The sequence below is a fragment of the Anoplopoma fimbria genome, chromosome 24 (assembly GCF_027596085.1).
Source record: "Anoplopoma fimbria isolate UVic2021 breed Golden Eagle Sablefish chromosome 24, Afim_UVic_2022, whole genome shotgun sequence".
Taxonomy (NCBI): Eukaryota; Metazoa; Chordata; class Actinopteri; order Perciformes; family Anoplopomatidae; genus Anoplopoma; species Anoplopoma fimbria.
The window spans coordinates 10,861,017-10,997,610 of NC_072472.1; the positions used below are offsets into that span (position 1 = coordinate 10,861,017).

A 136,594-nucleotide genomic window follows, 5' to 3' on the forward strand; every position below is an offset into this window, starting at 1 on the left:
TAGAAAAGAGGTTTTGCTGGATCTGTGGCAAAATATTTTGGACATCCTTCTTTTTGTATCTTGCTGGTCTACCATCGTGCCTTTGTTCAAGCACCTTTTTGACTCAGTAAAACATTTGAACTTGACTTCCCTTGTCTGCCTCTCTGCAATTGAGTCTCTCCTTTGGTCTTTTGGTAAACTGTCAGCCTGCTTAATTGATATCTGATACCTGAATTTATATGCACTAACAAGTTAGGGAAATGGTCTTGCTACCTATTGATTGTGGGTAATGTGTTCATGAGACTTTGACAAGTAATAATAAATGCATGGAATAGAAAATATTTTGCTTTGCCTTTTTTTTTAAAAACTTTCCATCATGAGTCCGACCATGTTTTAGGAATTTAATTCTTAATCGTTGTTCAGTAGGAGTTACGGTTCAGGTTAGGGTACGCCTTCAGGGAATGAATGAAGTCAATTTATTTCCAGATTGTTTTGGTGGTATGAAATCAGTAATCTACTATTTTAATCTACAATTTACACTGTCAATGAAACTACTCCAGTTTTCGTATTAATTTTCACTCCCCCAGTCCAATCAACATCAGCCACTCTGAATATTGCTTCAAGCCACGACGTCATAAACCCTTAAAATCAGAAGCTGAACTACTAACGTTAAATAAGGAGCTCTATCCATTAACTTTGTAGGCCAACAGAATTTCACACTCAAATGATTTTCTATTCTGCACCACTGTTGCCATATCTGCAAGTTATGAAAACAAGTCCTCCCTTCGGCCAACAGCTACTCTTATCAGATACTAAAAAACCTGCTCTGAATAAATAACCATGCAAAATGAGGTCTGTGTTTAAAAGTCTTGTCTAGCATTTGGTCTTGATTTCATTTTCACTGACTTGTAAACACCTGCTGGCTATGAAACTCCCAAACGAGTACATTATATATTTTCATATATTGGTCATGTCTGATCGCAGTACTTTCAGATCCCCTGACTTTTTCCTCAAGCACCACCGCAAGGTTTACATTTGTGGTTTTGAGTGAAATGACAACAATATGCTAGAAAGCCATAAATGTGTCACATTCTTGCCCAGCCTGGATTAATTGAAATCACTTCAGACTAGAATGGACAGGGCTTGACAGAGGGAAATATGATCTGTTTAACTAACTGACACTAGCTCTAAGCAGAATATGATACATAATTACAACTACTAATGCGCCCCATTATTGCTTCTCAATATTCAGAAATAGAATTATTTATTTCCTAATCATGTTAATTGTGTTTTTATGAAAATAACCAAAATATATGACAATAACAAAGTAAAGACATTTCAGAATGTTTGAGGGACTTTTTTCTCCAATTGTCCAAATTTTAACCATATATATATATATTATTTATTATTATATATATATATATATTTTGATAGGCCTACATTTACAATTTTGGACAAGTAAGTTTGGCTTTCTGAAAAGTAAAATATCAATGGCTGAAAAAGCCTGATGGAGAGCCTGTTTTTTTAAGAAGAAAGTTGCTCCTGAGATCCAAATGCACAGAGTCAGAATCCTGCTGATGGTCTGAAGTTGACCTAAAGCAGGAGAAAGCAAAGAAAGCAAGAACTAAGGGAGATAAAAAAAAAAAGAATACAAATCAAAACCAAATATAAGAAAGGCAGAATAAATTTAAAATGGATAGATAAATACATACATTTGGGACCGACCCAGCTGTACTGACCCATCCAGGCCCCATTCCAACTCCTCCACTTCCTCAGGGCCCGAATCTGTCTCTCTCTCTCTCTCTCTCTCTCTCTCTCTCTCTCACTGTCTGTCCTTATGTACACAAATCCCGCAGACACATATGCAGAAACTTGATATTAAGATTGTTATGATGTTATAAATCCCACCCAGAGTTTGGACTGACATGACAGCTCTTTGTTCTTCCAAATATATTGACACATACACCTAGAGACTCACAATATTTTACCGTAAATAACCAAAACCAAGACACTTAGCAACACATCCAGAAAAAAATCTTATCAGGGAGATACGTTTTGTAACTTGAATACATTTTTATGTGTAGTTAGTTGTAAAAGTCATATCAGGGCAGATTCTTAACTGCCATTTTAGCTCTTTTTAGTCCACCAGGACCAGTGGTCAGACCTAAAAAGCCTACAGTCTGGTAGGTTGAGGTTTACACAAAAGCTCTTCCTCTCCATTGAAACACGCACAATGGAAGAGGCTTTTTTCTTTGCGGGTAAATTATGCAACTTAATGGATTCATCTCTGGTCCTCTCTGCTCAGAAAGATAGGCTGGAGAGAACACAGTGAAATGTCTGGGAATGTGCAGAATTACGGAGGATGAAGGGATATAGGAACGGGAGTGAAGGAGAAGGGGAGATGAGATATCTCAGAGGTAAAGATACCGCCAAGGGCTTTAAAGCTGTAAATCCTCCTTTCTTGAAGAGAATGTTTTTTCCCCTGCTCTCCTCCCTCTCCCCCTAATAGACAATAACATAAATGCACAAACACACTCTAAAAGACGTTCTGCTGCACTATCCATAACATCCAGCCATATATAAGGAATAGCCTGAAGTATAAAAAGATAAGTAAATATGCCTCATATTGACAAGGGTATACAGGGAATTAAGCTTTAATACCAGGACATTATCATTTTATATACCTGTGCATTAATGCCTTTCAGCTTCATTAATTTCCACTTTGAGCTCCAGCAAGAGAAAAATCATTTATTTTCTCACACTTTTATACTCTACACATACTACAATTTCTCCTCTTACACAGAACCGGTATTTCTCAGATATTCTGTTTAATCTCACTTGAAAAATAAAGTGTTCACAGTTTGACTGTTGAAACAACCCCATGCAGTGTCAAGACGTGTGAGGCATTTGGATTTTCTAATGTTAATACAACATACTTATATTCATTTTTATTATAGTAATTTGCTCTAATTTAGGAGTCATAGTTTGTAGACTTTTCAGTTGCCTGTGTCTCAGTTTCTACACACAGAAAAGTGTGTTCTTATTCATAAATATCTTTGTCTTTAGCCTGAACAAAACAAATACCAGCAAGGGAGTTTTGACAGTGTGCTATATGTAAAATGAATGTGACTGAGTTTAGGTTAGTAGTTCAAGTAGAATTTCGGGTGTTCTACATAAAGAAGAAAGGAAGATGGAATTTGGCATCAAGTTCAGTGATTTCCTCTCTCTTACTTTGTATGTACATAAATGTGATAATGTGCGGCTGGCAGCCAATAGCTTATTGATGATGAAAGCTGACAACTCTGACGAATAGCCGTCTTGACAGTGGAGACGGAAATACAAATCTTAGCAGAGGTGATAACTTATATGGTAATAAACAGTTAATTAAGACGAGACAGAGAATCAAATTTAATGGCGGTGTTTGACTAATTGATGTGCACATACTGTAAATAAAGGGACATAGTGACTGTACAGTTTGGTTTATGTGTCTGTAATTTACTACGAGCACTTGTAGTGTGAAAAGAATGTGTTGCAGTGTGTAGGGCTACGGATATTATATTTGCTTTAGTTGTAGCACAGGAAAACCGTTTTTTAAGGTAAAAATAGCAAGAAAGTCACAGCAAAAGTGAGTCTGATGTAAAGATGTAGTGGTGTACTGGCGTCCTGAGCAGAGAATTAAGTCATCTCTCCCTTCTTTGTTTACGTAGCCGGTCCGGCAACATGTTCATATTAGTGCATGTTAGCGTGCCCCCCTCGCTACATAATTGCAGCCGCTATGCACGGCGTTCCTACGGGAGTTAACGCTGATAACGCCATCCTGACTCAGGGCGCCGTTGCAGAGGCGTAGCGGGTTAACACTCACTGTCAGCACTGTTGTGGTTGTTTGTTAGCGCTGTTAGTAGACAGCAACACAGCAGTGATGCGTCATGAAAACAAAACTGCTACAGAACAGAGGTGAAGAAGAATCGAAGAAAGTCGATGTGATGGAAGAGTGAGTGGTCAACCTATCTTCTGTTGATTAAATGAAACTGGCATTGAATCAAGACACGAAAGATAATGTGTGAGAGCAGATAGAGGCAGTTGGGGAGAAGTGTGTGCAGATTAAAGCTTGATTCATACTTGACGCATACATGAGGGTCGCAAGTGTCCACGTGGCTACAGTGACATCACACCATCGGACGTGGTCTTTCGTAGGGTTTTACGCCTGTTCATGCACCAACATCCAACATTTTCTAACTACATGGAAGCGTTTGCGACTGTCCTTGCAGAAAGTATAACCGAGGCTTAAGGGTGGTATTAATTCTGACCCGTAATCTCTCTGCCTCTGTAATTGAGGTCGCACACCAGGGGAGGCTGAGTTTGGAGAGAGACTGGCTTTCTGCTCTATAAGCTCTGAGGAGCATGCAAACAGACACAGAAATGAACTAAAGGGGATTCAATCCTCTCTGGACCTTCTGACTGTAGAGTTTCTGTTTAGAGACAAAGTGAAGGGAGACAGACGGAGACTCACAGAGAACGACCTCAGTAAAGTTCTACAGACGTAATGTCTAGTTAAATTAAACACAAGTGACGAGTGAAGTCTTACTGGATTCAAACTATTCTGAAAATGTGATGGTCATGAAACATTTTTAATATAAACTACGGAAAGATCAATAGACAAAGAGCTCTTTTGTGTTATGTGAGATGAACACAACACTGTGTGCGAGTTGCCAGTGACTCAACAGGTTTCAATATTAATGAATTAAAAGTAGGCTACGTCTAGTGGGAATCAGTTCTAACGTTAGCTAACTAAGTTGACTAGCTTCCACTCACTTTCTGAGTTGAGGACAAACTTAATAGCTTTGAATGTTGTTACTGGACTAATGTCTTATGCTTCATAACCAATGCTTTATGTGCGTGCTTGTTGAAAGTTTGTAGACACTCAGATCAGTGACTGCTTGTAGTGCACCACAGTTGATGACTCAAATGTCAGTCAACAGCTTTCATTAAAAAGATGCCAACCCAGAGGGCAGAAGCTTGGATGCTGTTTCCTCAAATATATGTGGAAAAAATGTTTTGTCATATTTTGAAAATGGAAAAATGTGCTAAATAGCAGCAGTACCTATAGTTTATCTGTCCTAAAACAAAAAATTGAGTATAATCTAATTTTCAGTTCGACTTTAACACAGACCAAAACTTCAAAACATAAAAGTAGAAATCTAAGACAGCACCAAAAACTTCAAGACTTCAAAACTTGCTGGTCTTGTGAAATAATCTGAGATCCAGAGGCTGCAAACTTAAACACACACACTTCTCTTGAGACTTTGCAATAACCCCTCCTGGCGTGTCACCTCCAATAATAAAGATTTCAACCCCCCCCCCCCACACACACACTCTCAGGATACTTAAACACACACACATCTCAGGATACTTAAACTGTCTACCTCTCTTACAGCAATACAAAACTCAGCTTAGTGTGCTCATATCGGGTCCCAATCCGTCGATTCTCCTCACTTCCTCTGCTCTAAGTTTCTCAGCCGCTAAAACTTCACTCCTCTGTCCGCTCTGTTCTTCTGCGTCTGTCTGAGATCAATATTGTAATAACTGGAGAGGAGAAAGCCTCATCATAATCAATAAGAGCAACGTAAGCTAGGCAGAGGTAGACAGAGAGAAATCATTCTGCCCAACAGCGGAGCTGAATGTTTCTGACGCCTCATTCATTACACTATTGAATAATCCATCGGCTCTGTCACAGCCACAGAAGAACAGAATAAGCTCTGGTGCGAGCTCATCTGCGGGCGCTCGCAGCGGGAGAAAGACCTAGAGAGCTTCATATTTCCTTTGATTACACAGAAGATTCACACGAATTTAAGAACATATTCACATATCCACAGGAGTCAAGTGAAGTCTCAAGGCTGTCAGAGCAAAGTCTCAAGTCAAGGAGTCACAAGTCTAAACTGTTTGTCAGGTTGCATTGCTCAGCTAACGTTAATTGGCCTTCCACAGCAGTTAATAATGAGACCAATTTAATTACTGTGCTGTCTTATATGTTTTTTATTGTTTGCGATTTTAATACCAAACAATAATACAAACAAATGACAAAACATGTCTAGAATACTAGAATGTAAGTGTGTGTGTGTGTGTGTGTGTGTGTGTGTGTGTGTGTGTGTGTGTGTGTGTGTGTGTGTGTGTGTGTGTGTGTGTGTGTGTGTGTGTGTGTATATATGTATTTACATATAATTATATATATATGGTTCGTGGTGGATTGTGACAGAAGACAAAGTCAGTCCAAAACAGAGGCGGCACTGATATCAACACTATGTATCAATGATATCCTTTAATATTTTGTTAGTATATTTTAGTTTGACTTCCCTCAGTGCAGAACTCCAGCTAACACATCTTCCAGGTATCTGTCAGTAGCTGATTCTAACAAGGACCTGCTTTAAAACAAGATGGTGCATCTCAGTGGGTTTATCTGCAAATTTTAAATACAAAAATAAGCAGCAAACTTTTACAAAATCTCACATAAACAGCTCTGCCGCTAACTGCTGTTGTTCATAATTTCAGTCACCTCTCACAGCTTGAGATGGCAACAACATGCAGGGGTTTTACATTTTGGGGGTTTATAAAAGAGATATTTTTCCTCAGTTTACTACACCTTGAGGTATGAAAAAAAAATCCATGCTCTATAGTGGCTTGTCATTTCCCTCCAAAAACTAAAATCTTGTTCAAGTTTCTGGGGACATGTACTGATAAGGAAAATGTTATCAAAGTGACATTTTGTTCTTGATCTTAAGTTTGGCCTTGTGTGGGTCAAAATGATTGCAGCTGACTCCCACCTGCGCTGATATCATGACATCCTGAACGCAGGCGCCGAGGTGGGAGGAGAAAGATTCAGACATAGGATGCAAAGTCAGCTTAGATCCTTGTGTGTCTGACAGACAGAATGAAACTCTTCTTTAGAATTGCTCTTGCAGGGTCTGGAGGGCCTGTCAGTTGACTTTGGTGCGCTTTAGACTCAGGGCTAATAAGGATGTGCTGTTGGGAATTTGTGTGCATGACAGCAAAGCAGAAAGAGAGGCTTTGATTAGCTACGGGGCCCCGTGCAAAAGGGAAGCAAAGCACAGACACCAGTTGTAAACTTGAACCAAAAAAGGTTCCAATACTGCATGAGGTTCAAGGAAATTAAAGCATATAAGCACCGTCTTCTCTGACTAGATGCATTAAAAGATGAGATGGGTAAACAATCTCAAGGTCAAAGACGTCTTGCCACTGACAAGAACAACAGAAATGTTTAGGTTGACCATCAATCATTCTGAGATAATACAGACATTACTTATGCATGGCTAACATGTCTGAGCGATCATGTCAATACATGGATTAGCCCTTTGCTGCATTTCAGCAAATCACACCATGTGAAATTGAGGATCATCATTCAGAGCAAAGAGCAATGGTAACAAAGTACCAATCCCAATGTCCACACTTACAGAGTCACAGACCTTAAGTCGTTTAGGGTTTAGGCCTGTCCCACTGTCTGACCATCCAGTGATGAGTCCTTTATGCACACTCTCCATCACTTTGCATCTTTGCCTTAAGGGAATTACCCACAATTAATTATGTTAAAAACCAGGGGAAGCTGTGAGGCGTAAACAAAAAATAAAGGTAAGCGAAGAGGCCTGGCATAATAAATTACACAGAACCATTAACATTAAGGATTTAAGATGGTTACATTAAATCACATGGAATCAGGGTAATGCAAGCATAGCCTTTATTACACACCTGGTTTATTCATCAACCATTTTGTTTCATTTTGCTTATTGAAGCTGTTTTTTTAAATGGTTAGTATATAGATTATTTTATAATTTCCTCTCAACTCACAATGCAATGCCTGGAGAACGCTCAAAGCAGGGAGTAGAAAATATAAAAATAAATATCCAAGATCGTACATAACATGTAATGAAGTTGTCACAGTATGTGATATGTCGCCGCTAAGTGCTGCACAGTTTCGTATGTATACAATTTCCCACCATTGCAGCCTCTCGCGCTAAGTTAATTCTCCGAGGGTTCATGGTTTAAGGCCTTTAGGGGGACATAGAGATCAGGCCAAAGATTCAGCTTGTACTACAGCTGTAACCGAGCTGTGACTGTTCAGAGACCGTCCTCTCATAAAAAACAAACGTAACACATGGAGTGTGACAGAGAATGATTAGAAAACATCAGGAGTCTCCATATCTGCCCCGGTCTAGTCGGGGGGATGTTGTTTTCAGTCTATTTCACACTGTGAGGGACTCATTAAGTGCTTCAGATTCATTTTGATTGAGGGTTTGGAAAAATTATACTGTGACCACTTTGGGAAATAAAAAGAAAATGTCAAAACAGCAGCAATAACAGCATCTACGAGCAATCCATTCAGACCTGCACATCATCTCTTTGAGACAGAACATTGATACATTAACAATATTCATCTCGATGAACATTACTGTCATGTTCACACTTTGTCACCTCTAAGCTTATTATTGATCAGTTGACGTCGTCGTTGCAGATTTATGTACAAATAATCTTTAATCTATTTTGATGCTAATGGGACAACAGTGAATAACTTCTGTAGGAACTCATATTTCAGAGTGACACACACAGGAGAAACTAATGTAAAGTTTCAATTATTTTTTTGTGTTTTCCTAAGCATCATTATACGTTCAGTGTCTCATTTATATTGTTATATTTTTTCCAATCCATTCAGGGGCTAATTTTGTTATTGTTTCTTGCAAAAGATTTGAGATTGACTTAAAGGATTATCAAAGTGGGTCTGAAGTGAGTTGGTACAGTACAGGTTTAGTTTAGAAACCTGCTTGCACTAATGTATTGTGAGCAGAACGATATATACTTTATTGAAAATGAGATTACTACACTAACAATGACTTAATGTATAAATAAATGGTTCTATAATGTAAGAGAAACATGATTAAACCTCAGCCAGAGGATACTCTGACCCTCTGTTGTCATCCAGCTGAACTTCTTCAGCAGGTTTAACATGATTGACCTCAAGGGAGATCGGCCGTCCAATCACAGCAGAGGAGCAGAGATGGTCTTCATCGGGTCACACTCACTGGCTGGGATCTCAGGGAATGTGTAGCCCAATGGGGGGAAGTGTTGACACAGCCACTCCAGCTGTTTTTAGACCATACTTCATGGTGACATAGGGATTGTAAAGATCCTGAAAAGCCTTTTTTCTTCAAACAGCTTCTTACTATGAGCGATGGCGTCCGACTTGAACATGGAAACATCTTTTGCCAACTTTTACAAACTTTAAGTTTAATAGTTGCCTATTTATTCATTAATGATAACCTCCTCAAAACAAAAGAATAGGATATTGAAGAGAGCCCGCCTAATTTGCCTAACGTCATAACATTTAGCTATAGAACCCAATGCCAAATCCTCAACAGGAACTTCACATCTTGTTTTATGGATTCTGAATTTCCAGAAACCAAAACATATATTAATGAATGGCTTCAATTGTTAGAATGTTATGTTAGTATTTATATAGCCTCCTGAGAGTCTATATTTCAAAAATAAGGAAGTTTTACATAAAGTTTTTCTCCCACAATGACTTGCATTGAATCCTACAGCAGTATAAGTTGTAGCTCCAACATGAGGATGCAGCTTGAATGCCTTGTTAGAGCGTGGGGAGGAAAGAGTGAAGAAATGTGGGAGAGAATTGGGTACGATGTGCTAAAATGGTCATGTTTTGGATTTTAATCAATAGTTTGCACCTGGTTGATTTCTTCTTCCTCTGCTTCTTCTTCTTCCACACATCTGTGTCAATTAATCTTACTTAAGAAAAGGTAGTTTTTTCTTCTTCTCATGCTTCCATGGTAGCGTGACGTAAAAGCTGCTGACAGAGCAAGTGACAAAATGACAAAAAGTGTGTGGAAGGAGTGGAAATGCAGTGAGGGACTCTGGTGGACAGCTTCATAATACTTGTTATTCTTTTTAATGCATAATTATTCTGAAGCTGTTTACTCCCTGAAGTTTAATTGGCACAGCTCATGTAGATGTGCAATGATTTACAATAAGAATGCAAATAAAGTAAAATGGGGGCATGTTTGCCAAAGCCAATGTGTTCCCCTGACTCCTCGTCATAGCACAACACTGAAATTTCATTACTACTAAAAGCCTAGCATGCAATTTTCAGTTGTATAACACTGCTTTTCTCACATAGCTGTAATGCATAACGGTCTCTATTGACATTGAAAATATAATTTTTTCAAGCAGCAGTCAATCAAAACTTCTTTCAGGTATCAAGAGATGCCCTGCTGACGCGGGTCTGTTACCTTGAGAACAGCTGAAAAACCTCAATGTCCTACAGAGAACAAATAAGTCTGAGGAAAGAGAAAAGTACAGAGAGCAGCTGTGATTTGGCCCAACAACATGGGAAGAAGACGTGAAAGAAGATGTACAAATAATACAAGAGCAGTCAGGCTAGCAAGTGCAGACAGATGGCAACATCTCAAGGCAAAGCAAAATGAGAGGAGGAAATATGGAGTGCAAGTACACCAAAAATAGATGATGCAATAACGCTCTGACACTACAGAGAAAGATGGAAGCCCAAGAAGGAGACGGCTGGACGGAGGGTGAAATAAACTAGAAATCGTTGGGAGAAAAAAGGTTTTGAAAAAATGTTGGCTGGCGAGCAGCCGTTCACATTTACAGAAGATAGAGACACGGAGCAATAGAAGAAGAGAGGTTGAAGCAGAGAAGTGGGCGGGTGGCCGTCAGTGCACAAGCCTGAAGGGATGAAACATTACGCCCGGATAATGAAGATGGTTCTGCTTGGTCACACTCCACATTAGCCCAGAGTCAGGCCGACCCCAAAGTGTCAACAAGTTAATAGACTTGGTATCAGTGACTCTTTCACACCGCTGCTCTCCACCAAAAACAGCAATTATTTACAGGAATTTTCTAGATAGATAAACACAGATACCTCCACATGGAAATTAATAACAGGGCCACAGCCGGAGGTACAGCCGAGAGTGAAGGCATTTAATGTGTGTGTAGAATTGTTGATTGTGTGGCCACTGGCATGACGACCATGTTAGTGTTTAATGGTATTTCTGTGTAGGTGACAGACAAAGGTAGGGAGGTGTCAGCTGTGGATCTTGGTGCTCCTTTGTCAGAGGTCCTTTGTTTTCCTTGGACAGGAAATTCAACTTTGGACAATACTTATCTATTAAAAGTCACAGTATGATGCATAAAATAAGAATAGCATTTTACTTCAAACCACAACTGCGATCCTCTTTAGCATGCATCATGTATTCCCCAAAGTATATAAAGTATAATTTTTCCTCCGCAAAGCATGAATGTCACAGAAAACCATCTACTGGTTGCTGAGATACTACTACATCAAGTATGCATTCTTTGCTCTTACACACTGAAAGCGATTTAGTGCGATGCATTTCGATATCATTATGAGGACTAGCAGCTCCGTTCTTTAAGGCACATTCAACCCAAAGCTCTGAGCCATGAATTTGAATTCAAAACACTGATGAAATAACCCATTTCATCACTCTTTTGGCTTGAATACTTTAGACGGCACACAACAAACACATGAACAGTTTGTGATCTTAACAGCCACATGGCACGTGAATCCTGAATTAATCATTTTGTTGGCTCAGAAAGTGTTTCTACAATATTTAAGTGACATATGTCAGTTGGGAAATACAGTATGTAAGCTTATGATATCAAAATCAAATCCTTCTTAAACTACAAGTGCAAGATGTACAAGAGACTCTAAATCTCTCAGTTTATTAGGATTCTTCTGCAGTAAACATTTTAAGGAGGCAGCCATAAACAAACCAAGCATCTCCAAGTTTTATTTGAGCAAAATTGAATAGAGGGGGAGCTCTTTCAGACAATTTGCAAACCTCCATCTCAAGCAATTAGGTGAAGATGAGATTGACAGCAGCAGTGATCAGATGCAGAGATGTGACTGGCAGCCAGACGCTCTCCAGTGTGCTACACCCAGTGCTCTTAATGCTCGGGCTTGTAGATAACTTTACAGATCAGCTATGATTATGTTGCTTTTTAATTCAATCAGTCAGCTCCGGCTGACTGATCTTTTATTAGGGCAGTCTTTTACTAATTCACTCAACAAAGGCCGATGTGAGTGATGCAAGCAATGGGAGAGCAAAAAAGAGGAGAGAAGACCTTTTGGCAAAGTCCGCATTAATTGCCTTGAGTCTTTTAAAAAAGATTTTGAGGATGAAAAATTGATCCATTGATTTATTTAATCAAAAGCGGACTCAAGAGTTGTCCTTTAGAGTACCTTTGGCTGCAGACAAGAATTAAATGAAAATGGGTGACTACGTCTTAAATCTAATTTTTTTGACATTCATACTGGTGTAACATTAATTACCCACAGACGCCTTGACTGCTTTCTAAGGATTCAGCATCACTGTGACATGACCGGACCACACATGTCCTCTGAAAGTCATCAGAGGCTATCAGAGTATTCTTCTTCAATGGGTAGAAGAGAATGTAGTAAGAATCTACCTCAATTATTCACAATATATATGACATTCAGAGCATATCTAGTGCCTTCATGCGGCTCCCAACATGGTGTTGGCTGAGTAGATGGTTTTGAGCTAACTAGTTGGGCACACTCACATGCACTAACATGCACTAACGTGCACTAAAAGCATGTGCGTCCAGCCCGGCTATGACTACAAAGCTCTGATAACAACACACACAGAGGGAGAGTAACTTTATATTCTGCTCAGCTAGATAATCCGTCAACATATCTTTACCAATAAATAGTTGTTTGATGCTATCAATGTTCAGAATGTCGAATAGAGAATGTTGAGGGTTGTATATTTATTTTGCTTCTGACACATCAGAAAGATGTTGTAAACACAGTTGCATCATGCATTAGTTTCAACTGTACGGCCCCTGTTGTGGTGAGTGTTTGGATGCATGTGTGTGTTTGTGTGTGTGAATAGGCACTGCTGTGCATATTCATTTGTGTTTTCTTTTTCAATTGTAAAACCAAATCATGAATTGTTAGAACAATATAAAATGTGCAGTCACTTCCCAGTGTTGACAAATGACAAATTAATTTCTTGTCTCTCTCCCTCTCTCTCTCTCTCTCTCTCTCTTTCTCTCTTTCTGTGTGTGTGTGCACATGTAAAGCCCTAGATCTTATTCAAGAATACATCATATCAACTAAAGCATAATGGCTTAAGATGTTCTGATGTAAGAGTCAAGACATAAAATGCACTCACACTTAAATAATGTATGAGGCTGAATGACTTATCCTTGGATTTGGACAGTTTCTCACACGCTGAAAGTTTTATATCAATTTATTGGGTGACTTCCATTAAATATTGGGCAGAAGCTCTTTGTTTTTGTTCTAGTGAGTCAATTTTTAATCATTTCTGGACATTGTGATGCCATGACTGGAGGAAATTCAGATATGCCGCTCCATCCTCGTGGAATAATTCACAACAGATGCTGAAGCTCAGAACTCTGGTGTCCCCAAATAGTTTCAGAGACCTCATTAAGCAAGGCTCAACACTAACAAAACCTCACAGTAAAACATTATTTTCTTCGCCATTGTCTCTATTATTTTTAGATTTATTTATTTAACCTTTACTTTTCCCGGATAGTCCAATTGAGATTTAAAATCTCTTATCGGAAGGAGTCTTGGTCAAGACGCAAGCATGAAAGTTTCAAAAATAAAAGCACCAATAACAGACTAAAAACAACATAAAACATTTCACATTAATTAGACAAGTTAAAAAAACAGCAATTTGCATCAACCAATGAATTAGCAGTAACAGGTAACAGGTAACAGATCGTGTATATTCACTGTTCAATGTATATAACTGCTTCACAGTTAATAGTTAATACTGTTTTTAAAACAGATGCCTGTGCGCACGCAGGTATACACATCTACACTCCTGCAGTGTTGTCATGTTCTGGTTCTGACTGTAACAGCAATATTTAAATATCACTAATATATAAAAAAAAATGTAAAAACATATTTTGTTTAGGGTGCATGTTTTGCTGTTTGTCTCATTTTCTTTTGGCCGCTCATTTGAATGACAGCTGCTCTATAAATAATGTTGCTATTACATTTGGCACTATTTGCACACAGAGCCGGTAAGTCATTCACGTAAAATAATTAAATCAAAACAAAAGCTCAGTCACATGATGTCAATTGTGCTTCATTAACAAAAACACATCACAACCACACAAAAATAGAAAATATGAGACACCCCATTATTATGAGAAAAGTAGCTGCTGTTAGATTTCCCTAATTTATATAAATATATAAAAATGTCACTCAAAATTAAAAAATTATCTTGAAATGCAGGAGATCAAACTCTTTTTGAAAATCAAAAAACACAGAGTAGAGTTTTTATAAAATCAACTGTCAAGTCATTTGAACGATTCTTTTGTCCTTACTCACATCAGTTGTTAATTATTATCCTCAGTTTTTAATTAATTTAGTTTCAAGACCACTGTATGTATTTAAGAGTGAGAAACAAGGAGTGAGACAGAAAGAGAGGAAGGAATGTTTTTTTTCTTTCCAGATTGACTGAGTTTCCTCAGCTTTTAAAATCTCAAAGTGTTTCGCCATGTACGAGCATGAATAACACAAAAAGCGGTCTGAATCGGAGGGATAAAATAGTGGCATAATGGGAACTCAATGAAGTTCCGGCTTTCTTCGAGCCTTGATGAGGTCTATCTGACGCGCTGCTTCTTCTGGGCCTTGATCTCAAAAAAGAGCAGTTCCCTGTCAGCGTTTAGAAATGGTGCACAGATCTTCACTCACAACGATGCACTCTGTGATGTCCCCATGTCAGCACGTTCATCAAAAGTGTCCCAAGCTGCAGTGAACATAACCCAGTTTGTACACTTGCAATGCTCCCTGAGAGGAGCAGCATGACAGTCCCCGCCAGCAGGGCTTGTGGGAGCAGAAGGTTAGCATCAGAGTTTGACGTGAAACTCAAGTGTTGTGTTTTGGCCACAGGGGCACGTTTTCTGTTGCTTGTCGTCGGGCGGCTCAAAAGCCAGATCGGTGTGGTTAATGTTACCAAGCATGATAACAGCTCTTAGCGTGGGAACTTTCCATTGAGGAGAGGAGCTGAGCCGGCTCACAAAAGAAGGCAGTGGCTTCCAGCGGGATGTAAACATCGGTTTCAACAATGGAAATGAACAGTTCACCGAGGGAGAATAGGCTTTGTGATCTTTTTCCAGTGAGGTGAACAAAACTGTTAACGGCTGCTACAGTATGTGGAGATGTGGAACCAGCAGTGCATGACAGTGGAGCAAATAACCTCACCTTTAAATTTAAAGGGTATTTCTGTCATCATGAAAAATAGTGTTGCCCGGAAGGATAATTTCAAGCTCCGGTACAGATTAGTATTTTTGGTTTAAATAGGTTATTTTATACCTGAATAGTTGGACTACTTTTCTGTTTTGGTTCACTCTCGCAGAAATCTAAAAGTCAACTGTTTGGTTCTTGCTGTCAGCACCAACAGCAGACAGACACAGTTAGTGACAAGCTGGTAAACTTAGAGGAGCACTTAGAAGCCAAAGAGCCAGATATTTCCCTCAGGAGTTGGTAGAAACCAAAAAACCCAGCTAAAAGAAATTCAATATTGCTCTATTGGAAATTTATGATAATGTTGGTTCATAATTGCTGGAAGTGTGAAGGTTATTATTATTTCATGCTGTATATGTGAAATAGAGTTTTATGAGTTTTAACAAAGTTTTGCTCCACAGCGTGAGTTTGTAATGACGGGTCCACTGGGAGGTCAGCCAGGTTTAAGAGGTCAGAGTTGCAGAGAAGGTCAAATGTTTAACCTCAGTGTTGATTTCTAGAGTTCTGGGCATCTCAGAGGAGGACGATCTAAAAAATGTGTATTCACTTTGTCACTGATGTTTAGGAGATCTAAAAAACCTGTTATGACAAGTTTGTTGTTTCATTACATTAACATTGATCTTGGATGCTACGATCATTGTCAGTCTCTGCTCCAGCAGTGGCCAAGAAACACTTTGTCTTCTAATCCTGATCAAACGTTTTAATTTTTTGGGACCATCCCATGAAAAATGAGCTCACTTACAACAGAAGACATGCTGGAAAAGGTATGATCACAATAGACATTTTATTAATTACCTGAGAGCATTGCACCATTTGATGAAGAGAACATGCAGTCCTGCTATAAATAGGTCTCTTCTGGATTTCGTGGAGGAAAGAGAATTTATATCAGAATTCCTGTATAAAGTCGGGAATCATAAAATATTTAATAATGTCTTTACGTAGTCTTGTGTGCAGCAACACATCATGCCCATCCCCGCTCTGTGCTGCCATTTCTGACCTGGATTACGCCTGTTGATAATTAGGTTTGACTGGCTTATCACCATGACATCGTATGGCTTCGGTAGTTTTCACTTTGTGAGTCCTTGTGTTTGTCGTCATGACAAAATGTGGTCCTCTAGACACCTACTGTATCTAGAACTACCACATAAGCAGTTTTGAGTACCTATCTAGGTGTTTGTATATATGTCTGTGGACAGATTCTGTCATGAGATGAAGTCAGGAAACTTTACAGCTGTGTAGTCAAGATCAAAATTAAGGCTGAGTTTGAAGGTGGGTGTCCAAACAAAGGTGCTGGAAATGGGGAGGTAGGAAGTGGGGAAGGGCCATTGCCCCCACCCCAACAGCCACCCTGGCCTGAATTTGCATTTGTAGCCGGTGTGATCTTTAGTTACTTGATTCATCTGTGCACCATAACTCCTGCAGTTGACCAGGGACCATGTGATATATATATATATTTTTTAAACCTGCACTCATGTTTGTTTTTCCTCTTTCAGTTAAAATATGATGCATGACGTCTGGTTTAAATCAAGGGTCACACACTGACTTGGTATCATTTGTTGTCACCAGCTGTCTAAATGCAACCAGCCGAAATCTATATTGCGCAAAGAAGACCAAGAATAAGAGGAGTATCCCATTACAGGAAATAATAACGCTGGTGTAAAAGCATATCGCTGACAGAGATTTTCCATACGAATTAGTCGGTTACATGTTCCCAGTGTCCTGTGAAGTTGGATGGGGAGGGGCCTGTAACATTAGATTTATTGTGTCTGCACCCGCTCAACTCAGCACCTGTCCCTAAAGGCAAATTAATCCCAAACCCAAAACATATCCCTCTCTCCCCCACTGTGCACAGACACGACACATCTGTCTCAGCCATTATCCACGGCTTGACATGTTTCTGGGACTTGTCTCAAGCCACCTTGATGTGAAGGTTACTGCAACGCTCTGCCTGACTGACAGAGACAACAACTTATATTTAAGGTTTTTTTCTTCTTTTTGAAGAATCTGTCTCACTCTCTTCTCTCCTCATATGAACTCAATCTAAACAATTTATTCATGGTAAAGAATCGAAAACAGACATGAGCTCCAAAGGAAAGAGACTTAAGATCTTAAAATTGCCTCACTATCATGTATTGAACAGCCTCTTTTCCCGCCTCTTGAGGAAATGTATGTATTTTTCAGTACAAAACAAGTTTACTCAAGTACTGTACTTACCAACAATATTGAGGTATAGTACGTATTCGAATAAAACACTTTGGATTATTTTTACATTGTTGAAATGGTACTTTTATTTCTGTAAAGGATCTGAATATTTTTACTTCATCTCACTAAGGCCATGAATACAATCTGCTGCAGACCAGTGCGTGACTGTGTCTCTGTGAAGGCAGTGTGGTGCAATGCCCAGTGCTCAGGTGGTCACCGCCCTGATGAGACATGGCCGTAGGCTGTTCTCAGGCCAACTAGACAACATCATCAACAGCCAATCACAGGGTCCTGCACCGGGCCCCGAAGATCAAAACCACAGGGACGGGGCATGTGTGTGTAAAGCCGTCCTTTTCACGCTTACTTACACAAATGTAACAGATGTACAGAACTGTTTTGCATTAAGGGGGAAATATTGCTGTTTTTGTTTTTGCTTAGAAATATATTTTCTTTTGCCTTGACACTTTAGCTGATATTATTTTCAAGTATCTTGTTCCACTACCTCCTCTAGTCAAACCTGTGGAGGCAGTACTCCACCATCTATAGCTTTGACTTACAGCTGCAAAGAGAAATAAAAGAAAAAAACAACAAAAGAGGAACAGTATCCAGGCTTCTTTTAATGAGGTTGAGAACATTTTTTTTGGTTTGGAGTCGATAACAACTCCATCCATATGAACTCATCTGAACATTTGATCTCTGCCTTTGAAGAGCAGTATTTGTTTTTACGTTGAGAATCAAAAAAGTGGTGTAAAAAGTAACTTTTGTAAAAAAGAAAAACACCCCCACCCCCCCCTACCAGCAAATCAAAACAACATAGGTTAAATAATTATGCATCGTATGGATTTTTCAAACAACTTTGAGTCCCAAGGTGAAAGTGAACCCACACAAACACACACACACACACACACACAAAACAATCAACCCACATTGTTGGCATATTTTCCCTTTCAATTACAGAGCTGTCTCAAAATTCTGTCTCAGCAGCTCCGTCATGCACTCCACTGCCCCATACCTGAAGGATACATGTGTGTGGGGGATGTTTAAGTTAAGCACTTTATATAAAAAAATAAAAAGACATCAGAAATGTCTGTGTGCGTGAGAGAGAGAGAGAGAGATGAAAACAAGGAAGTGAGGAAGGGCTGACTTGAGGGGATGGACTATATATGGCCCGTCTCTGCCCCTCTTTCAACCTGCTCAGTGAGCCATGTGCTCGGCCTTGTAAACTGCAGCACTACTTGATTACTTTGTCAGTCTTCTAAAGTGGCTTTTTGCTCTGTGGAGAAATAGGGAGACAGGTCCGACAGACGATGTCCAATGGAGAGAAGGGAGTGCGGGGAGGCGAGAGGAGACGCCGCATCCAAATGAAGGGAAATTATATTTTGCTGTCTTGTGAGAGAATAATGGATCATCATCAGTCACGTCAAGTTTTTTAGACCAAACAACCAGAACCTCGGTGTCATGCAGCTTTTATGTGTAGTAACAACTCAGAAAATATTTACATATTAAAAAAAATATTCTGTCATCCTCATGTCCCCTTAAGGAGAACTGAGGGAGGAGACACAATTACAAATTCGTATTCAATTCCCATTTTTAAGTTCTTTGGATAATTATTTATTTCATTATTAATTTAAATATTAAATTTTTTACTTTTATTTATTAAATTAACTAACGATAATTAGGAAAGACATTTTCAACTCACTTCTCCCTAAGGTACTTTTTTAAAGAGAGCTGAGAAGGATGTGGTTGGTCGTCTTCCTTGTTATAGGGATACCGGCACAGTATTTTAGCCCAGCACTTTGAAGGATTACATATTATCAAAATGACTTTATTTGCTTGGATGATTTGATCAACAAGTTTAAAAGTAAACAAACGTATATATATTTATAGTTATACACAATGGCTGTTTTAATCCTCCAGTGCGACAGTGCCACCCGTTGGCAAAATTAGGTACTCACTCCTTCATACAACCATCCCATGTGCCAAATGTCTGCTCACTGCATATGCCTTCTTCTCACTAAAACTTTAACACGCATAATTAATGCCTAATGGCACAACACAAATGCAAAGTATGTGTTAAATAGATAACTTCTAGGACACATGCTGTGGAAAAATAAATAACTATTAAGTTATAGTTTAACTATTGACAATTGTGAATTGTGAATTATACTTAGATAGAGTTGTTGCACCACTGATACAGGTAATAGGTGGACTTAAAGGATTTATAGGACAGTTGCTTTACCCATTTGTTTAATCCTATTACTGTATCCAAATAATTTTCCTCTCAAGTGCATTGCATGCTTTTTCTCCTCAAATGGTAGGAGGCTCATGTGTCAAGGTTTTATGCTACATTACTTTCACTGATTAGCCAAACTCAAGTAATGTGCCTATTCTCGCTTTATAGATGTTGCAGAGAAGAGCATGAGAGTTTAAGGATCCTGTGTCGCCCACTTGTATTTATTTTGCTGTTTGCTATTGATGGATAAAGCAACCGTGAAGATCAACCAGTATGAGGTCTGTGATCAAATACACTTGCTCGCTGTGAGCATGAAAGAGTCCAAAGAGAAACGCCTTGGACCAACAATACTTGAAGAACAAGCCTTCTCTATGATCAAAGTGGAGTTAGCAGTTGTCATGTGGGTTTTAGTGGCAGCTCTCTGAACACCTGTTGGTCTACTGTTTCAAGGGCGCATGCTGCTCCCTTGAGCCTTTTGGAAAGGGGTTGGATTTAGAATTTCTCTCACTTACAACTTATGAAATTTTGCATCAGCTGAAGAAACGTACCTCACTCCATTTTCAGTTAATGAGAGTCAATGTTACTTTACCTAATATTTTATATAAATCATTATATTAAACCAAGGGAAAAAGTGAGATTTTAGATATCATACATAAAGAAGCTGTGCTAGTACTTGTGAAAATCCTGAAAATGGCGATTCTGCTGATCTTGACAGACAATAACATGATGAGTCATGTCAGCTCTGCAGCAGTGAAGCATGGCCGGGTTCAGTGGCCAGTGACAAGGGCTGGGCAGGCAATCAAATAAGACACATTATTGGCACAAGAAAGAGTCATAATATTGCTGTTCTTTTCAAAATTCACTACTGAATTAGATATTGATTAAATTAGTAACTGTTTCTATGAGAGCAAATGCAGATTATACTGACAGAATAGAAGTGGAGTTCAGCAGAGCATAAAAGAGTATTTCTATAAAGATTTAACCCTTTGACAGAAGTTAATCTAATGCCGACTCACATTATCAGCAAGTTTTTATCAAACATTCAGAATGTTGTATAGTTATGGAATACTTGAACGGGCATGGTGTTTTGGTTGCGGTGGCTGCAGATAAATAGGAAGGGCAGCTCAACCTTTAATCACAAGGTTGGCAGTTCAATCCCCAGCTCCCTACTGTCTGCATGTTCAAGTGTCCTTGAACGAGACACTGAACCCCAAGTTCCTACCCAAGCCCCATTGGTAAAATGCAGAGGTCAAATTTCATGTATGTATCTGTATGTGACAACTGCCTAAGAAATGATTACAGTAACTGATTAAATGTTATGGCAATGCTTTTTAAATGTACGTCTATTTGAATGTCAGTGGATGTCTGAATTACGTGTCGTAATTTAAATTTAAAGTTCTTCTATGTGATATTTTATACCTCATGACGATATGAAAGGTCAAGATCAAAGTCAGATAAGCCCCATCCTGTTCTTTAAAGAGCCATGCAGGCAGGTTTGTGGTCTAACTATTCAGCAGCACAAGATCACTAGAGAGAGTTGTGAAAATAGACTGCAGGTAAGGATTTTTGTTACTGTAAATAGAAACAGGGACATAATAGGGGTCACCAGCAGGCTGTTGGAAACTGGAAGCCATGCATGATGAATATACCTACTGAAATGAACTGTACTAGGGAGGGAAACAAAATCCAGAGTCCATATCTTCATAATGCATAAAGCTCTCAACTTGTCTAATGGTTAACTGTTGTGTGTCCGCCTGGGTTCCTTTTTATTGTGTTGATGTTTTTGTGTGTACAACTGTATTCTTATATGTATGTTGATTATGCTGATATGTTCTTATTCTTGTATCTATATTCTCATATTATGTCCTTTTAATGTAAAGCACTTTGAGTTTTCATGTTTGAAATGAGCTACATAAATAAAACTACCACGGCCAAATTGCCATTGGTTGCCCTGTAGTCAAATCATAGTAATTTGATTGGACAAAGAAAATCCTGATGCTTTGATCTAACTTCCGTTCACATCAGTTATTTTAACTCTAATCTTTTGGGTCCCTCAGAAAGTCAGGGATAACCCTACTCTGAAGCGGGGTTAAGCCCTGGGCTCAGGGTGAGGATATCCCACAATTGAAGTTTTGAGTGTGAAATAACTATAAGCTCGGGGCTAACAAAGCTGTAAGCCCTGAACTAACAGAGGTCGCAGCCAAAGGCTAAATATAGAGTGAAAAGTCCTTATGATGTTGTGATGTCTTTATCCGGTTTGTGATTGCAGGCTTATAAAAACAAAGCAGAACTGTTCTAAGTCTAAATTGATACAATGTATTAGATTTGTCCCAGTGACACAAAACTGTCATTGATGTTTAACAACCACAGCTTTTGCAAAAAAGAAATTAAAGCACAAATCAATATGTCTGCAACATAGCTGAAAAGCTTTGTATTAAAGGTGGTAGATGTTACCGGAGGCTATACTGACAGTGATGAAATAGCAGGGAATGATGAAAAACAAGTTTCTACTCCTAAAAAAAACCTAAATTCGTTATTCTAACTTGTAGAATGATGCCGGTGTTGTCAACGACTTGGATTTTAATGTCCTGTTCACCTTGTGTGTGACATACCCTTTAGTCAAACCTCTCTAGTATTGTGGAGAAACCACTATAATTGGATTCACATGTTGGTAAGATGACGTTTGAGAACCTTCACATTAATTTTATGTTATAAAATGTTATTTATGAAGCTGATGAAAGACTTGAACATGCACAACATAATACAGATTCTAATCAAGTAGGTGATTTTTGTTGTTTTTAGGTGTCATTGTTTACTGAAATATCTACATAACTATGCTGCCCTCGATCTTGTACTTCATTCTAGCCTTTGCTTGCTATTGTTTAATGGTTAGGCCTATATGAAATAGGCCTGTTATGAAAAATACACAACTTGATTTGAGTATTATCAGGCTTACAAACGCAGTGCAGTATTTGAAGGCAAGCAGAAAAATATGTGATTTTTTTAAAAAAAAGCACAGTTTAAAAGTTATGGTCAGAATTACAAAAGCTGTTTTTTCTCACACCCTAAAATGATTGACAGTGGTGCTTTTATTTTGGAAGCAATGGGAGAGCGGAAGTGACGTCGGCCCCAGTGGGCGGGACTACCTCTCCTAACCTCCACCAATAGCATGCTTGCTTGGTGAAATATGAAAATGGCGGCTCTCTGTAGTGAGTTTGGGGACCTGGTACAAATCAAGAAACAGCTAATATCGGTGATATCGCTTTGCAAAGAAAGAGGACTTTTACACAGCTCGAAGTGGTGGGTCGGACTTTTGCTAATTTATCATTTAATGCCTGTCATTATTCTCTGTTACCATGGTAACGTAGCGTTAACGCGTGGTACCAACCAGCCTACGTTAGCTAGCGTTGTGTTAGCGGTTCTGTTGACAAGCCTCTTTATGACAGTTTAGCTAAAGCTGACTAATACATTAGCTAATCTTAAGGCCACATTGTAGTTCAGAGCGTGGTTAAATGTTTACTTGAGTTTAACATTCAGTAGAGAGTCACCTGGTGTTGTCTTTGCTTGCTTTGCTCACATGCTTTCTGTGTTTACTTTTTAGGGCATCTGAGTTGGCATTTGCTTTGGACCCTCTTCCCAAGAATGAGTTACCCCCGTCCCCTCCTTTCACTGAGGTTTGTGCACCACCAGGGCCGAGAATTTTTTTTTTTGTTAGCTTTCATTATATAGTTTAACTAGCTACTGTCCATTCTACCTCAATGTCCCCTAGGAGCAGCTTTAAGGTTTAAATATCATTATATGTCATGCTGTGTGTCAGTATCACAAATGTACAATCTATTCATTTTCCACTTCTCCAGCTCTTAATTCAAGCTGTATGATATTGACATTGAGTCAGAATATTGAAAGCAAAGTACATATATTGAGTGACTACAATATCATTTTCATCCAAAGATTGTGCACCATATTATACACATTTCACCCAACACCCACCAATGGCCCCCCCATACCCCATTGGTTCCTACTGATTTAAGTGTTTAACAAACAGGTAACAACTATGGCCGCACACAGCCATTCTGGGTTCAAGCCCATTTTCACTCAACAGATGGAAGCCGCTCAATTGCCAAAAGCAATCGATGAAACCATTTGTTTTACGTTTCAAGTATATTCAATTTCATGGTGTGAGGGGCGTGGCCTTCCCAAAATTGCATTTTTGGGTAGCAGGAGTCTTGAGTCATATTTCTAGGAAAGCACTTGTACATACTTTCCCGTTATTTAGCCAAGTTTTATGTTTCCATCAGGCATTGAACCTTAAATATGTAGTTTCATTTTTCTAAAGGCTAGTCTCATTATTCCCCAAAACCGCTGTTAGCTGTAGTTTTTAGCAGAGGTCACTCGAACAGGAATACATAGTGAATATTTTGGAGACTTAAACTCTTTTCAGTCACAAGTAGAGTGTATGTGGGATCTCATCAAAACAAACTGCTGTGCACATGTTTATCGTAATAAAGGAACATGTTGAATGGTGTGATACGATTGATATTGCTGTTTTTTGTTTTTGTTTTTGGACAATGGTGATGGTATGTGGTGCAAAGGAATAAGCTAAATCAGGTTCTGTTCTTTTAATGGGATTTGTATACAACAACAACAACAACAAAAGAATCAAACAAGCAAAGACAACCTTATGAGCATTAAGAAGTAAAAGTCCACTGTTTCACACAAGAAGAAATAAATGATATGTGGTGCAAAGCCTCAACACTTCATTCCAGTTTGGTTTGCCATTTAATGTTAATTGCTTGTCTCCATCTCTCTTCAAGGGAAATGTTATACCGCCCCCTGGTGACATTTTCTTTATTTATTCAAATGTAGGAGGTTAAATTGTTAATCATGTGTTCATATGTTGCCCTTACAATTACTACCATATGAAAGTCATTTTGTTTTTAAATGAGATTAATAGTTTTATTTCATTAATGAAGTTGACTTTATAAAGATGATTAGGATAACTTTTCTCTTTTTCATTGTCTGTCCCAAATACAGGATGACGCACAGGACCTTGATGCACTTACACTGGCCAAATCCTACTTTGACCTGAAAGAGTATGACCGTGCAGCTTACTTTCTAAAAGGCTGCTGCAGTCAGAAGGCTTATTTTCTCTATATGTATTCTCGCTATCTGGTAAGATTCTGTAGATATTTTGCTTGCCCAAATCCTTTGAGTCTTGATTTAATTTCTTGACAAGACTGCTTTCACTTTGCATGTAATGGTCGTGCACCATTTTGAAAGTGTCCCTCTATGTCTTCAGTCAGGCGAGAAAAAGAAGGACGATGAGACTGTGGACAGTCTGGGTGAGGACTTGCTTGTTTGGACATTTAAAACAGAATGGAACTACTTTTATTACCCCAACACTAAACTTTTTTCGTTCTTTTTTTTCGTGGTACTAGGTCCTCTTGAGAAGGGTCAGGTGCGCAATGAGGCCTTGCGAGAACTGAGGGTTGAGCTCAGTAAGAAGCACAATGCAGGAGAGTTGGACGGGTTCACCTTGTACTTGTAAGAACTTTTCCTCCAATGTGAACATACTTTTCTAAGATTATGCAGAGGAATACATAGAACTGCTCATAAACTGTGTGTGTTTGTGTGAATACAGGTATGGAGTGGTGCTACGAAAGCTTGATCTGCTGAAGGAGGCGGTGGAGGTGTTTGTTGAGGCAATACACGCACTTCCTCTTCACTGGGGAGCCTGGCTGGAGCTTAGTAACCTTGTCACCAACATTGAAATGGTAACTACCTTTGTGTTTACATGTACACAAATTGTACATTAACTTACTGTGCCTTACTTAAGTCCACAGTTACCATTTTCACCTAGAAGCAATCCTCACAACACCCTCAGCCTCATGAACTTTAATATATACTTAATGTTTCCGAACAAATTAAAAAACCAAAAACATTCTCATATTCATCAATGCAAAGAAACTTTAAAAATTCCATCTCAGGTTATTAAATGAATGAAATTAATCCATCTACCTTGATGTCTTGGTGTTTCTCCCCAGCTGAAGTCACTGTCTCTCCCAGACTGCTGGATTAAAGACTTCTTCATGGCCCACATGTACACAGAGCTGCAGATGATCAAAGAAGCGTTGCAGAAATACCAGAACCTCATAGAGGCCGGTTTCTCTAAGAGCACTTACATCATCTCACAGATTGCCGTCGCCTACCACAACATCAGAGGTTTGTTTTTCTTCCTTTCTAATAAGACTTTTGCCTCTCAGAAGAATGTGATGGGGACAGGTTAAGTCTAACAGTCTGCATTCATTTCAGATATTGACCAGGCTTTGGCTCTCTTCAACGAGTTGAGGGAGCAGGATCCGTATCGCATCGACAACATGGACACATTCTCCAACCTTCTCTACGTCAAAGTGCGTTCACCTCATTATAATATCATGATGTTTAGATTTGACCCCTGTAAGTCAAGTTTTCAGCGTAGGATCTAAGTGGGAAAAAAATAAGTGGGTCTGGAACAGATTTATGTTTTTGTAAAGACCCATTTATGAATCCAAAATATAGTTGTTTTTTGTTGTTGACTGTAATAAATGCTTCCACAGAGCATGAAGCCAGAGTTGAGTTACTTGGCCCACAACCTGGTGGAGATCGACAAGTACAGAGTGGAGACGTGCTGTGTTATTGGTAAGAAGAGCCAATCTGATCTACACTAAAGCAGCTTTTTAAACTTTTCCAGTGATGGGACAATTGGTTGATGAATGCATTTAATATGTATTGTAACTTGTCCTATTGGCTGCCATTTTTCACTTAATATTCTAGATTTGTCCACAACATTTTAAAGACATCATTCTGAATTACAGTATTTCGTGTAATAACTTGCGTGTCTCATCCACAGGTAACTATTATAGTTTACGCTCTCAGCATGAGAAGGCAGCTCTGTACTTCCAGCGGGCCCTCAAACTGAACCCCCGATGCCTCGGGGCCTGGACCCTCATGGGCCATGAATACATGGAAATGAAGAACACCTCGGCTGCTATCCAGGCCTACAGGTCAGACTGAAGATGTAGTGGATTAGATATTTATTTTCATTGTGCTTAGTTCAGGATCAGAGTTGAGGAGGTGTGACCTCCAGTCATTCATGGGTCTCTTGCTCAGAAAATCTAAAATTCATGAGCACGATGAAATGTCCTCGCCCAGGTCACTTTCTTTTTTTGGAACAGTTTGAGGGGGATTACAGCATGAAATGCCGAGTTTAAGTCAACAAACGGCATCCTTACATGTGTTCTGCTGTTCTAGATGTGTGAAGGATACATGGAGAGCTGTTAGGCTGCACCGACTGTTGATACATTTGTCCTGATATTTATCAAGATCAGCATTGTTGGCAGTCTTGATGCTGGAGAGAATTCATTTCTTAAAACACTTGGTGATGATGGGGGTTTAGAGCAACCAGGTGGTAGTCATTCAGACATTTCACTGCTGCCTTTTTGGGCACCGAGATAATTGTAGCTGACTTGAGGCAGGTGGGCCCTACAGCCTGCTCTAGCTAGAGGTTAAAGATGTTGGTGACTACCTCAGCTAGTTCAGTACCCGTCTGGTGACTCCTATCGATCCAGTCTGTTTGCTGATATCAATTTTGCGCAGGTTGGATTTGACCTGTTGTTGGAGTAGTTTTATGGTCTGGTCCCCCTGGTGGTGCAGTACAGGTTTTCAACCTCTCCATTTGGTGGTCAAAGCGAGCAAAAAAGTGGTTCTGTGTGGCTGGAAGGGCTTTGCCGCTGGAACTTGTGACTGTGTATCTATCCTTATGCCATTGATCGTTCTTATCTCTTTACACATGCACCAGGAGGCGTTGTTATTCAAGTGCTCCTCTATGCACAGTTCATACCACAGCTTGGTATCTCTGATGCCCCTCTTCAGCCTCCCTCGTACTTCTTTATAAGCTTGAAAGTGTCTAGATTTAAATGCTATATCCCATGCCCTAAACAGAGTCCTTACTCCACTGTACAGCAATGATTCATAACAGCAGCATTGTTCCTGTGGGATGTTAACCCTAACCCTTGTTTTTAATGTGTATTCTGTCTATCAGGCATGCCATTGAAGTGAACAAGCGGGACTATCGTGCCTGGTATGGCTTAGGTCAGACATATGAGATCCTCAAGATGCCCTTTTACTGTTTGTACTATTATCGAAAGGCTCACCAGCTCAGGTATGGATTTTGACATCAAAAAAAGAAGTTTAATGAAGGTGTTACTATGAATTTAAATATTTGAGAGAAGTTTTCAAATATGCATGCTCATAAACCAAATGCTCAATATTCATTTTGACATACAGTGATGTGTTTTTTTTAGGCCCAATGACTCGCGTATGTTGGTCGCACTGGGGGAAAGCTACGAAAAACTGTCACAACAAGTGGAAGCCAAGAAGGTATGCATGTAATACCTGATTGTGATTCCTGGTATGTGTTATAATAGCTTTATGGCTTGTTTTTCACATATTGTATTTTTTGTCTAGTGTTACTGGAGAGCATACTCTGTTGGAGATGTAGAGAAAATGGCTTTACTGAAGTTGGCAAAGTAAGTGTCTATTACTGTATCCTGAGGAAACACAAGTGAAGAAAATCAATAACAGATCTTGGGGTCTAAAAAGTAGTTTACGTCACATTTTCTTTAACAATAAAGCACAAGTTCAAGATCCGATCAGCAGTTTTTTCCCTATTGTCATATGTCAGCAAGTTAATTGCATCACCAAGCAATAGGGGCTAAATGTGGATCTGCTTATTGCTTTTGCAGGCTCCATGAACAGCTGACTGAATCTGATGATGCTGCCCAGTGTTACATGCTTTACATCCAAGACATTTTCTCCTGTGGGGTAAGCATTATGAAGTATCAGAATACATATGCAGATTTTATACACTTCTGTCCACACACTTATTTGTAGTTTTGATGTGAGGCTGTAATCTTGGCCTCATAGTAACAATTAATTACATTTTTAATGGCGTTTTGGACTATGACACTCTTTCTTTGAAGTATTCATATACCTTGACATTTTCATTACCCTTTATTACACACAACTATATTATGACATTATTTATGACTTTTTGATATCATACTATATATACTTTGACATTAAATATGACCTTTTTATTTTATTTACTTATTACTTTTTAATTATATAACAGCACTTTCCTATATCAACATGACAATTCCATCCTGCACAAAGCAACGTTTTTGCTTTGTATAAAGGATATATCCTTGTATAAAGGATCTAATGTTGATGTGTCCACATGCTTGTACCGTATTTGTCTGGAAGAAATCCATGTCTGATCAAATCTTGTTCTCACAGGAACAACTGGAGCATGCTGAGGTGAGCACAGCGCTGCGGTACCTGGGTCAGTACTATTTCAAGAACAAGCTCTACGACGAGGCGTCCCTCTGTGCTCAGCGCTGTTGCGACTACAATGATGTAAGTGCGCCTGCATGATGTGAGCACTGTGTTCCAGTTCCTGCAGTAGAGTGTAAGAAGGATTAACACACTGGTGTCTATGGTCACTCTGTTCGTAGGCTCGCGAGGAGGGAAAGGCTCTGTTGAGGCAGATTTCACAGGTCAGAGATCAGACCGAGACGCCATCAGCAGATCTGTTCGCGCCGCTCTCAAACAACAACACTCCCGTCAGGAGGGTGTCGCCACTGAACCTCATCTCCTTTACACCCTGACACCCAGCCTCCTGTTCACCGGCTTTAAAATGGACAATTTTGTATATCCAACTGCTTGGGGGTAAACAGTGTTCAAAGTATTTACTTGTCGATGCATAAATTTGTAAATGATATTAAAATTAACATTTGTTTGTAAAATGTACAATCCTGATCATTTTTGTCCAGGAGCAGACAAGTTCTAAGCTCCTTCAATTGATGCTTGGGACGGTTAGCCTGAGCTACACACCTCAGTGAACGTGAAGAGGTTTTTGAGTAGCTTTGTATAATCCAAAGCTCTTTTTACAAGTGTAAAAGCAGAAATAAAAGAAAATCCTTCAGAGCAAATACGAATACAGACAAAACGCATCATATTTTGACTTGCAGTCCTGCGTTATCATTGCTGAATATGTAAATAGTTTAAATAAAGCATACCTGCTAGGACAGTCTGTATTTCTCTGTAATTAATGTCCTGAAAATAAAATATGTAAAATATTTCTGCTTTAATGGCTAGACTACCCAATACAATGTTTTTTATAGACTTTATTGTAAATAACAAACGTACTTACAGCAAAGGCAGAGTAGGTTAATTACACACATTTTCCACTACACATTATGCACTATTCGTAACACACAGTCTTTATCTATTAGCCACTGAGCAGCTTTACTGCTCAAGAGCACTTCAATCCCTTTAGTAGTGGATTGCGACTCTATTTAAAGCATGTTTAAACTGTTCTGGCATGAACATCGTAACGGTATTTGGCATGACAGCAGTGAGTTAACTGCACTATAGTAGGTATATAAAAGTATACAAAACAATAGAAAAAGATACTAAAAAACATTTTGCATGTTATTCAAGAAGATGAAAGAGCTCAGTGCTTCCTCCTGAGACTAAGAGGTGGGAGGGGGAGATTGCTGGCGAGAGCACAAGATCCGGTAGTAAGGTGTAACGTTTGCTTCTTCAACAGCAGGAATGTTTGTCATACGTGTTGGGGTACATGTTGGGAAAATAAGTTGCCATAAAGAGTCCTAGTATGTCATCAAAGTCATAGTGTAGTATCCCTTAATCATCACAGTATAGTAAGTAATAAGAATGTCGTAAAAAATCTGACTTTATAGCAAGTTCTATACAATTACATTTTTATGACCTTTTTACACATACAATACTATGACCTGAAAAACATGCTGAACTACTTTCACAACTTTTCCTACAAGGTATACTATGACTTAAAAAAACAACTATACTATGACTTTTATAGGACTTTGTTCGACAGACTTTTTTCCACATGCCATTATATGTGATTTTTCAACAAACTATACAATGACTTTTTTTCAACAACCATACAATTAGTTTTGAGTTTTTCATGAATTTTATTTGACATGCTATACTATGACTTTGTATGATTTTTTAACATTGACATATACTATGACTTTTTGACATGACTTTTTACTATCTTTTTTTAACATTTTTCTTTTTCACAACTTCTTTCCAATATTATACTATGACTTTCTTAATTACTTTTTTCGACATGCTATAGTATGACTTTTTTTTTTACATGCTATACTATGACTTTTTCTGACGTATTATATTACTTTTTTTAACATGTTATACTATGACTTCTTTGACATATTACATTTAGATTTTTCATGACTTCTTTCCAATATCATACTATGACTTTCTTAATTACTTTTTTCGACATACTATATACTTGGACTTTTTTTCACATGCTATACTGTGACTTTTTCGACCTACTATAGTAAGACTTTTTTCAACAAAATATACTAGTTTTCCCCCCCCCCCGATATATACATATTATATTGTGAATGTTTTGACACATTATCCTATGACTTTTTTCACTTACTACACTATGAGTTTTTTCAACAAACTATACTGTGACTTGTTAATAACGAAGTCATACTATAGCATGTTGTAAAATGTCAGGGTATAGTCAACGAAAAATACATAAAAAAGTAATAGTATACTCTCTTGGTAAAAGTCATTAAATAGTCAAAGTATAATACCCCGATAAAAGTCAAAGTATAGTATGTCACAAAAAAAAATCAGAAACCAGTCATAGTATACTTTGTTGAAAAAAAAGTAATGCAAACCCTGTTGAAATACGTAATAATAAATAATGTAATGTAAACCCTGTTGAAATACATAAAAAAACAAGTCATGTTTGACATATTTGTCAATTTAAAAGACTTCATTTTACAATTTAGATGGTATCAAAAACAATTCTCTCGCCATTGACTACTGTGCATCATTTTTTACGAAATAAGGTCCAATGGGGTCTTCGTCCCTCCACAGTATGCTATAAAAATGTCAAAGTAGATGTCAGGAATATATAATAAAATAAGTTATAGTTTAGCATCTTATCAAAATAAAAGCAATATCATATGGCAGAAAAAAGAAAAAGTATAGTATGTCATACAAGGGTAGTGTCATATTGTAATGTCACATAAAAGTCAGTATAGTTTACAATCATATTATTATACTACGGCATTTTATGACATACTATAGGCTATTATGACTCTGTTATGACATACTATTCTGTGACATTATTATGACAAACAGAACTGACTTTTGTGACATTTTATTTAATTATTGTAGAAAATAGAAACGTAATCACAGCAAAGGTGTAGAGGGCTGATTACACACACATGCACTTTTCTTTACATACAGTCCATATCTAGTAGCCACTGTGAGCATAAGCACCTTGATTCCCTGTGTAGTGTACTGAAAACCTATTCAAAGCATGTTTAAACTGTTCTACTGGCATGAACATCTTAACAGTATTTGGCATGACAACAGTGAGTTAACTGCACTGCAAAAAGATAATATATACAATACAATATAAAAAAATCGCAAGCGAATAAAAACTAAATTAACTCTTTTTTTGCATAATATCAAAGAGGACAAACTCCAACTGACACTCCAAAGAGCTCAGTACTTCCCCCTGAAACTACGAGGGGTGGAGACAGGGGTGCGAGGTGGAGACTGCTGGCGAGAGCGCAAGATCCGTGAGTAAGGTGTAACGTTTGCTTCTTCAACAGCACGAGTGTTGTATTTACGTGTCGGGGTACGTGTCGGGAACAGAGTTTGGAAAAAGGGCCTTTTTTGCGGCGGCCGGTTCTCAGTTTCACTCGGTGCAGCGACCCCACAGACCCTCTTCTTGCTGGAACCGGGTGTGACGGAGTCAGCGTGGCCCGAAGTGGGGGGTGGGGGCAGTACGGCCTGCGTCTGGGCAAGGGTCTCTGCTTTCCGCCTCAAGTCAGCCTTTACAAGCATCAGGCCGTTCTGGAGTTCCAATAGGATCTGGTCCTAAGAAGAAGTCAGTCAACCGGGTTAGACGAGACCACAGAGGGGGAAGTGAAGGATAAGGTGGGATGTTAAGAGAGAGAGAGAGAGAGAGAGAGAGAGAGAGAGAGAGAGAGAGAGAGAGAGAGAGAGTAAAGTGAGCCAAAAAGAAACTCTTGAACATGCTTTTGCACAGTAATCACCTTGTGCAGATGTTAGAAACCTAGATTTAGTTTAAAAAGCTGGCTGTGCATCAAGATTGTTAGAGAAGAGAGTAGAGGGAGAGAAGAACAAGGTATACTTAAATTGAGAATTGCACTTAAACAGATCCTGCTTTGAGATACTAATAATAAAGTGTCTCTAGTCAGAGCACCTTTAAAGTGAGAGAAGATATCATTACTGTCAAAACTCTACTTGAACTGATATTGTACAAGCAGAGATGCTAGCAGAGACAACAGTAATTTGGGGTCATGATTTGGTTAAGTACTTTTTCAGCCGAGTTTGTTACTTTACGTCTACAGTACAGAGAATCTTTTTTTGTCTGAAATTTGTCTTATCCAAAATAAAAATTATAAATGAAACCTTTATTTGATAAATTTATCTGAAGTCTGCAGTTACTTATTTACTTAAACACCAACCAAATAAGTAAGATTAACTTTAGAGCTGCGTTATGTAAATTAATGAGCTTTTAATAGCCTGCCGTGACATTTATTTTTTGCGGAATTTATGTTTTTGGGGTCTTTTTTTATTTTTTTTATTTTTTAGAACAGACAACCAAGCGCCCTTTCACATGATTAACAGAAAAGCTCAGTTTATAGAAAAATACAAATTCCATAACATTGTACTGAACATATCTGTGGCTCTACCTGTTTGGCCAGCGTCTCATCTGCAGCCGCTAGTGCCTGTCGCAGCCTTTCCCCTCCTGTGTTGCGACAGCAGGCTCGTTCCCCCGACTGAAGGTCCGCCCCGAGCCTCTGCAAATCCAGGCGCAACTGACGCAGGTTCTGTTGGAAAAAGTCTGAGTTTTAGTCTTTCTGAGGGTTAAGAAACTCACATGGGGCAAAATCAATGGTGCTTTTCATTCGGCACAGTGGTAGTAACTGACCCGTTGACCGTCCTCCAGCTTGCGGTCAGCAGCAGTGGTGAGGGTGCCTGTTGAACCCGGGACTTCCAGCTGCACCTTCAGCTTTGTCAGCTCTGCACAGGCAAGCAGAACAAGACAGTCAATACCATTAACAACATCCTCACATCAACACGTTATCAGGGCGGTGAGTCAGCCACCTTGTGTCTTGGCGAGAAGCTCAGCGCGACACTGCTCGAGCTCAACTTGCAGTCGGCCACCTTCTGTCTGACCAGTGAGGCGCTGAGAGCGTCGAGGCCCCTCAAAGTCTCCATGTGGCCCCGACATGTGGACCGGTTCAGCTGACTTGTTTTTATCAAGGGCTGCAGACAAAGCTTCAATCTCCTGATCACGCTCCTAAAAGAAAACAATTTGTGAAAAATATCTTAGCACGGTTACAACTATAACTACATTGTGGTTACACTTTGCATTTGGGGAAAGATGGAATTTAACTGAAGAGCAGATTATGTGTGTATTGTAATCACAACGTGGGGTCAGACACTGCCTGAAAAAAAAGGACCAATTTAAGGCTGATGATTTAGCACTCACCTTCAACTCCTGGCTGTAGAATTTCTTCAAATGTTTTTGGACGTTAGTTATCTTGTCTTCATACCTCTCTTCGATGAGAGCCCTCTCTGCCTCCAAGGTCTCACTGTGAGGAAAGAAGACAACACAATTTGTTATCTGCATACATTTTTAAACGTTTCAGCTTCCTGTTGGGGGGATTCTTTGATGAAAAAGACAATGAATGGACATTTCTGAGTATAGTATGCCATAAAAATGTCATAGCATTGTATGCCATAAAATTTCACAGCATTGATATTTGTTTGATTGTTTTTTTTTTTTTATATGAATTGAGTTATGACCAAAAACATGCTTTATAATTTACAGTGACTTTGACCTTTGACCACCAAAATATAATCATTTCATCCTTGAGTCCAAGAGGATGTTAGTGCCAAATTTTAAGATAATTCTCTCAATATTAAAAATAGTACGGAATAAAAAGCCTAATAAAAGTAGCAGTATGCCATAAGTATGTAATATAAAAAGTCTTGGCATATAAAATAAGTCTTGGTAACATTTGCCATCAATTTCAATGTCATAGTATAGTATGTAATAAATGTACTGATTTAAAAAAATGTATAGCCTAGCAGGTCATAAATGTAGCCCCGTTAGTATCAAAAAGGCATCTTAAAAAACGGTTGATTTAAACAAAACAGACACACACCTGAAGCCATCTTGCATCCCAGAAATGATCTCCATCATCTCAGAGACCACCTGCTCTCTCACAGTTGCCTCAAGAACATCTTTCTCGTCCCGCTGGCGCTGCACTTCTCTCTTCAGGACATCGATGGCCTGCAGCAAAGCCTTAAGAAAGCACAGTCAGCTGTTAGCAACACTGGACAAGTGGCTGAAACATTTAAATGCGGTTTAAAAAATGTTTAGTTGATCTTAAAGACATAATCTAGATTACCTGAGTATCTAACATGGTGATATCTCCGTCTTCAACATCACTCTCATCCTCGTCCTCTTCCATCACTGTGCTGTTGTTACCATGTGCCGCTGGCTCACGCAGAAGGGACAGGATGTAGGCCACTCTGGTCTTTGTGGACGGGCCATGGACCAGCTGAAATGATATGACGGATCTTTTATTTCTCCTTCTTCTTTGGTCTTGCATGCAAGACTTGATCAGTCACAATCGCAGAAGTTGTACAATACAACAATACGTTTTTCATTTTACCTGAGTAGCAATAGCGGAGAACTTGAGGGCTTGGAGGGTCTCGTCATAGATGGTGGCACATGGGTTGATGTTGACCACCATGCTGGAAGTTCCTCGGCCACAGAAGAAACCCTGCAGGACCCGGGTCAGTTTACTGTCCCTGAAGGGCACCACTTGAGGGGGTCGGGATCTGGGGATGTCAGAGAAGGTTTTTAAAATATAGCTCTTTCTCAAACAGCTCATTCCAATATCTTATTAGAAAATACACGTGTTGTATATGAAGTACATGGCAACACTGCCCCACATGCTTTTGAACAATATTATCATTGGATTGTGAATAGCAAAAACTCAAAAAGGTCCAATTGCTAGTGGAGTTATGTACCTATTATTTACTACACCACTACTAACAACTTCTCTTCAAGTTATGGTTAAACACGTACTTGTTGTTCTGGTTGTGCCTCAGAGCAGCAATACAGCGTCCCAGTGTTAAAAGGGAGGTGTTGATGTTGTTGGCCTCCTTCATCCTCTCACCATTACGCTGCTCTTTACAGCGTTCAGACCCGGCCAGATCACACACAGTCAATCTAAAGAGGAGAAAGTGCAAGACGCAGCACTGTGTTATTGCTTTTGCTAACTCAAAATCAACCAAAGCTCAAATTTAATGTCGGTAATTAAAAGGTAAACTTACTCGCTGATGTGCGTGGCCTGGGGTGAATCCGTCTCTGGATTGACGTGCAGGACACGGATGGAGAAAATGCTGTGGCTGAGTAGGTGATACATTTACAATCAGAGATGCAATGAGTGTGCGTCATACACATATGTCAAAATATGTCAAAAGTTTTATGTGCTCTTACCTACGGCTGGAGTTCTGGTTGAGGTGAGTGCTGGCAAAGCTCTGGTTGCGACGTCCGGCCTTCAGAATCTTCCAGGCTTCTTCGGCACTGCGGACCTGGACCCAGGCAAGTTCTGATACAACAGAGGAAAAAGCAAAAAATTAACACGAGAAAGAGCAGCAACAACAAAACATGTTTTATGTGATACTGTACAGATTTTAAAGTATCAATGACAGTATTAAAAAAGCAAACACACCGTTTGAAGTATTTTATCATCTATGGCAGTGTTTTCATATGGTGGTGTTTCACTTGCACCAAAAGAAGCAGTCTACAGTTTTTTGGGGGGTTTTTTTAAACACAATTTTCTGCTCAATTAAATGTATCATACATCAGATGGGAGAAGCTGCATACTGGGATTTGAGCTTCAGGAGGTTCAAACTGATACACACCATATTAATTAAGCAGCTGTTACATTTTAGAAACATTATTTCTGTGAATGAGTAAGTGTTACCTTTCACATAAGGGTTGCCCTGTTTGTCGTCACTAAGCCGCAGCGTGACCCTTTTTCTGGGCTGCAGGGACGGCGAGGCATCCAGTAGGTCATACAGGAACTCATTGTAGATCTCGTAGAAGGCCACCCAGATAGAGAACTGCACCCCTTCCGCCAGATCATCTGCTCCACTGTGTGAAAGGCTGTCAGGCTCCAGACAAACACTGTCAGTGTCTGCAAAAATCAATGAATGATGTTCTTTTAAGAGAAAATACTTTTGCAATGGAAGTAATGATTTGAATTAGAGATGTCAACAGTTCACCACCAAGAATATTTGTGACTGGTTACACATGTCCGTCTAAAGGTTGATTAATGTTCAATATATCAATTAACATATTAACCATTTGAGCTATACAGTCAGGACACACCATACAAGCTCTATGGCACCAGGCCTGGGTTGTCAAATCAAAGAGCAGGCAAGAAAGCAGAAAATGTTGTATTTAAACTTTTCAATTCAGAATCAATGCATCATCTGATTAGCCTTCATAGAGACCACCGATGAGACAATTTAGAACAAATATTATCTGATGATGATCGGTTGCCAATCGGCGCACCTGTGACCTGATCAAAATGCGACAATAAACAAAGAAATGCAAGACATTCACAACACAAAAGATTCAAATTGGATGGACATAGCGCTTAGACATGCAGCGGCAAGATCAATGAGTCTATGGCGCTCCGGAGTAAGAAAAACAGCTTCAGGATGTCTCTTCATTTTGAGGTTTTTTTTTCTTAACAATTAACCGGTTAGTTACCGGTTTACAGGTATTGGACTTTTGAAAGAACTGACATCCCCGATTTCAGTGTAATGGGGGCAGGGTTTCATTTAGTAAGTCTGAACTGGATGTACACCACATATGAAATATTAAGCCGAGAAATATTGTATTCTTGTTGATATTTTTGAATTGGAACTGGCATTCTCCTCCATCTGTAATTGGTTTACAATTCCATATAAGGATTTCCTGAGCTATCCAACTTTCATAACTGGAACTGGCATTCTCCTCCACAATATGTGATGTGTATGCTGTTAAACCTGTGTCCACTCCCAGTCTAAATGCTGTCCTCCTCACCTTCAAGCTGGGTGGCAATGTTGCTTGTAGAGGAGAGTCCTCCGATGCCGCTGTCCCAGATTGTAGTGTGACCACCTCGACGAGAAGTCTGATTCTCATTCTGTAACAACAAAAGTATGTCAGCTCAAATCTGTGTGCAAGAAGAAATTCTAATCTTTTATGAGTAAAGAGAGTTTTTACTCAAGACTTTTATAAAAAGGTGTGGAAAGGTGCTGGACGTTTTATTTTGGGTTCAAAAACTTGGTGGGACTAAGACAGCACAATGGACAAAACTGTAAAATAATTAAGATAATTAGCCATTTCTCCTAATCTCCTTAATCACGTCTACCTAGAGAGACAAGTGATCGTCTTAGCCTTTACTAAGACATAAACAATTTCTACACTACTTCCTTGGTTGTTAGTGTAATTTGCTTTCCATAGAGAGGTAAATGGATGTATTTGGAGATAGAACACATTTCATATCTGGAGAATTCATTGTGATTCATGTGATTCTAGCTGGATATTTTTCTGTCTTAAAACAGGTTGGGTGACATTGAACTAGATGGAATTCATGTTGAGTTCAGACTAAGAAAGATACTGAAACTGACAATTATACAAAAAACATTATCAACATGCTGTATACTAGAAAATTACATTACTAATTTTATACAACCTTTAGAATTTGTTCTTCCGTTTACCTCTTTAAGCAGAGAGTTTCTGCGGATTTCCTCCACCCTGATCTCTCCGGAGTCAAGCTGTCTCACATCCTGATACATGACAGGCTTTAGGTCCATGGCACCATAGAGGCGGCCCTGCAGTTTCCTGAACAGAGATGATAAAGCCCGGGGAAGGAGGCCTGCCTCTCGACCGCTACCTGCAGGTCAAGGTTTGAAAATGTACATTAGCATTTTAGGCATTTAACAATCCACATAAGCACTGAGAATGCTATATCTGTATCTCCAATCATTCCACAGAGCTGCAAAAACAACATCACAACCAAACCAAAGCGATATACTGATGGTTTCAAATGTTTTGTTTTTACCCTGTACAGTGTAAGTCTTTCCAGAATTGGTGACACCATAAGTGTAGAGGAGCCTGTTTTCTCCTTGAAGCACATCTTTCACCATCTTCTTCATTGTGCACTCATAAAACTGCTGCTGTGTCGTCTCTGGCCCAAAAATCTATGAAAGATGGGTGATAAAAAAAAAAAAAAACATCAGTACGTGGTTTTTTTCCAAATAGAAATATTAACAAAAGCAAAATGGTATTGCAATAGCCTGGTTCCAACGAGTAGAGGGTAGTTGCAATTATAACAACTATGTCGAACACAAATACTTTGCACATGGGAAAAAAAATGGTTTTGGGGCTAATTATTCTTTAAGGAATGCTTTACTTCAGGATACTCTTTGTTATTGTTGTTGTTTATTACTGGCCATAACTAGCAATACTTTAGCATTTAACGAAATGTACAAGCATGACTCTACCTTTGAGAAACTAAACTTGTGCATGCTCTGGGTGATGCCTCTCTCTGCGGTCCTCATGTTCTGAGAGTCTTTTGGAGCTTTGAGCAGGAGTGTCTCTTCATCTTGGACAGCCACACAACCCTAAAAGAAGAGTGAACCTTGAGTACAAAGTACAGGTGTACTAAAAACAATACATGCACGTAATCATTCCACAGAATCATAGTCTTACCTGTTCTTCTTCTTTCTGACTCTCAGTCTCAGTAAGTGGCCGGATGCGCAGAAAAACTTTCACCCTCTCTTTGTCCCCTTCGTCACAACTACCTTGTCTCACCGCTGCAGGTTTCACTGCTAGTTCCTAGAGAGACAAATTAAAATATCTTTGTTCTGTTGCCTATATTGAAGAATATAAACCCTTAAGAAGAACACAGCAAGTCAATGTAAAAAACATATGTTTCAAACATTTAATAAAAGGCATTTATAAATATTATTGTTACATTTTAGGGATACTCACTGGTTCTGTAACAGAAGGCCGGGGGTCCAGGCCGGGGGAAATGACAGAGATCTCAGGTAGACGTGGTCTAGAAAGGCCTCCATGCTCTGTTGCCGTGGACTCGAACACAGCTATTTCCTCGTCCTCATCAAAGGGACATCCACACGGGGAGGACAAAATCAGCGCCATGCTACCTGTTATAAGAGGAAAAATTGTAATTAGTGTGGAGTTGGAATTAGGTAATTACAACTCATTTCAAACCTGACTGTGAGCCAGGAAACGCATGAAATGTCCTTTTGCATATATTCTAGGGATCAGAATGTATCAGGATACAATACAAAGAAATGAATAAATGAATAGATTCTAATGCTCAATAAGACCTGTCCCAATTACTCTCACACACACATCTGAGTGTGCCCTACCCCCAAGGGTGTGTCATGAGAGAAGGTGAGAACACACAGAAACTGGATGAAGCCTACTTTTTGCTTCAAAGCCAAACAGTCCAAATGAAAGACTAGTCATACAACACAATGAATTCCAATGAATCTATTGCCTGTCCTGACAAGTTCAGTATTTGTGCAGAAGAATGACATCATTAAAGAAATGTTGGCTGCACTGGGCTTCTCTGCTGTTTAACCTTCTTATAAACCCCAAACCAGATTTCCAGCAGTGGCAGTGAACACAACACAATGCCCCGACTATCACTGTGCAGCATTCAGAGTTAAACTAAAGTTAAACAACGAGTTAAGACTAGATGAATGGCATTTAACCTTATATGGGTTGTTTTTTTTGCACATTATGCAAGACGTTGCATCATTTCGGGGTGACGTTGACTTGCATGGGTATGTCAACGTTTACCTTAAAAGGAATACACTAAACACAGACAATACGTAACCATCCTGACAGTTTCAACACGAGGACAGCACATTAAGTCACAGTATGAACGTGCACAAGTGTCTGTGTCTTTGGGATCTTCTGGTCACTACCACTGAAATAACACAATAATGGCAATCTCGATGTTGGCTTGCTGGATAAAGACTTTTGCATTAACTAGGTCAACACATGTAATTATGTATTACAGCTGTATCGTGACTAAAAGGTTTGTTATTGTTCGCATCGTGCAAAGGTTAATTAAACTTACCTCGGATGTCGAAAGCAGCTTGATAACAGTGAAGTATCTAATGTTAAATATTGTTAAGTTAATTAGTACATCAACTTCAAAAAGAAACCAGAGATAACTTTGTATCAATCTACATGAAACTAGCCTATCGCCTCCTCTCTCTCTATCGCAGCACTCTGAGCTTCAGCTGGCTTGTTTCACCAGACTGCGTTTGGTTTTTGAACAATGCGCTTCCCCTGCAGAGCGGCTCACCGATTGGCTAATGGCCGGTGACGTAACGTTCGAAGCATCCTACGCAACGCAGCGTCAAAAACGCGACGTCGACAAAAGCAGGAAGTATCGCGATAGGATGGCTCTTCTGCCTCGCGTCGCCGTAACGTCACGTTGGTTTAATTATTGTTAATCTGCCTCCGTGTTGAACTAAATAACAACAATGAGACATTGAAAGCACTTGTATTAAAACACTGTGCAATAATAGTTAAAATAGTTTTTTTCTGTCTGTAAATATTATATTTCAGTTGTTGTGTTTTTCTACTGTTTTTGTTGCTTATTTATAATACTTGGTTTTTTTTATTTTTTATTTTTCATTTTTTTATTTTTATCTTGTCTTTCTTTGCTATGTCTCTTGTGTGCACTATCCTCTATGCTGCTGTAAGCCTGCAAATTTCCCCGCTGCGGGACTAATAAAGGATTATCTTATCTTATCTTATCTTATCTTATCTTATCTTATCTTATTAAGAGTAATGTGAATTTAATTTCGGATTCTCAGATTTAACCAATCCATACAAATGCAATACCGAGAGTTTGGCCAGCAGATGTCGCATTTATTTAAACTATGAAATCAAATAAACCCATTCAAACGCCCTACTGCAACTGTCACTTCTTAAACAAAGTCCTCTTTCATGGGTACCTATTACCCGTTGAAATAAATGTGGAATGTTATGAAAACGTATGGGCATGGGTTAACAACTTTATCACAAGTAATATTTAAAGAAAAAAAAAGAAAGGGGACATCATTTTGTATGAGTGAAGGAGGAGAAAGTAATTATTTTGTATATGTGGAAGTAAAGACAGGAGGTGGACGACAGAGAAATGGAGAACCAAAAATTAAAATGTCATGTTTATTTCACATGCATACCACAAAAAATGTTAGCCTATATTTTACATTATAAGTAGTGATACAAATGTGTTAAACACTGGATGGGGAACCCTGGATTAGTCTACATTAGGAATCCTGCAGAGGACAAACAGCCGAGGAGCTCAACAAAATACATACATGTCATACATGAAACAACAAAATGCATAAATGTAAAGCAATTGTGAGCAATATAATCATGTCGCCTACCAAGAAAATGCAGGTAAGTGAAACACTGTAATTTCTCTGAAAAAATGTGGTGTATTGATAACAAAATAATGAATAACACATTGCAAGAGCCGTATATAATAACAGCGTTTACCTCTGAGGTACATGTTGTGTGAAAACTTAGACAAAGTACTTTAACAATTACTCTTAAACCTCGAACATTGCTCTATTCGCTGCAGAATTTGACACGCCTGTTATGTATCAATATCAATAACTGAAAGAGTTAAATGAAAACACAATATTGCATGGAGCCTCATTCAAGGATAATATCAGTGTGATTTGTATACAAGTGTCTAACTGCAATTGTAATTCACTATAAAAGTCTAAATAACCAAAACATTTATAATAAAATAAAAATAACTAACTAAAAAAACTTTCCCATATATTCAACTTCCCAGAAAACAAGATAAAAATAGAGGTCAGAGGTTGTGACTAAAATGCTTTATTATATATTTAACTTCCTGAAATTATGAACAAACACCATTCGTACATTAATGCATACTGGCCTCTTTTTTTAATGAAATGAAAGCATTCAGCTTTTCTAGATGATTCGCCCACTGAATGCTTCTATCAGTAAATCTGTGTGTAACATTGTTTAGCCATTAAAGTTGTCTCCTGGTTCAGAGTTTTGCTCCATAGTGGTGGTGATGCTGTGAATGCTGACGTGGTTGTGTGAATTTTGGAGCCTTTGTTTCTGCACACTGTGCTGAACGCCGTAACAGAAGTAGATGATTAAACCTGTTGGAAGAAAAGTTACATCTCCTATGATCATGTTTGTTATTTTGATGCCTGTGCACATTTTTCTTCAATGAATCTGTGTATTTTATAGCGACTGTGATTCACTTACCTACTGCCATCCACACTGCATAGCGGATCCATGTGTCGGATCCAAGTTGAACCATGAGATAGACATTGACAAGGGTGCTGAAAACAGGAAGCACTGGCACAAAAGGAACCTGTACATATGACAGAGCAGAAACATTATGACAATAATATTAAAGCAATGAAAAAATACTCAACTTTCCTGTTTAGAAGTACACAGTTGCAAGAAATATATGAAATATTATTGGTTGGATTTTTGTTTTTCTTCCAGCTGGGACTAATTTCCTACATTTGGTCATTGAAGTTTCTGATTTCAGTAATTTCAATGTATATCATTAAATGTGTACTTTAAGATGGATGAGACATACCATGAAAGCAGCTTTGGTTGTGTTCTGTGGTTGTCTCCAGATGATCAAAGTACTGAGGACCAGCATCAGTGCGACGATAGAGACACAAAGTAAACTCCACCACTCGAGGGCCTGCAGGGAGTCCACAGCCCGAGATATGACGAGGCTTAAGATGATTGTTAAAAAGACTGAGGAGAACAATGTACATTCCAATGATTGTTAACAACGGAAATCATCTATATGCTGAATAATATTCAAGGATGCTGTTCAGATCACTTACTGATGAAAACAGTTAAAAGAGACACGTTCTTTGATGTCCGTGAAGTGGCTTGTGAAGGAGGAAATAAGACTTCAGAAACTGTAAAGGGTTCTGGTTTGCTGAAACTTGAATCCTCGCTGAGGTCTGATTGGTACCTGGGAAAGTGATGAAATACAAATGAATACACCAAAGCATAATTTATTTCTATATATTGATATAGCTGTGACTTAAACATGTTTCATTCTTGTTTCTTTGTTTTTCCTGGTTCACATCAATAAATTGAATCCATGTCTATAAAACAGATCAATGTCATCTTATTTAATAATCTTTTTTCTTTATCAGTGAAGGTAGTTAAATCATAGAAAAAATGCTTTCTTAAAATACAAACTGCAAGGATCTGCAAGCTGTTATAAAAGACCAAAGTGTACTATTGACTCCTTAACCATTTTCCACCCACGACACCAACATCACTCATAAACATCACAAACAAACCTTGTAACTATTGAGATTAGACAAATAGCACCATGCATAGTTCATTATAATGATTCATACCTTAATATGAGGATACATATGGCAACAAGTGTGTAGGCAAAAAGGGTCCCAATTGACATCATGTCAACTAGCGCCTTCAGGTCAAACAATAACGCCATGATAGCTGAAAAGACATGAATAATAAAAACAAGAGTTATTAACATATGCTTAAATAATGTCCTCTTATGCTAATTTTAGTTAATCATATTTCAGCTATAACTTTATCCTGAGGTTGGTCTACAGTCATACAACAATTAACACCAACAGTTTAAAGGGTTTATTCTGAAAATTTACTCTGCAAATATTTCCGGTCAAATAAAAAAAACATTTAGATGTTTAGAATATTGTAGTTTACATAGACCATTTAACTCCTGAGGTCAAAATTGGAGGTCATTTTGAAACAAAACAAAAACAGGAACAGATTAAATCTTTCAGAAACAAAAGCTTTCAAGTTAATTATGGGCTATCTAAAAAAGTTAAACAAATGTTAACTTGTAGAAGCAGTTTTACCTGCTACAACCCCTGAGGCCAGGGTCGCTATAACAGGACTTTGTCTGTCACTCATTTTACTGAGAGGTCTGAAGAGAAGTCCATCCCTGGCCATGGCAAAGAGGACACGAGGCATCGGGAACATCGATCCTAGTAGGCTGTGGGAAAAGTAATTTGCTTTTGTTTAATCCTTATTCCCAGGATGTACTGTATGTCAGCCAAGGACAAGAAGAATTAAACTATCCAATTTAAATTTAAAATTAAAATAAGGTAAATCCAATTAATGTTTGATTTGGCTTTGATTTGCAGAGTTGAATTGCGTTTCATACCTTGTTGACAGTGCACAAAGGGATCCCACAGCCACTACATACTTTGCAGGTCCCCAACCGATGTATGTGAAGGCCACTGGCAACGGGCTGTGAGCACTGAGCAAATAGTACGGCATCATAAGAGTCAGCGCTGCAGACACACCGAAGTAAGCCAGGAAGCAGATGAGGAGGGACGCCACGATGCCGAGTGGGATCGACTTCTGAGGGTTTTTAACCTCCTCTCCTGAAGAAAATAACACATTATTACTGTGTATCACTGTATATTACTGTCACAAACCACCTGCTTGCAGTTGTAGTTTATGTGAATGACACAAACTGACAGGAAGTAGACATGGACCCAAGATGTTGCCTAGCCATGCAATTCCATGGAAAGTGTCTATAGAGTCCAACAAGAATGACTCGCCTTGGGCATGCGCCCAAAAAGTTTATTAGCTTCTGGGCTATTTAGCTTATTGAATAGGCACAGTTATGATTCTCCTCCTGGCAAATCCATGAGTTCCTGCTCGTCCCACAGACTTTACTTTATGGCAGCTGCCCATCCTGTGGTGACGCTGATGCTGCTCACATGCAGCACCTGCAGTGGTCATTTACCAGCCTCAAATTGGTTGCCAAGAAGCACAACTGATGACTGGTTAACATTCCCAACATTGTAAGAGAGAGATATAACTTATTGGGGTTTCCAACAACATCTGGGACAAGTGTCCTCCTACGTCACAGTGTGCACGGATGCATCCGCAATGGGGATTGACCTAACTAACAGCGGTGTATGCTACGTTACCTACTGTGGGGTCCTCACATATTCGAGGAGGCATGTCCTCATTTGTCGGCTACTCTTATGGAAATTCTAAGTGGTGAAATTCGTGCTCTTGATTTGAGAAGATTATTACCCATAGATGCCAGTAGAGGGCTCTGCTTGTGCTTATAGAATAAGGGTTAGCCTACAATACTGTAACCTTCAACTTTTATATCGTGCTATGCCCCTTCATTTCCTCTCAGTCTTGCAGTGAACTGGATTAGTGTTATTTTACCTGTTGTGGCAATGCAGTCAAATCCAACAAATGCATAAAAGCATGTGGCTGCTCCTGCTAATGTTCCCTCGAAGCCAAAAGGGAAAAATCCTCCACTGCCATATGTGCTTGTGTCATTCAGTGATGTGTAGTTTCTGCAAAGAGTAGACATGTTGATTCTTGGTCATGCAACTATAATCGGCGATTGAATGATAGATATTTCAAAACTACATTTAGCAAGAAAGATCAACAATAGCAACCTGAATAATACTGAAACTGTACAATACTGTTATTAAACACATAAAAGCACAACATCAGTCATAATTGAGTCAAGACGTATAATATGGAATGGAAACACTTCAATTCTTCTTTATTTTATAAAGAATATCAGAACCCATACTCATATGCATCTAGGAGAGAATCTTCCCCGATGTACCAGTTGTCGATGTCCCCCTTAATGACCCCAGCGATGATAACAAACAGCAACACCAGGACGTTAACTGCTGTAAAAACCTTATTTACAATAGCAGACTCTTTAACACCAAATGCAAGAATCCCTAAAAAAGAAAACAGACAGAAAATATAAAGTTGGTTATGAATACAATGGAACATTGTTCATAAAACGATACTCAATAAGCATTAAAAAAATTACAATAAAATGTTATAATCTACTATTATTTCCCTCAATTTCCACACATAAATTACAATATTAAATTCGTACACTTGGTTACAAGTCACAGGGGTTTAGATTGTGAGACTTGCCTGCCAAGAGCATTATGAGGCCAGCTGCAAAGAAGTCTGGGTAGGGAGCCAATCCGGGTAAGTTCATTGCAGCTTGTTTGCCCAGAGAGTTGGCAATGACATTACCAATGAGATCGTCAAAGGTCCCACTCCATGCTCTGGCAACACTTGACGTCCCTTAAAATCAAGAAACAAAAAAGCAGATACAAAATTCTTAGTTTAACAGAAACTCATAAAATGGCCTCAGCATTATTATAAGCAAAAATAAAAACCAAACATCTTTTCCAAACTATGTTTTTATTTTTGAAAGTTTAAGAGAGCAAAGGTATTTACAAGATACTTTTCCAAGATGATTAATAAACACTTATCACATGCAGTCAATGCATTCAGATAGTGGCACTATCTTTACCAATGACATAAGACAGCAACAAGTTCCAGCCGGTGATAAAAGCCCATATCTCTCCCACAGTCACATAGCTGTAGAGGTAGGCAGAGCCAGTCTTAGGAACACGAGCTCCAAATTCAGCATAGCAAAGTCCTGCAAAGATGGAGGCCACTGCTGCAATCAGGAAGGCGATTATGATGCTCGGCCCGGCCACGGTTCGGGCCACTTCTCCCGACAGCACGTACACACCGGCCCCCAGTGTGCTGCCGACCCCCAGGGCCACCAGGTCGAGGGTGGTCAGGCATCGCCGAAAGTTGGACACCTCTCCTTCAGGCTGCAGAGGTTTCCTACGTGACAGGCTCTGCAGGAAGAGCAGTATCTTTGCACCAGACATCCTATTAATCAAGACACCATGTTTCATTGATCGCTCAAGAGCAACACAAAAAGGACTGACACAAGACTGAAGCATGTATGTTGAATTTAAAAGAGCTAAAATACAAACAAGAAATTAAAAAAGATTAAAAAAATGTCTCAGTAGAAGGTTGTTTGAAAATTGCACAGATTGTGGTTTTACATTAACATTTAGTGTACAGCTATTCAAAACACAACACACAGAAAACACTGAATTACATTTTCTTTAGAAAATGTTAAATATAAGTACTTTCCCAAATCTTAGATACAAATAAAACCATTTGTAACTTAAATGTTATCCTAATCCTCAGTATTTGTCTGATTATAGTCTTTCATCAGAATTGCATTGCATAAAAGTTGAATACAAGTTCAGCTTTTGATTAAAACAAATACTGCAATGGTTTGAAACTGGAAAATTGTCTAAGTGTGAAAAACACACAGGGAAAAGTGATTACATTTACATGATAAAAATGTCACCATGCCATCATATGATCTGACAGTTTGTGCTGTAAAATTGCTGTAACGCATGAAGTCTTTCTTAGCAATTACTAAGAAAATGATCACCTTGTACATCACATTCAGAAAACAGCAAGCACAAGCACAAACACACACTAACACCCACAGTAAGTAATTAAAGGTCTGTGTTTTTGAAACTAGAAAGAAATTAAAGTAGGAAGTTGCTCCATTACTGTATATTTTTTATTTTACTGTTTACATGATGTATTTATTATTTATCACATGATAACATTTCATTTCAAATGAGAGACATTTTGAGCTGAACAAAATTATTATATTACTTAAAAAATCAAAAGAGATCAAATCCAGTAGATTATATAATTTTTCTTATAAGAAAGACATCCTTACCTTTTCAGCTGAATACCGCGGTGTGTGTGACAACACACTACTTGTGAGGATAAATCCATTCACTGTGAACTCTTCGCTACTCAACATTTTTGACATTTTGACACATTATGTTACATTTCGGACGTACGTGCCATTTCTGAAAAATATGGGATCGGAGTGATTTGTTTGAGGGCCCTTCTGCAATGTCAAACAATAACACACATTTCAGAGAGCATGGGGGCATTTATGCCAAGTTTTACTTGAATCTTTTAAAGGAACAAATGAAACACAATCTCATTTGTGATTCATATTTTCACAATTAAACAAAATAATAATAATACTATTGATAATAATATATCCATGATGACATTAAAACATACTAATTTAACCTAATTTCTTAATGTCTTGATTGACACAAAAAAGGAACCTGTTTAGAACTCAGTGATGCTGTGACTTTGCTTTTATCAATTAAACTAATTCAAACAATACAAAAAGAAAAGGTAACGTTGTACTTGATGCCAAAAAACAGACATGTAACCACTAACCAATTATAATTAATTTCACCTCAAAGTTAAAATGATTCATATATTTTAAAATATTTTCATATTTATTTATATGTGCTTTAAAAAAAAATCTGTACTTTAAAAAAAAATGCTGGGCGAAAACCTCACAAAGTTTAGCAAAGCTGATTGAGCTGGTGTGATTACACTTTTCCTTTCACTGTGTTTTAGTTAATTGTACTTTCTGATTCAAGATCCTGAAACCTTTTCAGTCTATACATCCTCAGTTCTCTTTCACTTCTCTTCAACAACTATTTTTGTTGCTTTTTTGGACTAATCAACTCTAGAGACTTAAATTATCAACTTTAGAAAGTGTTTTGTTTCAGCGGGTAATTATATTAACTTTACAAAGAATGGCGATATGCCAACTGCAAAATCTATGAATCCCTTTCAGTACTTTTTAACACCCAACAAAACCTTCTACTGAATCTTTATTACTTGTGTTTGATCACCGGTCTAATCCTCCACATGAGGGCAGTGTTTCCAGCTCTGCTAATGCATGTTCTGGAAACATTTGAGTATTTCTGACTCTCCTGCTGTTGTTCAAACACCTCCAACATGTTGCGTTCCAACTGTGCTTATCTTTATCCAGTTAAACTCTGTTACTGATGGAGAGGTGGATGACTTTCTTCCAGCTGTGACGATGATTCAGACAAATAAGAAACTATGAGTAAGGTTAGAGGGCAGACTTTTTATCCCATGTGCCCGATGTCTCGAGGACACACAGCTTTTAGGTTGTGCCACGGATAAGTCAACATGTTGTAAAGTAAAACTGTTTTCACAGGAGACATCTGCCCAGCAACTAATTGAAGACCAGTTCATCAGAGCATAAGGAGGAAGCTAATTGTTTGAGGAACATAATGGTGCGATCCATTGCTTCCAGGGGTTCCTGGTATCGTGTTGCAACTCTTCTGGCAAAATGCAATACAAGTTTAAACCTGCCTGGAAAAATGATCACTGACCGTCAATCCCATGAGAGTCAAATCTGAGTGTTGGTGCCAGGAATACTGAGAAACGTGTTCTTAGTTATTCATTGATAAAAACATTTAAAAAATGGCACTAGGGCAATTTGGACTTAATTTGTGATCTCTTTTCATTTAAATATACCTAAATAAAATGTCTGATGGAAAATAAAATGATTCTGTTTTTATGAATACAGACTCAAACATCCATTCAGGCCTACATAACTTTAAATACACACATATGAAGGCCGTAGACAAAGAAGACCTTCACCCCGTGTCTTTTTCCCCCTAGCTTTCATGAATGAATTCCTGTAATTCTGTGGTAATAGTCGATCATTTCTAAATCTCTCCCACTTTAGGTTGCGATGACTTTAGTTCAGGAGGAGTGAACTGAGCAGACTTCATTAGCTTAAGGAAATGGACTACCCCTCTCCCTGTTAATGATTCATCTACAGAAAGAGGTTCAGAGGCTCACACTATTGTTCAGTGAATTCATTCAACACCCTGGATAATTTAGGAAAAAGACCGTAAAATCTGCCTATCCCTGCAGATTAACTGTTTCATTTAAATAACACACCCAGGAGTTCAGGTGGTAAGTTTGATTCATAATTATTTTAACATGTTTGATATTTTAATTGTTTTTATTTGGAGTTAAAAAGCACTGAATAACTTTTATATATAATTCAGCCATAGTCAGCTTACTTTTTGTTTAAGGATTTATCAGTACTTTAAAACAAATTGTAATATTACCGTCAATTACTATGCTGACACATTTATGTGTTTATATCTATTTTTATCAATTAGGAACAGTTATAAAGTTGTGTGAACTGTAATGTTGGCCTTTTTTTTAATCATATTATTTAAAAAGAATACGTGGAATATTAAATTGATTATATAATTATACTCCACAATCATTTTCGTTTCAATTGATAATTTAATGCAAAATATGCTTTCCATCCAAAATGATGGCATTAAGAAATTTCAATAGATTTTATAAGGCTGTTCTTAAACTTCTCTCAATAATGGTTAATACGGCAAACAGTGGCTCGAACAGCCGTTAGTCACTTCATTATCACAGCTCTGCCCCAGCATTTTTCCAGCAGTATTAGCCAGATGCAGTAGGCTTCTCTCCATGGTGACTGGCTTCACTGGCCACAGCATGAGGACCGAGCACTTAAAAGAAGGAAGGTCATTAGACTGTGACTTCACTCATGTATGTCCACAATCTATTTCAGCTCAGATGGATATTTCAAGCAGCAGGACTGCAGCGTTACTGAGGTGTGAAATATTAAAATGAATCTCCTCTTAGAAACATTACCAGAGCAGTCAGCTCTTAAAAAAACATTTACAAACTCTTAAAAAAACATATGTAACTGCGTAACCCTGCTAGAGAATAATAGCCTCGGGTCATGTTGGCTTCTAACCGATTCCTTCCCTCTCTCCCTGTTTATTAGCGAGCTCAGTGCTGAGAGTTTATTGGTTGGTGTCCAAACAGAATTAATTATTAGGAAAACGAAAAACATCTCAAACTAAAACAAAGTTTCCTTTTCTACATGTATGTTTATTTTTCAATAGAAATATATTGAATATCAGATTGTAGCCCATTTGACTATAAAAGCACAATGTGTTTTTCCCTTTTCTCTACAGACGGATAATCTCATCAGTGTAAACATGAATAACACAAGACAGCGCAGCAGGCAGATTGATGGGAGAAGATAATACTGAGAAAAACCTTCACTCTGGGGAGTTGTAGACAATAATCCTACGCATTTGAAAGAAAAGAAAGATGAGACTGGTTCTGTATTACCTGATAGTGTTGGGGTCCAGTTATGTGATTTCAACCTATGGGCCCCACCAGAGAGCACAGAGGACTGGTGACATTCTGCTCGGGGGTCTTTTCCCCATACACTTTGGGGTCGCATCCAAAGACCAAGACCTGGCAGCTCGGCCCGAGTCCACTCAGTGTGTCAGGTAACATTTTGAGTTTACATGACTTGACTGAATGATTGTGCTCAACTTGTCTAAATCCATGACCTTGTTTGCTCCTACAGGTTCAATTTCCGTGGTTTCCGTTGGCTCCAGGCCATGATTTTTGCGATTGACGAGATAAACAACAGCAGCACTCTCCTGCCCAACATCACCCTCGGCTACAGGATCTTTGACACGTGCAACACAGTGTCAAAAGCCCTGGCAGCCACGCTTAGTTTTGTGGCCCAAAATAAGATCGACTCCCTGAATTTAGATGAATTTTGCAACTGCACTGATCACATCCCAGCAACCATTGCAGTAGTAGGAGCAGCTGGATCTGCAGTCTCTACAGCTGTCGCAAACCTACTGGGTCTTTTTTATATTCCCCAGGTGAGTAACTGATCAGTGGCTATATCGGTACCACATCAATACTCCTACTCAGTCGTGGCCTTAAAACTGAGCAAATATCACACGGCAACACTGTATCATGCAAATTATGCAAAAATACAGTTTACTTGTAGTTTATAATACATTTGACAGTAAACGTAATTCCTCCTGGATGACGTGTTTTATCAAGAAATTGACAAAGCCTTTATATTAAATAATGATAATGAAGCAGAACACAAAGGAAACAGAAATGACCTGAAATATTTTACCGTTTCAGATCAGCTATGCCTCGTCTAGTCGCCTACTGAGCAACAAGAACCAGTACAAGTCCTTCATGAGAACCATTCCTACGGATGAGTACCAGGCCACAGCCATGGCCGACATCATTGAGTACTTCGAGTGGAACTGGGTCATTGCTGTGGCCTCTGATGACGACTATGGACGCCCAGGGATTGAAAAGTTTGAGAAGGAGATGGAGGAGCGAGACATCTGCATTCACCTAAATGAACTTATCTCTCAGTATATTGAGGATTGTGAAATCCAAGCTCTGGCCGACAGGATTGAGAACTCCACAGCTAAAGTCATAGTTGTGTTTGCCAGTGGCCCAGATATTGAGCCTTTAATCAAAGAGATGGTGAGGAGAAACATCACGGATCGTATCTGGCTAGCCAGTGAAGCGTGGGCTAGCTCCTCTCTTATTGCTAAACCAGAGTATCTTGATGTTGTGGCAGGGACTATTGGCTTTGCTCTAAAAGCAGGGCATATACCTGGCTTAAGAGAGTTCTTACAGCAAGTGCAACCAAAGAGAGACAGTCATAATGAATTTGTCAGGGAGTTTTGGGAGGAAACCTTCAACTGTTATCTGGAAGACAGCCCGAGGCAGCAAGAAAGTGAGAATGACAGTACAAGTTTCAGGCCTTTGTGTACTGGTGAGGAGGACATTACAAGTGTCGAGACCCCGTACCTGGACTACACACACTTCCGTATCTCCTATAACGTGTATGTTGCAGTTTATTCCATTGCACAGGCCCTGCAGGACATACTCACCTGCACACCTGGACATGGACTCTTTGCCAACAATTCCTGTGCAGATATAAAAAAAATGGAAGCATGGCAGGTAAAATGTTGCACATTAACCCCAAACCAAAGCAATTAATTAACATATCATATACCTTTAGCAAGTTTGAGGCATCTGAATGTGTGGTTCTGCTTCGCAGGTCCTGAAGCAGCTCAGACATTTGAACTACACCAACAGCATGGGGGAAAAGATGCACTTTGATGAGAACGCAGACCTGGCAGCAAACTACACCATTGTAAACTGGCACAGGTCTGCTGAGGATGGCTCTGTGGTGTTTGAGGAGGTGGGATACTACAACATGCACATCAAGAGAGGAGCCAAACTGTTCATTGACAAGACAAAGATTTTGTGGAATGGATATAGTTCTGAGGTCAGTCTAAATGTTTTGTAGAGGATGTACACATATTTTGGTGTATTTTTATTTTCCTGGTATGATCTACTAAGAAGCAAGTCATTATAGCATAGAAGAAAACATTGACACCTTTGTTAATGTACATTGTTACAATTGCTGCAGGCTCACTTAAAGCTGCAGCAATTGGATTTTTTTTGTCCACTTGTGGGCAGCAGAACTCACTGTAGATACAAGATTGACGCCACATGAAATTGTTATGGCAAACATGTTAGCAAAAACTTGCTCATATCCTCTGCTAATCCCTAACGTTGGCTGCCTGGGCGGGAAGCAAACGGTCGCTTTGCAAGTGCTGGAGACAAGTTGATAAGAGCAGTGAGAGGGAACCAAACAATAAGTGTGAGGATATAAAAAACAAAACAATGAGATGAAAGACGGTAACACACTTTGTAGAGCTGAGGGGAATGGCAGAGCTGAAAATGATCTATGGGTTTGTCACTACTACTTCATTACTGCTTTCACATTACACAGAGTCATTTGACCTATTGGTCATAAAAATGCTATTGGGAACATGGACCAGGTTTTTTTCTTTGGATTCTTCTTCTTACTATTATTATTATCATCATGTAATAACAACAACAAAAACAACAATAATAATAATAAAAATAATAATGCATCCAACCATTAATGAAATAAGATGGTATGATGTATGGTAATGTCCTTGTAGGCAGGTTAAAAAATGTTTCAAAAGACTTATATCAACATATATAAATCATATCATATAAATCAAGAAGAATATGTGGATAAACTTTGCTTCACTGCAACAAAGGTCCATTACGAAGTCCATCAATCTACATTTTTCAAAAGTTGCATAATCAATTAATTCCAAAAAATCCTTAAGGATTTGTTAAAAACATTTATTCACAGATTTTCTAGTTTCTGGAGATGAAATGTTTTGAAATATGTCCAAAATAGAGGGAACAGTGACAGTGTATTATAGCATTGAAATGGAAACATTTCGTAACTTGCCAAATGTGCAATCAATATAAAAATGGAAATATACTGTATGTGATGATTACAATCATGTGTGATTAATATCAGAGTTTTATCTGTACATTTGAAATTAGGTGAATATTTAAACTTTCAACTGAATTAATTCTCCTAAACCCCAGTTGTATTTATAATACAGTCTGCAAAAAAAAGAATATCTCATGGGAATTCTTTGTTTAAATGTAACTACCCATCTTGTTCCTGATTTCTTGTTTTGTTTCTCTCGTGTTGACTTTGTATGAAAAGCATAAAATGCTCCTTAGATAGTTCACGCTTTTCTATCTCACTATTCTTTTTTTTATTAAAACAACAATTACATGTGAACACACTCTTACATCCATTATAACTGTATTTTCTGCTTTTTTCATGCATCTTTTCTGTCTGTTTACATCCTGTAGGTGCCATTCTCTAATTGCAGTGAGGACTGTGATCCTGGTACTAGAAAGGGAATCATTGACAGCATGCCCACATGTTGCTTTGAATGCACTGAGTGCTCAGATGGAGAGTACAGTAATCATAAAGGTATTGAGTTGACAAACATTCACAATCTCATATCTACTGATGTTACACTTGGCAAGTGCTGCACTTCTAACACAGACATTTTTTTTTTATCTATACAGATGCCAGTGTTTGCACCAAGTGTCCATATAACTCTTGGTCCAATGAGAATCACACGTTCTGCTTCTTAAAGGAAATTGAGTTTCTCTCCTGGACAGAACCATTCGGGATAGCTTTGACCATATGTGCAGTACTGGGTGTGCTCTTGACAGCCTTTGTGATGGGAGTCTTTGTCAGATTCCGCAACACCCCAATAGTGAAGGCCACAAACCGCGAACTGTCCTACGTTCTCCTGTTCTCACTTATCTGCTGCTTCTCAAGCTCCCTCATCTTCATCGGAGAGCCGCAGGATTGGACATGCCGCTTACGCCAACCTGCCTTTGGGATCAGTTTTGTTCTCTGTATCTCTTGCATCCTTGTCAAAACAAACAGAGTGCTTCTGGTATTTGAAGCCAAGATCCCCACGAGTCTCCATCGTAAATGGTGGGGATTAAACCTGCAGTTTCTGTTGGTGTTTCTGTGCACATTTGTTCAAGTCATGATATGTGTGGTATGGCTTTACAACGCCCCTCCTTCCAGCTACAAGAATCACGACATCGATGAGATCATTTTTATCACCTGCAATGAGGGATCTGTGATGGCTCTTGGGTTTCTTATTGGCTACACATGCCTCCTGGCTGCTATATGTTTCTTTTTTGCATTCAAGTCACGGAAGCTTCCAGAAAACTTCACAGAGGCCAAGTTTATCACTTTCAGTATGCTCATATTCTTTATTGTTTGGATCTCTTTTATCCCTGCGTACTTTAGTACTTATGGCAAGTTTGTTTCCGCTGTGGAGGTCATTGCTATACTGGCATCCAGCTTTGGGATGCTGGCCTGTATCTTCTTCAACAAGGTCTACATCATCCTCTTCAAACCCTTCAGGAACACCATCGAGGAAGTCCGATGCAGCACCGCGGCCCACGCTTTTAAAGTGGCTGCCAAAGCCACACTGAAACACAATACAGCTGCGAGAAAAAAGTCTGGCAGCATCGGTGGATCTTCTGTCTCAACTCCGTCCTCGTCCATCAGCCTCAAGACCAACGGCAATGACTGCGACGCGACTTCAGGAAAGCATAAGCCAAGGGTGAGCTTTGGCAGTGGAACAGTTACTCTGTCCTTGAGCTTTGAGGAGTCGAGGAGGAGCTCTCTGATGTGATAGCGAATGTGTGAAAACATCCGCTTCAACCAACCAATTCATGGGGTGGGTTTTGGGAATTTATTTTCAAAAGCATTTAAATGTAGACCTTATCCATCTTCCCATTTTCTTAACATTTTGTCTGAGAGATGACCAGTCCAAGTAATATACTGTACTATACCTGAATCCTGTGACTCTTATTATTTTCAGCGTTACCCTGATGTACACTAAGCTAATAACAACTATTTTGTACAATTAAAAAACATGACATTAGATCCTTAAGTTGTTGCTTTTTTCTTTGGAGACTTTATATTTTAATTTAGTTAGTGAACTTTTCCATATATCCATCCATATATCCATCCATATATCCATCAATCTGTCTGTCTGTCTGTCTGTCTGTCTGTCTGTCTGTCTGTCTGTCTGTCTGTCTGTCTGTCTGTCTGTCTGTCTGTCTATCTATCTATCTATCTATCTATCTATCTAACTAACACAGTAAGAGTAAGCATATAATAAATCACTAACCATGTAAGACGGTTTGTTCAGCACAAAGACATGGCTGGTTTGCAAATATTTGATCAGAGGACAACACAGGCTTTATAAGCGAGACAGGAGGGTGTGTGAGTCACACTGTAAATACACAATTACAGGATGCCGACTAAACGTTCCATACTTTGTAATTACATTCTATTGTGGTCAGGCACAAGACAACAAAAGAAACGGATGTTAAGTCCGGCAACATTACATTGCCAAATCCATGCTGCCTTATTTAGGGTGTATTTGGGTAGAACAAAGTGTGAAATATTTGTTCGGCTTAATAAAAATGGCGTCACTGTTGTCGTCACAGTCAGACTAAACCACAACATCAAAAGTGTCCCCTTTCAGATTTAGACTCTTTCTTAATATATCAATTGGGATTTCTTTGGGATATTCTGTATTTCTCGGTTTCTCTCCTTTCTGCATTATGTCTAATGTTATTAAAAAATGACAAATGTTGTACAACAACCACAAATAAAGAAAAACTGTGGAGCTCACACAACTGAAATGACTTGAATTACTTTGAAGTATAACAGCAATCTAGGATAACAACCAATATGTTTGGACAAATAACTCAAATCTTCTCAGAAATATAGATCTGAATATAAGAAAAAAAACGTGATCAAAACAAAACATTGAACATGCTGATGGAGGTTGATGGGACATTTTTCTGTAGATCTCTTAGAGAACTTTCTCTGCTTCCAGCTTTCTTATCACAAGTCTCTGACAACTGCAAACAGTACATGCCTATCTCACATGTTAATGTCATTCTCGCAATAGGACTAGACTACAGTCATGCCCTCATGGTTGGGAGGAGGTTTAGAGAGGAGGGAGGAGCAGCTTGGGGAGGGCCAGTTAATTCTGATCCACTCTGTCTGCTTGTCAAGTGTTAAGAAACTAAGCTGTAACTATTTCCTTTGTATAAAAGACTCTTGGCCTATGAAGAAATAATAGAAAAATATAACAATATACATATTATTAATAACAATATGAAAGGGGCCATTCTGCACACGTTATATATTTTGATGTATACTGAAATGAACGTCTAATTATTACGCCGGATTTTACTTTATGTATATTTTTACTTTTACTTATTGTAAGAAAAGGATTTGAGTACTTTTTTTTAAACATAATTAACAAGTGAAGGCGCCTGTAATATTAGTTGAGAAGATAAATACTTTGTGTTTTTCCATGCCCTGAAATTATTCCTTAGGGTCTTTGGAATGTGTGAGTGTGACTCAATTATAGCTCGACAACACCACCCTGGGAATTGCACTCGAGGAAATGTTCAACGGGAGGAATTTGTAGTAAAATTCAAGTTGGGCAACAACTTGCACCACATGCAAGACAAGATGCTAATATTCAAAGGAACTCAATAAAGAGCAATATAAAGTCAAGAAGGCAAAACAACAGCAGTGATATACTGTATATTAATCCCACTGTTTCTGTTTCACTATGTATTAATCATTGTAGAATTTTTAGAAAAAAACTTTCTAAAGGGGAAAATCTCAATAATACAACACAATACAATTATGTAAGAAGGCGTTCAAGGAGTTCAGGACCTCCTACATTGCTCAACAGGAAGATGACACTCATCCAGTGTCCTAGCTGACCTGAAACAGGCTGAGGAGCAGCTGGACAACCACCTCCTCTGGTGGCTGGAGGACAAGACCTTTATCCTCACAGCCAGTGTAGCCCAGGGAGACCAGCTGTTGTTTGATCTGCAGGATGGGTATTGCATGATGGGAATGTTTGTTACGGTCATAATCATGGGCACAAGAGGGGTTTGTATTATTTATCCATGTAATTTACAAATTGCATCAAAAGTCAGATCAGAATATTCATGGCCTTATTGGTGCTGCAAATGGTAATGTTAAAATGAAATAGCTATGCAGTTGCAAAGAAGCATGGAACTTTGATTTACATGCTATTTTTCAACTTTTGTTTCATTATCTGATATATATATATATATATATATATATATATATATATATATATATATATATATATATATATAATTCAAGTTGAACTTCAATATTCTATACATTGGTAGCTGTGTTGTAATCTTTATTTCACATTTATGCTTCTTTTAAACTGCTGTGTGGACAACATTTTTACTTCAGTTTACTTGTAACTGGAAAAGTTGGAAAGTACAAATAAGTACATTCAAGTTTATATATATATATATATATATATATGAGCTTTATTGGCCATGTTTGTATATGCATACAAGGAATTAGACTCCGGTTTCTTCCGCTCACTAACATACACAGAAACAGACAATTAGAACAAAGAAGAACAAAGGATAAGGATAAACATTTAACTATTACAGTACCAGTCAAAAGTTTGGACACACCTTCTCATTCAATGGTTTTTCTTTATTTTTATATACACATATATGAAATGCAAAAGTATATATATGAACATAAAACACAAAAATGTATAATGAAGCAAAAGTAAAAAAAATAGCCTGATAAGCAAAGTTAGATAAATTGTCACCAGAAGCGACGAGCTTTACTTTGAAAACCACTTAACGGAAGTGTCAATACAAACATGCTTGCACATTAAGCATCAAGCCACCTACAAATTGGTGTTTTTTGGACGCTGCCTTCAAAATATTTTGTGTAAATCTCGCAGTTTCGGCAGCATAATTAAATACACAGATATCTTGTAGTATGCATAAAAAAAATGTCTACATGCCTGGACTCTTCATATCCCTGGATATCTTATAAACAAACATTTACAAAAAAATGATGGGAATAAATTGCTGTTTTGTTTTTTTTCCTCAATATTGATGTGTGCTTTTCTCGCAGTTCAGTGAGAAAAGCTTTTAGTCTGAAAGCCACCCTGCAGAAGTGTGGTGTAGTTACTTCTGCAGGCTTGACGCACCGCTCCAGGGTTGTGACATGGACTAACCAGAGCCCGTGTGAAAGGTAAGATGCGCCCAACCAAACCGGTTAAATGTGATCTGTCCCGTCCCCTCGGGTCGTGGGTAATTGTTGCTTGCATACCAATGAAAGAATCAGGTTTGTGCGACAACCCAAGCTGACGTTTTAACCTTTAAGGCTCTGTACAGGAACAACCGCATTCTGCAGCCAGCCAACATCTCAACATCTCCACATACTTTGCTCATTGAGCTCATCTGGGACCCGCTGCAGGCTTGGACGTGAGCAGAGACGTGAACCAGGAGGAGACAGAGCTTATGCAAAAGGTACATTTATATAAATGTATATAAATATATATTTAAGGGTCTATTGGGGTCGCTAGTAGCTAGCCAAGGTTAGCGTCTCGCTGTCTTTACGCACGGGGTGACGGGGAAGTTGTGTGAGGAAAATAGCCAAAAATGAACACAGCTTTACTCTTAAATTGTTCCTGCTGGAGACAACAATAGCCAATAAAGCGACATAACGGCATTACACGTCCATGTGTGTGTCATGTATTCACTGGCACCGTTTGGTTTGTTTGCAGCGTGACTTCCGCATTCATGTTGTGTCATATTATGTGTGTTGTATTTGATATTGTGTTGGATTGCATGGCTCACACTTCAAATGTAAACTGTAAACTAAATATATATATATATATATATATATATATATATATATATATATATATATATATATATATATATATATATATTTTGCTTTTGGACTACTAGTCAGACAAAACAAGTCATTTGACAAGGTGCCAATTTTGCTGGACATTTTTATCTGCCATTTCTAGAACAATGATTAATCGACCAGTCAGTTAATTCATCGACATCGATTAATCAATAATGGAAAAACAGTCCTTGGATTTTTTTGATATATTAACTAGTCCAAGGGAGGAGAAAGGTGAGACTCTGCAATGCAATACTAAACCACGTCAATGGGGACAGGTGTGTAGCATAGGTATATAGTTACTGGGTGTTAAACTGCCTTTCAGAAGCCTTTTTTCAGTGGTGTGTAAATGGCTCTGAATACAACAAAAAAAGAACAATTAGGAAACTGAACATATTTTCCTTATCTGTTTTTTTTTAAGATAACATCTCAGGTGTTTTTTTTGTTGTTTTATGAAAAGTAATGGTAATATCTCGCCTTGTCAGGGTGCAGTTTTACGTTTTTATGTGATTATTTGGTAGTGATTGTGATGCACGTAGGACCATTCTTAGCAGTAACTTTCTTTTTCTCACACTCAATCAACAGTTGTTGATGTCCCTGGCCTCACCTGCTGAAACTGGATTTTCAGGATTCAGGGATGGAATTTCACCAATACCTTTTCCTCAATTCACAGTGATCATATAATTGATTCACTGTTTCATCACTAAGGGATAACCAGTTAGTGAAACTGTGGCTGTCAGTATTCTTGCTTAAATGTCCTGTACAGAGGAGATATCCTAAACTAGAACCACCAGTATCTACAGCGGCCACTTTTACTGTTTCACATCAGTGCAGTCACACAGCTATGGGCTTCTATTTTCCTTTGTTCAAGAGTTTTCGGCGGGTGAAATATTTTTTTATGCTCTTTGTCACACTGTCAGTGCTGGCATGGATCGCAACTTTTTCAGGCGAAACAGTAAAATACGGTCCGGTTAACGCCGTCTCACCACAAACTTTTGTCAAAGCTATTGGTCTGGAGGATGAACCTAACACTTGGACAGCGGCAACCAAACAATTAAAAACTCCAGCACTAAAAGCCAAATGCCCTGAGGAGTCACCATTGCTAGGTAAGTATTATTTTTGATTTAGCTGGTGTGTTTTTCATAAGTAATTTAAATATATATCTGCTTCTTGTTAATAAGAATGATTATAGTTTTTTTTCTGTAAGTTCTCCACATTTTAAAGTGACAAAATGACATAGATACCACGTCCACACTACTAAGTTTTTTATTTCAAAATGCATATCTTCTGCTAAGTTTTCACTGAGCATCCACACTAGGCCACACACACAAGGTCACCGAAAACGAATTAGTTTGGAAAAGATGACGTATCACCCGCGTTCCCTTCTTGATTGGCTCTTAGCAGTCACGACGTGTCCTCCCCTGATTTGTCACGCCCTTATCACGTGACCCTCTCCGGAGAGAGGTGTGAGAGAGATAGAGCGAGCCCTTCTGCGTTGTAACCAAGTTTGAAAAATAAAACTTTCCACAAAATTTAATCTCATTTTGAGTTTATAGAGGAAGATTTAAGAGACAAATCACAAGTATCAAGCACCACCTTTTATTATTATGGGGAGTATTACAAGACTATGTTGTTTTTCTGTAACTAAGCAAACAATCTGTCGACACCAGCACGCGCATGCCCAGTGTAAATGAACGGTAATGTGATATGCGTTTTCAAAGGTTACCTAATGGACGGACATTATTTCGAAAACGGTGTGGACGGAAATCGTTTTTTGTTTTGAAACACCATTTTTAAATGAAAACTTAGTAGTGTGGACATGGATACTACTATAATAAACCAGACAAGGGTCTGTGCCAATCATTACTCTGTGATGTCACCTTGAACATAACAACTACAGCAGAGTGGTTATATTCTCAAAACGAAATAAATGGTTGATTGTTCTGTGCATGATTGATGATTTTGGATTTTAGTTTTCTAAGTACATGTTTCTCAATATTACTGTATGTGAACCTACACTTCAGGGATTTTTCCTCCAGTGTTTATCAGCATTGTCAACTCAAAACGCTTGTGAATTTGCTAACGTCCACAGAGGGAGCTTTGAAGCTGTCCTTTAAATCCTCGCTGACACTGAACGACGTGGAGAGTAACAACAAAGAAGTGACTGAAGGCGTGTACCAGCCCTCAGACTGCACGGCGAGGCAGAGCGTGGCGATCCTCATCCCTCATCGCGGCAGAGAGAAACATCTCCTTTACCTCTTGGACCACCTGCACCCCTTTCTGCAAAGGCAGCAGCTACACTACGCCATTTATATCATCCAGCAGGTATACGGGCTCCACATTCATGTTTCGGGTTCATTACATTACATTACATTACAGTCATTTAGCAGACGCTTTTATCCAAAGCGACTTACAATCAGTAGTATATTACATATCATTCACCCATTCACACACTGATGACAGGCTACCATGCAAGGTGCCACCATCAGACTCTAACTAACATTCATGCAACATCCAGTCCACAAGGCAAGCCTTCAGGAGCAACTTGGGGTTAAGTGTCTTGCCCAAGGACACATCGACTGCCGAAGCCGGGTATCGAACCACCGATCCTCTGAATGGAGAACTACCTTGCTCTCCACTACGCCACAGCCGCCCATGCCGTTCATGCTTATAGAACTGAGTATTGATTTATGATATCAGGGAACTGCACTCAGGTTGTACATATTATTGTTTTTTATATATGTATTAGTATTAGCAAATTACTTAATTGAAGTAGTTGTAATTCAAGCGCACAACTGCAACCATTTTACTTTTGTTTTACTAATATTCCTCTGACTTTCTCCACCAAAAAGTTGAAAAGGTCTTATATATGTCAGTCCCTGTTTACGTCATCTTAATCAAAAGGAAAAAATATATACTGGTGTTATGACCAATGTGCTCCCAACTTTAGAGGAAGAAATGGGAAAATTATATTTTTTGACATTTTTTAACAAAATGTCAAGTAGAACTAGTTCATCCATTTTTTTCCCTAATAATTAAATAATTAAAATCTGTTAGGACCAGCAGTTTTTTTTTGTCAGTGCATTCATGCTAAACCTTATAACACTTGTAGACTTTAAAGACTTCATGAAAGCAACAACTCATGTTCAGTCTTGCACAAATACACTGCTGATGGAAACGAAGAGACTAGCGAAGCAAAACGTTTTCTGATGCCAAAGGCAAATCATCCAACCAAATAATGTTCTCAGTACTCCAAGAAAATGGATCATTATTCGTAACTAGAAGGCAGAAGGTTATAAAGAGAGACCTGCAAATCAACAGTGCGTCAGCAATGGTTAAATTATTAGTTTACACTTTGAATGCAATGTTTAGCTATGAGTGTACAGCTAAGGGCTGGGCAACATTGAGAAAATCTAATATTACAATATTTTTTACCAAAGACCTCGATATTGCGATGATATTGTAGTTTTGACAATTGGTGCTTTTTACAAAATATTTACACAATTAGGGTTTTTCCTAAATAATCATCAGCAATGTGGATATAATGACTAAGTAGGTAAAGAACAGCTAAAACTGTGTGGTAAGTTCAGAAAATGACATCACTTCCCTGTAATGTAGCCTTTAAAACAACGAAAACACTTATGCTATAATAGGATATCCAAAATCTAAGATGATATCTAGTCTCATATCACATCAATATATCACTTTGAGCTGCGGCTGTGCTGTAGTTGACCCTATCCTCCCGACCCTCCTACCTGTTAATAATCAAAAAAGCAAAAAGACACATCAGACACAACAGAAGAACAGAGACATCTACACTGGACTTTGAACTGTACAACAGCAGATGGTGAATTTCTATTGTGTTTTCTGTCGTTTTAAAGGCTGGTAATCTAACTTTTAACCGTGCCAAGCTACTCAATATCGGGTATTTGGAGGCACTGAAGGACTACAGTTGGGAGTGCTTTATCTTCCATGATGTGGACCTGGTTCCTGAAAATGATCGCAATTTATACTTCTGTGAGAATCAGCCCAAACACCTGGTGGTTGGCAGGAACGCCACAGGATACAAGTAAGTATATGGTTAAGAGTAATTTCCTGCAAGCCATGACTCAGCAGTTAGACTTTATATTACCCATGTGAATAAGAAACACAATATTAACGGATGGCAAACTCCTCAAGTCTGAATTATCTCGAAAGCTGAGATATAAAATCTAAATAAAGAACTGTGATTTTTCTTCATATCCTTATTCTCTCAGGCTGCGTTACAAAGGCTACTTTGGAGGAGTCACAGCTTTGACCAAAGAACAGTTTCTTCAAGTGAATGGATTCTCAAACAATTACTGGGGTTGGGGCGGAGAAGATGATGACCTTCGCGTCAGGTGAGACACAAAGAAGCAAAAGCAGGATCAATTCATCTTTTGATCACATCTGGAGCAGATATTTTACCTTCCTTCATTAATTCACGTGTGGGTCTTTCTGTCTTTCACAGGGTTGAGCTGCAGAAAATGACGATTTTGCGGCCGCCTGCTGAAATCGCTCGCTACACCATGGTGTTCCACACTCGGGACAGTGGCAACGAAGTAAACAAAGACAGGTCAGTAAATGTAGAGACGGGGATAATTTGTTATGCTTGTCTCAGCAAATTTAATCTCTTCATATATATATATATGTTTGTTTTGCTGCCTAGGATGAAGTTGTTGGGTCAAACACCTCTGATATGGAAAACGGACGGACTGAACAGCTGCTTATATAAGACCATATCTGTAGAGAGGCAGCCTCTTTATGTGAATGTTACTGTGGACATTGGGAAGCCATAGAGTTGAGATTACAAATGTGAAGCTGTGCTGTGACCCAAAAATATACACGTCTTTCAAGACTGAGCAATATTACTAACTATAGTGACAAATTTGGTAACAGTTTACTTGAACCACTCCTCTTTATATATTCAGAAGCTTTATTATAGCTACATGTCGCTCTAAATTTAACACTGTTGACGAACTGAATAAGTGATCATAAGTCTACAGAATGCTGCAGAGATTAGGAAGCTCTTGAATGGGAGTTTAAGATTTATATTTTAAAAACCAGAGCACAGGTTTTTTAGGTTGTTGGTATGTTGTCGGTTTGTTAGGTAATCTAATGTGGGTTGAAAACTTTTACATATAAAAATATTGTCAAACTACAACTTTTATAAAATGATCACAACCAAGCAAATGGTGGTAATACTGTAGCATCAAACATTTTACTGACGTTTTTTATTTGAATCTGTACTTTATGTGAATCACTGTAGGAAATTCAAAGTGATGCCATATTAACTCGCTGAGAATGTCATTTGTTGGATTCATTTTGAAGGTTTGCTTGATGATTTGGGATCATGTGTCATGTTTTGTATGTGTTGATGGGAGAACCCAGATCATCGTCTCTCATTGGATTTTTTTTTCTCTCTTTAGAACACATAAAATAAATAGTATTTTCTTATGAATTGTCTTATGGTGTTTATATATGCAGGGGTAAGAATCTACATTTTTGGCACTACAGTTTTGGTTTGTCTGACAAGGTTTGCACATGAATGTATGACAATGTATATATTTCTGACTGTGGATGGTTTTCAGATAAAACAAACTCCCTCTAAAAAGCTTCTCCCTGTTTTTTTGGAATATTATTGATATTTGTATCATTTATATTTCATGGAATTAATGTTACTGTATGATTGTAGTAGTTTGCATATAACTGGAAAACATGATGTTAACAACATGCAGTACATAGATCTGACCAGTAGGGGGCCTTGAGAGCACAATATTCACCATTGGGGAAAAAACCTCTTGAGTTATGTCTCTTCTTGTTAACTACGTAAAGAGTGCTTTTATTACCAGGCAATTTGCACAGCAGTAGCCTTAATTCATCGTGGTAAAAGAATAACAACCTATTTAAGTCTTGTTTGGTTGAAATGTGGGAAAACGTCACACAGCAAAAGTGTGGACCATATGTGTAAACTAAAGACAGCAGATGTCTTTTAAATTCATAAATTACAAATCAGGCATGTTTGATGTTGAAACAACAACTAAAGACTAAGTTAAAGGTTGAGTTACTAAAATATGTTATTCTCCAGGATTTTAATATGATTGCACAAATATTGGACGGTCTGGATGAAGTTCAACACTATGTAATACTGAGTCATTCAAATCAGCTGCTCACATTTCTATAAAAAGCAGTTTAGTCCCTTAATGACACATTTTTACTGAGAGGAGAGATACAGAGTGTGAATATAGACCATGGCATCCAAAACATGAATTGTCTATAGCACCATATCCCAACTTTATAGCTGAGGGCAACTGGAAAAAGTTGTACAATTTTAATTTTTCATCTTTCATCTTAACTTCAAGAAAAGTTTTGTATAAAGCATGTGTTGTGATTCCTTCTCTCTGGCATTTAGCAAAAGCTAAACTATGCTGCAGATATATCACATCACTGCATCCCTCTGAGGACATGTACTAAAAGTAAGGTCAAGACTAACCCTTTCCTATTCAAATACAATGAACTGTCTTCTCAGCATAGACAGCTTTCATTTTTTTTTTTTTTTTTTTTTTACCAGTGCAAAGAAAGAGTCGGGTGTCTGAGGCTTTGAATGGACAGAATGATGTCATCTCTTCTTCCTATAGTGCAGAAAGAAACCTTTGTCTTGTTAAGGCCAAGCCTGGTCATCTAGATCACGTGACATTCACAAAACACTTCTAGCACACAAAATATCAACTCTGCAAGTAAGAACACTACAAACTAGTCCATCCAGATATGTTCAAATGACAGTTGGGCCTGAAATGTGTACTGAATTGTTTCTGCCTCTAAATATAGTCACACTTGTACGAGTGTAGAATGTGTAAGTGGGATGTTCATATCTTTATTTGGAAAAGCAAGGACAGCAATAATTTCATGTTAAAGGAATGCATCTGTACTTTAGATTGAATACTTCTTGGTTTAGCTCACACTTTCTCAAAAGAATATAATTTAATGGAAAAGTAAGGTTTTAAAAAATGTAAAGTATGCCTGGCCATGTCACTGCAGTATTTGTGAAGCTTTCCTCTGGGTGTTCTACTTTTCTTCAAAAGTTGAAAGTCATGCAGAAAACATGCAAATGGACCACTTAAGCATACTTAAAACTGCTATGTGGAATATTTTTAGCTGAACAAAGGATCAAATTACTACTTGTGTGTGAAAAGGTTCACGCTTAGTGAAGAATCTACGGAGAGTTTTTGGTCTGTTAGCTTGTTATTTTTTACAAAATATCTCTGATAAACCCACTTAAAACTACCTGGACGTTATTAAACATCAGACGGACAACTTCAGCGCCTAGCTGGTGGACATAGTTGAGCATTTAGCAGCTAAAGAGAGGTCGTATTTTCCTTAGGAATGGTGGAAACCAAAAACAGAGCTAAAAGAAAGCAAATGATAGACTCAGATATATCAGGCTAGAAACATGATTTCAAATAAAGTTACTTTTGTCTGCTGGATATCTAAATGGGCAACTGTAGCCAAGAAGTTTGCTATATCAACTTAAAAGGTGATAATTTGTCGGTGTTTTCACAGCTTGTCTTCACCGACCCAAAAGCTTTCATATGCTTTAAAGGCAGAAATGAGACTTGGAAACCATAATTGTTGTGCAGTTATGAGGCTAGTAAGACTAGACTGTGTGTATGCCAACAAACCAAACCAAGTTTTCAAAGATAGAGTCGCTTTTTGGTCTCCAACTCTTGTGTAAAATTTTAATTTGATAAAATGTCTCTAGCGCAGTAAATCACTGTGGTCAGTGGTTTGACAGTGGACCAACAGGGGTTAACATAGACATACAGCAATTAGTGATTAGGTCTTAAAATATCACCTCAGGGAAAGTTACAGCTAAAAAGTTTCAGACCTCAATTTATGGAATTTGGGTTTTTTAGGATCTGTAATTTTCCGTGTGAAACTTTTAAAAGGCTACAAATATGAAGAACATCACTACCCAGGGAAATTTGTCAAACCATTTCTCAGGTTAGTGCTGGGATTTTATAGAATTACATTTAGTAAAGACAGGAAGTAATAAAAACACTGTAGTACATGACTAACATTTAGAAGCTGTACATTTAATGCATTCATTGATTACGTCTTTCTGAATAACGTTGCAGTCTGGTTTGACGAAGAAAAACATGACACGCATAGCAGTTAGTAACGAGAACCATGTGTGTCGTCCATCTCCTCACCCTTACCCCTCAAATCCCCCCCCCCCATTTCCCATCTGTGCCCTTCAGGCCCTCGCTTCAGTCACCTCCCACTTCCCTCTTCCTTCAGAACCCGTCTGTTTTTGTTTTTCGAGCCTGGGCTCTTTGCACAGGAAATTGTATACATTGGGAGCATTCAGGAAGGCACAGAGCAGCTTTCCCGGTAGCTCCAAGTTTGGACACATGAGAAAAAAAAAAATGGATGAAGGAGATCAGTAATTCCTAAACCAGGGAAGAAACAGAAGTCAGCTGTTCTCCTCCCCTCATTTGACTTCCCTCCTCTTTACACAGTCTCAACATTTCAAAAATCCCTGCCACGAGTCCATCTCTAAATATAGAACATTCTAAAAATCTCAAAGTTAGATTCTGGTTTAAAAGTAAAAACTAATGTTCCTGAGGGGGATTTGCCTCTCTCCATGTGCTTCCTCTGCTACAGAGGAGCTAGTGAAAAGGGGAGACTGTGGAATGAAGGAAAAGAGGAGGAGATAAAAAGGAGCAGAGAGAGACTGGCTGGGGGTAAAGAAAAACAACAGGAAACCGACCGATTCTAATGCTGTTTCTGCAAATCCTTCAGAGATAAAGCAACAGACTGCCACGTCCCGGGCCAGGCAACAGTCACACCAGGAATTTTCATTGATCATCACTTCAAGTTATGACAATCTAAAGGACTTAAAGTTCAAAATGTGACGTCACTTCTGCTCCCAGGCTCCAACAGTGTGGTTAATCAGAATGTGAGCGGATGCAGAGTTTTTCGGGGCTGTTCGCTAGGATTTCTATGTGGCTGCTTTTCCTGACCTACAAACTCAACCTCTGTCGGGGTCATATGGATCGATCGCTGTGCTTCCAAGGATCTGTTTGTTTTAATCATCGGGACGACTAACTGGAGCCACATGAAGAATAAAGGGACTAAGCAGAAGACCAAAAAGAAAGGAAGTGAAAATGTGTTCGGCTGTGACCTGATAGAACATCTCCAGAACTCAGGACAAGATGGTAAACTATTTATTCGGCTTTCTTTTACAACTAACACTCCTTTACAAGCAGCTTTAATCAAACTACACACATATTCTTTCATTAATTACTTGACTCATATGTAGAGGATAATGTTTATACTGAAAATTAAGGTTTATTAGTCTTTTTTTTAGATTATTATAGCTATGATGACCTTTTACATACACATCATTTGGCTGAATTAGGAAAGATAAGACAAAAAGTATATTTACGTAACAAATACTGGCTTTGTTCAAAGCTGACATATATGAATAGTAGGTCCTCATGCGTTCTATATTTACTGTAGTGAGGCCATTCATTCACACATTGGCTGTATCTAATGGTCATTTGTGACTTTGGGTGTGGCTCTTACATTTTTTGTCTTAATTTCCTACGATGACTATAGTTCCCATGTCTGACAAAAGACCGGGCGGTGCTTTTGCCTATGGATGAGAGAAAATCATGAGTAATGATAGAAAACAGAAGAGAAACTAAATGTATCGTCATATATTCAACCTAGTGATCAGGTTTACTTGAGACAGTTATATTATTTTATCAGTTTTCTTGCTTGTGATGGTATGTTTTTTGTTAAAACCATCATCTGTAAAAAAAAAAATTGGGGGGATCTATGATATGTCCAAAAAAGAGAAGTATCCCACGGGCAGAGGCATATGACTAGCTGTGTTGAGGATAACTTAAAGGAAGACCTGTGAGAGTGCACACTCTGTGAGGCGGTGCATTCAGGGCAGGAAGTGAGGGAGGAGGTTTGGGTCGTACCTCTTCGTCATGGATGTCCAGCAGACATATTGTGTTTTTACATTGGTTAGTGCATTCATTTGTTACTGCTTTCGAATATAACTGCAAGCTCCTGATACAGGTGTTCCAGATGCCCTCATGTTTCCTTCAAAGCTTTACTTTTGTGTGAAATGTTAAGTGTTGAAATAGATCCAATATGCATTACAACTGCACAGAAAATCCAGCCAATTATACATTTTTTAACCCCACTTGCACAAATGACAATGAAAAGTTTCACACTTGCACTCACAATCTCTTGGTATTTGTGAGACAAGTCTTTAAAGAGAGAAAATACTTTTGAACTTTTCGGTTTTTATGCTACTTTTTAAAAGTAATCATGTTGATATAAAGTTGTTTATAACATTTATATCATGTTGACATTGTTAAACTACAATAATTTCAGGCTCTACACAACAAACTAATTTATCAGTCATCACGAGGAGGAAATACACAAACTGAATCTTTTCACTGCACCAATTTTATGATGAAATTTTGTTAATCTGGCCCAGCACATTTAAAGTCCAACAAAAACAATGTTACCATAAAATAAGTTTGTAAAACTCGACCAAAACAATGACTACAGGGCTGTTAAGGGTTTTTGTAAAGCCAACCACTGAGCAGCAGCTGCAGTTTCAAAGTTTAATAGAAAATTTAACATTATTATAGGAATGAACAAGTTGCATCTTTGGACTTTGTGTTGAGACTGAGTCCAATTTTAACACTGAAATTTCCCTCTGAACACACCATGACATGATTTGATTTCATGTGTCATCATAAAGTAGCTTCAGAAATCTGTCCAAACTTTACTTTAGTTGCCAGTACACAAGAAACAGAGATCTCTCATCAGTGCAGAGACGGAGAGGCGCTGAATGAAGGCTCCAGAGTTACATTTAACCACAGGCATGCCGCTGAAAGTCCAATTAAGTCAAATAGATGAGAATGTAAATGCCAGATTCTTGGTGTCTGCGGCAATTTCTGAGAAATGAGCCCTTGCCGAAAACTATTCTTTGATTTTATGGAGGCTGGATTTTGTTTGTTTTTTATTCAACAACAAGAGACATGGAAATAAGAGCCTAGTTTAAATGGAAAAGTCTACAAAAGTAACTACCAATAGAACAACTAATTACTAGGACAAAATTGAATAAAATAACATTCATTCATATAGCCAAAAGGTTTAGAAATGTAGTACAGCATATGGAAGACGTTAACATTTCCGTTTTAATGTACGTTATTTTTTCTGTGAAAGAAAGTTTTAACTATCGATGTTCAAATCTAAATCTAAAGTATCTTCTTTCACATAATTCATTACACATTACTACTTGAAATCACACACTGCTTAGAGGTCAAAATTTGTTGGTCCATGTCAGACTTTGAAAATGCTATGAAAAGCAAAGCATAAACAAATTTAAAGTTATTCTTATATATGAGAAGAGTTGCACTTAATTAAAATGGAGCCAAGATTAATCAACATTTGGTTTCCCCTCATCTCTACTGTCTTTTCCTTTAACCATGCTTTAATCAGAACTGTCAAGTACAGCTGATCTTAATTGTCCGTGTTTAAAAACAAATCCAAATGCAATCTAAATCCAATTTTTCCAAGAATGCTGATTTGCATTAAATTGCTACTTTCAGAATTAGCTTAAGGGAAGTTGTGGTCAGACTGAGTCAGAGCATTTGTGATTTAGCTGTAAAGAAACGGTTACGTTTTATTTTTAACTGAAGGTAAACACACTTGTGTACAGAAGGTGATGTACTGTAGTGCAGAAAGCTGTGTAGGTCAGCGGTAACATTTCAAAAGCCGTTTTCTATTAGAGGAAATGTCGTAAGTAATACCAGCTACAAGGACTGGGTGTGTCAACCTTCCTCTGAAACAAACAAACCATTTTTAACTTCCTGTCAAAGTCCACCTACAATCAGTGGCCCTAAGGAATAGAAAACAGAACCCAGTGGAACAAACCCCTATATATACCATGAGTCAACCTTATGTGCATTGTTACGGCCGAAACATTAGACTCACATTTCCTTCACCTGCTTTTAAGATTTGTGTGTGCCCATCAAGTCCAGTATTAAAGTATATAACTAACACTGTTTTTAAACTTCAGTTCCTCAGGTTCTTAAGAAATGTGCAGAGTTTATTGAGGAGCATGGGATTGTGGACGGGATCTACAGACTGTCGGGGGTCACCTCAAATATCCAGCGTCTCAGGTACTCATGCAACATGTACAGTAATGCTTTAGAAGCAACATAAACCTCAAGTCATAAAAAAAATATTAGACATTAGGTGATACGAATTATGATTTCATTATAACGCTGTATTGTTTTAACCGTACATTCTCTATAATTACTGATGTATACATCCTGGTAATTAAGAAAATAATGCTAACCTAAATCAACTAGTCCAGATACTTTTTTTATTTACATGGGCTGAATAAATAGTCGTGCTTATCCTTCATTTACATAATATTGTTTTCTCAGATCAGTATTGAGCGTGTGTAGCACTACTTGTGTTTTTTTTGCCACAACAACGTTAGTCGATTGAATAGACCCTTAATCTATTATGTCACATAGCGCTACACTAGTTAGTAGGGGGAGTAACAATCAAAGCATTCAGCTAACTGTCTTTGTGTGTGTGTGTGTGTGTGTGTGTGTGTGTGTGTGTGTGTGTGTGTGTGTGTGTGTGTGTGTGTGTGTGTGTGTGTGTGTGTGTGTGTGTGTGTGTGTGTGTGTGTGTGTGTGTGTGTGTGCGCAGGCAGGAATTCTGCTCCGAGGCGTGCCCTGACCTTACAAAGGAAGTGTACCTCCAGGACATCCACTGTGTGGGTTCCTTATGTAAGCTGTTCTTCAGGGAGCTACCCAATCCTCTGCTCACATACGAGCTATACAGCAAATTCATTGTGAGTACATTCACATTTAAAATCCTGCGTGGCCTAGGCGTGGTTTTACAGCAGATTCATGTTTTACAAACAGTAACTAGTAACAGATAGTCCCAGAGTTTATTTGTGGCAGCACTATGAAGACTTTATTTATTGCAATTATTCATGAATGTGGCCTCATCTCTTTGGCTCACTATTGATCCGCTGTTTTCATCTCTTCCCTGGAGAATACAGTATCATTAGCAGATGTCAGCTGAACTGAATGCAAAGAACATAGTTTATTAAGTAATTCAACTAAAGTATGATTTATTATCATTCATCATCTTTGTTATTTAAAGTTTTAGGTTTGCTGCCTATAATCATAAAAACATGTCCCAGCATATACTGTATGATAAAATACTCATTATAGAAGACTGAATTATTATCTGTTCTATCTTTTATGTGTTTGTTTTTGTGGGCTACACTGTTGCCAAGCAGTTCTGGCAAGAAACAATTTATTAATAATGCACTACTTTAAAATAACACTTTATGTTGCTGTCGCTTTTGGATCACAGGGGGGTTATAAGGTTTGTAAGGAAGCAAGAGCAAAAACATTTTAATTTACATTTCCACATGTATCTGGTAACCTGTGGGGCCAACATTGGGTTGACACAATCTCTACATTCAGCCTTTTCTGGATGAACTGCAGATGTGAAAGAGACTTTAGAGAGGAGCAGGAGAGAAGGAATCCCAAACTCTAAGACCTGGTTCATGCTTTCTGTGAAGCTTTCTGTGCACCCTGACGGGCTATTAGCATACCTTGGCATTTATACATCTGGTGCAGCCCGTGCCTGACAGCTCCAGTACTGCAGTGTTTTAGGAAAAGTCAATATGAAGAAAAAAACAAAACACACCAAAACTTAGTTTAGCCTTTCTAGCCAAGTTGACTTAACAACATAGGCTTTGAGCAGGATGGGTACATTGCTAGTGTTTCATTGATTAAAACACCTATTTGACCTGGCATCATGTTTACTAATGCAAAATGTTATTTTGAAGTTAATCTTTGTGCTTCGGCCATTAGACATATTGGCACAAGAGCACGATTTAACAACTACTAATGTGGACGACCTCACACGTGACTAACAGATGCAGTCAACATGTTCAGCTGTTTGAGCCTCAATCACATTAGTTTGACTGCACGCACTCCAGCATGTCTGTTTACCCTTTGTTGAGCAGGGATAACTGTTGGGAGGCTTGATTGAAAGACAGGGCATGCAGTGGGATAATATATTTACACTTTTACACACAGACCCTGTTTACTGGTAATCTGTTTAAGAGTATGTTAATGCAGACAAATTAAAGATCACTATCAGACAGAATTTCAAGAGCTGCAGAGACCACAAGCGTGAGAATTCAAATCATAATTGGGGCTAAGTATTTATTGGAAGTAAAGTCTGAATCAGATCAAAACCATAATCATAAACTGAAAATAAAGAATGATTGCTATGCTGGTTAGGCTGATCAAGCATCCAAATCTTTCATTTTTACCGACTTTGGAAGTAAAAAAATTTGTTCTGCATGCAGGAAGTGGTCTCGGTCCAGGGGGAGCATGAGAGACTTCTACACATTCAGAGGGTCATCAAAGAACTGCCGGTCCCTCACTTCAGGTGAACTTCAGCTCTTTACACTAATTTCACAGAAGTTAAGACACTTGAACAACTGACATTCCAGATTTTACGAATATTGTTGTAATTCATGTGACCAGAAGTGTTTGTCAACTCTCCTCAGGACTCTGGAGTACCTTACTAAACACTTGGCCCACCTAGCCACCTTGAGCAACCAGACCAACATGCATACACGTAACCTGGCCCTGGTTTGGGCTCCAAATCTACTACGGTGAGTTGAGCTTCACAGATGTGCCTCAAATACTTGATCCGCAAGAAAATGTAAAATAACCTTCAATGAATAAGGTTTTGAAAAAATCCTTTAACTTTGTATTAATACTGAAAGTTCGGAAAGTATAAAATAAATAACATGTTTTCTTTTTATTCAAAGGATTCTTATATTTATTTTCATCTTTCATTCTCTTAGATCTAAAGATATTGAGGCGTCATGTAATAATGGAAACATGGCTTTCCAGGAGGTGCGGATACAACAGTCAGTGGTTGAGTTTATTCTAAACCACACAGAGGAGATCTTCAGTGATTCTGTGCAAATCAAACCCAAAGAAGGTATTCAAAAAATGCATAAAAACTATTTTGTGGGAAATTTGTTGGGCTTAAGGATTTGCTGATTCACCATTAAAAAAAATAAATCTACTTATTATACTTCTCCAGGGCCGAGTTTGATGTGTGGGGAGAAGTATGCCACACTCCCGATCAGTGGCCAGTCGGTGCCGATGAAACTGATGAGCCTGGAAGAAGCCCAGGCCCGGTCCTTAAGTCCAAACCATCCGGTGCATAGAGAACGTCAGCGAGAGAACAGTCTGCCTGATACCAGCACCGCCACGCTTTACCACACCGTCATAGACATATCAGACAGCAAGTATGACAGATTTGGATTCAGTCCTTTTGAAAGTGTTTGATTCATGTATTTATGTATTACTGTCAGAGCGCTGTGTGATAGCACTGGACTTAATAATCTCTTATGGTCGATTAGGAGAAAGTTTTCTGGGAAATCAAAGAAGTGGAAGTCCATCTTCAACCTGGGACGGTCTGTGGAATCAAAGGGAAAACTGAGCCGGAATGGCAGTGTGTTCATAAGAACACCAGGGACAGGTAAAATGTCCAAAGGGGGAGTTAAAAAATGACCTAACCATGTCAACATATTACACATCTTTTAATTAATTGTATACTGTTTCTTAACATTTTTCCACTTTCCCTACACTTGTGTTGAAAATGTGTTTTCAAACAGAAAAGGCAGCTCTTCGTCCATCCAGGAGCATGGAGTCGTTGTGCTCCTTACCAACAGGTGGGGCTAAAACCTAGATATTTTATTTAAACACAGGGCAAAAGTAATACCATGGTGTAACACTTATTTTTACCACACAGATGATGAAAGAACAGGAAACAAAAGTCCAGCCGGTGGATCCGGCAGCACTTCTGTTCCAGATGTAAAGTCCAGAACGCTGGGATCTGACTCGCTCTTTGATCTGAGTGAACACGATGCAAACTGGGAGTTTAAAGGGACCAAAACTGGAGGGGCAACAGGTGGCTGGAGCTCTAGCATGGACCAGAAGGGGTCACCAGGTGCCTCTGCGGCCCCTCAAAAAACACTGCCAGAGCAACTGAAGGTTTTCAAAGGTGATGACCTCATCGGCTACAAGCCCACCTCTCCGAAAAGCCGGAGGATGTTATACTCGGGATCCTCCCACAACAGCTCCTCTCGACCCTCCTTCCCAGGAAGCTTCTTCCCGCTGGAGTCCTCGCCGAGGCATCAGCGGCGAGCTGTCAACATATCAGAGCCTTTTGCTGTGTCCGTACCCCTGCGTGTGTCAGCCGTTATCAGCTCCAACAGCACGCCGTGCAGGGTGCACATCAAGGACAAAGCTGCTTCTCTGAAACCTTGCAGAGAGAGCTCAGAGCAGAGCGCCAACAGTGGAAAGAGCAACACTTTCCCCCAGCTGGAACCCAAGAAGCAGGAAGGAACGGAGAAGAAAAACACAGAGGAGCCGACCTCTACAGTCCTGCCAAAGGGTGAGGACATACAATCAGATGCTAAAGTGGCTTGTTATGTTTCTGATTAAAGTCATACATGTGTTATATGATGTCATGGATAAACGTTGTTTTTTTTAATACAGATGCAGGCAAAGAAATGTTGCAAGAAGGTCAAGGAGGGGTGAATACTTCTGAACTGGAAACAGCGTCCCATGCAAATGCAAAAGAAGGCAAAGATGCAGCGCCATCTCCTGGGAAGGAACTGCACAACCAGCAGATAACCATGCAACTGGTAAATCATGTAGTTTGTTGTGCTTCCATCCCGATCGGGATGTTTTCTCTTAATTTTATCTTCAAATGAAGTTTAAGGTTTTCAATATGAAAGGCTCAAAATATTTAAATAAAAAGTAACAACTCACAACAAAAATCGAACAGCACATGTATCAGTATTATAACTTATTAGTGCCCTCTGATTAATCACTGGTCCATCCAATTCTCAGAATTAAGTAAAATTAAGTCATATAACTTTAAGGGTAGAGATAGTAGCAATCTGAATCCCAATATGCCTGCTACCGGAGGAAACATTTGTTTGCACTTTGAGTTGTAATCCTATGGTTAAATAGTTTTATTTTTTCCAACTCTCCTATGATTCAGATTTCTGGAAAGGTATTGTGAGCGGCGAATACTTCTCAGATATATATAAAAAATGATGTTTGATTGATTTAAATACGATTGGTTGAATAATTGGTAATATTTAATCCTTTCTATGTATTTATTGTTTCTCATTTATACTTTTTTCAGAACAAGGGATCTTCTACTGGGAGAGAACTGTGGTCTGACCTCCACCAAGAGCTGAAGATTACTGAACCTGAAATCGACCTGCTGGGTGAGACTTTCAAACCCTTTTTCCACTCCAAGAGCACCGGTGAGGGCACGAAGTTAACAATGGATGTTAAGTCAAAACGGAGCCGCAGCTCTCCGTCTCTGTCGTTGTTATTTAGGGATCAGCCTTCGTATACCTCTCTGAGTGATCGAGTTACCCCCACTGGATCAGACTCTGCAAAGAAACAGCCCTCAGAGTCTGACATCTTATTGTCTGTTAACAAAGACACTGAAAGCGTCAGCGCTGATATGGTGGGTGAAAAAGAGAAGAAGCTGCATCTTAAAATCAAACCCTTAAACAAAGATGACAAAAAACAGTTACAACTTCCTTTAAAAGTAACCTGTTTGGATAAAGTGGTCGTTCCTTTTGCGATAGAGGATACTCCAACTGCTGTAGGCTTCTCAGGAGCCGATGATACCGACAAAAAATTGGAGAAACTTGATATCCCCCAAGGAGACAAAAAGGACTCGGGTGATGCACTAAAGAAGAACGTGATTCCTGAGGTGGAGCTTATTCAGAGGCTGTCGGTGTGTTTGGAGGAGAGACGTAACACCTTGGAGCTGCCAAACCTTGAGAACGACTACGTATGTGGAGGAAATCCAGAGGAGCTAGACTATGTGGAGCCCTGGGAGGATTTTAGCTCCACCAAGCAGTGGGTGACCAGTCCGCTCCACTCACCTGACGTAGAGGAGCTGTTTAAGCAGCTATCACCGTTCGGCTCTCGTGAGGAAACTCAGATTTCATCTCCTCCAGTTGAAAACAACAAACAGTGTCTCATTAAGAGCGCTGAACACTCCTCAGGAAACATTCCTCAGACTACCAGTAGCAAACCAGAGACTAAATGGACGTGTTTGCCGTCAGGGATCAGTGTGAACAGCAGTAACACAACACAACCTCACGCAGGAAAATGCAGCGCAGCCAAACAGAGGAATACAGCATCATCTCAGAGGTTTTACCGGCAGATGTCTTATGAGGCAGAGAAAAGAGAGGAGAATGGCTTTTCTAAACACAGACCGTATTCACTTAACTTAGACCTGGGGTATCGGTGCATCAGAGACATTTCAAATCAGCAAAACCGTAACTCATCTGAGTTTTCCTCTTGTCAGAGGGGATTACTGACCTCCTCTGAGTCTGTGAGTAACAGGCTGCCCTCGGAGTTGGAGTTGTTTCTGAGCGATCGGCAGGCGCCTCTACGCCGAAATTCAGCCCCGGTGAGCGTGTCATCGGTGCGAACAGCCTTCATGATAAAAACGTGCCAGGCCAAAGCTGTGCCCGTCATCCCTCCGAAGGTGCAGTACAGCCAGATACCTCCCTCCAGAAACGAGAAGGACTTTGATGCAGCGAAAGAACAAGAAAAGGAGCATCCTAAAATGACTGCAGAGAAAAGCAATGCTGCACCTCCTCCAGTGATGTCAGATCTAAAGGAGGAGCTGGAGAATAAAGAGCCTGAACCCAAGCACCTAAAACAGCCTCATGTTACCGAGTCTGTGAAGACCACATCTACTCCAGAGCTGCCAGTCATCAGGAGGAGACACGCGCCCAGTCTGGAAGTGTTTGTTGACTGTCCCAGACCCAACAGAGGGAACATCTTACAGAGACCGTCCTTCAGGAACAGACAGAGACCTCAAAGTCTAATCCTGCTCAGCCCTCCGTTTCCCATCATGGACTATCCTCCATCAGGAGATGACGGCAAGCTCCTTTCGTCCATCAGGAGCCTGAACGACACCTCAGCAGTGAACGTCTTTTCTAAAGAGATGGGGGAGAACTTAAGGACGCCTGAGGGGATCGCCCTTCAAAACAAAATGACGATTCCAAAAAGTGGACAGAGACTGGAAACGTCAACCAGCTGCTTCTACCAGCCGCAGAGGAGGTCGATGATATTTGACAGCAGGAGCCACAGACAGATTGAGTGACTGCTGTCGCTGACTATGAGACTGGCTGTGTGTTTATGGAGACAGTATACGAGGAAAGTGAAATGAAGAATGATATGATGACCTAGTGTAATTCATAGCATTGTGTTTGCTATGATTCACACATTGAGGGTGGAAGGCTTTGTGTAGTATTTGAGAAGGTTTTGAGGAAGACATGATGTATGTGAAAGCCATTTAAGCTTGACTGAGATCTAGGCGACCCATGATTTTTTTATTTTTTTATTTAGCTGATTATTTTCTCGATTTTTTTTTAGTCGATTCAATGTTTTGTCTTTAAAATAGTATTTAAGTTTCCCAGTGCCCAAGATGATGTTTTAAAATGACTGGTTTTGCGAAAATTTAAAGATATTCAGTTTATTACCTCAGAAAACAAGTAAAGGTAGTTAAACAAAAGCAATAGTTAACTCAAGGTCCTCTTACTTGCTTTTTCAAGAGGTTTCACCCGCATCTCACAGTCTTTCTCAGAGGATGGAGTTTATTCTGTTGTCATGGAGATAGCTCACTGAGCCATTCACTGAGGAAGACATTGAAATGCAGCTGAAATCTCCACAAAAAGCTAGTAACTGGGCCATTTTTTTGTCTAATTCAAAAGGATTAGATTCTTATTTTTTTAATAAAAAAAGGTCACCCGGTTTCTAGTAATCAGCAAACAGTTTGTGTTGGTCACTGGAAATGTGGATAAAAACTTGCTCATGTCTTTTCAGGGGCTTCATATTTTTTATGTCTGGATTCTACTACAAAATCCTCAGTTTTAGAAGAATCAGAATAGAGGCATGTTAAACAAACAAACACGTGCAATCAGTGTCTATGTTATGACATATAGTTGGATTATTTGAATTTACTGACCTATCAACAGAGTTCATTCATCAGATTGCGACCTCTTCACATTAATATTCTGAACTCAATTTTTTTTTGAACATTAAGGGCTCTGAATACAGGAAGTTTGCAGTGAAAGTAAACAAAAAATGGTAAACTGAAGAATTGAGAATTTAACTGTTTAACAACCACAAATTTGATCACATAGATGAAGATGTGTTTATTTATTCCTTTATTAAGATACACGTTATATGAAGTAAACCTGATACCTATATGCTGTATGTATTAATTGGCTCCGTGATAAGCTGATTTTTTAAAACTAATATTTAAAAGGAAATTCATTTTTTTCTGATTTAAATACATCAAACCAGATTTATGGTATTTACCCAGAGAGGAACTTTAATTTGTCTGCATTTTTGTTTTCTGTAATTATTTTGGTATTTTATGGCCATTTTTTGTTGATTGCTTGGTTTTTGACAATAATGAGAACCAGCATTGTAGAAAATAGTAAAGAGTTTGTGATGTTGTCATAAGTAAAACCCTGGAGCTGCTCCGCTGACAGTGAACTGCAGGTTGACTTTGTGCACGCTGACTGTATTTCATGTGTTTGAATCAAAGTCAGATGATGGTATCTCCAGGTATTTGTCTATTTTCTTTGCATTTAACGAAACACAGGATCTGATGTATTTAGCTTTATCACCCATGAACCTAACATAGGTTGGTTGTTTGAGGAGTATACAGTGTATTTTCTAAAGATGCGGATGTTATTGAGGTCACATTATTTTTAAACTGAAGTTTGGATGGACCGGATGAATGATGGCAATGTTTGTTTGTTGTTATAAACTGTATTTTTTATTTGTTTTGTAACTTTTGTATACTTGTTGATACTGAAAACGATTGACTGAAGCGTCTGTATTCATAGAAAAAACAACTGAATTAAGAATTTTTAGATGAGAGTTTTGCTTTAAGTATCTGATGGCGGCACCTGAAGAAATGTAAAAAAAGACACTTATGAGAATAAAAAGTTCTGAAAATCACACGGGTCAGTGGTTCCAGTGGCTTTCATTAAAACATGCAGGGTCAAGAAGTGTAATTCTAACAATCTGGTAAACCCAAGTCACCAGTTAAAAGGAGCTTTTATTTTGTTAAATGTTAGGAGGCTTCAACTTCCACAAGCAGATGTTTTGACTACTCTGTGTATTTGTTGCTCGGGGGTCAAATGTCATCTGAGAGAACATGGCCTGGGTGTCAATCATTCCAACAACAGGTATGATGAGTCATTTGAAATTAACATTACACTTCTGACATCTCAAAATTTAAGAAAAGATTACAGTACTCAAAGAGACGAGAAAACTATACGAACTATCACATCAAATAAGAGCTTTGTTATTGACTGCAGTGTTTTTGCCATTGAAGCCCACTTTTAGCAAAGGCTTGACACTGTACAATAGAAAAGGACTCAAGGTATTGATTTTCCTCCGGACTGGTGTCTTTTCTTCCTCCCTCATCTCCCTCTATTCATCTCTGCTTAAGCACGACCTCTTAAAATATGAAGCTTCATTACCCTCTCTCTTTTTGAAGTGTTTTAGCCAAAGGATATGGAAACTGTTGTCAGACATTCAAACATGTTCACACGTTCACATGTTGTCTAATAAGTGCCTGAGTGGTTTGTTAATCCAACTGTAAATAACTGTCTAACAATGTATAATATCATATACTAAATTTCACATGATCATTTTAACTGCCTGTATTTTTTCAAGGGAACTTCATAACTTCCATACAGTCCTGCTGACAGCTTCTCACTAGAGGAGCAATATGAAGGATGTCATGGTGCTGCTGTGTGAATGAGGAGTATCCATGTCCCCACGTGATATGGGGCCCTTTGGAGATCAAACGTGATTCTGCAGTCTGTTACATTACATTACATTACATTACAGTCATTTAGCAGACGCTTTTATCCAAAGCGACTTACAATCAGTAGTATATTACATATCATTCACCCATTCACACACTGATGACAGGACTACCATGCAAGGTGCCACCATCAGACTCTAACTAACATTCATACATGGGATATGTTTGGGGGCCTATAGAAGCTTTTGTGTTCCTTTGATAAATAATAATGTAGGCTACAGTGAGATTGTTGGTTGAACTGTGCATTAAAATATATTTTTATTTTGTCAAGATTCTCCAAAGTACTGGTTGTGCAGCTCCATGATAACCAGCTGGCTCTGGTCTTGGCCACCAGATGACGCTCCTGCTCCACACTGCATTTCTGAAAGAGCCTCTAAACTTCGGGATAAACAGACATTCAGTGCACAGTGGAAGTCTGCGTGCTTCAAAACCAAAAGTTTTGCAACTACTCTACATAAACTGTGGCCGTGAAGGGGCCATTATCCCGTCTTTACGTCCGAAAAAAACACCGTCGCACTTTGAACTATGGCCCCATTCCGCGTCTCTGTGTTTACGCACAGCTTCCCTTCACCGAAAAACCTGCACTTGCCTCTCCATCGTCTTTTTAAACAATACATTGTTACTTTTAACTGCGTGATGGCATACTGGCAAACCCACAATGAAACCCCAAAGGTGTTAAATGCAGAGTAGTACTCACGAGTGATGATGCACACCAATACAGCCCATTACAATATAGTGGTAAAACATGGTGAAAGAAATAACCTTTTTTTTTTTTTATCACGTACCTTATTTAAAATATGTTTTAAATGTTGTTTTATACACCTTTTTGACCAGGTAGGCCTCTCATTGTCCTGTTGCCTTGGCACATGTTCGTAAAGGTAACAGTAGTCAAACGATAGTGGGAGGGAAAAAAGCCTCCACTGTACTTTTATCCAAATATAAATTCAAATTGCCCAAAATGCCATTCAGCAGCATTCGGTTTGGAGCTTGCAGAGGTCACTTCCATGTCTGCGCAGTTCATTATTTCTTCACCTTTGACACTGCTTGTGTATGGGCCGAGAATTAGAAAGGCACATTCTCAAGCTCACTGAAAAAGGCAGAGTTGAATATTCAATTAGAGGAGAGGGGGGGAAGCTGCGTGCCAGTCCTTCATCTTACGCTACTGATTAGCTGTTAAACAGATTATATACAGCTGAATGGGTCCAAATGTGGCAGCAGAAAACACCCCGAGTTCAATGCAGTGCGGTTCCCTTCCCTGCCACTTTGTCACCAATAACAACTCCATAAAGAAACATGTTACATGTTTTCCCACTTTAACCAAAGTCGTTAAAGAGAAGGAGGGAAAAAAAGAGAGTAACTGAAACTGCAGGTGGAGTTGTTTGGATGAAGCTGTACAAACATATAGATATGAACACTTTTTTATACAGACTATGAACATCATTCATATTTGGCTGGATTCCCGATGTTATTTCAAAGGTAACACCTTGGCCATTTTCAATTCATACAAAAAAAAACAACAACTCATATTTCGAGCATTTTTCCAGCAGTATATTTCCCTCCAATTTATTGAGGAAAAAACCTACACACAAAATAAAACAAAAATGCCACCAAACGCCACGAAGTAATAAATAATATGAAGATAAACGTTTATCAAAGCTATTAAATGCTTGTTTTTGAAAAACATCCTCTTGAAAATAGCCTCCCCCCTTGACACACAAAGAATCAGTTTTCCACATTTGGAAGCCTGGAGCAGCAGGCGGTTGTCTTTTTAAAAATGAGTAAACAAACACTTTATAAAAGTACTAAAGTGTTAAAAAAGTTTATAAACTATTGTGTTAAAGTTTGTATTTCAACATGTGAGATTTACTATACACATTTACAAAGCTGGATAAGTTTAAAGTAGTTGAATGTGCAGTGCCACAGCAAGCCACGCGGGTCTAAAAGAGCTCTCATTGAGAAGCCACGTGTCCGTTTCCAAAGCCTCTCCAACTTAACCACCTCCTTTGTACGACTAACCCACATCGGCAGCGTCCCTCCACATAAAGGGATTTGCAATTTCAAGATATTTCAGCTTAAATGTTTTTGACAGTTCCCTCGCTTTTACCCCGGCTTGGTTATTTTAACTGTGCCAAATGGGTCACCTTGGGTTGCTGTCTGCGCGCAAAGGGCTTTTGCGCGCATTCAGTCTGAATTTTTTCCAACTTTCCTTGACGGGGAAACCAGCTGCTGGTCGTGAAAAGACGGCTTATTAATTGTCCTTTGTCATGCAGAATTGCTTGATTTCTAAAGAAACGTACAAAGGCTCTTTTTCAGGATTCAAGTATTTTGTTTCGTGCGTATTTTTCAAACCATCGAATCAGCTGCAGCGCCGCGCCGTCTACCAGACTCTCAGGTACTGACTGCCTGCTCCCTTTGTCCCCTTTTAATGCTGTTGTAAATCGTGCAGACTGATTTGTTACAAGCTGTTCTTTTAATCTGATAGATAAGAGACATGTCAAAGAAAAGCCGTAAATAAAAAATTAGCCGGAATAAAGACAAGGGCGAGTCTGCTAGATGGGCGCTGTTGACTCAAGCGGCTCTCCTCCTCTCTCTCTCCTCCTCCTCCTCCTCCTCTCTCCTCCGTCAGGGTTACGTCCACAATCCCCCTTTTCTTCTTTTTAAAAAGACACCGTAGTCCCTTTTGCTTCAATGAATTGATCGGCACAAAATTAAGAATAAATAAATTGAGCATTTGGAGCAGCGAGCGTCTAAGCTCCCCCAGGGCGCACACATACCCCCGGGCTATTGAAGGGATAAAGGCCGCTTTGCAGAGGACGTTGTGAGCAAAATGGAGCTCTATGGTGCAATTAACAAAATAGTCTAATCCAATATCTTAACAAATGCAAATATTTGAGTTTTGTTTAAAATGGTTAAGTGAACAATTAAATGAAAGTTTACAAGTGAAAATTCACATCCAAAAAAGGCATACTGATGCAGATGATGTGCTGTACGCAGTTTAAGAGTGTGTACTCCCTTTAAAAAAAAGTGTAGAGATACGTTCCCAATGAAGCAAATATAGATTAAAGCCTATTCAACATAATAAATGTAATTTTGAGAGCCAAAGCTTCAGCCAGAGAGCAGCTGTAGCGGTGCGTAAAATGGGCGAACAAAACTGGAACGACTGCTGGCGTGGTGTTTTTGGACATGTTTAGTGATCATATGATACCTTTTTTAACTTAAATTAAAGAATATGTACACATATACTCTTTTTAGACTAATGTTACCAGAATGTTCAACAGAAATATTTTGCCTTCAAGACTGAATTTATCTTTGGGGATGCTGCGTAATATTGTATTTTGTATATTATTTCATTTTGTGTATTTAACGATTCGTCATGAAAAAAAACACACATTATACTAATAAACAGTTTTTTTTATTTAAACATAATGTTGGCTGAGCCGAAGAGGCTTATGTTAAGTCTTAAACACACCTGGAGCTCATAAAACCGACACTTGCCCTGGTCCGTCAGAACAATAACAATAATATGGGTCATGGACACCAAACTGTGTCTTTTCCTCATTTATTTTCATGTTAGATCGATATCTTAAGATATGCACACTCCTGATGAGCACTTATACACCCACCATGATTATTAACTCAGTCACACGAGACGGATCATTTCAGCTGGGACCAAACTTGAAAGAAGCTCCAAAGGGCCAGTCAGTGATATTTGCGTTGAGTGTCCCCCAGGGAAAGCTTATAAAAGGGACCCCATAAGACCGTCTTTATCGCCTCTTAGTGATAAAGATTATTGAGCATTTGATTTACTCCTTCAGGGTGGAGTTCAGCTCATGTTGCCTAATACGCTCCTTCTTGGTACACAAGTACATTTTGTTTGTCTGCAGTGCAGAGTGGGAATACTTCTGTCCATTTCTTTTTGGCTCCCTTAGAAAACATTATGTACCTAGTAAATCACATTTTTTGGTCGTGTTCTCATACAGCAGACGTCCCTTACGCACGGGTACCTTCATGTAAGAAAATATTAAAATATATTTTTGAATTTGCAAAGAAAAGCTGGCGTCTAAATGAATGCATTACGCATGGTGCCACGTACAGCGCAGCCAGGGAGAGATTGCATGTGTGGAGATGTAATGCATGTTACCATTATGACCAAAGACTCTCACTCAGTATTTGACATTGATTGTCTTCTCACAGCGTTTTTTTTTTTATTATAAATATATAATTTAATGCCCAAACTTCTGATATCAACCCGGGGTCACGTGCGCCACCGTGCGCACTCAGTGGTGCGTAAAGAACAAAGTATGTAACTCACACCACAACATAGTATGCCGCTCGGAAATATTTTTATTTAAGTATCAACATTTTTAAATAAATAAATATTTTTTTTCAATTACACTGAAGCTATAATTTCAGAGTCATTTCAGCAATGTGACATTGAGGGAATTTCTCTCCAGCTTTCCATATTTGAGGTCACAGTTCCATCCACAGAATGAATCTAACAGTAGTCACCATGTGTACAAAATACTGTCTCCCCCAAAATACAAATAAACAATGTTGCTAATACCATTTTTTCGGTGTGTCTTTACAAATATGCCTTTTTTTGGCAACAACAAATGGACCGTTTTCAGAAAAAAACTACATACAAAACGTACAACATGTATACAGCTATACAATAATTCAGGGCAAATCCCTGATTAAATATTCTTTTTCTATGTACAGACGACTGAACACAAGTGGAACAGTCTTCTTCTTTTTTTTTTTTTTTTTGGCTGTATTCAAAATCAAGAGGACCAAAAATGTTTTTGGACGCGGGAGAGTTCAGGGGGAGACGGACAGGTCCACGTCCTCCTTCTCGGACGAGGAGGGGGATATGGGAATGTCATCGTCCTCTTCCTCCGAGCATCTGGCGGTGGACAGGGACGAGCATTTGCAGTTGTGTGATCCAGTCCTTTGGCCGCTGCTCTTGCCCTCCTTTTTGTGCTTCACCCTGCGGTTCTGGAACCAGATTTTCACCTGTTTCTCGGACAAGTTCAGGTATGTGGCGATCTCAATGCGCCTCAGTCTGGAGAGGTACATGTTGGAGGTGAACTCTCGCTCCAGCTCCAAAAGTTGTGTGCTGGTGAAGGCCGTGCGCATGCGCTTACTGCTCTGAAGTTTGCTGTTGCTGTTTTCTGTGGGGAAAAATAAATCAAATAAAAACAGATTGTTAGCCAAGTTGATATCATGGGAAAAACACGTTAAACACACACACAGTGAAACGTTTCCATGAGCCCAAATTTACTCACCGATGGAGATGCAGTGGAACTGTCTCGGGTCCGGCACCGAGTACGCAGCCTGGTATATCCCGGGTCCGTGGCTGAGGTTGGATGAGGTGTGTTGCCTCGACAGAGCTGAGTGGCAGTACTGCGAGGTGAAGGGAGAAAAGGACGCCTTGAGCAGCGGCAGTGTCGGCGGGGACGGGTGGAGCTGGGTCGCGGCCATGCACAGAGGACAGAAGCACAGCAGCCCAGCCTTCCTGGAGTGGCAGGAGCCCGGCAGCCCGTGCGGGTGGTGGTGCGGCGAGTGCAAGGCGTAGGGGAATAAAGGCGCGTGGTTCTCGTTCCCTTTATCGTTGGCCTCCCTTAAAATCAAGGAATCCACAAGAAAAGACCTCGGCATGTTTGCGGGACTTTGTTGCTCTGCAGCGGTGAGGCTTGAAGTTGGAAAAGGAGAAAAGAAAAAGTGTTTATCGTGCTCCTCTCCTCTCCTCTCCTGTGGACGGTGGACAGCGAAGTGGTGCTGAAGGCGCAGCGTCGCTCCTTAAATAGCCGCCGCGGACCCGGCTCGGCCATGTGACGGTTATACGCTGCAAAGCGGCCAAGAGCTCTCAATGGGGTTTTGTGCCTTTCTCTCGGCATTCCCACTGCACGCTTCCCCATTATTTCACTTGTTAACTAAATGAACTGCATAATGTAGTCTATTCTTGTCAGCCCCACCCACGCCGCAAGAGGCGGCACTGCCCATTCTCCCCTTTTATCATCACTCTCATTTTTTATCATAGAGCACGGCTTAAATGTGCCAGAGAAAACGTCCCTGTCACATTTGGAGTGCCGGTGTATAGTATTCACGTTTTTGTCTTAGACATTGAGCAGCCTTCTTAGGTATGTATGTAGTCTTAATTATGTCTGTATATCCAGGGAGAGAAGGAGAAGGTTTCAGAAATATTTACAGCTGCTAATGTACATTTAGCCTTTAACTGTAGGTGGATTACAGAATCATTTATTTCTCTCTGTAAGAGTAAAGGATCACTGTGCCTGTATCTGGGGGTGATTATTTATTATCAGCTGTATTTGTAGGCCTGTATGCATCTACTTCTTTTTTTTCTCTGAATAAACGCCAACCATTGCTTGTATTCATTTCTGTATGTTTAGTGGTTAATTATTATTTATGTGACAGATCTTCTGCACTTGTGTGGCTACTTAACCGAGTGTTTGAGCAAGCATAAACATAAACGCAACAGCTGAATGTAAAGTTTATGCATATCCATTTTAAGGTTAATGTGTCATTTCTGGGCACAAAAAAAAAAAAAGGGGACAAGTCATTGCCTGAAGGCAGTGCTGTTAAAGAGCAGTGATTAATTCCTTTGCTCGGGCCCCTGCCGAGTCGGGGGAAAGAATATGTAAAAATAACCAGGTTTTCACTCCGCGGCCCTTATTGAATGTCATTGTGGAGGGGTTTCAATGAGAGAGAAAGAGAGTCGAATTAAAGTGTGTGACAGCGGCGGATAGACGCAACAAAGGCGACTCTGTCATAGAGGAGCCATGGCGGCGCGTGAAGCCCCCGCCTCGCGCACTGATTGAATTAAGTAATAGGAAAACATTTTCTTTCACTTTAAGGCTCTCTGAACAAGACCTTCAAAGGGACGCGACCCGTAAAGTGTGAGTAAATAGCGGAATGTGATGTCTCTTCCTCCGAGTGAAACAGTCTTCTTAAATCGAAGATAATATGAGATCATAAACAGATGTTATGTTTGATGGAGATGGAGGGGGTCAAATGCATTTCAGTTATTGCACAGTTACATCCTAGTGTGCTTTATCACTCGTCCTGTCTGAGCAGAAGAGGTTAATCCTGTTTAATTATTCTGATATTGTCGTCTTTTAGGGTTTTGTATGTTGCATGTTTTTAAGGCATATTTCCCATAAATTGTCACGTCCAGCGAATTAGCTCTTCAGCTCCAAAAAAAAAAACACATACCCACATGAGGGTGTGATGCTATCTGTTTTCCCCTCATTAGAGAGGCCTAATGTGCTCAGCTTCACACCGCTAATCTTGCATAAAGGCCGGACCTGTAATTAGGCGGCGCCATTAAAGTAGGTACAAATTAGGAGCAGTTAAACCCTTTAACTAGACAAAATATCCGTCCGAATGACTGTCGTATATCTGCGAGAGGACATTTTTTTCTATTTCAATTTTTCTATTAGTCTCTCCTTTCATTTCCTGCCAGGAATTAGCCATTTAACTAGTCTGTCAATCTTGTTGCACTCTGTGAAAGCTGTAAATACAAATCTATCGCTTTTATTCCGATTCTTAATGAGGTAATAAGTTAATGACATGTTTTCATCATACGTTGAAAGCACCATTATTCTCATGAAGAGAGTGCCAGATTATATAATCAAGCACAAAATCAAATAGGCTAAATGTATTTTATTTTTTATTTTTTTCAGCCCTGGGCGAAACACTGCAGATTAAAAAAAAAAAAAAAAAAAAAAAAAAAAGTATCGTGTCTCAAATCCTGTTTTTTGTTTTTTTTACAGCGGCAAAATCGGCTGCATATGGTGGCAGATTGATGTATTGCTTAACATAAAGATGTTATCAAAGGCCCTAATTTTCAAATTATGTACAGCAGTCGCCCCGTGGATAGGAATAGAGGTTTCATGGGTCGTCACGCAGGGAGGCTCATCCTAATTTGCAATCCCGACTGGAGACTGACAAATAGTTTTGACCTCCCTCTGGAGGCGCGGGCCAGAAGTGCAAAGAATCTCATTCTCCATAATCACTTGTTACTGAGATAAATAATCGAGGGGAAATAGCCCACTCGCATTATTTCATCTCTATTACATTTTTTTTTTTTTTTGCTCTAGTCTCGAGCTAAAAAAAATACATACATTTAGAGCCACTTATGAAGAGATTGAGCATCATCACATCCATATCTGTGTTTTCCCCACAAACCAATGAGCTCCATGTGTTCTGTAACTAGCATACAGCTGTGGGTTGGTAAAGCTTCTTAACGTTTATGTTTTGATAGGGGGGGAAAGCAATGCCCCTGAAATAGTAAATTATTTATAAGATATTAAGTTGGAACAATTGCCATCACTCAAGTTCATCCCTGATGATGACACTGACCAGTGCCTGCTGTGCCGTTGGAAAAACACATTTTTCAGGGGCTTTTACGCAATTATACCCAAAGATCTCGTGCCTGATGACATAAAGAGAGCAGTCTGTTTATGGAGATGTAGTCAATATCTCCTTTTCTTTTTGGTATGAATAATTCATAGTTTAAGACACTATGCCCCCTCACTTAATATGTACACACACTTAAACACCCACACATCTCTAATACAAATGATGGTTTTAGCTGACAGTGTAACAGGATTTAAGGTCCCAGTGGGGTTTGGCCCAGCCGTGGATGGGCGCTGTGACTGTCGACGTGACACAGAGGGCCGGCTGCCCCTCCTAATCTCCCCCTGAGGCAACATCACAGACCGCGGATCCTGCTGCACCTCTATGGACGCACAAAGGCCTGATTATCATTCATATGCTCGCCAGAAACACCAGTCCAATAGATAACAGATGACACATAAGTACCGGCTGAATGGTGCAATATGTTGAGGCTGCTGGAGTCCATAGGGACTAATGAATCCTTAAGAGAGAGGGAGACTGACAAAGAGACGCAGTCATTTGAGGTGTCGTGATGTGTCAGATATAAAGCTCTACAGGTGAACATGGACTTGAGTTAAACTGAGGAAACTAACTGCTTTACTGATTTTGAATTTGCAGGTGTAAGGAATAAATAACCAACTATCTTAACTATATGTGTTTTATCATGCTGAACAGTGTCTGATCATATTTAGAAAGACGCGCCGTTAATGATTATTTTAGAATGATGATATTTAAGTGTCACCATTGCCTCACAATTAAACAGACCAAATGGCATTTTTGCTTTAACATAAGTTAGGAGAAACATCCAGCAAATCAACATCAGACTTAAAAATGTTTTCAGATGCTTAGTTTTTCTAGTTATTTGAAGTATTTTGTTTTAAAAGGTGTTTTTTATTTGGTAAAAAAAAATGGTTGCTGTCAGAAACTTTTCTTTCACATTTCTCTTCTTCAGCACGAAATGGTTGTACTTAACAAGAAGCAGCCCAAATGTGAGCCTGAAGAGGGATTTGTACTGTGTTGGCTGACATCTAGTTGATCCGTCACTTTACTTTGACAAACGTTTGAAAGCCCGAAGAGTCACAATTGTAGAACTTTTATACGATCCCAATTTCACTGCCATAAAAGTAACATATTTTGTAGCAGGAGTGCATCCAGGACAGAACAATAACATTCATAAAGTAGGTGAGAAAAAAACTAAAATACCTACTGTGTTTGTGCCCCTGTAAATATGGTTCACTTACTATTAGATACATTCTGAGTAAATAATAAAAATAAAATAACAAAATGCTACAGCATTATGTGAAGAACTTTCTTTTTTTCCTCCTCCACTGGTCCCTCAACAAGTGTTAGTGAAATTAAAAGCAAAAATATAGAGCCAGCAAAATGTCAATACATCTTATAGGTTATAATACAACTTTCCCACAGCTCTCTGTCCCTTCCTTCATATATTTATTTTCTGTGATTTCTGATGACTGTGGCTACTTATGAGCTGCAAAGGGAACCCCTTTAATAAGACAAAACCACCAAATACCACCATCTAATCATCAGTGACCTGAGCAGTATCACTTTCATCTTTATACATTTGATATTAAAAATAATATATACCTTAAAATACTACAAGACACATAATTAGATTCTGTCACAAACACTATGCCTCTTTGCTGTCTCAGCTTTTTGTGTTTATTTATCCACATTTAGGCTTCAGTAAATTTCATATGTGGGATTTTTTTTGCTGCAAGCTATAATTAAACACCCTGAAACACCACTGAAAAGCAAGAGGCCACGCTGCACACTGACACATCTCCACATGTGTGAATATGACAAATGACGCACCATACGTCATGCTGACAAAAGTCTGAGCTGTGGTTCATTAAGGAGCTTCGTAAAAATCTCCTAGCAACCTCCGTCATGGACGTCCATTAGAGAGTTACTAAAGTCAAAGTCCAACAATGTAGGAGTATCATAGTCGTGTTTACGAAAAGTCACAACTGCAATCAGTAGCATTGTAAGAGCCACCTTTAACGCAATGGCAAGACAAACATCATATTAATGATCGTAATTAAAGTTATATTATGTAACTTTTCTGCATTAAAAATGTCTAAATGCGACTACCTTGTGTTTTCTATTTGCTTGAATTGGGTGAATTATCCTAAATGTTTCCAACAATTTTTAAACCAAAGGAAATCCATTATTTTAATCAAGGCAACATGTCATTTTGTCTCTTTCAATGCATATCCCCTTTGCATATACGTTGTATATAGCATTGTAGTTGGTGCCAGAAGCTGTACCTTTTATCCAATTTTACGCCATGTTTTTTCAATACACTTTTTAGATCTTGGTCTTTTTTACCTATATATTTTAACCAGATGAAAGATTTTAGTCATCAAACATCAGATTGGATCACAAGTTATCAGAGAAACAAGCTGAGGAAATGTTAGCAGCAGCTCGGCTCACAGCCGCTCCCAGTCAAATGAAATAAAATCGAAATATAAAATGAACCTCTTTTGACCAAAGTGCTGCACAGGCACAAAATATAAATAAATAAAAAGCAAACAACAATAGGAACAGAACAAAAATAATAAATATAAAGTGCACATAATAGTAAGAAAAACTGCAAAATTGCTGCACAACAGAAGATGAAGTCAATCTTGAATCAATCAATCATGGTAAAGATACTCCCATGATGTCATGCTACTTCACAACATAACAAAACCTCATCTTTTGTTATTGATTTGATTGAGTGACCCCTAGCACTAAAAAAATGACATATTGTACGTTTAAAGTTAGTGTTTCAAATGAAAATAATTTAGAAAAACAAAATAAATTGCTTAATTTATGCCTCAGCCTGATGTGTTTGAGTCCAGGTCAAGTGCTGTTGCTAGGTGCTTCCTCAGAGCTGTGGCTGCCTCTACACGGCTGGCCGAACTGACTGAATGACTGAACATAGTTAATGAATAACTAATAAACAGAATTAAACAGCTCTCTGACAAAGAGCTACATTGTTGATAGAGGTCCAATCAGTGATGTTAAACATGACTACTCTGAGATGGTTTTGGTTTTCAAGATAGTGCCAAGCTTGTTTGGTGCTGGTTGTTACTACAAACCCTCTGAGTTTAGTTCTGTAGTTAAAATAAGCTTCTTCTTTATTTTTAAATCACCATTATTAGTTATCTGGGAAGCAAATGTAGCAACGCTGGGAGATACTATGCAGATGTGATGCGTCATGAAGCTCAGATTTTCTGGTCTGTGCTCTCACTCCCAGTCACCTTGTCACATCTCCAAACTAAGTTTTAACTGCTTAACAATCGAGGTCACCACCAAAACCAAGCATGTTTATGTTGTCAAATATATTACCTGTCCCCAAGATTCTGCTGGTTGTTGTTAAAGCTCAGCTGAAAATGTCTAATATCTTTAGCATTTCTTATCCAATCCTAACTACCACTGGGAGTTTTTGTCCTTGATGACAGTGACAATTAGGAATGGCTGGTATTTTAATATAACTGATATAAACACCAGTATAGTTTAAATAATAATAGAAATAATAGGTTTAATTATTTATAAAGAAAGTTACAAAGTGCTTGTTTTCAAGGACTGAGATTCATCATTTTGTGTCTTCCCTTGGGTAGTTCCTTGGCATCGAATCCACTACTGATGTGTTGACTTTCTGTAAAGTAAATCCCAAAAGATCATTGAGCAGTCTGGTGTAACTGGGCCAAAATGGAGAAAAAAAAAACCAAAACCAAAATTGAATGTCTAGAGCCTGAAAACATTTATGGGCAGAACAAATAGCCGAGTAAAACGAAACAAATTAAAAGGGGGGAAAAAAACTAAAAACATATAAGACTAATGCTGCTTTCACATGGAATCAGAGAGTCGATAGACAGCGGAAGGCAGCATGGGAAAAACACAGAAAAAAAAAGTCTGAATGGCAAAACGGCAAAACAAACACGTATGAAGATATGTTGCTATGGTGATATTCTATTGTTTACAAAGAATGGAATTAAATACATTAAATAAAATGATTTTGTGACTGTTATTTTATGTTCATATTATCATGCATTTAGCTAGAAAAGCAGCTTTCTCTAAGTTCTGTTGCAAAGCAAAAAACGTTCTCCTCGTTTGTTATGCAACATCCACTTGGGAATTTCATCATGGAGGCCAGCACAAGTTGATGGGCAATAAATGTACTTAAAAATATCTATCTATCTAATATTTTTGGACAACTTGTACACAAAAACGCATGCTGTTGGCCATAGCCTGTTTTTGACTGGAATAAATTGGAAGTAGATGCAAACCCTCTCTAATGAGCCCATTTACATCTAAATGTGATGACTTTCTGGGAACTGAAATGGTCAACGATGTCTTCCATGAACTTTTTCAACTTCAGAATAAAACAAATAGTACAAAGCCATACCGTTCGCCATCCAATGTCAGTCATACTGAGACACAAAGCTTTTGTTATCTACTGAATTCTCCAACTGTGTCTTCTGACATGCAAGACTCATCAATCCTCACACTTTCCTCATCAATGAAAAATAATTAGAAACCGGGTTTTGCTCAAAAATATTGTGAGAAAAACTCCACAGCGCCATTAGAGGTCTAAATATCTTCGGATGATTTCAAAATCCCTTTTGATGTAAATCCATTGGTTCTGCTATAGATATGTCTCAAACTTCCCCTTTGACCCAATTCATATAAAAGCCTTGAAATGCTCTTCAAAAGGGTTTGTTACCCTGCGGAGGTCAGTAGGCGATTACGTATGGCTGACTCACATTTTTCCAAATCAGCAGACTTTTGGCCAAGAAAATAACAGGTCAAACCAATGAATTTAATGAACTCTCCCAGACACAATGAATGCCTCTTGCCATTTGAACCCCAATAAAGGGATATGGGCAGGTCAGCCAGCCCTTTCAAGGGGTTTGTACACAAATGTGACAGAAAGCAGTCGCTTCAGTGTCTGCGCTGACAAGTTGTTCAAAGTGCTGGGGATGTCAGTGATAGTGCCTCCGTCCACACTGCCCCCTTTGTTCCCTGTTTTGGGTCTGTTGCTCTTTCATCAACAGTCCCACACGTACAAAAGCGAAAGAATGCAAAGCGTCTTTTGCAATGTTCAATGTTTGCCTCATTTCTCTATGCTGAATTTTATGCTGCAGGCCAACATGGAGGAGACTTTATTGTAGGGAAAACAAAGCCGAATTACGGCCCAGAACAACTTCTGATGGTGACTCGCTACTCCTCCCTCCTTTTCTCCGCTTTACTTCTCTGTTCCTCCCCTCTTGCCTCCCCTCATTCACGTTCTCCTTCATTCATTGTCTTTTTTGTCTTTCTGAGTTTTCATTTTCGATGCTGTGATGTTTCCAGTAGGTTTAATTTGAAAATCAAAGGATAAGAGAACAGAAAAACAAAAAGGAAAATAGCTAAATCTCCTACTATTTCAACTTCTATCTTAAACTTTTGCAAAAGTATCAGCATCAGATGTTTAATTGATGCAGCTGCCAAGCTGTTTGGGCGAGAAAAAAACTTCTTTAAGCATATGGTATGTGTGTGTTAACTTAATTGTATCAATTGGAGGCCATGGGAAACCACCAAGGGGGGTAAGGGTTCGGGAGCAGGGAGGTCAGAGAGTGAGAGAGTCAAAGCAGGAGGGAGGGGGGATAAACACTCCAAAAAACTACTCATGTAACCATTACTTACCAATTTTCAGCACAGCAGTTCATTATTGCCTCATTCTCAGTATGATTCTCCAAACAACAGGATGAGGATGAGCTTCAGGGAAAAGTCTTAAAGGAAGCGGTCTCAAAGACCACTGCCATTCCTTTAAGTTTATGGGTTTTCTCATTAATGACCTCCTGCGGTTTGGCCCATTTCCTTTCCATTCATCTCACATTAGCCTGCTTTCAGAGGTCACTATTGTTCTCGGATTGTTTTCGTTTTTTAGGATAACATTTTAAAACTAAACCATTGTCATTCTGCCTACTTTTCAGCCACATGATGTAACATTTTATTTTTTCAGTAGGCTTTGAAGTTTTTGTTTTACATGTTAGTTGGTTGGTTGGTGGAAGGATACATTTTCCCAAAAAACATTGGACCCATGCTTCAAAGGATGGAGTCGAGTCTGTTTCCTGGGTGAGAAAATCACTTTCAGGGCAATGAATGAGAAATTTAGGGACATTTGCATAAGTAAGGGACGACACCCTGTATGATTTTCATAACTTTTCTTCTCAAATTTCTATTGCAGGCATTGTGATTTGGAGTCAGCTTTTGTTTGATTTTTTTCCCCACACTTTGTGGTTGTTTCATTTTACTCCTCTCCCCCCCCTCCCTCCATCCTAATGACCTCTTTGACGGCTTTTTACTCCGTCTCACACACTGCTTTTGACTAAACGGGGAATATATGGCTCAGTCTCAACTTTCTCTCAAGAGTTATGACGTAAGCAGTGTGAAGAAGAGGTTTAGGCTAATTCAATGTCTATATACGACCATATATGTGAGAGTCGCTGTGATGACGGGTCACTGCCCATCTCACAGGGTCCCCGAGTTTTCTGCAGATGCGCTCTATTCAGGAGGCGACACGCGGCGGGACGCTGCTGGGAGGTAGTTACTATTTCTCCATTACCATAGAAACTAACACACTGGCTTTCAGCTGGACTAGGCCAGGGGTCCACTGACACCAACTTTCACACTACTCCAAGTCCTGACAAAACCCCAAATGGATCCCAGAGCACTGAATAATACCCATTTGTACCCAGTTCAATGACAGAATGAGCTGCCAGCAAAATACTCAATGCTATGGCACCAAAAAATAAGAGGCCTCCTTTTTGGGACAGTTTTTATAATAAACACAATGGTGATGGGATAATTATTTTGGCACCGATATAGAGTGAAACCTTTATTTGTATGGGAAATGCAAGCAACAGGTCATCAATATCTAGATCCATGTTTATCTGGTCCAAGAGCATTGTAGGGTGTTGTTAATTCAAGCTGTTTCTCTCACTGTGTAAAGCGTTTAGGCAATGCCAGAAAATTAATAATTTAGTACGAACTTAAATGAATAGTTTGTTAGGGAAGTATTTGCTTAGTTTTCAAGTGTTAATGAGAAGAGTGATACTGCTCTATGGTCTTTACGGTAAATTTGAAGCTACAGTAAGCAGTTGGTTAGCTTCACTTAGCATAAAGACAAAAAACAGTAGGGTGAAAACGCTAGTCTTGCTCAGTCCTAAGATATTAAGAGCCACTTTCCTGCACCTGAAAGGCTTAAGTTGTCTATTTAATTTGTACAAAAACTGAAAAGTAAAAACGACAAGTTGTGGTTATGTCAGACTTATGCTTGCTACTTTTTTGGTTACTGTTTCCAGTTTCCGTGCTTTGCTAAGCTTACTGCCTGTTGGCAATAGCTACTTATTTATCGTACAGACAATATCTTGATTAATGTTTAATTGTCATGGGAAAAAGTGTGATTGTGGTGAGTCTAATCTCTTTCTGGTACTGGTCTGTACCTTTATGTAGGTCCTTATTCTCTACAACTATGTGAGATTAAAGAAGCAACATACAACGAACAGAGCATTAATTAGAAATGAATCCCTCACTGACAGCTCTGTCAGCATTTTTGTCGTAGCTTGTACTGTTAGCGCTGTTAGCACCGTTAGCTACAAGATAGCAGTTCAGACATCACCATGTTGAGAGCCGTTGAGATGCAATCGAAATGCTCCCAATCTCTAATGATGCACCTTTATTGCCAGAAAATTAAATTTTCTGTCTATTTTTAATGCATTTAGTATATTTGGTTTAGGTAATATGTGTCCAATGTGGAAAGTACAAGTACACTGAAAAAAACTCACTTGAACACTGATGGGGAGTGAAGCAGTCGAGTATAAACTATAGAACTTTAGTTGTTGGCAATATGTAAATGTGTTTTTTGGTACAATGTAGTTTGAAGATAATTCAATATCTTTCCTGTTTACATCCTATTTGCTCTACACTTGTGACAATAGCTTCTGCAGCTGCACAACTCCCTGGTTTTAATGTCAGAAATGTAATTTGCCTGTCCATCCTTAATGTATGATGTATATATTACATGGTATGGGTAATAATTGGGCATTGTGGATGGTACAGGGTCAGAGTTCACAATTGATCCTCTCACCCCTGGCAGGTGCAGCTCACAGGAGTGAGAGGAGGCGGCCCCTCATCTCCCGTACCTCTTCACGCTGCTCAGCGAGAGAAAGGGAGGAGTGTAAATGAGTGCACTCCAGAAAGCCATCACCTGCTCCCTCCACCCGAAAATCCCCACTAACTCTGCCAGACAGAGATATCCAACGACCCCAGCTCAAATTTCTCCAACTCCGGTTAATGAGAGAGACAGAGAGAGAGAGAGAGAAAGACTGACAGAGTAAGGGAGGGTAAGAGAGGGAGGAAGAGAACTGGAATTAAGAATTTTAACTATTAGCTTCCATGCCGTGATTTTGTTTTTTCGGCTGTTTTGTTGTTCCGAGTATGAACGCATTCATCGGCAGAAAAATGTACATTTGTCATGCCTATAGAGGGAACTGAATTGGACTGGAATGGGCATTGAGTTTGTGCGCACAGAGAGCCCAAGGGTGAGGTTGTGTATTGATGGGTGCCCCTCCCAGCTTCTCCGAGATTCCCCCTCTATTGTGACTTTGAGTGAATGTATCCTCTTGCTAAGGGCACTGGAATGTGTCTTCTCAACTCGTGTGATGGATGGGGCCTTGTTTTGCACTCCTCCGCCCCTCCCTCTGAATCCCTCTTTCTCTCCCTCAGCCTTTGACTCTTTCATCACATCCTTTTATTCGGCACCAATAAAAGTCAGCGATTCTTCATCAGCCGTTGTGCAGATCTGAGGGCCGCTGTTATTTTTCATCAGGAGTGTGTCACACATCACCATTCAGCCCCTTCGTCACACAGATTCAGACACTGGCACAGAGGCAGAAGCAGGTGGAGATACACCATCAATGAATTATTCAAATGAGACACTGGGCATATCCTTTAAATTTAATTTAAATACTTGGTTAATGTTGTTTGGTGGGTCTCTATTGCCATTTATGCACGAGAGTGATATACTGTTTTAGCCTGAACGAGTTCTATTAGTAGGAATAGTAAAAAAGATATACTTCTTCTGTTAATAATAATGATAAATAAATAATAATAAACTAAATAAAATAACAATGAATTCAGATAACAGAAAAACTGGAAAGACATGGTCATACATGCTCTTTGTTGTAGATTTCAAACCCTTCTACCCTTTTAACTAATGAGAAAAGTAAAAAATAAAATACTTAAAATGAATACAAACTACATGAACTGTTAGTGAACATGCAGATCACTTTTTTATTAAAGGATGGTCCACAGTGAAATATCACTGGTGTGCAAAATAACAAACATAAACCTAAATGATCTTCCAGCTCAATCAATCCCATTGTTTGGTGTTTTGTGGGTTCATCCTAAATTCTTGACTGTCATGTAGGGCTGCCTGATGATGTGCCTGAAATAATTGTTATTATATAAATAAGGATATCATAAAGTGACAAACCTCTCCAAAATTACATATACAATAATCAAACTGTATTACAAGGCACCAAACAAAATATAATTGGGCATCCATTTTTAATTCAAGATTTCACTTAAGTAAAAGTACAAAAGCATTAACTGCAAAATATACTATAAGTATTAAAGTTAAAGTACTTGTTGGCCAGAATGTTCCCTTTCAAAGTTATATTATTGCAATATTATTACTGACTCTTTCACACGTAAGGAGCATATTAATGTTACAGCTGGTGGAGGTGGAGCACATTTTAACTACTTTATATGCTGTTGGATGGTTTAAGTACCTGAAATTGTACTTAAGTACAGTACTTGAGTAAATGTACTTTCTAGCACTGCCCCAGGTCATTTGAATGGATCATATCACCCTGACTACTGTGTAATAAAATCACATTAGAATATCTACCTGAAAAAAAATACCATCGAACAAAGTTACTTAAGACAGTTTTGAAAGGATTTCTTTGAAGATTATGTTTAACATTGCACATCCCTGAAAGTATTCGAATAATTTCCATTTAGTTCCATGCGTTAGAACCCAGTGCAGCACTTCCTGTTTTATCATGGCATATTTATTCACTCTGCCACTCAGCATAAAAGTTGAAGGCACCAAATCTTTGCAGGAAACCTGTATCGAATATTTATCATATACTTATACTTAAGTATTTTATATCCTTCAATCATTATTTTTGTATTTTCTTCCCCTTGCCACATATCATCCCAAGATACCTCACACTCAGACATATTTCCCATCGGTGGCCTTGTAAAAAGCGAGAGTGTCTCTATTTAAAAAGTATTATTCAACAGAGTGTTGCGTAAGAAGCTCCAAACAGGAGTCAGGCCTCACAAATGAATCATCAGCCCAGTCATCATGTCAAACAACGATCCTCTGGTACTTGTAGCACATTTTACACAATCTAAAAAGACTCATACACACCTAAATACAAGCAGAAGTATCACTTAGACAAATATTAACACATTTCACTCTCAGCTTTATGCGTGGACACGCAGAAATGTCAATACTGATAGCTGTAGATGTAAGCAACCCATCGTGGTTATTGAACATTTATCAGGTTTAGATTCAGTTATGGTACTCTGATCACAAGTACACATTACTTCAACATAAAACATGATTTAGAGGGATAAATGTAGATTGTAGGTGTACTCAACATATTAGAGATCGCAGACCAATATATCCTGCTACCGTACTTGAAATATTGTATCATAGATAATATGATGATTCTGTAATCACTTACCCATTGTTAGTTGGAATAACATATTGGCAACATTTATCTTTTATCTAATTAATTAAGCTTATTCATTACAGAAAAAAATCATTACGTTATTGCTTACAGATATTGAATTGTAATTTGTTTAATAATCAAACATGTTTTTTGTGTCTCAGTGTCTAAAATTAACCGGTAAATGTATTCAGCTGATGGCTTTATGAGGTATGTCTCTCCAGCTTGTGAGACAATGCAGCCAGCACCACTCCAGTAAATGCAGTGAAAAATGTAACTTCACTATCTGACATATTAGACCTGAATCACCTTATCTTTGAAGTCATTAGTATTTAAAGATGTTTCTAATATTTTTATTACAGATTATTTCAAACACATATCATGAAGGTCAATATGATATAATGAAAGCATCACCTGAAGTATAGCTGATGTCAGAGAAAAATAAGACTCAGCAAACACTCATTTATTTTGTATTTATTTTATGTATGTATTTACCAGGGACAGTGCACATTAATCAACATTTCAGTTTCCACCTCAATGTAAATGTACCAGACTTAACTAGAGCTAATTATTCGTCAGTAGTCCTTTGGCAGGTTATAACAATTAAGTGGCTTAATATTATAAATAATATAGAAAGCACTATAGTACAGCACAACACAACACTATACAATTGAATAAAATACATAAATACATTACAAAAGTAGTAGATTAGTAAAAACAATGAGTGTATGTAACAGCGGGCCAGAGATGAGGTAGTATGATTACTCGTGATTGCAGGTTTGGTTTGCTTTAAGCAATCTCTATACATTTTGTTTAACGGTTAGGTAATTAGTGCTTTCTCTTAACTCAATAAGAAGACTGTTCCAGGAGTGGGTGGCTCTGACTGAGAAGACTTTTTCCATAACTTGCTATGTCCCCTCTGGTATTTTCCCTTGTTACCCTGCCACCGCTATCCCTCCTCATTATGAACTGATTCAGTGTGGGAGATGCAATCACATGTAGAACCTTAAAGACGAGGCGAGCATCTGAGCAATTAAAACTAACGTATTGAAATTAATAGCAACAATTATATAAATTGGTCTGGTCAAGTGTTTTTAGTATCTTTTTGTAAAGGGACTGGTTTCAGCATTTTGATGCTTGCTTTTGACCAGCTTTAAAACAGTAGATATAGATATAGATATTCCTTTATTGATCCCTATGGGGGAAATTCGGGTGTTGCAGCAGCTCAAGGACAGAGAAACAGATTAAGGTAATAAATAAAACGTATTATACAATGAAATAAAATAAAAATAAAAATGTACGTTTAGTATGTAACATGGGAAAAGATCACAGCATGCATAAAGAGTTTGGCTGCTTCTGTTGTTATGTATGATTTTATATGCCTAGAGTTAGCCAGGTTGAATTTGATAGTACCAGCACCTGTTTTAGCATACTTTTTTAAAATGACACATTTGAATCTAGGATGAATCCAATACAGCTTTTCTCCCTTTAACAAAAACATCAGGTTGGTGAGTCTCTGTGGGTTTCCTTGTAAAGGATCGATCTGTCATTTGAAACAAAAGTGAATGTGATTGGATGACTGGTAACAATGATTAGAGTAGAAAGTAAAATCAATACGGACTCAAGAAGATGTGTGATGATGACACATAATTGAATAATAAAAGAGGGACTTTAAAGTTGTCAAGCCTTTGGTGAGAATCAGTCATCATTTTAAGACCGAAATTATTTTAAACAAATGTTTATCACATATTAATAATGTCTCTTCCTGCTTCTGTGAAAAGTTTGGTATTGTATGTGTTGAGATGAAACAGAACAGCTGCATGTCCAGGTGGAATGTGTGATATTATTGTTCCAGCACGGTGATACATAAATGTGAGCATGCAGCTTAAACACACCAGTTGCAACTTAAGTTTTGGCATGTATAAAAAAATTATAGGAGCGACTGCAAGTTAAAAACGTATACACACCAAACAAGAAAGTGAAATGAGACAATGCCATTTTGTGGCAAGGATGACGGGGTAAACTGCATATTCATGTGTAACCTGCACAGGCAGGAAAGATCATGATGGAGAAACCAGCCCCTATTTCATTAAATGTCCATAAAGCACAGAGAGAAGTGGCCGATGCAGTTGAGGTTGTTGAGTGGCGAGTGAATGTACAGACTGAAGTGGTAAGAGATGTAGCATTACTCACAAAATAACTATAATGTTATAATAATTATGTAATAATGATAATAAAAGATATATATTTTCAGAAGTTCGCAAATTTACACATGAATCCATTTGTGATTAAATACCTTTAAAGTAATGTACATTCACATATGAGTTTTGTTGCTCATCAGATTATAATTATATTGTAGACTGAAACCTAATTGGAAAATGTAGCATTCTTTGAGTTAAATACTAAGTACTAAAAATACTGATTACATAGATCTTTAGTTGTCAGTTTTGAATGGAGGAAATTAACAACAACAACATCAAAGAGGCCTTACAACCATGCAATATTTTTCAACAGAGAATTATATCTGTTGTTAAACTCAGAAATATTTCAACATTTTAACATTACATTTATTTTGTTTATATGTTGTGTGTCAAAAAAAAAAAAAAAAGAGAGCTCAACATAGCCTACTTACTGTACACTGAGCACAAATCATTTACTTTCACTAGTATCTCATTGTATTTTTACCAGCGCCCTCTGCAGGCCAGCCACAAACACCTAAAAACCTTGCCTAAAAAGTTTCTCACTATTTGTTGGCCATTTATTAAATGTTTCCTTAGAGATAATATTTAAAGAAAGATTTTTAATTAGATAAGCAAGATTCAAAAACTTAAACCATGCATATATAAGTGGTGGGGGGGATAGTGAGACAATCAATAAACATTTTTTTTGTTATATTGTGGCCACAATGTGATTTATTTAAATCCTCAGAATAAGTATGAATTCTAGTTGATTTTTTTTTTTTTAAAGAATCCCTAAATCCCGCAAAAATGTAATTCTCAGACACACAAGATTAATCCCCTAATTTAAATGTAGCCACAATCAGCCTCTGTGCATTATTCTATTTCCTAAAATAACATTTCTTTCTTCAAAAAAGCTGCTACATGTTGCATTATGTCCTGTTGAGCTCAATTACAGTTCAGCATTTGAAGTTGTAACTGCTTTGTTGGGTCCACGTCTTTTCTTTATTGGTGTTGAAAGCTTTGCCGCAGCATTAAATCTGCACAATGGACTCACATCAGTTTTATTGTGCCGTCTCCTCCTCTTACTCCCACTTATATATGATTTTGCTAACGGTCAGAGGAACGATGGAGGAAAGGGATGAGAGATTGCTCATCTCAAGCCGTCTCTGCTTCAGGTGCAGAGGATGTTAACTGTGAGCACAAGTTCAGGATGTTTGGTGTTGCTTTGTCACAGTGATGTCTGAGGGTCACATGGAGGCAGGGAGCCGTCAACAGAGGCAGATTTAGTATCGCCTCCCAGCAGCTGCCTCTGTTGCCTCCGGCTACAACGGTGGTTCTCCCCTCAAATTTCATTTGTTAAAAAATGTTATTTCACTTTTTTGGTTTCATTTTTTTAACTTTTAATGTCTAAGAAATAATCAAGGTTTACCACATTTTATTTCTGTTTAATTTTAGGGGGTAAAAAACAGGACAAACCCATTTGACTTACTCCACTTCAATTTAGATTTGTTTCTTCCAGCTTTTGAATTGTTCACCTGTTCCTACATTTGCGCAATCTTTACTGGCATTATTGTGATGGTTGCATAATAATATATTTTATTGATGTGCATTGTACAATATTCTTTTTTAAATATGTCTCAGCTAAAAATAGAATATGCTTTAGAAGTATTATTAAATTTAACATCATTAAAGTAAATATCCATCACTATGTGGATAATTTATCCTTGGTCTGCAATTTAATATTTTCAGTGATGGGAATAATCTGAAAACTATAGTTATATAAATTAATGTAAATTTCCCCGCTGCGGGACTAATAAAGGATTATCTTATATTTCTTTTATTACATTTTTATCTTCATATATTATCTTCCATTTCATCTCCGCAAGGTAAGGGTTTTGATTGTGAACATTTCAATTTAGATATCTATAGATACCATCTGTAAAAAAAAAAAAAAAAGATCTCATCATTCAAAATTTAAACATTAAAGAATCAAACAAATGGCATTAAAATATCAGAATATTATGTGGATGCAATCAACTTTTGTTATGGTGGAATAATAACATGTGAATTGTAATTTCTCAGGTTTACACAGAAAGTAAATTGCAATCTAGCACAAATTTAAATTCTTTAGTAAAAAAATGTATCCTCTTGGTGCGAATCATAGTAAAACAAATGAATGTTAAATGACCCATGTTTATTTACAATTCTGTCATTTAAAGTGGATATTATCTAAATTATTGTTTGAACCTTTTTCTAACTGACTGAATTGATATTTCGGGTCTAACACTTCACTTCACACTTCAGTTGTTTAGGAGGATGACTGACAGCAGGCATATCTTACAGATCTTATAAATGACAAGGATGTGTGTGTGTGTGTGTGTGTGTGTGTGTGTGTGTGTGTGTGTGTGTGTGTGTGTGTGTGTGTGTGTGTGTGTGTGTGTGTGTGTGTGTGTGTGTATATGTGTGCGTGTGTGTGTTGGAAGCAAAAATCTTAATGTGCATGTTTTTAATCAGTCCTGGTGTAACCTCTTGAAGCACGGAAAAATGGCAGAGGCATTAAAAACATAAAAGGGAAAAAGGGCAGTAATGAATTTAGAGGAAAATGGACATTAATGGTATTAGCATTACTCATGTTCCATATAACAAATTATTGGAAATTTGACAAGCACACCAAATTATCTCCTCATGCCTGACGGGAGTGTGGTGAAGTCCTCTCTACCCGCTGAGGAAAGACAATTTCTGCTCATTTTACTATTTTTAACAATAGAACCAACCCATTAAGACAAATTAATGTCATTATCAAGTCTCTATGAAAATGACAAATACCACCGTTTCGAGCAGCTTTAGAGGCTATTGACAATAATGAAATTCGCTGTACAGGTACTGAAAAGAAACACTCCAAGTAATTATTTTCTAGTAGCTTGTTTGTCTGCCATCCGTTCATTTGCTTTCAGCTCAATTATCTGACTCTGTGAGCATGTGGAGGCGCATAGTGCTCTGCGGCCCACAGAGCGAGGGCCCTAATTGGGCAATTACCGTTCTGTTTCGGGGCTTTTAGCTCCAGTGGAGAGTGGAGGGAGACTGCGGTGTGTAAAACCATGAGGACCTTACATGCACAAAACCACACATATACACTGTTTAAACAAAAACAAAACCCCACGTCCTCCATACACATAACACAGACCTATACGGTGCAGCTTTAGCGCAGCTCATGCAACAAAAAACACTAAAACCATAAAAGTGACACAAGCTGCATGCCAAAACACAGTGCTTTCAGTGACACATAATGCAGGTGCAACGCTGAATTATGTGCAACTTTTCAAACACGCCATGTACATATGCATTCTTCCAGATTTACCTTTAAACAACATCTCATCTGAGTAATCACCGGCTATAAATAGCTGAGAGTGCTTACTGTATGACCCTGCCGAGTATTCTTTTTTTGGGGGGAGGGTGGGGGGTCAACAGTGGGTACCACTTTAAAGTGTTGTGCATCATCAGCAAGCTGGAAACTACAAGACTGATTTCAGAGCTTAATAATCAGGTTTCAGCAATGCTTTTGCCATTTGGAATAACTTCAAATGCAAGAAAGAAAAAGTCAAGAAACTTTGTGATGTATTCCTCTGTGACCACGTCAAACCTGCACAACTTTTTGGACACCACAGAAACACAGAGAGGGACAAAATTAAAGGTAGACCTGACTAAATAACGAATGCTGTCAGATCTCAACCAAACCAAAAACCTATGTGTTAGTTAGCACTCTCCACCACCATCACTGAAACAATAAATGACTTGAATATCTTTTAGAAGAAGAGTGTTCATCCCCCCCACAGACTACAAGAATGCTCATTGTGGCTGAACACTTTGAAAATGACATGTTTCCTTTAATCAATTCAAAGATCTTTGGACTCATTAAGTGAGATATTTGCAGGAACATTCACATATTTCTTTCAGGGATTTCCCTAATTTTGGGGTTGTGCTCGTTTCCTCTATTACAAAAGCAACCGTGCCAATCAGAGCATTGCAGGCTGGATTAAATTGGTATCTTCCTGTGCGAGATTTAAAAAGAATATTGCGAAAAGTAAAATTACCTCAAAACAGCACAAATATCTCTTTTAGTTATGTTAAAAAGTTAAGATAGCTTCTCATACAGCAACTGAAACTCATACATGTCAACTGGAAATCGATAGGGCTAACAGAAACATTAAACAAACTGAATGGTAAACAAAAATGGTAATCCAGATTATCAGATCAGAGAGAGACTGCACTTTTGTTCAGAATCTGCATTTCTCTAAAGCTCTAAAATAAACAGCTTGAAATGTCATCAGTGGCATCTGAGCTGTTTTGAAAGAGAATAAAAAGGATTTTGATTTGATCTCACCTTCTCATCAAATCAAAAGATTGTAGGAGATATAAAGTTTGATATAATCAAATTACATTCTGGGTATAGCTGGCCTCATGATGTTTGTGACGCACATCTGTAGTAATGTGCAAAAGCAGGAGAGAATTCTAGACTTTAAACCTGTGAGATAAAAGTTGGCACCCTGACCCCCCCTTCCCTCCCCCCCTCACCCTCCTCCTCTCTAATTTTCATATTATCCCTGTGCTGTGCGCTCTCCCCCTCACTTTAACATTCTGTCACGCGCTCCCTGGATCATGTAGCTTGTGTTAATTAAACCCTCTTTCAGATCATTTTCTTGCTCAAGTGGCCTCAGTGCAGCGCCCATTAGGCAGAAAGCTCTGTAATCTGAATTTCCAAATGTAGCTCAACATTTATTAAAGTGAAATTCATCCAGTAATTGCCCGCCTCGGTATGCCCCATGTCTCCCTCTTACCTCCGGGGCCACCTGCTCAGAGACACCTCCAACTATTTACCAGCATGACGCAGGGTAATTAGACCTCTCTGACCCCGTCCACTAAGAGCCCGGTAATTGCGTTAATAAAAAAAAATTAACAGCAGAAGCATGAGCATCATTCGGTAAAAATACCCGGTAATGAAGCATTAGCCTTGATTTTATTTGGATTAAAAACAGCTATAGGCATTTAAAGGTTACAATGTCTACTAAAACAGTATCAGAGGAGAACTTTTATTCCCATTAAATCTCTGTAGCAGACAAAATGAAATTTTAGCACAAATATTTAAGATTTCCTCACAACCCTTCAATGACGGCATTTTTTTCATGTGCAAATGATTTTCAGACGTATAAATGACATAATGATTTTACTGGATTTTACTGCACCCTGCAAAGCTTCATCTTGCATAGCAGCAGAAAGCATGGGGAGCATCCAACGACAACACATGCAGGTGCACAAATGAATTGATGTGAGTTTCAATGTTTGCATGTTGTGTCTTATCAACAGCCTGTACTTTATTTTCTTAAAGAAATTTGTCCCAACTTGCTCCACATTATCTCATTTTCAGAAAACCTTGCACAGTGGCATCGGCCCAATTCTTAAAATGACTAAATAAAATCACATCCTATTTTAATAGCATGCTTTTTCTACAGTACCAGCTTTATATGCACTAAACCCAGTTCAACCATTCGACAGAAGGTTTAGTATCACTCTGTTTCATAGACTTGCGTCTTGCTAAATCAATAAAGGGCTCTTGCATGGGGATTATGCACTATCAGGGAATGACGTTACTGTGGGTTTAGTGGTGTTGGATGTATAATTGGTATGTATTTAACTTAATATCAGTAAACTTGTACCAAAGCTACATGGTCTGTTATGTAGTGTCTCTTTCTCTGCACTATGATGGATGATGATCAGTTGTTTGCTAACAGTTTTGAGTAATACAACATACTTATCTTACAAGTGCCACTAAGAAAATATGGTGCTTAATGATAGGCTATACGTTATTTAGATTATTTCACTTAAGTGCTATTTGTCTAAATTATATACGAGATAAAACCAGATTGTGTCATGAAGCATTGTACATGTAAAAAAGTAAATGTAAATAAGTTTATTGTTAGTTTTATTAGGCTATAAAAAAATAGATATGACTTTATGAGAAACTGCCAAGTTTGGTCAGCACTACATAAACTTGCCAGACCGTTTGCCAAGAGATGTTTTAGGATAATCATCTATATAGTGACATCCAATGGACAAATAGTTGAACTGCAGTTACTCAGTGACAACCCTGATTACTGACAGAAAATTCCCATTAGTCTCAATTAAACTATTAAGCTAATAACTCCACACTGATCAACTCGATACGCTGGCTCAGTTTATTCTGACTGCACCTCCAATCTGTTAATGTTGTTACAAAATTGAAGTAACAAAAAGTTATGCAGGAGCTATTTTTGTCAAACCTTTTGCAATGTAGAATTTTAAAAAAGAGAGATGATTTTTAGCTATCTTTCTATCAGAATAAGCTCTGGTAATTTACAATCTCCTCTTCAATGTGTACTCGCTACGTTAAGCTCAGTCTTGACAAGACTAAGCTGCATGTCCTCCTGGTTAAATCCTGTTCTCTGCATGACCATCTAAGGTCTCTGAGAGTTCAGCTGGGACACGACTAACTACAACTTAAATTTTCTTTAAATACCTGGTAATTAAGTAAACCTGAGGCTAAATAACTATAGCAGTTTTTAAACTCAGATAAAATCAACACTGATGCTTCATTATCATATGAAGGGATTTGTATATAATGATCCTCACACTTCATTTAACATCATCAGTCCTGCAGCTCTCGACAGGCTGCCTGCGGTTCCCCACAACAAACCGAATCCCCCAGGGCTCACTTATCAATGCTCCACACAGGACAGTCATATCCCAGGAATACGTTACCGTTTCAAGAGACAGGAAAGGCAGAGGGAGAAAAAATCTGAGGATTAACACGAGATAAAAGGTCACCAGTCAGGCAAAGCTGACTTTCACTTGTGTTGATGCTCAAGTACACTGTTGTTGTAAAATGGAACAATCATGTTGTTGCCTTCTTTTTGCTCTCATTTAGCACCTTTCTTTCATACAGTCATCATGGTGAAGGGAACCCTGCTGACTAGAACCAGAAGGAGAGAACACAAACATTAACTCTAAAGTCTTTACAATGGTTAACTTTCTATATTCAGTTTTCATATTGATTTTAAATTATTTTTTGGGGGAGGCATTATGTTTTTAGGTTGTTCATCCGTTTTAGTGAACGCGGTATCCCAGGAACGCCGAAAAGGAATTTCTTTAAATTTGGCATAGATGTGCACTTCATCAAAGATGAACTGATTAGATTTTGGAGGTAAAGGTCAAGGCCACTGTGACCTCACAAAGCACGTTTTTGACCATAACTCAGGAATTAATTTGCTAATGATTACAATTTCACTGAAATGTATAATAGGATTAAAAGATGAAGTGATAACATTTTGGACAGACACGGATGTAAACTACAACACTAACATGGGGCGTTAATTCCAGTATTATTATTTACTTTTAATGTTTTTTTAAAATATATTTTATCTATCATTTCACTTTTATAATTTATTGTGCATTGATCTTACATTGATTTACTGTTTTTCTTTGAACTGCCTAATTATCAGCTTGTAAGTACCTGCAAAGAAATTTGAATCACTCAAACTTGTATGAAAGGTGCTTTACAAATAAAGTTTGTTTAATGTATGTTTTGTTCAGTCCAGGACACAGTGGCTCTGCGCATGCACGTTTTTTGGTGCCGTTGGTGGCTCTGGATAATAAATCAGGTAACCAAACGTATCTGTAACAATTTATTAAAGATGTGGTGTTGACATAACGTATAATAAATATCAACATTAGACTTAACTTTGCTACAGTATTCATAAATGTAAGTTAAGGGCACAAATCATTATCAAGTCCACAAACCCACGACCTACATAAAAGCATTATCTGTATCTTTATGTAAACATTGAATTATATTTGCCTAACAAATGTTAAATTAGTGTAACCCTACCCTGATAATTATTTTATTTTAATGCCTACCTATTGAACAAAAAAATTCAAATTTTCCACCTCCCATTTGTGTGGAGAAAATATATCTGTTGAAAAATGTTATGTGCCAGCTGTGAACAATCATCTATTTATGTACTATTTATTAACTATCTTAAAAAGGTAATCTGTTTGTCACAGTCACTTTTTCATGAACATCTTTAAAAAGTTACAGACAAGATTAATGTGAGATCGATGACAATTACATTCTCATTTTCTCTGTTGTAAAATGTATCTCTTTTAATGTGTATTTTTGTTAAGGAACAACACTGTTCCCTGTTCAGTTTCTTTGGTTAAATGGTTGAATAGAGAGCCGGGCCGCGGCCTCACTCATTACCAACTGGCCCTGTTAGTATTTACAGCATCATGGCAGGTTGACCTCACAGTATTCATAGCTTCACACCTCAAACCCATTCACTGTCAGAAAACAAACACAGGCTGCATTGGCCCCCGATAAAGAACCGTTTCCTCTGAAAAGATACAGAAGGTTTTGTGGCTTGACTGAACTGTGTGTTGCAACAATGTGGGATGCAGCAGAATCCAAACGCTAATTGGGAAATGAGAACATCGCCTTTCCTATCTTGAATGCTCTTTCGGGCGTCTTTTTATTTCTGATCGGTCAACCGTGTACAATCATCCACCTGCTACCTCTAAATGATTTTTTTTTTAAGATTCTTATAAAAGGAATTCACATGGGTTTACAAAGATGTGCACTTTGTGCCCAACAGCACGGAAAGCAATGCCAGCACACTGGATTGTTGTGTTTGGCGGCATATATAAACTGTAAATGCTTAAGTGTATGCTCTTCATTACTAAGTTGCTTTGAAATGAAAAAGATTACAACTTAAATAAGTGTAGACAATTTAGAATTGATACAGAACATGGAACAAATGCAAAATGATGCTTGACGTCTAAAATTTGAAAGTAATCCATGTAGCGCTGTGATTAAAGTATCTTGCTTCTAAAGAATCCAAAACAGTTGGAAGTCAACAAATAAAAAATAAAAATCTGAATTTAAAAATAGACTCAATATAGCAGGCTACAATTAATCACAATGGAAATATTTCAGTTGATTTATGGCTGTACTGAGGACAAAAATGAATCTAATGCTTACTGAGCCTCGAACAAAACATCTCTACAAGCTTCAACCTACATTTTATACAAACTATTAAGCACAACTATGGAGGAGAAACCAAGTGGGAGGACACCTGTGTGATGAGCAGGTGATGGCGTTTTATTTAAAACAGTTGTTTAGGCCACTCAACTCCATTGCTTGAAGCTGAGGTTAAAGCCAAAGAAGAAAGCAAAGATTAGACTAGCTTTGTGTCGAGCAGCATTAAACATATATATCTTTTGCTGTTCGTTTGACTGTGAAATCTTTGGAATCAGTGTTTCTAAAGACCAATGAGTGAGGCCTATCATTCAACCCGCCTCGTCGGAAGTTTACTGACATTTGGAGTCCGGAAAAAGTGGCCAAATTGCAGCCCGGTGTTTTACAATCAACTGTAAATTATAAAAAAAATTGTAAAAGTATTTAAATGTTTGTATTTCAAAACATCTAAGTTAAATTAACAATAATAGCCTCTTCATTCAAGCCTCTAAAAGGGCTTTTTCCTTTGAAGACCAGGCTGAGAGAAACAATTCTGTCAGGCCCCCAGCCTCAGGAAAAGGTCTACAAAGGGCCAGTTCTGAAAGGACGAGGAGTTCCGAGATATAATAGAAAAGCAAATGTTGAGAAATGAGAGCTCAGAAGACTAGAAATTGTTATAGAATCTGTAGGGATAGTATTAAATGCAATTCCCAGGGGGAAACATGAAAACAAAAGGCCAGCAGAGAGGGGCATCGGCTGAGGTCAAATTGTGTCAACCTGAGTTACGTACAGATGAGCGCACCGGGGTTGACCTGTGTACCAAGTGTAAGCCTGCACCGGGCTGTTTAAAAAGCCCGCTTTCATTCCACTCCCTTGATGCCATTATATCTCCAGTGGGCCATGTGCCTTTAGTTGACAGCCTCCTGGTTTGACGACATTATTTTTTTTTTCACAGCCACCCATCGGTGAAAGCGTCCCCAAATTGGCCGCATTTGTGAAATGGCACATTTGTGATCTGGCAACAAATTAGGCCATTCATAAATTTTGAACAATGACAAGAATTCCTGTGTTTGGACTATAACTTTCAAAGGCCTGTTTCAGTGAAAGGGCGCAGACATGAATGACGGTGTATGAAACAGTTTAGATTACCATTACAATTTGTTTATATGATCCAAAGACGAACCTTGTTACATGTCTTATACTCTTATAAACAGATTCTGCAATCATAGGCTGTTGGTATTAGAAGCATTCTGGTTCCTCCAGTATATCAGATCAATCACCTGATCATATAGACAGCTGTTGCACCTCATCAAAACAATAAGGTGTTCTTTAATTAGAGAACAAAAAACAGATCCAGCTACCAAAATTAAAGGAAGCATGAATGACAGATACCAATTATAGGGGAAGCACCGGCTTGCAGGCAGAGGTTGTACCTTTGATAATTGAAACTGTTGACATCTTATTATTCTAATGGTCATGTATAAAAAGGTCAAACACTCTCAGTTACTGTTATTTATTGCTACCTTGGCCCAAATAGGAGAAGAGAGACACTGGCCTAGAATATTTGGCAGGCGCTTCAGTGACAAAGATGAATAACTTGCAGATGTTATAAGACATTATGATGGCATGTTTTTAAGTGAAGGATATCGTGTCATAATCAGATTAAAAATATATACTGTATATAACTTCATACAGTCCATACATTAGTTAGAAATGTATGAATATAACAATGTGTCAACCTGACCTCAGCGTTTACAAAAAACTTCAAAATTCTCAAATATGTCACTGTGGACTTCACACAGGGCTTTTCTTTGCTCATGATGCAGGAAATAAAACTATTATTATACATAATCACTCTTTCTATAGACCACAGAACCATATGCTGAATGGACAAAGATATTTCACTAACGACATACAGTCACATTGGTTGATGTTTTTACATTTTCATTATATTTTCATTTTATATCATCTCACACTCATACCACAGACTCTGCTTTTGTCCTCCTGGCAAACTGACTTTGGTGCCAATGAAACTCAGTCAGACATAAACAGTAAATGTCACAGCGCATAATGGAGAGTTGAGCTGCAGGCAATGTTCATATCCCTTCCATGAGATGAACTGATATTTTTTTCCCCATCTCAAACTTTCACCAACTTAGCTGTTTAGTGCAGGAGATATAATGTATCTATATCTATCTGTATATAATGATTATCTTAAATTAAAATAAAATTCCAGAAAGAGCTTTGAATACCTGAAGATATGAACAGTAATCTAACGAAACTAAGTGTAACATTGTATTTTTATTAAATCTAAAGAACAAGTCTTCCAATAGAAATTATAATTTAGAAAACTCAATTTCCAAAAGTCTAAATGGAATTATATGAATGTTTTATAAGAAGAACTGCATTGACTCTTACTATTATTGATATGTTTTTCTGAATCTACTATTAGTACAAGAAGACAGATGATGCCCAATTCATTTAGTTAGATATCCACCTTGTGGTTAGAAAGTAGTACTACACCATTTACTGTTGTTTTTAAGCTGTCAGTTGATGTCAGTATGTGGATATATTTTTAATAACTATCACTCCAATAAACTGAGTTCTTGGTGAACATTGTCAACAGTATATAATAAAAAAAATCTTGTTTTATAGTCAATGGATGTACATACCCAATTCAACAAGGAAGACATAAAATTATTACTGTATACATTTTACTTTTCCCTTAAGGCAAAACAGAGAAGCATTACATCTTCTATCACAGTTATTTTGCATCATTGATATATTCTGCTGGTGTGCAGGAATTTGGACTTTATCTCAATTTTGTACGTCTCTCACATTAATGTGAACAACAGAAGGTATTAAATGCTAATGACGCACATACATAAAGATGGTGGCTCCTGCTCTCTGGTTTAATGTAATGTTTCGTACCACCTGTAATTTGGTTAATAAATGTTAAACGTTACAAGATGAGCAGTGACACATACAGCATTCAATACAACTGTGCCTCTTGGGCGAAAAGTATTTATTTGTTAGTCCTTAGAGACAGGATTAGGGCAAAATGTTGGCTCTTGGGCTCAGGAAACCCCAAATTTCACACTTAGTCCGAAAACATGTTGGCAGAGTCTTGTTTGTTTTAAAACTATGTAAATACAAAAGTTACTAAAGTTTACTTGCCTAGACTAATTTAAGTTGGGCATTTAATAAAGCTGGCTACTCATCATCCCCTCTTTATATCTCTATTAGAATTGAAGTGCTTGAAACTTTTAGAGACCTAGCGTGGCTGCACTTTATGGCCTCGTCTACTTTGCAGAGATATTGTCCTTTCTTCCTGCCACCCAACACACACGATGAGATTCCTTGGCGCACACAGTCACACAGGCTTTTAGACACTCATTAGCCCCTACTAATACAATAAGTGTCACCTTCTATTACATGGTGCTGGGTTGGATATCAGGATTGGAAACCCACCAAATCTCCACACAAGGGGCGCCACCCCCTCATGCACGGTATTGTCTTTCAGCCACAATGTCGGATTGTTTTCTCTTCGCTCTTTTAAAGCCTAAAATATAAATATGAACACTCAGTATAGATATATGCACAAACTGAAAGTATTCACAGACATAAACAATCTTATAGACTGTCTTTGAGGTAAGTATGCACATTTCTTTGTTGTGTGGATCTTCATGTTTAACTTTGGGTTTTGTTTCAGAGCAGGCAGCTGTTTAAGGATCCACCCTCACCCCACCCTATTCAAGCCCGTTGTCTCGCAAATGAAGTGCACATGCAGAGTTGTAAAAAATCTTAATTAAGACTCCTAATTCTCTGTGCTGTCGCCTGACCGAGGCTGTGAGCTCACGTGAAGCGTTGCTGATCAAAGCATGACAGTAGATGTCGGTGGACAGGGACCAGCGTTTTTTCTTGGCTTTCACAAAACAGGGTGCAAGGAGCATTTGCCCACAATCTTTGAATACAAAAAAAAAGGGTTTTAAATCAGTAAAGCTCTTGTTGGCTGTATAAATAGTTGGCTTCCTGCAGTAATTGTAGTGCTGCAAATATGGTGTAAAATTCGGCTGGTTTCTGCAAATTTAACATTCAAATAGCCATTTAAGTAGCTAAACATTTTATTTTTGAGAAAACATGGAATTTGAGTAAACACGATAATTGTAATACATTAGTTTGAAATTTTTCATTGTTGGTGTTGAATCTTTTTCTAAAAAACAAACACGATATTTCACTTCTAGAAGAGAGTCAGATAAATAGTTTTCACGCACATGTTAATGACATTCCTCATTATACCGAGAAGCTACAGTATGCTGTACATCAACACACATGTAAAAATGTGATGTGACAAGTGTTTGCCACTGTAAAGGTGATTTCAGCTCTGGGTTTTGTATTTAGCCCTTTGGTTCGGAGGCCTCTCCCTCTGAGCGGTGGCAAAGGGCATGTGGTCCTCTGCGTGCAGCAGATGCCCCGAAGACGACTCGCGACAGATGAGTCGAAAATAAGCGTGACATGTGTTAAACAGGCGAAGCCCCACAACACTGACATTTGACAAGATGATGGGCGTAGGCAATCATTATTGTCTCCGCTTAAGCAAGCAGTAAATATTCAGTGCTGATGTCTGTGAAAGCAAAAGCCATAATACAAATCAGCCTGAACAGATTTTCATTAATGATTGAGGTGGTTGAATAGATTGTGATCAGACTTAAACAAGACGGGCTGGTAAAGTGAGATTTAGTGATTAAATGTGCCAACAGCCTTGTGGATCCATAATAAAGAATATAAAGACAACTATTAGTGTAATTTTAAAATGGTTTCAATAATAACTTTCTAATTTAAACTGTAGGTGTCTGATTAGACGGATTCTTTCCTTGGCCACTTGTACTCTTCTCCACACCCTTACAGACCTTCGACCTTGGTCCTTCCTGCCTGACAAAGGTGCCCACGATGGTGAGTAAGGCATGGGGAGGAACATGCCAGGGAGGTGCCCCCTCCTCCCCTCCCCCTCCACCCACCCTCCAGAACCATTTGGACCACAGGGAATGGGTTAATCACATTAGAGGCCCAGAAGAGAGATGGGAAGTAGACAGTACCGTGACAGCCGGGGTAGCACTGGCACGACTAATCCCGTTAGGCCGAGGAAAAAGGGGGACGCCATCGCGCCTACAAGGCTGAGAAAGAAAAAAACATTTTCCCAGGAATGAGTTCACCTGTATGGTAACACAGAGAAGTTGGCCTGTTGATGCCTATTAGAAGAAACAATTGCACTTGGCACATACAAATGTTTTTTTCATGCTGGGCACCAATTTATTGTCAGCGCGTGAAAAAAAATCAGCAGCAGACAGTGGCATCGCATGAGATCCTCTTTCATGCCGCGGTGAAGCAGCCCCTTTCAACCCGGTGCTATCAGTCTCCCAAACAGTGAGAAGATGGGGAGGGGTGCTGTTAGAAGGATAGAGCTTACTTCATCTGCCTTTGTAAGTGCACCCGAGTTCAACCTTAATGTAAACCTTTGCAGGCAGGATATGAATAGGATGCTCTCTATAAAAATATATCCTGCTGCTTAATCCGGCAGATGGCCACAGCAGCGGACACTACAAGCGCGGCTGGCCACTGCAGGGGTAATGGGGAACGTCCGATCAGCAGCCACTCTTCAGCCTGGGAGATGTGGAATCAAGATTCTTAACTCCCCTTAGCAACGCTGGGAAACAGAGCCGTCAGTTTGGATCCATCAAGTTTCTACTTAATCTCGCCCACCACTTTTTTCTCTCCATTTTCTTTTTTTTTGTATCTTCCCCTTTTGTTGTGGGGATTAAGCCAAGTGGTAAAACAGTGATTTAATGATCTTTCCATGGCTATGTGCACCACTTAAACCATGAGACAAACAAGCTGAGGCATTCTAAGAGTCACCCCCTCTAAAGGCGGCTGCTAAGGAACTGTGAGGCTTTTGATACGGCCTTAAGCTGTGGCTGATTATCTTTCCCACTGTCGTGGGATGTGCTGCGCTCTGCTATGGGAAAATTTAAGATTTTGTGTTTTGTAAAGGCCCATTGTAAACAAGATGAGAAGAAAACAGTTGGATAATTACTTGATGATGGCTTTAGAATAACAAGGTATGGCGAATTTTTAAGATTTGTTAATGCAGAAAAGAAGCGGGTCTGTTTTAAAATCACAATAGAAAAAAAAATGTAAATTAGATACATATTACTATTTTTACAGACATAAGTGTGGTTGATTATTTCAATCAAATTACCAAACTTTATTGATAAACAAGCCCCCAAACAATACATGTGATACGGTTGAAGGCACCGAAAAAAGTTTCAAGAATGAACTTTGAAGCATAACTTTAAGGCCACAAGGATGAGAAGTTCTAAAACTACAAGTGCAATGGATAAAATAATAACAGCTATTGAGATAACATGACAGAGTTAACTCCCTCTGCTCATGAAGACCATGTGAAATGGTTGAAAGCTCTGAAAAAAGCTAGGACCTTGTTTTGGAATTGTTCCGTCATATCCTCAAATACCACAGGAAAATGTTTTTAAATGGCATTATATTTGATTTATATGAAATAAAATAAATATGTATATATTTATATTTATATTATAAGATGTATTTATGATTAGTCGGTTCTTTCAAAAGTTCAACTCTTACCTTAGATGTGTGGTTGTCTGAGGTGAAGCGTAAGACTCAAGGGATAAATGAAGTGCTGCTCCTTATCTTCATCGCTCACATAGCTGATCAGCAGGAGGATCTATTCAATGAAGAAACATATTCATTAAACCTCTTTGTGAAACCCTCATATAAGGTACCGCAACAAATCAATGAAATAAACACATTACATAAACTGAATTTAAAACATTAAAATCGCTAATTTAAAACATATTTATAGAGATATGAATCCTATTTGGCTGCTTATTACTGTATTTAATTACATATTTAGTCATTTTTACAATCATCTAAAAGGACATACAGTATATAACCCATAGATAAACTGCTTTCACTTGTGCTATACCAACAATAACCAAGAGATGGCACCAAGTGAAAAGTGAAGGTGAAGAGAATGAGCTACAGATTACTGATTCTATAAATTTGGCACCTAATGACAGATTAATAGACAAGGTAAATATTACAGCCCTGTGTCATTTTTGACTTAACTTCCTTTTTCAGAGATGTTTAAAGGAGATTTAGTATTTCCATACAGATTGGGGACTCTCACAAAACAAAATTATCAAAAACAAAGTAGTGGAGGCTGAGATGCTTAGTATTGATCAAGCTCAAATAATGCTCCAAACTACGCCTCCCATATTGCAACATATACTGTACAACTTTAATACAATTATATGCCATCATAACGGTTATTTTTTTCCAACTTTGCAGAGCTCCCTCCAGAGCCACAGAAGAAATACAAGTACTCGTTGTGACAAGTAAACTAAACTTAAACTGAACTTTAATAAAATGCGGGTAAATGAGTAGGACCTGTTATGGAAACCTAACTCCAAAGACAAAAGTGTCCAACACACTGAATGAAGCATTTAAATGTTTGATGACTATGCCAGACATGGATACCTCAAGTAAAGGGATCCTGATTCACTTCTTCTCCTGTGAGTGCTTGTCTGATTATGCAATGCATCTCTTTAAAAGTTACTTATGATTTTAACAAAGAAACTACATACTACTTTCTTTTGATACAGTCAGACAGTACTGAATGGGGTTATAATTCAAACTTTAACAGTAAACATGTAAGCAAACATGAGCGTTAAGGATGTATACATTGTTATTCATGACACAGCTCAGTGTGTGTAAGTGAGTATGTGGCTCACTCACTGGGTAATAACTGGCAAGGCATTGGCGGTGATCAGTATGGAGTAGGACTAGAAAGCCATAATAGGAGGACAAATATCAGAGGAGAGGCAGTCTGGGCGTCTGTGTGTAATGGATGATAGAGGTGTTAGTGTTTGGGCCCGGTGCGCAGTAAGTGGGTAAGCTGGTGGTGTGATACCAGCAAGGTCAATGATGGTGATAATGGGGAGGGTAAGTACTGTATTGGGGTTAATACTTCTGAGCTGGCCAAGAGATTATGGCACTGTCTAAAATATGGAAGACCCCCTCAGGGAAATGATTTGTTCCCATTGCCTAGCAGCAAACTGACGTCATCAAGAGTGCATATACCAAAAGATAGAACAGTTTTTTTGCTTAATACGTTGACCATGACACTAACATTCAATAATCAGTTTTGTTCTAATACTTATACTGTATTTACGTTAAAATAAAGCTTTGGAGCTATAATCCAATGTGAGGCTGCTCTTCTGTTTATTTCACTGTATTTAATTTCCTGCACTTAATATAGGATGGGGAAAATATGCAACTGGTTTTCTGAATCCTTTATTAAAGTCACAAGCTCAAAATGGCAACAGAAAGCTTTTTTGTTATTCCAGTTGAAGCTTGTCTTCATGGATCCCTTTCTCTTTTAGGACTGATTTCACAAATATACTCCTCACATACAAAGCATTACACGGTCAAGCCAGAGGAACAGTTGAACATTTTTAGAAAAACATATATTTGCTGGAGTTGAAGCTTGAGCCGGTAAGTTTTGATTATCTTAAGGACCAGTGGAAACAGAGACAAAGATCGAGTGGCTCTTTGACTCCAGAACAACCTCAAGCAATGACTTAGAGAAGTCAAATCTGTGTCCATCTTTAACTTGTTCTTGATTATCTAACTTATATTTTGTGGGTTGTGCACTTCCTGTTTTAATCCACTGTCTCTTCCAATCCTCTTTCCCACGTTTCTTCTTCCTGTAATGCACTTTGTAATTTATGTGAAAAGTGCTATGTGAATTAAGTTTGCTTGCTTGCTTAAAATGCAAATAAGGTAAATTGCGCCAATCATCACCAATGGAGATGAAATCAATATAGTTGCATGAAACAATGTCTCTGTGAAACAAGCAATACTCCTGTCACACTATGAGTTATAGCATCGGGGCGTACTGTTTATTAAGATTTAAGCCCTCATATCTGGGTTAGACTAGTCCCTCCCGCAATCCAGATGATGCCATCTGTGAGAAAAGAGCAAATCAAATGCTGCGTGTCTGTTTACACGATTAATCCAAGTTGCCCCAGCTGTTACTGATATACTGATGTATATAAATTGAAAATGTTTCGGTTTGGGACTCTTGGTCATATAAAATAATGAGTTTTAAGACCTCATGTTAGGCTGTGGTAAAAATGTGAAGGCCATTTTTCACAGTGTAGAGACTTTTGCAGCCTTTACTTGATTAGTTGTTACTTTTCCAATTCATAAAAAGGCAGCAAATGACTTGTATTCATAAAAAAGAATAGGACCAATACATCCTGGTTGAAACAGTGGATGCCATGGTGACTGTGATTGGATGACAGGAGTAAATCTGCTGGCTAAATCCCCCCAAGGCTCAAGCTGTGATTTGGACCAAAGAGATTTGTTTTCAGAGTGAACTCCGCCCTGCAGAGATGACTACAGTCAACGTCCAACACCCGTCTACAGCAGGCCAGCAAAGGGTTTGTTTATTTTGGAAAAAACAGCTCGGACCCGACTTTTACTGCTCCGTCCCGGCGTGCTGACGTGAAGATACACCTGCAAACAAGCAAACCCAAAGGCAACTCTATGGTAGGAAAACATAAGATTCAGTAGTGTTTTTTATTGCATGTGTCACTGACTTATTAAATATGCCATGTTTCTTGTACGTGTATGATTGAGTTACCTCTTGTTAAAAGTTTAAACTTTCTGTCAAGAAGAACGAACTCTGCTTCAAAATATCACCAAAGCAGGGAGGACCGTCGAGCATGTTCGTAGTAGCAAAGAGCGGTTAACGCTAACGCAGTGCATTATGGGAAATTGACGCTCGGGGCGCAATCCTGAAAACACTTTACTTTCACTTTACTTTTAATAATAATTTTGCATATTCTTAAATTCTGTTTTTTTTTGTTATTGGGGGAGAAGCATATATAACTTAAATAATTTTAACAAGGTAATTTAACTTTTTGGGGGAATAATTCATATTTATTAATCACATAGTTAACAGCGAAAGCAGGTTTTATCTGTGAAGCACTTGATTTGCTTGTTAAATAAATGTCTTATTTTTTGCAATTGCTACATCTCAAATGGGGAACAAAAAGCTTGTTCGGCTTTATTGATAGACAGGATGAAACTGTCTGTTGACACTGATGATATAGCCACTGAATGTCCCTAATGACCCCAAATTTATGACTTGATATTACGCTTAATATTTATTAAAACACTAGAATTTGAAGTTAATTTTGGTGTCGATGGCTCCAAACTCTAACTGCCAATGATGCAGCTGTAATCAAAGATTCAGGTGTTCAGTCTGACTTGTTTGCCATGATGCACAGAATATGAAAATGATGGTAATTATGGTAAGTTGATGTTCTTATTGTTACTAGTGTGCTGGCTCCTCTCAACCTGTAATTTAATGCAAAGTGAACAAACCCATTTAATACAGGAGTGTAAAGTGACTGGCACAAACTGCCATATCTGTAGTCCTCACGCTTCTTTTATAACAAAACCCCCAATCAGCTGTGATGAGCATGTTTAAAATAAACCAATAACACAATAGCTGTACCACTTTGATAGGTGGTGATAAATGGTGACATTCAAAGGAAAATGTAACAAAAATCAGAAAAAGTTTAATTTTGATGCTGTCCATTACAGGTTTCACAACTCTTTTAAACTAATATAATCAAAACAAAAACGATAACAGCCTGCTGACTAAATTGCAGTCGGATAAAATAGACAATTACAACATTATTTAAAAAATATACTTTTCATATATTTTATTTGTGTTCATTTGTATTAGTCACCTGTGAAACCATAGAGAAAGTACAGAAATACTGAAAATAATTAACAACACAGTATCAGTTACATGCATTAACCTGGATTCAATGCTTAATGCATAGGCCAGTTTGTTTGATTACCCTTGATATAGCTTTATGAATATGTTTCAATGTGTCCATAGTGCTAGTCTGCAGGTAGTACTGTAGTAAACAATAAGCTGTCCTCTGTCCCCCAACAGGTGCTGTGGCCGAGATGTGAGAGAAGGTCATGCCTTTGCTCAAGAGAAACATTCAGCCTCGGCACCTGTGCCACGGAGCAGTGCCTGATGGGATTGGCAATGAGCTGGAATGTGTAACCAACAACACACTGTCCGCCATCATCCGCCAGCTCAGTAGTCTGAGTAAGATCACAGTAACTCATATTTAGTTTGTACCACAACATGTTCAGATGCTTCACTAATGAGAGATCATTACAGGATGGAAGATGCTTTTGAGATAATCAAACCCAAATTAGAATAAAACTATTTCTTCACTGCTTTAAGAGTGCTTAAATGTCCTTAATCCTTTGAAGGTGATTATAAAAAATAACATGACTGTGTTTAACACTTATTTTTAGCTTTTAACAAGCCAAAAAACCACATTAAACCCAAAGCACTTATCATCTGACTGTTTCAGTTCTCGTACATAATTATCCAACACTAGACAGTAATGACATCTATCTACTGTACACTCAATTAATGATGTGTGGTAATGTCTATATAAGCATTGGAATACCTGTGTGTTAAGTATTACAGTTTGTGTACTGAAATATGTGAAACAGAGTAAAATGTGGAGGGAAAGCAAAAATACTCCTGGACATCTGGCCCATGAATGCTCTGATTAGTGTGTGTGTGTGTGTGCGTGCGTGGATTTAGTGAAGTTACAGGAGCTTAGAGCTTACCGTAAAGCTTTGTATCGCGGGCAGATAAGATGGAGAGTGAGTGGGCGGAGACTCAAAACAGAGGCAGTCTAATGATAGCCTCCACATTAAGTGGATCAGAGCAGTTTGACGTGTGCCATTAATGCTGTTGTGTGCGGGGACCCAACACACAGTGTGTATAATACAGAGAAATAGAGAGGATTCAGACATGAACAAACATTATAAGATATATGTTTTATATATGTGTCATTAAATATGAGCCACTTCTTTCTTTACCTCTGAGGTTTGAAACACCTTTCTATGTATTGACAGCTTCCTCACCTTTCCTGCTGGTTCTTTGCTCTTTTTTTTTGCAGGTAAACATGCAGAAAATGTTTTCGGGGAGCTTTTTAATGAGGCCAACACCTTCTATGTGCGCGCCAACTCACTCCAGGACCGCATCGACCGCTTGGCCGTCAAGGTCACCCAGCTGGACTCCAGCGTGGAGGAGGGTGAGTTCACTGGAAATCATCTGTCTGTTGATTAAATGACTTATTTTCATTCTCAACATGCATTGAATGAAACTTTTAAACGCCTGTGTTACTGTTTCGTTAGTCTCTCTTCAGGACATTAACATGAGGAAGGCGTTCAAAAGCTCGACGGTCCAGGACCAGCAGGTTTTGTCCAAGGGCAGCACTCCGAACTCAGTGGCTGAGATGCACAACAGCAGCGACAGGCCTCCTCCCCTCAGCGACCTCACTGCCTTCAGGTGCTGCATGCCAGTTGTTAAAACTACAACATCTGAACAATGAACATTTTCAGTTGTCTCATTGTTTTTTCATTTGGATACAGAGAGGATTCCACTGATGCCATGAAATTCTACTCTGACCCGTCGTACTTCTTTGACTTGTGGAAGGAGAAAATGCTTCAGGACACGGAGGAGATGAGGAAAGAAAGGAGGAGGCAAAGGGTGAGAGCTCACCCTTATCCGTCTGCTTTTGTTTTATTTATCTATTTGGCAAGTAGGTGTTCATCTCTTTTGCTTTCCCTTCATCCATCTTTTCCCAGGAACAGAAAAGATGTGTGGAAAGCAGCACCCTTCAGCGTGAGGTGAAGAAGGTGAGAAAGGCTCGAAACCGCAGGCAAGAGTGGAACATGATGGCATTCGACAAAGAGCTTCGTCCAGATCACCGCTATCCGCAGAGTCTTCGCCGAGGGGCATCATCTGAGGGCTCGCTCTCCCCAGACGGCAGGTTAGTGCTTCATTATCTGACAGAGTATGGATGCAGCATAGGGAATTTTGAATTTTGAATGTCACAAACTGCTATGATAAGTTGTTGCATCTCCTTTTTCTGATACAGTATATGAAATGTTTTGGGCAAGTTTCTCTATTCACTGGAAAGTCATGCACAACGCCTGTGTGTCTACAATGAAAAGACTTCGGGTAATACTGTAACAATTGAACTAATTGAATATTATAAGGATTTTCCTGATGACACTTAATGTTCTCCATCTTTCTGTCCCTATGTTTCCTGTCAATCTTCAGTTTTAAATATCTAGGAATGGTAACATTTATCTTGGAAACATGGGCTATATGCAGAAATCTGATAATCAAAAAATGTACTTGAACACTTGAAAATTAAAGACATGGATTTGGAGGAATGAAATGTACAATGTACTTTAGTAGGACGAGTAGATCCTCTTTTCATGAATAGGACTTTGTGGCTCAAATAGCAATTCCTCTGCCGTGTGAAGCTTGAATTTTTATTTCATAAAAACCAATCCACCATCTGGATAAGTGAAGCTTTCTGCTTTTTTTCATTGTTTATCCAGGCCTGACCTCCTGGGATACCCCGTCCCTCCAGTGCCTGCCCAGGCTGCTTATAATCATGCCAAGTCACGTGATTACGTGCCGGGGAACGCACACCCCTCACCACCTGTGGAGCATGAATACCACAGCATTGATGTAAACTACAAGATGGTAACCTACGCCACGGCAGCAGAGCCTCACGCTGCAGTCCGAATGAACGGTTCAGCACTTCCACCTGTAGATTACAAGTATGTTTTTGTTGCATAAGCAGAAAGAAGAATTAAGTAATAGTATGTCTTTTCCACAGCAACATAATCCTCTTTCTTTCACTGTCGACCAGCTCTCTCCCCCCGCCTCCTGCCCCGGGCCCTCCCATCCCATCAGCCCAGACAGCCTTTGGGTTCCCTCTGGGTGCGCTGCCACCAACACCACATAATGGGGTTTTGCACGTAGGCCCAGGCTCCCCGCTCCCACCTGTACCTCCTCCGGGGTTGCACATGTTCCCTCCTCCCCCAGGCCCCCCACCTCCACCCCTCCCTCCTCCAGCTGTATCCTCACACCTAGCAGGACACAGTGAAGGCGGCAGAGCTGAGAGTAAACCCGTGAGAGATGGGAGAAGTGACCTGCTGTCCGCCATCCGCATGGGTGAGTCTGGGTTTTGGCATTGTTTCTGACCATATATGTTCTGCATGTGACAGGTGAACAATATGTGATCTTGTGTGCCCTTATTAGGCATCCAGCTGCAGAAAGTGCAAGAGCAGCAGGAGCAGCAGAACAAGCGGGAGCCGGTGGGGAACGACGTGGCCACCATCCTGTCTCGGCGCATTGCGGTGGAGTACAGTGACTCTGAGGACGACTCTGAGCTGGACGAGAACGAGTGGTCAGACTGACCAAGCACAAGATGTAGCACTTAGATGAAGTTTTGCTTTATTGGAGCTTCAATGCACATAACTCGAAACTGTGAATCACTCTCTTTGGCTCCACCAAGTGGACTCTACATACCAACCTACTGCTGCCAGAGCAGACCGTTCCTTCATCTCGCATTATTAATGTGCTGCCACATTAGTTTTTCATGAGCAAATTGCATGAGTGGGTATTTTGCACCATTCTTCTGAAACAGGTGAAATTTCAGATTCACATTCAGAAGTTATTAATTGTACGATCACTTAACGTTTGTTTTCTATCACTGAAGAAATGTGAGCAATTAGTTTTCACCCTTTGCCAATCTAAACTAGTAAAATGTCCTCACCTGGTAAACTGACACCTTGAACACCATACTCATTGATGAAATGTGCAGTAGATACTAAAACTAATGATCCAGTACCAGGCCTTTTTCACTGAAGACATTCTGACGTCGCTGCAGGAAAAGCACAGGTATAAATAATAAAATGATTGGCTGCAATCCATTAAGCTGCTTCAGTTTCAAGATCCTGGTAATGTGCACCCCGACTCATTGTCACACTGTCATTGCTTACATTTGAAAAGAACAGAGCCATCATCGAAGTAGCATCTGTACTTTTCCTAATATGATAAGTCTACATGTCTACTACAGAAAAGGCCTATTATTTATAAGGAATTCAGTATGTCTTTTGATCATTTTATGAAATTATACATCTGTGATAACATTTGGAATAAATGTACGCTTACCTATACTATGTGAATGTTTGACGAGTAATTCCATGCAACATTTTGTAATTGCTACCTCAATCTGTGACCATTCCACTACCCACGGTATGTGTAGTAGGGTATCATGACCGGTCCAATACAACTTTGTTCTGCCATTAAATTATTATATATCGTAATGTGTCTTTGCAAATGTCGACATATCATTTAAAAAAAATCAGTATTAGCTAGAAAATCATGTTGTGATTGTCTCCTTTACTATTTTCTTCCTCCTCATCTTCCTCTCTTTCTAGACACCATAATCCTATAGTAGCTATATTTATAGTATAAACCTAGATAGTATAACAAATCATAATGTTGTATGCATATGCAGATATTCAGAAGCTTGATTATTTTTGTAAAATGGACATATGTGTCTGAAATAAAGTTGAATTGAAAATGAACAGTGTGAGTGTGTACATGGCAGACATTTTTCTAGAAGCAAATCAGCATCTGACAGTTTCATTATTTTGATGCTGTCGTGAATTTTTCATAGGTTAAAAATCACACTTGTAGCTGATAATCCCGACAAAGATGCTACTCAATGATTTAATTAATAGCTATAATAGTTTTTCTGTCTGTACATACAATATTTCAAATATTGTGGATTTTACTGTTTTTTATTGCTTATTTATAATACTTTTTTTGCATTTCATTTTTATTTTTATCTTGTCTTTCTTTTACTATGTCTCTTGTGTGCACTTTACCCTATGCTGCTGTAATCCTGCAAATTTCCCCGCTGCGGGACTAATAAAGGATTATCTTATTTTATCTTATCTTATCTTATCTTAATTAAATCATGTATGAATCACTATATGACTATGTATTTGTGTTACATATTATGAAGAAGTTAAAGTTAAGTAACTCGAGTCACAATCATATCCAATAAGCTAAAATATGAATTAAGTTGAAAAGATATTGTGGTTGTAGCTTGGTTCATTTATTTATGAATTATTCGTTAATGTATATCCAGCAGAGGTCAGTAGTGCGCCTGCTGGAGGTTTAGACCGGCGGAACTTATCGTCGACAGGGAAGCTGCTCAGCCACGGGCGCCATTTTGGCTCTAGTACATAGGACACCGGCTGAGCCACAATGGAGATGTTTTCTTCCCGTGACAGTCCGGTGCCTGGCAGGTGATTAACACAGTGAAGCTCCTCCTCAGCCTGCTACGTGATTGACAAACCTGGAGAACTACATATTGAGACAAGGTAAGCTACATATAGTAACTGAATAATGTGAGGGTCTAACACTTTGATGTTTCCAAACATTACGCGAATGATTGTGAATGCAGCTTAACCTTTGTGTGAAGATGAGGAGGATAGCTTGTGTGGGGCTAGCTGGTCACCTGACTGCACAAATCAGCTTTGCTCTGAAGTGACACACATTGTGACACCATCTGGCTAACTAGCATGTCCTCAGGAATGAACAGTGGTGACAAAGTTAACCTTATCTGTGACCCAGGGTGAAGGGAAATGACTCCACTGAGTTAGCTTCTGACCTTCCACTGACTTGGTCATTTATTCTGCAGAGAGCTCTGTGATGCAACTCTGTCAAGTTGTATACTAGAGCTCCTATAAATGTTCAACTCATGATGCATGAAGTCACAGACTGTAAAAGTAGGCTGCCATTTTTGCATTATCATTAGCTTAGGTGAGATACAACTGTGTGTGTGTGTGTGTGTGTGTGTGTGTGTGTGTGTGTGTGTGTGTGTGTGTGTGTGTTAAACAGTGTTAAAGATGTGTCTCCTGAGTGTGTTTAATTTGAATAAGCAGCATCCCACTCTCATAATGGTTCCTTAATTTTTTTATTTTTTTTTTTGCAGATCAGAAACTACCAAGATGGATACCTCAAACCTTCCCAAGATCAGGGATGAGGAGCGAGAAAGCCAGTTTGGATTTGTACATGGAGTTTCTGGACCAGGTCTGCTTTATTGCCCTTTTTCTTTAAATGGATAGATTGCATTTAATAGTTTAAAAAGTCACATGCTTTTTTTTGTATTAATAAAAAAAATCCCTTTTTTTCCAAATCAGTTTAAATGTTGTGCAAATATAAAAAAGTAATCAAAAAACTACAAATACTGAATATTAGGATGTTTGATGATTTTCAGCATAATTCTTCTTCCAACAGAATTGTTTATTCTATCATTTTAAAAAAAATAATTTATTCAGAGGATAGTTGAGAACATTTCAACCACTACGAAGAAATAGCCTTGCAGTTACAGCTAGCACTAGAAGTCAGCAGAAAATGAACAGCATATCTTAAGATGCTTCCCTTTCTTTTCTTTTTTTTTTTTTTTTAAATATGCATCCTAAAAAACTTTTTCAATAACTATATACACTCTGAAAAGAGGGATTTTTTTGTTGCAAAATGTACATTAACATGTTGGGGGACAATCCGGTAGGTTATCTTATTTTACACAACAACTAAGGATCTATATCCTTATATCTATATATTTGTTAACTGTATGAATTTTTGTATTTCTTTAACAGTGGTGACAGCTACTGCGATGGCAGGAGCAGCCATGTACGAGCTGGTCCGCGTAGGTCACAGTGAGCTGGTGGGAGAAATCATCCGTTTAGAGGGAGACATGGCAACTATCCAGGTCTACGAGGAGACTTGTATCCTTTCTGCTGCCATATTACATACCTCTGTTATACATGTAACAAATCATGACCATGAGCTTCCTTGAAACTAGATTCACACAATGAATGTTACAAAAGACACATTTTAGAGCTACTTTACTTGATAGAAATTGAGTTGCGTGTCAACCTGTTTGCCGTTTGAGTGGCTTTCCTTAACTTAATGCCACAGCCGGTGTGTCTGTCGGTGACCCTGTCCTTCGGACGGGAAAACCCCTCTCTGTGGAGCTTGGACCGGGAATCATGGGCTCCATCTTTGATGGTATCCAGCGTCCACTGAAGGACATCAATGACCTCACTCAAAGTATCTATATCCCCAGAGGAGTAAACATTGGTGCTCTTAACAGAGACCTGAAATGGGAATTTACCCCCGGCCAGAGTCTTCGGGTAAGAAAAATATTCAGAGTGTGACGTGAAAGTCTCTCCTCTGTAAATGTTCTGACTAATTGCACATAATCTCCTCTCTAGGTCGGCAGTCACGTGACAGGTGGCGATATCTACGGCATGGTGTTTGAAAACTCTCTGATAAAGCACAAGCTGATGCTTCCACCTCGCAACAGAGGAACTGTCACCTACCTGGCCCCACCCGGAAACTACGACATATCTGTGAGTGTGTTTCGAGATGCAAAACGCCTGTTTGGTGGATCAAATTTTCTGTGGGACTGATTTTCTGATCTCGTTGCATTCAGGATGTGGTTCTGGAGCTCGAGTTTGAAAGCGTGAAGGAGAAGTTCACCATGATGCAGGTGTGGCCGGTGCGACAAATTCGCCCAGTCACTGAGAAGCTACCTGCTAATCATCCGCTGCTGACTGGTCAGAGAGTTCTGGACGCACTTTTCCCGTGAGTGGTTGATTTTTAGCAACTTCAGCCTTTATTTTAAAGATTTTAATCTGTTGGCCACAAATTAAACTGCATGACCTTCGTGCTGTACAGATGTGTGCAGGGCGGCACCACTGCTATACCCGGCGCCTTCGGATGTGGAAAGACGGTGATCTCGCAGTCGCTGTCCAAGTACTCCAACAGTGACGTCATTGTCTACGTTGGCTGCGGAGAGCGTGGAAATGAAATGTCTGAAGTGCTGCGGGATTTCCCCGAGGTAGGTGGAAAAAAGAAAAACTGTTATATCTGTGATTTTTACTTTACTGGGTCACTTTAAGCCTAAATAAGAATAAACAAGTAAATAGATTTTACTATTTGTTTAGAGCAAAACAATAAGCCTTCATATTGTATTAATATTAACACTGCTCTTACCCAACAGCTTACTATGGAGGTTGATGGCAAGACTGAGAGCATCATGAAGAGGACAGCACTGGTTGCTAATACATCCAACATGCCTGTGGCTGCCAGAGAAGCCTCAATTTATACAGGTACCAACCATTCACTGTATAGAGAACAGTCTCGTAGTTTAATCTTGAGTACAAGAGGAGGTTTGTGCCAAATTTTGAAGAAATTAGCTCAAGGTGTTTCTGAGATATGCGGACAAATGGACAACTCAAAAAGCTAATGCCTCTGTCTCGGCTGTCGCTGGCACAAAGGCATTAATACAAAGTGAACTTTCCCTTTCCTGTCACTTTATAAGCAGTAGGAAAACCCATTCTGAATGATGAAATATTTAATATTAAGTACATGAAGTTGTTTCTTTCCTGTTTTTAGTTGTTGGGAGAATCCAATTCATAAATTGAATGTTTTACCTCTGCAGGGATCACACTGTCCGAATACTTCAGAGACATGGGCTACCATGTGAGCATGATGGCCGACTCGACGTCTCGATGGGCCGAAGCTCTGAGAGAAATCTCTGGAAGATTAGCCGAAATGCCTGCTGGTAAGTTCACGGTGGATGTGGTTGATTTGTATGTGTTTGTAAGGACACTGTGAGACGGTTTGTGTCCGTCTCTGTCTGCAGACAGTGGGTATCCTGCTTACCTGGGCGCCAGGCTTGCCTCCTTCTATGAGCGCGCTGGGCGTGTGAAGTGCCTGGGAAATCCAGAGAGGGAAGGCAGCGTCAGCATCGTGGGAGCGTGAGTTGACTTTCGTATAAATAAAGTATTAAAAATGAATGTTCTACCTTCCTAGCAGCTATTGCTCGCTTTTATTTTATATTATTGTTAAATTAGTGCAAGATAGTGGTTGTTGAAAATGTCTTTGATAGCTGAGCTTTGTGATGAGCTTTACATACTTCTTTTTTTTAGTTCCTTTTAAGTGAGAGTAAGAAAAGTAGGCAGCCTAACAAAAACAAACCTAGACCTTCAAGGTGCATTATCAATTATTAGACTGACTTTTCCTTAAATACTGTGCATTCCTGTTAGTGTGTCGCCCCCTGGTGGAGATTTCTCAGACCCTGTCACCTCAGCCACATTAGGCATTGTTCAGGTAAGCAATGAGTATTTGCTCTTCAGCTCTGGAGCCCTACATTTAATATTGCATTCATTATATATTTTTTGGACATCATTCTTGGCGTGTGTCAATCTTATTTTTTTTTTTTTTTTTTTTTTTTTTAGGTGTTCTGGGGATTGGACAAGAAGCTGGCTCAGAGAAAGCACTTCCCTTCAGTGAACTGGCTGATTAGCTACAGCAAGTACACACGAGCTCTTGATGAATATTATGACAAACATTTCCCTGAGTTTGTTCCTCTTCGTACAAAAGCCAAGGAGATTCTTCAGGAGGAGGAGGACCTGGCTGAAATCGTGCAGCTTGTTGGCAAGGTGAGGTTTTAAGTTTAAATAACGTGGTTACCCCTGAATTTTTATTTCTAACATTTTCTCCAAATGCTTATTTTTTACAGCCAGTTAATCGCTGCATTTGATGTTTGAAATATGTGTTTTACAGAAGAGGCTTCTGTTAGAGCTATAGAGTTAACGATGCATATCGTTAGCATGCTAACCTTGTTAATCAACAACTCTGGAAGAATCCTGATCCTTTGTCTTTGTTTTGCTAACAGGCTTCTCTTGCTGAGACCGATAAGATCACTCTAGAAGTTGCAAAGCTCATTAAGGATGACTTCCTGCAGCAGAATGGTTATACGCCCTACGACAGGTGAGGACAAAACATCTCGTCAAACACAAAGCACACATCTTCTCCATTCAGTGGCCTTGACGTTACTCTCCCACCTTCATATACAATGAACAAACTGAATGTTGTAGACATTTAAATAGCTTCTCTCTTTGCTCAACAACAATTGAAAACAATAACATAAACAAATGTTCATATTTAAGTCCCTTTTTAAGTTGGAAATTAGCAACATGAGAAAATATAGCCATGACATACAGCAATTACACAGCTTTGAAATGTATGTATTTTGAGACATCTAAGTGATTTCTGTGGAAACAATGAAAAACAGATTGTTTGATATAAAAGAGAGATGCCTCAAAATATCTTCCCGTCACTTGATAATGATATAAACTGTGAGCTTCACACGTTCTTCTCTCCCCACACACAGGTTCTGCCCCTTCTACAAGACTGTTGGCATCCTCTCGAACATGATCTCTTTTTACGAAATGGCCCGACACGCGGTGGAGTCCACCTCACAGAGCGACAACAAAATCACCTGGGCTATGATCAAGGAGAACATGGGAGAGATCCTGTACAAAATCAGCTCCATGAAGTTCAAGGTACGACTGCTTCACACTTTCACAAAGGGTTTTATATGTTTGTGTCTATTTTTTTATCAGTCAAGATAATGAATTCATTCTCTGTTCAATGGATTCTTTTAGGACCCGGTTAAGGATGGCGAAGCTAAGATCAAAGCAGAATTCGCCCAGCTGGTGGAGGACATGCAGAATGCCTTCAGGACCATGGAGGAATGAGTTGCCTGCCTGTCAGTCACTCTCCCAAATGTCCAAACCCCAGTGCAGTGCAACATAGTTCAGATTGAATGGCCCGTGTTCTTAATTTCTGCCTCAGTCATGTGAACTCTTTTATTTCTTGGTGTTTACATCCCCTTAAACATTCCTTCACAAATTTCCATTTAATTTATTTGATTTTGGACTCTTCAAAAACGCAGTACTGGAATCCCCTAAGACACCTGAAAATACGGTTTGCTCAGCAAATGTAGCAACACCTTCACTCAGCCCATTACATACAGTAGCACTTATAGATAACTACTCCAACATGCTGTGGTTAAAATCAGTGGGGCCCAATCAGGTGCTTTACCTGCACTCAACCAATGGCTGCATCAAAGAGTGGACAGGGATGTTTCTTTTCCCCCCCAGATATGACTGATCATTAAATATTATCAATCAAATGGGAACATGCTCAAAGGTAAAGGGACAGATGCACTGCGTTTCTGTGTCGGGGGGGGGGGGTTAAAGGCATTCTTCCACCTCTTACCTCTTAAGTGTGATAGTAATGTTGTGGACAAGATACTTGATATTATTTGCAAAAAAAAGTGAATGAATGAGTCTGTTAGAGTTGTGTTGTATCAGATGTCTCTCTATTATATTCGTGGTACGTTGCTGTCTCCTGAAATAAATGTTTAAAAAAAAATGACTAAAGTTCATTGCGTCAGTAAGATTTGTTCATGGGATGCTGAGTTTGTCTGGGACATTTTCAATCTTTAATTTACAAAGCAGCATAGATACATTTGATTACAAATGGTAGTAATCTTAAACTGATGGGAACAGGAAAGCAATATAAAGTCTACTTTTACATTTGACCAGCTGAACGAGAGTGAGAATCAACCTTTGACTGCTGCAACTCGTGACCACACAGATGTTCAGTGAAAGGCTCTGACCTCTAGGTGGCACACACGTTGTTTGAATGCTGCAAGGAGAATGTTAGGAACAATCTTTCTCATTGTTTAACCTCTTGAAACCTTATTTTCCCCATAAATGTATTTTATTAGCTTTGAAGAAGTGAGGAGAACATTTAAAACACTACACCAAACGCTGTATACACCATAGTATATACAGTATATATCTGTTTACTTGTCCCAACGCTTGCTTTAATCTACATTGTAGTATGTCACATCAATTCCATACATCATCCGTCTCATATTCTTATTCCCCTGAAATACAGCTTGACATATTTAGTATCTTTACTAGCCCAAGAAACACAGTCCCACATATGTTTTGAATTTATTGTTAAAGCATACCTGCAATTACATTTTGTATTTCATATTTAGTGCCAGACTTATGTTGTTACTATAAATAATTAAAGCATCTTAAAACATTCTATCAAATCTTAAGTATGTTCTGAAAACATTTAATATTCTTAACTCAATGTGCAACATTTAAAGATACATTTTGAAAAATACCATTCCTATAATTTTATTTATTAAGAGCTTTACAATAAAACGCAGCTTTTCTGCTTCATCAGGACTGGATGTGGTTGGATCTTAATTGATTGACAGTGACCGGGAGAAATTGGCAAACAACCCCTCAACTG

General features: G+C 38.7%; 9 protein-coding genes across 11 annotated transcripts; 6 read left to right on the forward strand and 3 right to left on the reverse strand.

The window, feature by feature from the left end:
* Positions 1-22,940: 22,940 nt before the first annotated feature.
* Positions 22,941-29,623, forward strand: cdc23 (CDC23 (cell division cycle 23, yeast, homolog)). The gene is made up of 16 exons (XM_054626043.1): positions 22,941-23,078; positions 23,380-23,452; positions 24,813-24,950; positions 25,078-25,120; positions 25,217-25,322; positions 25,420-25,552; positions 25,823-26,000; positions 26,091-26,188; positions 26,375-26,456; positions 26,668-26,821; positions 27,859-27,978; positions 28,121-28,196; positions 28,284-28,345; positions 28,562-28,640; positions 29,115-29,234; positions 29,333-29,623. Exons 1-16 carry the CDS (start codon positions 22,966-22,968, stop codon positions 29,483-29,485), a joined length of 1,728 nt encoding a protein of 575 aa, XP_054482018.1. The 5' UTR covers positions 22,941-22,965; the 3' UTR covers positions 29,486-29,623.
* A 2,059-nt stretch (positions 29,624-31,682) lies between these two features.
* On the reverse strand, positions 31,683-41,284 carry kif20a (kinesin family member 20A). 2 transcript variants are annotated; one of them, XM_054625944.1, is made up of 20 exons: positions 41,129-41,284; positions 40,009-40,181; positions 39,727-39,852; positions 39,519-39,638; positions 39,077-39,215; positions 38,733-38,908; positions 38,056-38,155; positions 36,947-37,159; positions 36,457-36,568; positions 36,291-36,365; positions 36,043-36,186; positions 35,624-35,792; positions 35,357-35,509; positions 35,111-35,250; positions 34,432-34,534; positions 34,044-34,239; positions 33,868-33,959; positions 33,629-33,766; positions 32,966-33,008; positions 32,726-32,786 (listed from the first exon to the last, which is right to left on the reverse strand). In XM_054625944.1, exons 2-19 carry the CDS (start codon positions 40,174-40,176, stop codon positions 32,997-32,999), a joined length of 2,376 nt encoding a protein of 791 aa, XP_054481919.1. In that variant the 5' UTR covers positions 40,177-40,181; positions 41,129-41,284; the 3' UTR covers positions 32,726-32,786; positions 32,966-32,996. The 2 variants fall into 2 exon arrangements, with proteins under 2 accessions (XP_054481918.1, XP_054481919.1); XM_054625943.1 differs by lacking the exon at positions 32,966-33,008 and having other exon boundaries at positions 31,683-32,786.
* Positions 41,285-43,065: 1,781 nt separating this feature from the next.
* On the reverse strand, positions 43,066-47,774 carry zgc:175280 (cationic amino acid transporter 2 family protein). Its single transcript, XM_054626357.1, has 11 exons — positions 47,405-47,774; positions 47,017-47,172; positions 46,649-46,811; positions 46,276-46,409; positions 45,248-45,470; positions 44,940-45,076; positions 44,451-44,553; positions 43,920-44,053; positions 43,661-43,827; positions 43,318-43,426; positions 43,066-43,208 (listed from the first exon to the last, which is right to left on the reverse strand). The coding sequence occupies exons 1-11, from the start codon at positions 47,772-47,774 to the stop codon at positions 43,066-43,068; spliced, it is 1,839 nt and encodes a 612-aa protein (XP_054482332.1).
* Positions 47,775-51,942: 4,168 nt separating this feature from the next.
* casr (calcium-sensing receptor) lies at positions 51,943-56,744 on the forward strand. The gene is made up of 6 exons (XM_054626537.1): positions 51,943-52,127; positions 52,208-52,514; positions 52,789-53,628; positions 53,729-53,959; positions 55,387-55,510; positions 55,609-56,744. The coding sequence occupies exons 1-6, from the start codon at positions 51,943-51,945 to the stop codon at positions 56,742-56,744; spliced, it is 2,823 nt and encodes a 940-aa protein (XP_054482512.1).
* A 3,370-nt stretch (positions 56,745-60,114) lies between these two features.
* b4galt4 (UDP-Gal:betaGlcNAc beta 1,4- galactosyltransferase, polypeptide 4) lies at positions 60,115-66,473 on the forward strand. 2 transcript variants are annotated; one of them, XM_054625949.1, is made up of 8 exons: positions 60,115-60,190; positions 60,334-60,468; positions 61,439-61,959; positions 62,946-63,178; positions 64,735-64,922; positions 65,110-65,232; positions 65,343-65,447; positions 65,541-66,473. In XM_054625949.1, exons 3-8 carry the CDS (start codon positions 61,698-61,700, stop codon positions 65,668-65,670), a joined length of 1,041 nt encoding a protein of 346 aa, XP_054481924.1. In that variant the 5' UTR covers positions 60,115-60,190; positions 60,334-60,468; positions 61,439-61,697; the 3' UTR covers positions 65,671-66,473. The 2 variants fall into 2 exon arrangements, with proteins under 2 accessions (XP_054481924.1, XP_054481923.1); XM_054625948.1 differs by having other exon boundaries at positions 60,116-60,190; positions 60,323-60,468.
* Positions 66,474-69,759: 3,286 nt separating this feature from the next.
* On the forward strand, positions 69,760-82,103 carry arhgap31 (Rho GTPase activating protein 31). Its single transcript, XM_054625791.1, has 12 exons — positions 69,760-70,089; positions 72,984-73,086; positions 73,631-73,775; positions 75,318-75,400; positions 75,522-75,629; positions 75,825-75,964; positions 76,070-76,277; positions 76,392-76,510; positions 76,647-76,703; positions 76,784-77,428; positions 77,533-77,681; positions 78,191-82,103. Exons 1-12 carry the CDS (start codon positions 69,990-69,992, stop codon positions 80,183-80,185), a joined length of 3,852 nt encoding a protein of 1,283 aa, XP_054481766.1. The 5' UTR covers positions 69,760-69,989; the 3' UTR covers positions 80,186-82,103.
* Positions 82,104-87,751: 5,648 nt separating this feature from the next.
* Positions 87,752-88,591, reverse strand: gsx1 (GS homeobox 1). Its single transcript, XM_054626558.1, has 2 exons — positions 88,219-88,591; positions 87,752-88,104 (listed from the first exon to the last, which is right to left on the reverse strand). Exons 1-2 carry the CDS (start codon positions 88,589-88,591, stop codon positions 87,752-87,754), a joined length of 726 nt encoding a protein of 241 aa, XP_054482533.1.
* A 35,879-nt stretch (positions 88,592-124,470) lies between these two features.
* wasf3a (WASP family member 3a) lies at positions 124,471-127,800 on the forward strand. Its single transcript, XM_054626493.1, has 8 exons — positions 124,471-124,603; positions 125,478-125,612; positions 125,716-125,869; positions 125,953-126,070; positions 126,169-126,353; positions 126,934-127,158; positions 127,251-127,555; positions 127,643-127,800. The coding sequence occupies exons 1-8, from the start codon at positions 124,471-124,473 to the stop codon at positions 127,798-127,800; spliced, it is 1,413 nt and encodes a 470-aa protein (XP_054482468.1).
* Positions 127,801-129,574: 1,774 nt separating this feature from the next.
* Positions 129,575-135,676, forward strand: LOC129113207 (V-type proton ATPase catalytic subunit A-like). Its single transcript, XM_054625405.1, has 15 exons — positions 129,575-129,780; positions 130,395-130,492; positions 131,062-131,190; positions 131,384-131,598; positions 131,680-131,817; positions 131,901-132,052; positions 132,146-132,308; positions 132,471-132,579; positions 132,912-133,034; positions 133,116-133,230; positions 133,519-133,582; positions 133,711-133,914; positions 134,151-134,245; positions 134,649-134,820; positions 134,923-135,676. The coding sequence occupies exons 2-15, from the start codon at positions 130,411-130,413 to the stop codon at positions 135,013-135,015; spliced, it is 1,854 nt and encodes a 617-aa protein (XP_054481380.1). The 5' UTR covers positions 129,575-129,780; positions 130,395-130,410; the 3' UTR covers positions 135,016-135,676.
* The last annotated feature ends 918 nt before the right edge of the window (positions 135,677-136,594 follow it).

What these genes read in the sequence shown, in the direction of transcription:
- zgc:175280 (XM_054626357.1), bottom strand. Translation starts at nt 47,774, where the DNA reads ATGTCTGGTGCAAAGATACTGCTCTTCCTGCAGAGCCTGTCACGTAGG. An exon ending in TGACTGCATTGCCACAACAG is followed by an intron (nt 45,471 to 46,275) that starts GTAAAATAACAC and finishes TATTTTCTTCAG; the next exon opens with GAGAGGAGGTTAAAAACCCT. An exon ending in ATATGTATCCTCATATTAAG is followed by an intron (nt 44,054 to 44,450) that starts GTATGAATCATT and finishes TCACTTTCCCAG; the next exon opens with GTACCAATCAGACCTCAGCG.
- kif20a (XM_054625943.1), bottom strand. Translation starts at nt 40,176, where the DNA reads ATGGCGCTGATTTTGTCCTCCCCGTGTGGATGTCCCTTTGATGAGGAC. An exon ending in GTCAGAAAGAAGAAGAACAG is followed by an intron (nt 39,639 to 39,726) that starts GTAAGACTATGA and finishes CTCTTCTTTTAG; the next exon opens with GGTTGTGTGGCTGTCCAAGA. An exon ending in AGGCACAACCAGAACAACAA is followed by an intron (nt 35,793 to 36,042) that starts GTACGTGTTTAA and finishes TGACATCCCCAG; the next exon opens with ATCCCGACCCCCTCAAGTGG.
- casr (XM_054626537.1), top strand. Translation starts at nt 51,943, where the DNA reads ATGAGACTGGTTCTGTATTACCTGATAGTGTTGGGGTCCAGTTATGTG. An exon ending in GTCTTTTTTATATTCCCCAG is followed by an intron (nt 52,515 to 52,788) that starts GTGAGTAACTGA and finishes TTACCGTTTCAG; the next exon opens with ATCAGCTATGCCTCGTCTAG. An exon ending in AGAGTACAGTAATCATAAAG is followed by an intron (nt 55,511 to 55,608) that starts GTATTGAGTTGA and finishes TTATCTATACAG; the next exon opens with ATGCCAGTGTTTGCACCAAG.
- gsx1 (XM_054626558.1), bottom strand. Translation starts at nt 88,591, where the DNA reads ATGCCGAGGTCTTTTCTTGTGGATTCCTTGATTTTAAGGGAGGCCAAC. An exon ending in GTTCCACTGCATCTCCATCG is followed by an intron (nt 88,105 to 88,218) that starts GTGAGTAAATTT and finishes TTTTCCCCACAG; the next exon opens with AAAACAGCAACAGCAAACTT.
- LOC129113207 (XM_054625405.1), top strand. Translation starts at nt 130,411, where the DNA reads ATGGATACCTCAAACCTTCCCAAGATCAGGGATGAGGAGCGAGAAAGC. An exon ending in CCCCCGGCCAGAGTCTTCGG is followed by an intron (nt 131,599 to 131,679) that starts GTAAGAAAAATA and finishes TCTCCTCTCTAG; the next exon opens with GTCGGCAGTCACGTGACAGG. An exon ending in AGCGTCAGCATCGTGGGAGC is followed by an intron (nt 133,231 to 133,518) that starts GTGAGTTGACTT and finishes CATTCCTGTTAG; the next exon opens with TGTGTCGCCCCCTGGTGGAG.
- b4galt4 (XM_054625949.1), top strand. Translation starts at nt 61,698, where the DNA reads ATGGGCTTCTATTTTCCTTTGTTCAAGAGTTTTCGGCGGGTGAAATAT. An exon ending in CCATTTATATCATCCAGCAG is followed by an intron (nt 63,179 to 64,734) that starts GTATACGGGCTC and finishes GTCGTTTTAAAG; the next exon opens with GCTGGTAATCTAACTTTTAA. An exon ending in AACGAAGTAAACAAAGACAG is followed by an intron (nt 65,448 to 65,540) that starts GTCAGTAAATGT and finishes TTTGCTGCCTAG; the next exon opens with GATGAAGTTGTTGGGTCAAA.
- cdc23 (XM_054626043.1), top strand. Translation starts at nt 22,966, where the DNA reads ATGAAAATGGCGGCTCTCTGTAGTGAGTTTGGGGACCTGGTACAAATC. An exon ending in CTTTTACACAGCTCGAAGTG is followed by an intron (nt 23,079 to 23,379) that starts GTGGGTCGGACT and finishes TTTACTTTTTAG; the next exon opens with GGCATCTGAGTTGGCATTTG. An exon ending in GACGGGTTCACCTTGTACTT is followed by an intron (nt 25,323 to 25,419) that starts GTAAGAACTTTT and finishes GTGTGAATACAG; the next exon opens with GTATGGAGTGGTGCTACGAA.
- arhgap31 (XM_054625791.1), top strand. Translation starts at nt 69,990, where the DNA reads ATGAAGAATAAAGGGACTAAGCAGAAGACCAAAAAGAAAGGAAGTGAA. An exon ending in CCAGAACTCAGGACAAGATG is followed by an intron (nt 70,090 to 72,983) that starts GTAAACTATTTA and finishes TTTAAACTTCAG; the next exon opens with TTCCTCAGGTTCTTAAGAAA. An exon ending in TCAAATATCCAGCGTCTCAG is followed by an intron (nt 73,087 to 73,630) that starts GTACTCATGCAA and finishes GTGTGTGCGCAG; the next exon opens with GCAGGAATTCTGCTCCGAGG.
- wasf3a (XM_054626493.1), top strand. Translation starts at nt 124,471, where the DNA reads ATGCCTTTGCTCAAGAGAAACATTCAGCCTCGGCACCTGTGCCACGGA. An exon ending in CCGCCAGCTCAGTAGTCTGA is followed by an intron (nt 124,604 to 125,477) that starts GTAAGATCACAG and finishes TTTTTTTTGCAG; the next exon opens with GTAAACATGCAGAAAATGTT. An exon ending in GGACTCCAGCGTGGAGGAGG is followed by an intron (nt 125,613 to 125,715) that starts GTGAGTTCACTG and finishes CTGTTTCGTTAG; the next exon opens with TCTCTCTTCAGGACATTAAC.